The sequence below is a fragment of the Phocoena sinus genome, chromosome 19, assembly GCF_008692025.1.
Source record: "Phocoena sinus isolate mPhoSin1 chromosome 19, mPhoSin1.pri, whole genome shotgun sequence".
NCBI classification, from domain to species: domain Eukaryota; kingdom Metazoa; phylum Chordata; class Mammalia; order Artiodactyla; family Phocoenidae; genus Phocoena; species Phocoena sinus.
In genome coordinates this window covers 16068250-16204294 of record NC_045781.1, presented here as the reverse complement: position 1 = coordinate 16204294, position 136045 = coordinate 16068250, and the positions used below count along the sequence as shown (strand labels likewise).

General features: G+C 48.0%; 5 protein-coding genes, 1 non-coding gene and 1 pseudogene across 9 annotated transcripts; 5 read left to right on the top strand and 2 right to left on the bottom strand.

Moving 5' to 3' along the window:
• Positions 1-14695: 14695 nt before the first annotated feature.
• On the top strand, positions 14696-23319 carry LOC116744623 (annotated as a pseudogene).
• A 109-nt stretch (positions 23320-23428) lies between these two features.
• On the top strand, positions 23429-25202 carry LOC116744646 (zinc finger protein 30-like; the record flags this gene model as incomplete). Its single annotated transcript, XM_032614691.1, has 1 exon — positions 23429-25202. A coding segment is annotated over one exon (696 nt), but the record flags the coding sequence as incomplete, so codon positions are not given.
• An 8767-nt stretch (positions 25203-33969) lies between these two features.
• ZNF792 (zinc finger protein 792) lies at positions 33970-56959 on the bottom strand. 2 transcript variants are annotated; one of them, XM_032614523.1, is made up of 4 exons: positions 56573-56959; positions 45627-45753; positions 44608-44730; positions 33970-43994 (listed from the first exon to the last, which is right to left on the bottom strand). In XM_032614523.1, exons 1-4 carry the CDS (start codon positions 56603-56605, stop codon positions 42376-42378), a joined length of 1902 nt encoding a protein of 633 aa, XP_032470414.1. In that variant the 5' UTR covers positions 56606-56959; the 3' UTR covers positions 33970-42375. The 2 variants fall into 2 exon arrangements, with proteins under 2 accessions (XP_032470414.1, XP_032470416.1); XM_032614525.1 differs by lacking the exon at positions 45627-45753 and having other exon boundaries at positions 56573-56958.
• Positions 56960-85223: 28264 nt separating this feature from the next.
• GRAMD1A (GRAM domain containing 1A) lies at positions 85224-104140 on the top strand. Its single transcript, XM_032614454.1, has 19 exons — positions 85224-85377; positions 89728-89938; positions 90044-90064; positions 90544-90628; positions 90758-90861; positions 90943-91038; positions 91790-91870; positions 95176-95288; positions 95462-95612; positions 96147-96345; positions 97339-97482; positions 99050-99168; positions 99261-99403; positions 99978-100081; positions 100169-100342; positions 100461-100548; positions 101762-101869; positions 101953-102073; positions 103684-104140. Exons 1-19 carry the CDS (start codon positions 85370-85372, stop codon positions 103774-103776), a joined length of 2163 nt encoding a protein of 720 aa, XP_032470345.1. The 5' UTR covers positions 85224-85369; the 3' UTR covers positions 103777-104140.
• A 3037-nt stretch (positions 104141-107177) lies between these two features.
• SCN1B (sodium voltage-gated channel beta subunit 1) lies at positions 107178-117591 on the top strand. Of its 2 annotated transcripts, none has more exons than XM_032614654.1 (6): positions 107178-107569; positions 109231-109397; positions 110056-110296; positions 116100-116241; positions 116796-116867; positions 116956-117591. In XM_032614654.1, the coding sequence occupies exons 1-5, from the start codon at positions 107530-107532 to the stop codon at positions 116860-116862; spliced, it is 657 nt and encodes a 218-aa protein (XP_032470545.1). In that variant the 5' UTR covers positions 107178-107529; the 3' UTR covers positions 116863-116867; positions 116956-117591. The 2 variants fall into 2 exon arrangements, with proteins under 2 accessions (XP_032470545.1, XP_032470546.1); XM_032614655.1 differs by lacking the exon at positions 107178-107569 and adding an exon at positions 108009-108026.
• LOC116744861 lies at positions 112761-112867 on the bottom strand. Its single transcript, XR_004347189.1, has one exon. It is a non-coding gene; the product is annotated as a U6 spliceosomal RNA (small nuclear RNA).
• Positions 117592-118319: 728 nt separating the features above from the next.
• Positions 118320-135567, top strand: HPN (hepsin). Of its 2 annotated transcripts, XM_032614604.1 has the most exons (14): positions 118320-118385; positions 119020-119170; positions 119737-119806; positions 125767-125868; positions 125957-125998; positions 131055-131184; positions 131254-131376; positions 131515-131555; positions 131969-132134; positions 132236-132426; positions 134233-134328; positions 134522-134664; positions 134847-135011; positions 135233-135567. In XM_032614604.1, the coding sequence occupies exons 3-14, from the start codon at positions 119791-119793 to the stop codon at positions 135269-135271; spliced, it is 1254 nt and encodes a 417-aa protein (XP_032470495.1). In that variant the 5' UTR covers positions 118320-118385; positions 119020-119170; positions 119737-119790; the 3' UTR covers positions 135272-135567. The 2 variants fall into 2 exon arrangements, with proteins under 2 accessions (XP_032470495.1, XP_032470496.1); XM_032614605.1 differs by lacking the exon at positions 118320-118385 and having other exon boundaries at positions 118712-119170; positions 135305-135567.
• The last annotated feature ends 478 nt before the right edge of the window (positions 135568-136045 follow it).

Genomic DNA, 136045 nt, shown 5'->3' with positions numbered 1-136045 from the left:
CAGTTGTAGACTCTGTAAACAAAATTCCCATGTTCCTATTGCTGCCACTGCCACTGCCATTGTTTTGGGGTCCAGGTGAGCTGTCCCAACCTCCTAAGCTTCTTTGAAAGCTTCTTTGATGAATTGAAATGGATATAATATCTGGACAATACAAAGGAGAGGCAACATTATAAATAGTATACAAAATATATAGACGGGCTTCCCTGGTGGCACAGTGGTTGATTCCCTAACCCAGTTCACTCCTATAGCCTTAGAATGGGCCTCTATGACCAGCTGAAGAAAGTGAATGGGTCATTTCCATGTGTAGATGCATTAGAGCCATATTCTGAAACAGCACTGAAAGACAGTGAAGAGAAAAAAATCCCATTTAGTTGAGCTGTAAGCAGAGCACTTGGTCATCCACTTTATGAGGAAGAAGTGGCCTGAAGTAAGGATGTATATAGATTCCTGGGCAGTGGCTAATGGCCTGGATGTCTGGTCAGAAACCTTGAAAGAAAAGAACTGGATGACTGGAGACTGGAAGTTTTGGATAGAGGCATACAGCTGAAATATGGAAGTGGGTATGAAATGTAAAGATTTTCGTATCACAGTTTAACATCCATTGAAAGCATCCACTATGGAGCAGACAATGAACAAACAGATAAAACGACTCAGCCAGTGACAGTAATCTACGTCATCTGCAGCTCTGTAACTAGCACAATGGGCACATGAATGAAGTGCCCAACACAGTAGAGATGGAGTCTAGCCCATCAGCCAATAACATCAACATATACGCATCAAGTTAGCTACTACTGCTAATGGCCAACTCAAGACAAGTCCTTGAGGAGGCAAAATGGCCACTTTGTGGAAAGTTGTCTATGTGTGACCCCTTCCATTCTGGAAGAGTGACCACTTCATCCTCAAAAGAATATGTACCTAGGCAGAACACTCTATGACATAAATCACAGCAAGATCCTTTTTGACCCACCTCCTAGAGGAATGGAAATAAAAACAAAAATAAACAAATGGGACCTAATGAAACTTAAAAGCTTTTGCACAGCAAAGGAAAACATAAACAAGACCAAAAGACAACCCTCAGAATGGGAGAAAATATTTGCAAATGAAGCAACTGACAAAGGATTAATCTCCAAAGTTTACAAGCAGCTTATGCAGCTCAATATCAAAACAACAAACAACCCAATCCAAAAATGGGCAGAAGACCTAAATAGACATTTCTCCAAAGAAGATATACAGATGGCCAACAAACACATGAAAAGATGCTCAACATCACTAATCATTAGAGAAATGCAATCAAAACTACAATGAGGTATCACCTCACACCAATCAGAATGGTCACCATCAAAAAATCTACAAACAACAAATGCTGGAGAGGGTGTGGAGAAAAAGGAACCCTCTTGCACTGTTGGTGGGAATGTAAATTGATACAACTACTATGGAGAACAGTATGGAGGTTCCTGAAAAAACTAAAAATAGAACTACCATACGACCCAGCAATCCCACTCCTGGACATACACCCTGAGAAAACCATAATTCAAAAAGAGTCATGTACCACAATGTTCGTTGCAGCACTATTTACAATAGCCAGGACATGGAAGCAACCTAAGTGTCCATCGACAGATAAATGGATAAAGAAGATGTAGCACATATGTACAATGGAATATTACTCAGCCATAAAAAGAAACAAAATTGAGTTATTTGTAGTGAGGTGGATGGACCTAGAGACTGTCATGCAGAGTGAAGTAAGTCAGAAAGAGAAAAACAAATACCATATGCTAACACATATATATGGAATCTAAAAAAAAATGTTCTGAAGAAACTAGGGGCAGGGCAAGAATAAAGACGCAGACGTAGAAAATGGACTTGAGGACACAGGGAGGGGGAAGGGTAAGCTGGGATGAAGTGGGAGAGTGGCATGGACATATATACACTACCAAATGTAAAATAGTTAGCTAGTGGAAAGCAGCCACATAGCACAGGGAGATCAGCTCGGTGCTTTGTGACCACCTAGAGGGGTGGGATGGGGAGGGGTGGAGGGAGACGCAAGAGGGAGGAGATATGGGGGTATATATACATGTATAGCTGATTCACTTTGTTATAAAGCAGAAACTAACACACCATTGTAAAGCAATTATACTCCAATAAAAATGTTAACAACAAAAATAAAGAATATGTACCTATCCCAGGGATGGGTTTGTTTTCCTGCTCACAGACCGTCTGCCAGCACCACTATCTGTGGCACGTGGAATGTCTCATCTACAGGTATAGAATCCTACACCACATAACATCTGACCAAAGACCTCTTACAGTGCAGGGGTTGAGGAAGTGGACCCAGTACTGTGGAACTTACTGGTCATTTCACATACCATACCTTTAAGAAGCAGCTGTCCCTAAGTTACTGGAATGGCCTACTGAAATCACAGCTGAAGCACCAGCTCAGAGGCCACACTCCACAAGGATGGAGTACCATACTTTGGGATACATTATACGCATTAAATCAGTGATATTTCTATGTGGATCCATGTCCCTATGAGGAGTAATACATAGGTCTGGGAACCAAGGACTAGAAGCAGAAGTGACCCTACTTACTATCATCAATCCCAATGACCCACTTGGGAGCTTTTTGCTTACAGTACCCACACGTTTAGGATCTTTTTGGTTAGTTGTCCTAATTCTAAAAGAGGTCACTATTGACTGGGATACAGCATAGATCCCTTTGAACTATGAGTTATGGCTGCACCCAGGGAACTTTGGACTCCTTGTGCCCAAGGAATAGGAAGCAGGAATAGTAGCGATTAACTCAGCAGAGGTAATTGATCTTGATGAGCAGAGGAAGGTAGGACTTCTTTTTACAATGAAGGGGGGAAAAGAATGTGTGTAACTCCAGGGATCACTTAGGTAGCTCTTGATACACCTTGCCCAAATGTTACTGTGAACGGACATGTGAAGAAACCTCAGCCTGTGAAGCGTATGATTACTAAGGGCTCATTCCCCTTTAGAATAAAGGGTTGGGTCACACCCACCACTGTTTGCCACCAAGCCCTGCTGAGGTGATAGCAGAGGGTGAACAAAATGTAAAGTGGATATTAGAAGAGTGAGTACCACTTGTGACCCCCAGGCATATAACAGTAATGGTGTCTGTGGTTCTTTTCATCAACTCAGGAATGGAGGTCCTCAGGAACAATGGAGGAACTGCTCATGAATGTACATGGACAAGTGGATCTGTGCAGCACCAGTGTAGCCATGGAAGTGCCCTGCTCAGATATCCCTTCAAGAGATCCTGTTGGGGCTGGAGCACAGCTGATTGACAGCCTCCAGGTTCTGTGCTCTTAGATCCACCAGAATTTGCTCTAGGTCTCACTTCACCTGGGATGTTCCCATCTAATGATATGCATCACAGAGGTATGAGAACCTTGCCCTTCCTGCCCAGTGGGATAATCTTCTAGAGGGTAAATATGGCCCCAGGATCCCCTATTGTCTTGGTCAAGAATTTCTCCTAACTGTGCTGAGGTGTGAGGCATTTTCTACCCAATCCTTCCTTCTCTCTCTCCTTTCTCATGTGTTCCACATGCATTGAGTTCTGAAAGCTCTGTGTTCCTCTTGTTCCCCTTTATCCTTTGAAGATGTGTTGCCCCCACAAATCTCTTGCAAGTCTCATCCTGTCGTGGTATCTTCTCCTTGGGGGACACTTGCACTGATGTAGCATGTTATATGATGGTTTTGGACAAAATATTATTTCTAGTTATGGTGCTTATACATACTTTACTACCACCATAGCATTTGAAGAAAAATCCTTTCTTCATATTTTTAAAGTACCTGTCCACTTCCACTTGGAAACTGAACAGCATCAGTGGCAAGCTGTCAGTTTTAGAAAGTGAACTTCTAGATCTAAAATGTTTTCATAGATAAGCCATCAATGCTCTCGTTATCTACTATTAGCTTTTAAAACATTTCTGATTTCCTCCCAAAGAATTTGCATATGGAAATCTACAGTTAGATTTGCTACCTGCCACCAGTGGCAGCCCTCACTTCACTATCTGAAAGAGCCCAGAAGATCCCATCTCCTTAGTCTAAATTGATCTATTTCTTAAATGATGAATTCAGGAACTCTACTCTCAGATGAAAGGCACTATGTTATAGTTCTATTGTATCAATGCTCTAAAATTCAATTTATGGGTCTACCTCTGAACCTCCAGTATGTAAAGTTTTCTGCTATCTCCGTTTCTGATAGCTTATTCCTGTATTCTCTTACTCTCTTCCTTTACATAGATTGACTTAATTCAACCAAATATGTGGTAATATCAAATTAATCTAACTCTCTGTGTTCTCAGGGAAGCAGACACTGAGATGGCAATGGCCACACATGACATTTATTTGGAATGGTAGCTGTGGGAGGCAGAGAAAGTAAAAGAAATAGATAATCTGAACAGATCAATACTAGCAATGAAATTGAATCAGTAATCAAATACAACAAATAAAAGACCAGGACCATATAGTTTCACAGGGGAATTCTACCAAACACCTAGAGAAGAGTTAATACCTATCCTTTTCAAACTACTTTTAAAAACTGTAAAGGAGGGAACACTTCCAAACTCATTCTACGAGGCCAGCATGACCCTATACCAAACCAGACAAAGACACTACAAAAAAAAGAAAACTACAGGACAATGTCTCTGATGAATATAGGAACAAAAATCCTCAACAAAATATTAGTAAACCATATTCAACAATATATAAAAAGGCTCATACACCATGATCAACTGGATTTATTCCAGAGATGCAAGGATGGTTCAATACCTGTAAGTCAACCAATGTGATACACCACATTAACAAAAGCTACAGTAATCAAAACAGTATAGTACTGGCACAGAAACAGACACATAGGTCAATGGAACAGAATAGAGAACCCAGAAATAAACTCATGCACTTATGGATAGTTAATCTATAACAAAGAATACACAATGGGAAAAAAGTCTCTTCAATAAGTGGTGGTGGGAAAACTAGACAGTTACATGTAAAAGAATGAATTTAGAACATTATTTAAGACCATACAGAAAAATAAAATCAAAATGGATCAAAGACCTAAATTTAAGACCAGAAACCAGAAAACTCTTAGAAGAGTTAACCCTGGTGGCACAGTGGTTAAGGCTCCATGCTCCCAGTGCAAGAGGCTTGGGTTTGAACCCTGGTCTGAGAACTAGATCCCACATGCATGCTGCAACTAAGAGTTCGCATGCCACAACTAAGGAGCCCACCTGCTGCAACTAAGACCCAGTGCAACTAAATAAATAAATAAATAGATATTTGATAAAAAGAAACCATCAACAAAATGAAAAGACAACCTACAGAATGGGAAAAATATTGCAAACGGTATGTCCAATGAGGGGTTAATATACAAAATATATAAACAGCTCATACAGCTCAATATCAAAAAAACAACCTGATTAAAAAATGGACAGAATACCTGAGTAGACATTTTTCCAAATAAAACACACAGATGGCCAACAGGCACATGAAAAGATGCTCAACATCACTAATCATCAGAGAAATGCAAATCAAAATCACAAGAAGTTGGGCTTCCCTGGTGGCGCAGTGGTTAAGAATCTGCCTGCCAATGCAGGGGACACGGGTTTGAGCCCTGGTTGGGGAAGATCCCACTTGCCGCGGAGCAACTAAGCCCGTGTGCCCCAACTACTGAGCCTGCACTCTAGAGCCCGCGAGCCACAACTACTGAGCCCATGTGCCACAACTACTGAAGCCTATGCACCTAGAGCCCATGCTCCACGACAAGAGAAGCCAGTGCAATGAGAAGCCCATGCACTGCAATGAAGAGTAGCCCCCACTCACCGCAACCAGAGAAAAGCCCGCACACCAACAAAGACCCAACACAGCCAAAAATAAAATTAAATAAATAAATACATTTTATTTAAAAAAAAACCCACACACAAGAAGAGATCACCTCACAGCTGTCAGAATCGCTATCAACAAAAAGACCAAAAATAATAAATGTTGATGAAGATATGGAGAAAAGGGTACCCTTGTACACTATTGGTGGGAATTGGTGCAGCCACTATGGTAAACAGTATGAAGGTTTCTCAAAAACCTAAAAATAGAATTACTATGTGATCCAGCAATTCCACTCCTGGGAATGTATCCAAAGAAAACAAAAACATTAGTTCAAAAAGATATATGCACTCTAATGTTCATAGCATTATTTATAACAGGAAAGATATGGAAGTAACCTAAGTGTCCATCAACAGATGAATGGATAATGAAGATGTGATATATATATATATATATATATATATACCTATATATATATAATATAATATTACTCAGCCATAAAAAAGAATGAAATTCTACTATTTGCGACAACATGGATGGGCATGGAGGGTTTTATGCTTAGTGAAATGTCAGACAGAGAAAGCCAAGTACTGTATGTTATCAGTTATGTGGAATCTAAGCAATAAAAAAAAAAAAAGAATGAATATAACAAAACAGAAACAGACTTACAGATACAGAAATCAAACTAGTGGTTACTTGTAGGGAGAGGGAAGGGGGAGGGGCAGAGTAGGGATAGGGGATTAAGAGGTATGAACTACTGTGTATAAAATAAATAAGCTACAAGGGTATATTGTATAGAACAGGGAATATAGCCAATATTTTATAATAACTTTAAATGGAGGATAGGGACTTCCCTGGAGGTCCAATGGTTAAGATTCCTTGCTTCCACCGCAGCGGGTACCGAGTCTATCCCTGGTCAGGGAACTAAGATCCTGCGAGCCGCACAACATGGCCAAAAAAAAAAAAAAAAGATGATAATCTATAAAAATATTGAATCACTATGCTGTGCACTTGAAACTAGTATAATATTGTATACTTCAATGAAAAAAATCCAAGGAAGAAAAATGTTTTGTGTGTGCAGGTAATTTATTATATTACATTCTATAGAGAGCATATAAGAATCAGAAGCTCCTGAGCTAACTTAGAGAATGAACTTATGGTTACCGGGGGGGGGGGAAGGGATAGTTAGGGAGTTTGGGATCGACATGTACACAGTGCTGTATTTAAAATGGATAACCAGCAAGGACTTACTGTATAGCACAGGGAACTCTGCTCAATGTTATGTCATGCAGCCTGGATGGGAGGAGAGTTTGGGGGAGAATGGGTACATGTATATGTATGGCTGAGTCCCTTTGCTGTGCACCTGAAACTATCACAACGTCGTTAATTGGCTATACTCCAATATAAAATAAAAAGTTAAAAAAAAAAGCTCCTGAGATAATCTGACTCTAAAAAGGAAAATAAGTAAAGTAAAACATTATTTTATTGACAGACTAGAATAACTCACCACCATCCAAATATCATAGTTGTGGTGACTGAATTAAATTGGAGAGTGCTTATTTTATTAGATTGGACAAAATTAAATTGCAAATATTTGACCAGTTTTGACTTAGAGGAATGGCAATTTCATATAGTTCAAACTAAGATAAAGTTTGTGAAAAAAGCATAATGCTACAGTCTACACTGTCATTTCAGTGGGAAACTGTGATATGATTTTATGTAAGTTTGTGAACAAAGGCAGGATGGGAAATAGCAAAATGTAAATGCAACTGGTTCAACTGTAGTTGGAATTTTTTCTTAGGAAAAAGTGTTTGTTCCGTTACTGTATATTATTCTCCATCTTAGAAAGAAGTATTCACTCCATAACTGCTATTTGGAAAAAGATGAACACTCCAATTTGTATTTCATTTATGTGGGCTACTGAGTGTTTTCCTTACTTAAATCCTTTTGCTATTAAGAGGTAGAGAAAAGACTCCCTTAAAGTTGGTAATTCACCAGAGACATGAGGTCAGAGAGCAGAGAACAGAGTGCTGAATGTATAAGAGGAAAAATAAAATGTGTTAACTGGTAACAAAATTAATGGATTGTACTAGTAACTGGCTAGATGTTCATCAATTTCTTTTCTGTTTTTGGATCCCCGGGAGGACAGCACATCTCAGATTCTCTTACACTTAACTTGGACCATGCAAATGACTTGGTGCCAATGGGAAATGGGCAGAGGTAATTATGAAATTCTGTCTTCATTAGGCTTTCTCATTTGTGCTTCTTCCCAGGGTGGCCTTCTTATTCCTCAGTGGTTCCAGTTTTCCCACCTTCCCTGGATTTAGTACTCTCTTGGAGGTTGCAGGTTCCAGTGATGGGCAGAAAGTGTCTTGGTTAGGATGGGACTTAGAGACCCTGAGCCACTGGACATCAGGCTGGTCATCTCATGTTCACACATTTGTGCCTGGGTCTGGCTGCCATAAAGACTGGAAGGGAAGCAGGGGCAACTGGTTCCTGAGAATAAGACATGAATGACAGCAATGTCAGCTTATGTCACAAACTTGAAACCATATCAACTGCACTCTCCACTTTGGCCTGAGGCCACTAATTCCAGATGCTCTCAAGGGTTGAGTCACGTGGCCTACAAGAATACATCCTTGCATAATTGGTCTATCTTTAATTTATGAAACTTCCTGCATGTGCTGTTTTAAAAAGTTAATGTGTCAAATGGTACAAAAGTGTACATTTTGTAAAAATTTTAAACATTACCTATGAAGCCGCTTGCTGAGGCAGGAGTGGTATTTTATGTTTTGACAAATATCACCAGCGACACTGCAAACACTTATTTCTGCCCCACCCTATGACAGGAGGATATTCAACACCCTTGTGGTTATAGTACTGATAATAACAGTTAAATAACAGCACTAAGTGTGGGCCAGACCCTGGGCTTTTCATGTCACCTCCCATGAAGTAATGAAGTAAGTTTTCCATTTTAGCCACTGGAATCTTAGAGTCAGTTCTAAAACTTGAGTGAACATCAGAAAGCCCTTACGGGCATAAAGCAGAGTGCTGGGCTCCCCCAGAGTTTTGACTCAGTTGGTGTGGGGTGGAGCCCAAGAACTTGCATTTCTTACAAGTTGCCAGGTGAGGTTGATGCTGCTCTTTCAGGCACTACATTTAAGAACTCCTGAACTGGAGGAAAATTTGCTGTCATACTAATGCCCTGGAGTGAGGTATTATCTTTACAAGTCAGTCTCCAGAGTCTCAGAGAAGTTCATTTTCCAGGACCACACAGACTGCAAGGACAGAGGCTTGATGTAGAGACTGTGACCACCCAAAACCCATCAGGACTTGTGTGTCCAAGGTGCAGGTCACTGGTGGAGATTTGGAGGCCAGGTGTGGCCCGCAGTGGCCCAGAAAATCTAGGTATGACCCTTTAAGGGGAAGCAAAGCCTCACTCTAGGTGTAATCTAGAGACATTTTCCCCAGGGACCCTCCTGGTGCCTGCTGGCCTTTTCCAGAAACTACAAGTTCTCCCCTAGTGAAACTGTACAGGACCCCGGGGGGCGGGGGGCGGGGTGCCACCGGGGTACAAAAGCCTTTCCACATCCCAATTTCTTTTGTTTTTTTTTCCCAATTTCCTGTTTGTAGAAAAAGGCTTTAGTCTCCTAGGTCTTCCCTGAATTCCAAAGAACAAAGTCAAACTGTTACTAACCAGGGAAGTGAGAATGCAGAAACAAAGGAAAAGCAAGCCCAACATAGTTTTTCCATGATTGTTAGCTGAAACAAATGCCTTGATTTATGATCCCAAACTGCTAAGATAACATCCTGCGGTTTTAACCAGCTGCCCCCAAGTGGACTTAAAATTGATGACACCAGGAGTGTCAATCAAGAACTGAAAACTCCTGAACCATCAGCAAGGCTCTAAGTGAATAATAAAATGCCTCAACCATTGCTTTTGCTCTCTCCTAGAAAGAAGTTAAGGGATTACAAGACCACGATTTACTAGTTTGCTTTGCAGGAGCACATAGATCAATTATATTCACCAGTAACACATGGAGTCACAAGACAGTCCTGGGAAGTCTGCAAATGAGGTCTTATCAGGAAGCTGAACTCACAAAGACTCCCTGCGCTTTACCTTTTTGCCTTTAAAAATCTTATGCCCTTGGGCTTCCCTGGTGGTGCAGTGGTTGAGAGTCCGTCTGCCGATATAGGGGACACGGGTTCGTGCCCTGGTCCAGGAAGATCCCACATACCGCAGAGCGGCTGGGCCCGTGAGTCATGGCCGCTGAGCCTGCGTGTCGGGAGCCTGTGCTCCGCAACGGGAAAAAAACCTTGCGCCCTGGCCAGCCAGCAAGATGGATTTGAGACGCGTCTAGGTCTCCCATCTTCGGAGTTGGCAACTCCTCGACTAATGAACCTTTCTCTGCCCCAAATTCTAGCCTTTTGTTTGGCCTCACTGCGACTGGCACACATAGCTTGGTAGGATGCCCCACAAAAACTGCATTACTAAGAATCCTGGGCATCGACCTGGATGTGGACCAATCATAGCCCAGATGGGGAGTGTGTTTTTGTAGCCTGTAGAAGGGGGGTGGGACTTCTGGCATTTAGGTCATTTAGCTGGGGACTGGTGGGTCTACACCTGCTGTGGGGGACAGGAGAGCTGGGCTGGGTCACCCTCCACGTGGCTTTTGAAATCAAGCAAGGAAGGACAGTAACGAAGGTAAGACCCATCACTATGCCCCCGTACAAGCAATATCCCCCAGTGACGTCTTCAGTTTCCTGAGACTCTTGACTCCTGACTGGGTTGAGCTCCCTTTTTCCTCCTCCCCCTCCCCCCCGTCCCCCACCCCTGCCCCTGGGTGGCGCCCTGAGGCTTGTGTGAATCTTTTTTTTTTAAAAAAAATTTATTTATTTTATTTATTTATTTTTGGCTGTGTTGGGTCTTCATTGCTGCACGCGGGCTTTCTCTAGTTGTGGCGAGCGGGGGCTACTCTTCATTGCGGTGCATGGGCTTCTCATTGCGGTGGCTTCTCTTGTTGCAGAGCACAGGCTCTAGGAATGTGGGCTTCAGTAGTTGTGGCACGCAGGCTCAGTAGTTGTGGCTCACGGGCTCAGTAGTTGTGGCTTGCGGGCTCTAGAGCGCAGGCTCAGTAGTTGTGGTGCACGGGCTTAGTTGCTCTGCGGCATGTGGGATCTTCCCAGACCAGGGCTTGAACCCGTGTCCACTGCATTGGCAGGCGGATTCTTAACCACTGCACCACCAGGGAAGCCCCTCTTGTGTGAATCTTTTTTTATCTTAGTGGAGCAGGGGTACTGAGACTCCCATCCGGAGCAGGGATGAAGGGGTCTGTTTAGTTGAAGGACCTGCTCCATTTGCCTGCCTCTCACTACCTCATTCTGCCCACAGGGTCCCTCACACTCTTGAGGTCCCACTTTCTTGGTCCTGGTGCACAGTATAGGGATTTATGCTGTCTGAGACTTCCCCTCTCCCTGTTCTTGTTGAATAGAAACAAATACAGACTTCAATAAGGAGAGATTATTCAAAAAGACTGCCCAACGATAGAGAGAATTCCATCTCAGAAATCTGCAAGCAGGGACTTCCCTGGTGGTGCAGTGGTTAGGACTCTGTGCTCCCAATGCAGGGGGCCTGGGTTTGATCCCTGGTCAGGAAACTAGATCCCACGTGCATGCCACAACTAAGGAGCCTTTTTGCTGCAACTAAGACCCGGCACAACCAAATACAAATAAATAAATAAATAAATATACATATAGAAGTCTGCAAGCATCTGAACAGAAAAAAAGCTTTTCTTTTATAGGGAGAGGTAAGCAAAAGCAGAAAATTTAAAGGGACATTGGACAAGCAAGGGGGAGCATGGTCAGCAGCAGTTTGATAGGAAAGTTGTCTTGCTCTTCTCAGTTGATTCTCAGGATAAGCTGATAGGGGTGGGGGCAAGTGCAGGGGTACATATTCCGCCTTCTAGTGCTTGCTAACGGCTGGGGGTTGAACCAGAGTTTAAAGGCCAGTGGGTGGAGAAAAGCCTGATTAAAGCTTGGTCCAGACAAAGCAGAAGATAAGAAATGGGCACTCATAAACAGTTGATGAGACTGGAGACCTGGGAAGGGCATCACTCCCGCCCAGGGTCCTGAATCCAGGGGGTGTATGGAGAGGTTCCTATTGCTGGTTCTAATCTTAAGTCCTCTTGCTGCCTTTAGACTCCATTTTCTTTGGTCTAACAAGGAAATAGTGACAATTCCTTCTCCTGGGTTGAGGGGACCTGATAAAATTACACGTGTGATTTATGTTCCCAGTGCCCAGTGAATCCCAGGGAGCATCAATCTTCATGCTTTTCCAAGGGAACAGCTTCTCGGAGGACTTCAATGAACTTTAGGGCTCATCTGGGGAAGAATCCTGTCCTGGGGCCTTCCTGGGCTGGGAGAATTGGCAAAACCCTCAAGGGCAAAGGCAAAGTAGGAGAAGCAGCATCGTTAGAATTGTTGCATCTCTGCTTGAGCAGGAGGGCCCCGGGTAGTCTGGAAGTCAAGAAATTTACTGGATTTATCTTTGTAGTTGCCATCTGTTTATGGCAAATGGATATGGCTTCCCACTGACGGAGAATCCACATTTATTTTATTATAAGACATTTATTTACATTTGAAAAGTTAGCCTTTTAAAATACTTCATAATGATAGTATGTAGAAGTATTCTGTCCCACAGAGTATAAACACATAACGGGACCTGGGTTACTCTCTAGCACAAAGTCCTGTTGATAGTCATCATAGCCATGATCATCATCAAGACCTTTTCTTTTGTTTATTTATCTTCCATTTGGCTCCCTCACTTTAATCCCTGCCTTGTTCTAGCATCCCATCCTCAAAGAGGCCTTCCCTGGTTGCCCCATGCAGAGTCACTCCAGGTCTCTTTAATCTCTTCACTCTATTTGGCTGTCTTCAGAACCTTTATGGTCATCTGATATTATCTTGGTCATTTATTTAGTTCCTTTTTGTGGCTCTTTCTTCAACCCTGGAACATGAGCTACTCTTCACCACTCTGTCTGCAAGACTAGAACAGGCAGCCCCACAGCAGATGTTCAATAAGTGGTTGACGAATGCATGACGCTACCTATGTGGACTCCAACTTCGATTTCACAAGTTCGTACTGCCTCCGTGATTTAATGCCATTTTCCCTGAGAAAAAGAGGCTTAACTTCCATTGACATCCAGTATGCTTCAGAGTGTTTAAAAATGATGGGCATTTCAGACATGAGTAGCATATACAGTTAACTTACAAATGTAAAGCAGCGGTCCCCAACCTTTTTGGCACCAGGGACCGGTTTCATGGAAGACAATTTTTCCACGGACCTGGGTGGGGGGGATGGTTTCGGGATGATGCAAGCGCATTACATTTATTGCGCACTTTATTTCTATCATTATTACATTGTCGTATATAATGAAATAATTATACAACTCACCATAATGCTGAGAGGAGGCGGAGCTCAGGCGGTAATGTGAGCGATGGGGAGTTGTTGGGGGGTTGTAAATACAGATGAAGCTTTGCTCACTAGCACGCTGCTCACCTGCTGTGTGGCCCGGTGCCTAACAGGCCACGGACCCTACTGGTCAGTGGCCCAGGGGTTGGGGACTGCCGATGTAAAGGCTCTGGCCAGCAAGCAGTTACTTGACCAAAATAGCCTGTAGATACAAAGTGGAAGGACCCTTTTGGAGCACTGGAAACTAAGCAAGATCCTAAGTATTCCATCTGCAAATACTTTGTTGAGATGATATTTTGCTTGATGTCATAACATTGGGTTGACGGCAAGAATGAGTGTCACGCGGGCTTGATGAGACCAAATCTGCAAGTCAAAGTGAGTTTTTATGTTTGACTGTACTCAGTTTTACCACTGCATAAAAGAAAAGAAGAATGTCATAAAGGCTACAGGCAGTTCAAAGAAGTTTCACTGGAAAAAGAAACAGAAAGAGTAAAAATATCTTAATGTACCATGGAACAGAAAGAAACATTTCTTTTAAATAAAGATGACATCTGTTTAATTAGCCCAACACTCTTAAATTTTCTTACATTTATGTATCTAAGGAATACATAGGGAGTTCCATAGTGGCCTAGTGTTTAGGATTCTGGACTTTCACTGCTGTGACCTGGGTTCAGTCCCTGGTTGGGGAACTGAGATCCTGCAAGCCGTGCAGCCAATAAATAAATAAATAAATATATACACACACATAATACAGTGTACAAAATTTAAATATCTAATATCTAATAGAAAGTTAAAATGCTGTATCAGAGGACAGAACCATTTGTCTCACACACCTGTTTAATCCGTCTTACTATTATTACTAATTGCCACTATTAGTTCTACTGATGTTCTATTTAATAATAGCGTTTCTGTAACGGAAAAGTAAACAATACAGAACGGTAAGTAATTTCAAATACCTATTTTTCATAGTTTTATGTTAAAGTAATAACACATTTTAGTATATATTATTATGGTTTGGGGAGTCTGGTATGGTAATCCTGGGTTGGCTCTCTTCTTTAGGCTTCAAGCGATCGTCAACTCCTGTGTCCTCAACTCTGCCTTCCCTGGAGTACGATTCTCCTTCTTCACTCCGGGAGGACCAACCCATTAAACCCAGCCTCTAAGGTAGGCAGAGTCAGGGCCTGGTGTCAGCCTGTGCCTGCGAACTCCCACTACCGATTGGGCGCGGGATTAGCGGTTGTCGTAGGCGGCGGGCCGCGCAGGTACTCAGGTTTCACCACTCCGGACTACATTTTCCACAGGCCACTGCGATCAGGCCCGCTTAGCCTGGGACTACATTTCCCAAAGGCCACCGGGGCAATCTAGACCTCTGCCTTTCCCCCTATCGTTTGTGATTGTTGGCGCGGCAACGAGCTGTGGACTTCTGTAAGGAAAAAGTCAGAGCCCGGCCTCGGGGGAGAGCTCTGCACACTCGGACCAGCACCACCGGGGAACTGGGTTCCGGGAAGGGAAGCAGTGAGTGCGGGGCGTGCGGGCCGGCGCGAACCCCGGACCCTGCCAGGCGGGCAGTGGGAGGGTGGACAAGGCGCTCCTGGCTTGGAGGCAGGGCTGCTCCAGTCAGGGGAGGGAGGGTAATTTGTGAGAGAGAGTGCGGGTGTGAGTCCGCGAAGACCGGAGCCAGGACCTCCCTGTGAACTTGGATTCTCAGCTGAGAGGTGTGCCACTGGGACACGTGTTGCAGGTGCCTGCTGCCGCCTGCCCCATTCCCCTCGCAGCCACAAGGGTCTGCCCCAGACAGCGGGTCCCCAGAAGGAGGTCGGTTATTGAGTCCCTGTATGAAGTTTCCCGGCAGGAAGGCACATAATTGATCTGGAGATTGGAATTTTAGAGCAGGAAAAATGACTTCCAAGGATCTGTTGTTCAAATAACTTTTCCAGTGATAATTTTATATAAAAAAAGAGAATAAGATGATATTGGCTCTAAACATTTACGTCAGTCTCCGTATTGCTCAGAAAGAACGAGATTCAACCTTTGTGAATTATTGTAGTTTTGCATCTTATTGCAGAATGGTGCCTCTCTCTGTAATTTCTACGAAGAAATTAAAGGGGAAATTTAAACGTCAGAGAATATTTTCTGCTATTTTTTAAAAGAAGAGTTGCATTCCTAAGGCCAGGCTCTAAATGTTTTAGATAGAATACAAGACAGCTTGACATTCTGATTGCTGATTCATGGATTTGTTGGAATGCACATGTGGATCGCATCTCTGTGAACAGTTATTTTAAATATGTCAGAATTGTCCCTAGAAGATTTCCTAAAGAAAAGCTGATTCCAATCAATTAAAAAAAAAAAAAGCATGCCAGAGATAAGCAAAAATTGGAAACAAAGTTTTACTTTTATAAAAATGAGGGAGTTCCCTGGCACTCCAGTGGTTAGGACTCAGCCCTTGCGCTGGCAGGGCCTAAGTTCAATCCTTGGTCGGGGAACTAGGATCCCTCAGGCTGTGCTGCGCGGCCAAAACAAACAAAAAAGGCGATACTTCCAAGTTAGTTGTCAGATTGAGCAAATAAAAATACAGAATGTTCATTAAAAATAAAAATGAAATGAGGCATGTAATGTTCTTAAATAGCTAACCCGTGTTAAGCAATTATTCTATTCTAGTACGTGTTTTAACTGAATGTTCTTCTTATTCTGCAAGATAACCATATGTAGTAGCTGATATTCTTATCCCTATTTTAATGATGAGAAAACTGAGCCACTGAGATGTTTGTAAATGTCAGATCAATATCATCTATAGTTTCCCTCTCAGGTGGTTTGATCTTATCCTGAAGCCACAAAGGAAGTTCTGGTTTGGGTGATATGGTCTCTTTTTCGGTTAGAATGTAGGAATGGAGGGAGGAGAATCTGTTCACAACAGAACTGTGCAGCCCAATCTTACCATCCACATGAGCCTTCCCAAAATGGAGGCTTAGCCAGAAAACCTACGGAAGTGTCTGATTCTGGCTTCACTGAAGAAGTGCTGTTGTTCTGCAACCAGCTGTTTACAGCTTGGTTCACTGGGTTTAGATTTATCCGGAATCCCTCTGTTCTTCCACAAAATGTTATGTGAGGGCGGTTGTGTCATGGTTTGGAAGCTGAAATGGGGGGACAAGTTTTATTGGCTGAAGTTATGGGGAAACACTAAAGCCTCCTTTTCGTCTCTCAGCTCTGAATTTTCTAGAATTTGAACCCTTCGGATAGAAGAAGCCCAAGGAAGACTGATCAGTTCGTACATTTCTGATAACATGGCCCAAGTAAGTTGTTGTTTCTCCTTGAAATATGGGGATTTTTAGATTACATAGATAATTGTCATTCATTAACCTACAGTGTTCTTCCTAACAGAGCACCATCTAATTACCCGCTTCCTGATTCCTCCTAGTGAAACAGTGCCAAATAACTGCTTCCTCCTTATGAGATGTCCTTTTCTAATTGGTGTTCTTGAATTCACTGAGCAAATTACTGAACAGGTCCTATGTGATATGTCTTTGCTGAAGGGCTGTGATGGAGCAGTGAAAATATGAAGTCCCACGAGAAAATTATTTGAGCTTCTTATGTCAGTCTCTGGTTTGGTGAGTTCGAGATACTGGCCTCATTTTTACCATACATCAGAAAATTAAACATTTTTCACAGACCTGATAAGATGGGATTTTGTATTGATTGGTCTCAGTCTTAATATGATGAGCTCACATGCTCTGTGAGGCTTTTAGGGACACATTAGAGATGTGATTGTGACATGGAAACATTGATAGCACGGTTCTTGCCAGGTGATGCCTGAGAGAGTGGTACTAGGTCAGTTTTGTTGTGGAATGGGACCTGCTGGACTTGGGTGACTTACTTTTTTTTTTTTTTTTTTTTTTGCGGTATGTGGGCCTCTCACTGTTGTGGCCTCTCCCGTTGCGGAGCACAGGCTCCGGACGCACAGACTCAGCGGCCATGACTCACGGGCCCAGCCGCCCCGCGGCATGTGGGATCTTCCCGGACCGGGGCACGAACCCGTGTCCCCTGCATCGGCAGGCGGACTCCCAACCACTGCGCCACCAGGGAAGCCCGGGTGACTTACTTTTGATTCTGAATCAACTGCATCATTATCCACTAACTGAAGAACAGACAAAGTGTTGAGTGAGGAATGCTGCATGACAATGTACTAATAAGCGTATTATCATAAGTAGTAGATTAACATAGATTACCAGAACTGGGGAAACCTGGGGCATTTGGTCCAATCTCATACAAATATAAAATAATTACAAACTCTGATATTTGTATCCCTGAGATGTACTTTTATGCCATCATGAAACATATATTTATCAATACAAGGAAAAATGCTTATGGTATGATCTGACATAATGATCTTGAAGCTTGAGGAGTTTACAAAGTTGTATAATATCTATTTTCTAAAATAGAGATTTTTGTGCTTGAAAAAAACCCCAAACCTTTTCTCTTAAAGAGAAAATAACGTAGAGAGTAATAGTTCTTGAGAATGTATTGGGGCACCTAGCAGGCAGTGTCTTTGTGTATACTCTTATTTAACAAAGAAACTTGGATTATTTTATCCATTTCCCAATAGCTCTGGAGTATTGTGGTATGCCACAATGTAACAGGAAATTTTGTCCGTAGCACAGGATTCTTCTAGAACATGAAGATATTCTGCTTCATTTACTTTTTAAAAAAATTTTATTGAAGTATAGTTGATTTACAGTGTTGTGTTAATTTCTGCTATACAGCAAAATGACTCAGTTATACATATATATATATTCTTTTCCATTATAATTTATCACAGGGTATTTATAGTTCCCTGTGCTATACGGTGGGACCTTGTTGTTTATCCATCCTATATATAATAGTTTGCATCTGCTTCCTTTACTTCTTATATCATGAGCCTCCAGCCTACTTGATTGCTCTATTATTGCTACTTTGTTACATTGGAACTCTTTATTTCCTCTCCTTTCATCTTGAAAACATTTTCTTTCTTTTTTTTTTTCTTTTTATTTTTGCCTGCCTCGGGTCTTAGCTATGGCTACATTTCCTTTAATTTCACCGGAAATATGTGGGTTTGCAGTTTCAGGGATCAGTGACATTCAGGGATGTGGCCATAGCCTTCGCTCAGCAGGAGTGGGAGAGTCTGGATTCTGCTCAGAGGGATGTGGACAGAGATGTGATGTTGGAGAACTATAGGAACTTGGTCTCTCTGGGTAAGTTTACATCTCTCAAATAAATTAGAATCTTCTCCCTGAAATACTTTCTTCGTTGTACATTTTAGGGCTGTCTTAAGAAGTGAATGTAATTTCTTCTCCCTGTTCTCAAAGAAGTAGTTTGAGCTTTGTTAGGTTGGAACTGATGAAATGGCAGGATTAGAATCCTGGGGTGTTCTATAAATATTGACAAAGGTCAGATTTCCTGTTGTGTTTATGCCCAAAATGGTGAGCCCACCTGCAGGCAAAACAGCTAGACAAAGGTTCTGATTTGTTCCATCTGAAGAGCCTGTGTAATTTATTTAGTGGTGCATTAGATAAACATAAATTATTTAAAGCTGAAATTACATCATTTTATTTCTTCCAAAACAATTTACCTGATTTTGTAGTTAAAATTTATAATCCATGAGCTTTGCATTTAGGATTAAATGAATTGTAAACATAGATGTCTCAGGAAACTTTCTTTTTTCTCTTAGAAAAATAACGATAATAATGTTGATAACTCACATTGTTCTAACTATGTACCGGTCACTATTTTAAGCTCTTTATAAACATAGTACTTCATAAGGTGATTGTGGGGGGAAAAATCAGTTGATACAAATCAAATACAAATATATGTAATCATTTTAGATGAGAATGCTGAAGCACAGTGAGTTTGAGTTATCCAAGGTTGCAGAGCTAGTACATGGCAGAACCAGGAATTTGAACCCAGGTGCTCTGGGTCCACAGTCTTTGTTCTCAGTTACAATGTCATGCTTTCTGTCAAGACACAGAAGGTAGGTAGGTAGGTAAGTAGATAGGTAGATAGATTTCACTTAAAATAAGACCTTTCCCCTCCTATCTGGATTCTTGAATCCTCTTGCCATTCTCTTCTCTGTAGTACTTAGCAATCATTTTGACCTTTAGTTTATTACAAATTTAACACAGGCTTAAAGTATTTTTGAATTCATCTTTTATTTCTCATTATATGGCATTCTTATCTTGTGAGCACGTCATTCCTGTTCTAAACCACATGTGATTACCTTATTGGAACAATGGAAAGAGCCCTGGATGGTAGTGAAGAAAGATCAAGGGAGACAATACACAGGTGAGTAAGAGTATGTTGGGTAGAGAAGCCGTCACTGCTGGAAACAGCCCATGTGGTCAGGGAGTAGGCACATCTCTGAGAGGTTGTTTGGAAGACCCTTCAAAGGCCTGAGACTTGGGGGAAAGATAAATATCTCACCAAATTTTCCAACTCTTTACCAGTTTTAACATTCCCTCTCATCATATTTCCCAGTCCCTTTATTAGGCTTATTCTCTTTCCCAGTATAATACTTCAGCTGTGTTTTTTTTAATTTTTGAGTTTTATTTTATTTATTTTTTTATACAGCAGGTTCTTATTAGTTATCCATTTTATACATATTAGTGTATATATGTCAATCCCAGCCTCCCAGTTCATCCCACCACCACCACCACCCCGGCCACTTTCCCACCTTGGTGTCCATACATTTGTTCTCTACATCCGTGTCTCTATTTCTGCCCTGCAAACCGGTTTCAGCTGTGTTTTTAATTTGACTGCGTTCACCTCCTCTTTTGCATTTAGATTTATTTATATATTCTGAGGTGGTGGTAATTGGACAGAGATAAGAACAAGAAGTAAGGGCTTAGGCCATCTGATTATGTAGAACATTCCAGGCAGAGTGAACAGCAAATGTAAATTCCTTGAGGTGGAAGTGAGCTTTGTGTGCTTCAGAAGCAATAGCAGAGTAAAACATAACTAATGAGGAGCGAGTAACAAGAAAAAAGGTAGAACGTTAGAAAGGGCCAGGTTATATATTTGTTAATTATCAGGAATTTGGATTATTTTCTGAAAGTGACTAGAAGCCATGATCTAATTTATGTTTTTCCAACTTTAATTTTTTAAAATGTCTATTAAATACAAGATAGAAACCAAACAACCACATTAAAATATACAGCTTAATGAGTTATTATAAGGCAGATATCCACATAACCATCGCCCTGAGCAGAATAAAACATTTTTTTATAAATAATTTCAGGCTTACAGAAAAGTTGCAAATTATACAAAGAATGTTCACATTGCTCTTCACTCAGAATCTGCCCTTTGGAACTCAGGGAAGGTCATGGCGGCTGGAGTCTTGCCTACAAGAAATGGGGGATAAAAAGGCTTCTGTGTTCAGGAGCCCCACAGGGTCCTCAGTTTCATTATCAGTGAATTCTTTTTGTAATAGTGTCTTTTAATAATATCTTAATTCATTTCTCTTGTCTAGGGATTTGTTTTCTGTTTTTTGTTTTTGAAATCGGTTCCTACTGTGTGCCAGAGGGTTATAGCTCTGTGCTGAATGAAACAGGGGTTGGGCTTGCTCTTGGGGAGTGTATTAGTTGTCTACTGCTGTATGACAAACTACCACAAACTTAGTAGCTTAAAACTACACTTATTTATTATCACATAGTTCTGTAGATCAGAAGTTCAGCATGTGATGGCTGAATCGAGGTACCAGCTATGACTGCAGTTCTTTAGGGCATGGGGTCCTCTTCCCAGCTCCCTGGTTATTGGCAGAATTTATTTTCTTCTTACACTTTCCATGTGGCCCCCCCCATCTTCAAGGCAGCAGCTGGCAAGTCTTGTCCTTCTCACACTTTGAACGTCTCTGATTCCCCTTCTGCCCTGAGCCAAGGGAAAGCTCTTTGAAGGGCCTTTCCAGAGAATCCAGGATAATCTCCTTATAGTAAATCAACTAGTTAGTAAACTTGATTATATACCATTTTCCATGTGATGTATCATCTTCATAGGCATGATGAGGGCAAAGGACATGAAGGCCAAAATGCTGTCTACCACAAGGAGGTTTGGGAGAAATAAAAATCATAACAAAGAGAAATAATTATGCAGTTGAAAACAGGTCGGAATGGCGGGAATGAAGCGTTAGGACAGAAAATAAAGGCGTGGACATCCTTAGACAAGTTCAGCAGTTTCCAGTGTTCCTGATAAGTGACATTTTACCTTAAACATATACAGGATGAGAGAGTTACAGTCTGCAAGCGACACATGCCAAAGGATTTTTGGGAGTTGACGCCACCTGCAGATGGAACCAAAAGATGAGAAAATTTGTGACACATTCCAGGTGCTGAAGGGGGGAAGTGAGGTAAATAGGGAACAAAAGAAAGGAATTATGACTTGATATGAGGCCTGATAGGTAAGCAGAGACCATATTATTCATGGAAAGATACATGGATTCTATCCTAAGTGTAAAGAGAAACGACTGGGGGTGGATGGGGGGATGGGAGGGGGGGATGAAATTTCATCTATACCAGAAGCATTTGCTAGAAATGTTGAAAATATTAGTGCCCAGGAACGTCCCCTGTGTATTCTGATTCATGGGGCCTGGGATGGTCCTTGAACATCAATTTTTGGTTTTTTTTTTTGCGGTACACGGGCCTCTCACTGTTGTGGCCTCTCCCATTGCGGAGCACAGGCTCCAGACGCGCAGGCTCAGCGGCCATGGCTCATGGGCCCAGCCGCTCCGCGGCATGTGGGATCCTCCCGGACCGGGGCACGAACCCGTGTCCCCTGCATCGGCAGGCGAACTTTCAACCACTGCGCCACCAGGGAAGTCCTGAACATCAGTTTTTTAACAAACTCTTCAAAGATTCTTATCCACATCTAAAGATCAGAAATGAAGCCTATGTTATTAATCACCAGCCTTCCTATTTTACATAAACTCTCATTCATCTCTGCATTCTTCCTTGACCTTTTTTTTTTTTTTTTGGCTGTCTTAACAGTATTTTAGTATTACCTAGGTTATTTATTTTTAATGGATTCTCTTCAATTTGTCTCTTTTACTCTATTGAAATCCAGTTTTTCTTATATAGGAAAACAAAATATTTGGGGTTTTTAAATTTTCTTTCAGAATTTTAGTTGAAGGATGAGATAATCAGCTATAAAGAAATGCTCACCTATGAAAAATTTGCATCTTTTGCTCTGCATCAGAGAAATCTTCATAGAGAGAAACCATTTGAATGTCAGAAATGTGGGAAGACTATCTGTCAAGTCTCAAAGCACGTTCAACATGAAAGAATATGTTCTAGTGAAAAAACCTACCAGTGTAAAGAATGTGGGGAGAGCTTTAGTAATGGACATCAGCTCACTGTACATCAGAGGCTGCATGTTGGTGAGAAATCCTATAAATGTAAGGAATGTGGGAAAGCTTTAATTAAAGGCTCAGCCTTCGTTAAGCATGGAAGAACTCATACTGGTGAGAAACCATATGCAGGTGAGGAATGTGGGAAGACCTTTAGCAGTAGCCATCAATTTACTGTACATCAGAGTCTGCATCCTGGTAAGAAACCATATGAATGTGGGGAATGTGGAAAAGCTTTTTATAGTAGCTCATACCTTGTTCAGCATCAATGAATCCATAATGGTGAGAAATCCTATGAATGTAAGGAATGTGGGAAAGCTTTTATAGTGTACGGAAAGCTTATTCGGCATCAGAGTATTCATACTGGTGAAAAACCCTATGAATGTAAAGAATGTGGGAAGGCCTTTAGTACTAGCTCCCCCCCTTGTTAAACATCAAATAATTCATACAGGTGAGAAACCCTATGAGTGTAAGGAATGTGGCAAGGCCTTTACTGTATGGACAACTTACTAGACATCAGAGTATTCATACTGGTGAGAAACCCTTTGAATGCAAGGAATGTGTAAAGACTTTTAAACTTAGTTCATTTCTTTCTTTTTTTTTTTTTTTTTTTTGCGGTACGCGGGCCTCTCACTGTTGTGGCCTCTTCCCGTTGCGGAGCACAGGCTCCAGATGCGCAGGCTCAGCGGCCATGGCTCACGGGCCCAGCCGCTCCGCGGCATGTGGGATCTTCCCAGACCGGGGCACGAACCCATGTCCCCTGCATCGGCAGGCGGACTCTCAACCACTGCGCCACCAGGGAAGCCCTTAGTTCACTTCTTAATGCACATCAGAGAATTCATGCAGGGGTTAAGCCCTATGGATGCAAGAAATGTGGGAAAGCCTTTAGTTGTGTCTCATACCTTGTTCAACATGAAAGGCTTCATACGGATGAGAAACCCTATGAGTGTAGGAAGTGTAGCAAGGCCTTTAGTACTGGCTTACACCTGGTTCAGCATCAGAGAATTCATACTGGTGAGAAATCCTATGAATGTCAGGTATGTGGCAAAGCTTTTATTAGTCGCCATCAACTTACTGTGCATCAGAGGGTTCATACTGATGAGAAACCCAATGAGTGTAAGGAATGTGGAAAAACTTTTAGTCGTGCCTCATACCTTGTACAACATGGGAGAATCCATACTGGTGAGAAACCCTGTAAGTGTAAGGAATGTGGGAAGGCCTTTAGTTCTGGCTCTTACCTCATTCAGCGTCAAAGAATTCATACTGGTGAGAAATCCTATGAATGTAAGGAATGTGGGAAAGCCTTTACTGTGTATGGACAACTTATTGGGCATCAGAGCGTTCATACAGGTGAGAAACCCTTTGAATGTAAGGAATGTGGAAAGACCTTTAGATATAGTTCAGCCCTTAAAGCACATCAGAGAAACCATATGGATGTAAAGCCCTAAGAATTTAAGGAATTTAGGAAGTCCTTTTTGTATGGCTTAAACATTGTTCAGCATCAGAGAATTTGTGCTGGTGAGAAACTTTTGAATATAAAATATGTTGGTAGGCCTTTAGAAAATATTCTCATCTTTCTTTTATTAGACAATTCATGATGGGAATTCCCTGCTGGTCCAGTGGTTAGGACTCCGTGCTTTCACTGCTGAGGGCTCGGGTTTGATCCCTGGTAGGGGAACTAAGATCCCAGAAGCCGCGAGGTGTGGCCAAAAAAGAAAAAAAAAAATTCATAATGTAATTCAGAAAACATAAGAAAGCCTTAATTTGTCATTCCTGTGTTTACATTATCAGAATATCATCACCACACTGGTGGCCAATTCAGAAAAGGTGGGAAACATTATTAATGCTTACAGCATTGATAGCATGAAATTTTATGACATGTTCTAATATGATTGAATAAGTGAATTGAAAAACCTTCCAGTTGCTTTTAAATCATTTGGAACTTCAGATAATTCATCCTAATTTTTAAAACCCAGTTAATGTGATACATATTGGAAAGCCTTTAGCCATATCACGCATGTTAACGCGCATCATTGTTATTCTACACCTAACAACCTGTTTGACACTAGGCACCATACTTTTCATCTCAGGGCATTGTTTTAAAATGGTGATGATAATAGAACCTACGTAGTTGTAAAAACCTATGCTCAATAGTCATTAGTTTTATTATTATCATATTTTTTAAACTGCTAGTGAAATTTTGAGAGTAAGACCCTACAGGTGTAATTAATTTAGAAATGTCCCTCTCTCCATATATCCATTTTAGAATTTTAGATAAATCTTCCTGGATAAAACTTTGTAGAAAGAAAGAAACATGAGAGGATATTCATTTAGAACTCGTCTCTTAAGTTGAATCAGACAATTCATGAAAGTTACCCAGCCTTTTAATGTGTGTGCCTGTAATCCACATTCTTTATCCAAAATTCAGTATGCGATAGAAATTAATAATAGGATAGAAAAAAATAAACTGTCCACTTGGAAATTTCTTTTGCAGCTTTTTTTTTTTTTTTTTTTTTTTTTTTGCGGTGCGGGGGCCTCTCACTGTTGTGGCCTCTCCCGTTGCAGAGCCCAGACTCCGGACGCGCAGGCTCAGTGGCCATGGCTCACGGGCCCAGCCGCTCCGCGGCATGTGGGATCTTCCCGGACTGGGGCACAAACCCGTGTCCCCTGCATCGGCAGGAGGCAGACTCTTAACCACTGCGCCACCAGGGAAGCCCTCTTTTGCAGCTTTTAAAATGGAAATTTCAACATAGAGAAAAGTAGAAGGAATGGTAACACTGCTGACATCTTTGGTAATATTTTGCCTTATTTATTTTATCTCTATCTCCTTCTCTCTATCTTGTACGTGTTATTTCTGCAGGTAAGAGGAAGTTGTAGACTTCACCCCTAAATATTAATCTTTTGCTCGAGTCCTACCTTTTTTTTTTTTTGAATTTTATTTTATTTTTATATGGAAGGTTCTTATTAGTTATCCATTTTATACATCTTAGTGTGTACATGTCAATCCCAATCTCCCAGTTCATCACACCACCACCCCACCCCCCGCCACTTTCCCCCCTTGGTGTCCATACGTTAGTTCTCTATATCTGTGTCTCTATTTCTGCCCTGCAAACCAGTTCATCTGTACCATTTTTCTAGGTTCCACATATATGCGTTAATATACGATATTTGTTTTTCTCTTTCTGACTTACTTCACTCTGTATGACAGTCTCTAGATCCATCCATGTGTCTACAAATGACCCAATTTCGTTCCTTTTTCATTCCTATATTTTCTTTTAGGAGTTTTACAGTTTCTGGTCTTATATTTAAGTGTTTAATCCATTTTGAGATTATTTTTGTATACAGTGTGAGAAAATTTTCTAACTTCATTCTTTTACATGCAACTGTCCAGTTTTCCTGGGACCACTTATTGAAAAGACTGTCTTTTCCCCTTTGTATATTTTTGCCTCCTTTGTCAATAGATTCATTGACCATATGTGCATGGGTTTATTTCCAGGCTCTCTATTCTCTTCTGATTTTGTGTCTGTTTTTGTTCCGGTACCATATGTTTTCATAACTGTAGCCTTGTAGTATAGTCTGAAGTCAGGGAGTGTGATACCTCCAGATTTGTTCCTTTTTCTCAAGATTGTTTTGATTATTTAGGGTCTTTTATGGTTCCATATAAATTTTAGGATTATTCTAGTTTCGTGAAAAACGTCATGTGTATTTGGAGAGGGATTGTATTAAATCTGTAGATGCTTTGGGTAGTATGCACATTTGAATAATATTAATTCCTACAATCCATGAACACCAGATATCTCCATTTCTTTATATCATCTTCAATTTCCTTCATCAGTGTTTTATAGTTTTCAGAGTATACATCTTTCACCTTCTTGGTTTTTTCCTAGGTATTTTATTCTTCTTGATGTGATTTTAAGTGGAATTGTTTTCTTGCTTTCTCTTTCTGATAGAAAAGCAACTGATTCTGTATATTAATCTTGTATCCTGAAGCTTTACTTAATTCATTTATTAGTTCTAATAGTGTTTTGGTGAAGACTTTAGGGTTTTCTATATATAGTATCATATCTACAAGTAGTGACAGTTTTACTTCTTCTCTTCCAATTTGGATGACTTTTATTTCTTTTTCTTGTCTATTGCTGTGGCTAGGACTTCCAATACTTTGTTAAATAGAAGTGGCAAGAATGGGCATTCTTGTCTTACTCCTGATTTTAGAGGAAAAGCTTAACAGCTTTTCACTATTGAGTATGATATTAGCTGTGGGTTTGTCATAAATGGCCTTTATTATGTTGAGATATGTTCCCTCTATACCAACTTCGATGAGAGTTTTTTTTAATCATGAATGAGTGTTGAATTTTGTCAAATGCTTTGAGATGATCGTGATTTTTATCCTTTGTTTTGTTAATGTGGTTTATCACATTGATTGATTGATTGCTTTGCTGGTATTGAACTATCATTGCATCCCTGGAATAAATCTCACTATATCATGGTATATGATCCTTTTTATATATTGTTTGCTAATATTTTGTTGAGGATTTTTGCATCTATATTCATCAGAAATATTAGCCTGTAATTTTCTTTTTTTTTGTAGTGTCTTTGTCTGTCTTTAGTATCAGGGTAATGATTGCCTCATAGAATGAATTTGGGAGTGTTCCCTCCTCTTCAATTTCTTGGAATAGTTTGAGAAGGATAGGTGTTAGCTCTTCTTTATATGTTTGGTAAAATTCCCCTGTGAAGCCATCCAGTTCTGGACTTTTTTTGCTGGGAGTTTTTTGATTACTGATTTAATTTCACTACTAGTGATTGGTCTGTTCAGATTATCTCTTTCTTCCTGATTCAGTTTTGGAAGAGTGTTTGTATCTCTATGATATTGGTTGTAATCTCTCTTCTTTCATTTCTAAGACCAGGAACAAGGTATGGATTTCTGGTCACACCACTCTTATTCTTATTTTGTATTTGTTTTTGTTTTTGCGGTACACGGGCCTCTCACTGTTGTTGCCTCTCCTGTTGCAGAGCACAGGCTCCGGACACGCAGTCTCAGCGGCCATGGCTCACGGGCCCAGCTGTTCCGCGGCATATGGGATCTTCCCAGACCAGGGCACAAACCCGTGTCCCCTGCATCGGCAGGTGGACTCTCAACCACTGCGCCACCAGGGAAGCCCTCTTATTCTTATTTTATATTGAATTCTAGCCACTAATAAGGCAAGACAAGAAATAAAATGTGTACAGATTGGAATGGAAGAAATACAGCTGTCCACATCTTCAGATGACATGATGGTCCATATATTAGTTTTCCAGGACTGTCTGGCAAAATACCACTGTCTGGGTAGCATAAACAACAAAAATTTATTTTCTCACTATTCTGGAAGCTGGAAATCCAAGGTCTGGAAGCTGGAAAGCAGGTCTTATTTTTCCTAATTTCTCTCTCCTTGGCTTGTAGATAGCCACTTTTTTGCTATGTCCTCAAATGGCCTTTTCTCTGGGCAAGTGCATCCTTGGTGTGCTTCTCTCTGTGTGACCTAATCACCTCCTCTTATAAGCACACCAGTCAGACTGGATTAGGGCCTAAACTAAGAGCCTCATTTTAACTTCATTACCTCTTTCAGGCCTTATCTCCAAATACAGTCACATTCTAAGGTTGTGGAGGTTAGCACTGAATTTTTTATTTAATACATTTATTTATTTATTTTGGGCTGCATTGGGTCTTTGTTGCTGCACACAGGCAGGGGCTACTCTTCGTTGTGGTGCACAGACTTATTGCGGTGGCTTCTCTTGTTGCAGAGCACAGGCTCTAGGCGTGCGGGCTTCAGTAGTTGTGGCACGCGGGCTCAGTAGTTGTGGCTCGTGGGCCCTAGAGCACAGGCTCAGTAGTTGTGGCGCACAGGCTTAGTTGCTCGTGGCATGTGGGATCTTCCCAGACCAGGGGTCGAACCCATGTCCTCTGCATTGGCAGGCAGATTCTTAACTGCTGCGCCACCAGGGAAGTCCTTAGCACTGAATTTTGAGGGAACACAATTCAAATCTGTAACAGTCTACATAGAAAGTCCCAAGGAATTTGCAATACTTCTAAACCTAGTAAGTGAGTTCAGCAAAGTTGCAGGACATAGGATCAACACACAAAAATTAATAACATCTCCATATACTAACAACAAACATGAGAACATTGTAATTAAAAATGCAGCCCCATTGGCAGTCACTCCAGAGACTTAAAATACTTGGGTAGAAATCTAACAAAACAAATGCAGGATATGTATGCTGAAATTTACAAAACCTAAGGAAACATATCAAAGAGATCTGAATAAATGGACAAATATACTGCATTTATGGATTGGATAAACATAGTAAAAATGTCAATTGTTTCTTAAGTGACCTAGAGCACTAACACAATTCCTATCAAAATCTCACAGATTTTTTGTTGATATAAACACACTTATTCTAAACTGTACATGGAAAGTAAAGGACCTAGAAGAGCTCAAACAGTTTTGGGTTTTTTTTTTTCTGGCTACACTGTTTGTGGCTTGTGGGATCTTAGTTCCCTGACCAGGGATTGAACCCGGGCCCTTGGCAGTGAAAGCACCGAATCCTAACCACTGGACCGCCAGGGAATTCCTGTTAAAACAGTTTTTAAAAAGAATAAAGCAGAATTGTTTTAAGATGCAGATTTTATTATTATTCAGGAATGGTAATATTTCTCTTTTGGCATGGGAATGTAGGTGTATACAAGTTGACAGGGAGAAAGGAGTATACCAGGATTATGGGCTAAGCAGATGGTGAGCTTTAGAAAACATAATAGAATCCCTAATATCAAGGGAAGAAAAGCAATAGATCTCCTGTGTCAAATTTCTTCTTTAGGAGAGGCAATCCATGGGTGCTGCTGGAGTGGCAGGTTTAGTGTCCAGTGTGAAGTTGTCTTTGGTGCAGGTGACAAAGTCATCTCCACCAGTGAACTCCTGGGCTGGGGCGACATCATCTGGTAGGGGACACTCGGTATCCTCTTTAAGTGGATACCCACTCAAGCTGGTGTGGGTCTTGATTTTATGGCTCTAAGGTGTTACCAGGCTAAGAGGTTGGAGCTCTAGTATAGCCTGTAGACAGGCCCTCTAATTTGGCCAGTTATTATAAGCCCTTTGCCTCAGTTGTTGGTTTGGTTGGTGACAGGCAAGCTGGCAAGGTCTTTGGATCACAGGGCTTGTATTAGCCAAGGTTGATGGCAAGTAGACCTCATTGTTTATCAATGGTGAAACAATGGTTGAAACAATGGCTTATTTAAAGAGTCTACACCAATGAAAGCACCCAGACCAGTGAGAAATGAGACCAACAGTCAAAAGTGTGTACAGCTGCAATTGATGTGCTGTTTTTATTTTCTTTTCTTGTGGAAGTTTAGGTTCAGATGGGTCCCCAGAGAATATGCACCCTCAATCTGGCCTCTAGCCCTTATAGAATGGGGACAATAGTGACAATTTGTAAAGATAGATTAAGGCCTGGGGCAAAAGAGAAACCCATTTAGGCTCAATTTTCTGGACTAGAATTTGAATTGTCTCAAGCAGACCATTATGTCTCTCAGTTAACCTGGCTATGTGAGACTTATCAGAAACATGGAAGTCCTATTGAAAAGCTTTACCAGACACCCAGTATTGTGTATTCTGGGAACTCAAATGTGTACCTTGATTTTTATCGTAATGTCTATGACTCCAAAGGGAATAAAGGGAATAAGGTGTGTCCTGGCAAGGTTGCATGTGGTCTTAGTATACGTAGAGACACGTGATTTTGATTTATATTTTGGATATCTCTGAGGCAAGAGATTCCCAGAGTTTTTTTACCCTGATGGGGGCAATGGCCCAACAGTTTGTAATAAATGAAATGATTGGGCCATTTGTTGGCTGGGACATTTAGTGCTAAAATGACTGCCTGAAGTTCAGTCAATTGTATTGATCCATAGGTCCTAACCTTTGTCAGGGTCATCCTGACTAAGGAATGAAAGTAGCAACATTCCACTGATTAAAAAAAACAATTAAAACCATTGATTTTTATGATGGTTCATAGTGTCATTTGTACAGTTTATGAAATCACATTGCTGTTCATTCAGTTAATCCCAAGGGGCTCTCCAGGTAGCCAAAGGGTCTGGAGCAAGAGTGACTTCTTCCAGCACTATGGCATCTGGCAAGGGACTGAGGAAAGGTGATACCACCCCCTCCTGGAGGTAAAATATACCAGAGATTCCAGGTTTGGCTCCATCTTGTCTTAAGGAGGTCTCAGTAGCCATGCCAGCCTTGTGGGGTACTGTTCCCATGACCTAATGCCTAATTGGCAGCTGGGTATGAAGGGTCACAGGCTCAAGGTCTGTGAGAACCTCTGTTTCCAGGAGAGCTCAGTATGTAGTCAGTCATTTTGTTTCAATGCTGTATAGCAGAGGCCAAGAGGGGCATCTTCTTGTTTCAGAAGCTCTTGACCAACTTATGGCCATTATAGGTGGTCCAGAAACTGCAGGACACACGAGAAGAGGTTGCCATGGCATCAACAGTGAAATACTCTTGGAGGGCACTAACAGATATGCCTGTTGATTTAAATTTGACATATTTTAGAGCCTTTGTTGGAGGGGGTCCCATTTGAGGGGAATCATCCTACCTAGTGTTAAGGGTTACATGATGATAAGGGTTATATAGCTACAGTAAATAGGATAACGTGATATTGATGCAGGGATTAAAAACATAGGTCAAGGACTTCCCTGGTGGCACAATGGTTAAGAATCTGCCTGCCAATGCAGGGGACACAGGTTTGAGCCCTGGTCTGGGAAGATCCCACATGCCGTGGAGCAACTGAGCCCATTTGCCACACTACTCACACTCTAGAGCCTGTGTGCCACAACTACTGAAGCCCATGCACCTAGAGCCCGTGCTCCACAACAAGAGAAGCCACCACAATGAGAAGCCCACGCACTGCAACGAAGAGTAGCCCCCACTCGCCACAACTAGAGAAAGCCTGTGCACAGCAATGAAGACCCAACGCAGCCATAAATAAATTAATTAATTTTAAAAAATAGGTCAATAGAACTATTCTGTTCTGAACCATTCTGAGAATCCAGAAATAGACCCAAACTTACCAAGTGATTTTTGACAAACCAACTAAATCAAGTAAATGAAGGCAGGGAAGTCTTTTCAACAAATAATACTGGAGCAATTGAACATCCATAGGCAAAAGAAATTAACATCAATCTAACCTCATGCCTTAAACAAAAATGAACTCAAGGTGGATCACGACTGAAATATAAAATATAAATGTATGAATAATTTAGTAGGAAACAGAAGAAAATTGTCAGAACTGATGGCTAGGTGAAGGTGGTTTATGTTTTTTTTAAACACATTAAACAAAAGAAAAGATATCAGAAAAAGGATCTCGGTTTCCATATTTAAAAACTAGGAAAAGAGAAAAGCAAAGAAAGGAGAAGAAATAATATAATAAAGATCTAAATGGAAATCAATGAAGTAAACAGAATAAACTGCAGAGAAAGTCAGTGAAACCCAAAGCCTTAAAGAATAATAAAATAGGGACTTCCCTGGTGGTCCAGTGGGTAAGACTCCATGCTCCCAATGTGGGGGTCCTGGGTTCGATCCCTGGTCAGGGAACTAGATCCTGCATGCATGCTGCAACTAAGAGTTCGCATGCGGCAACTAAAGATCCCACATGCCACGATGAAGATCCCACATGCCGCAACAAAGACCTGGTGCAGCCAAAATAAATAAATATATATTTTTAAAAGCTATCAACAACAAATCTTTAAATAATAATAAAATAGACAAACCTCTAGCCAAGAGTTTATCAAATTAAAAAGAGTAAATACACAAATTACCAATATCAGGAATGAGAGAAGAGACACCAATACAGATGTCATCATATAAGATAACCCGTATAGCCCTACACCTGTTTATGAAATTAAATTTGGAATTAGAAGCCTTCACACAAAGCAAACTTCAGGCATAAATGCTTCAGTGGTGAATTCTACTAAACATTTAGAGAAAAAAACATACCAATTCTACACAGACTATTCCAGAAAACTGGAAAGACATGCTTTCCAACTTACTCTGTGAAGGTAACATACCAAAACCAGACAAAAGCATTACAGGAAAACCATAGACCAATATCCTTCATTAATATAGATGCAGAACCTGAACAAAATTTTAGCAAATCAAACCCAACAATATAAAAAAGTAACATATCAAGAAAAAGTAATTTATACAAGAAATGCAGGGTTTGATATATGAAAGTTAATGTAAAAAGATAAAACATACAATTGTAGTTGGGGGATCTAAGATGGTCCCCCAAATTCCTACTTTCCAGTATTCTCACTCTTGTGTAGCCCTCTTACATTTTACTAGAGTTGACCTATATGAATCATAATATAGCAAGTGAGGGCAAATCACCTCCATTTTAGGTTATAAAAGACACTGGTTTCCTTCTTAGTGCTTTCTCTTGCTTCTGGATCACTTGCTTTATTTGAGAGTATCCATCATGATCATTCCTATGGAGACCCATGTGGCAAGGAACTGAAGCCTCCTGTCAACAGAAAAAACCTTGGAATTGAATCTTGCAGCCTCAGGCAAGTCTTCAGAGACTACAACCCCAGTAGACAGCTTGCCTGCAATTTCATAGCAGATATTGAACTCTGCCTACCTAAACTGCTCTCAGATTAATGTAATTTTTAGGAAAAAAATGTAAACAAATATGTAGTGACAGCAGATCAGTGGTTTCCTGCAGATGGATGAGTACAGAGGGAGAGATTACAAAGGGCTCAAGAAAAACCTTTAATTTCATAGGTAGAAACGTATCAAATTTTACATGTTAAATATGTGTAGTTTAGACTTGAGTAAGGCTGGAGTTTTTTAAGCTAAGAGATACCTAAAACTCATCATTCATTATTTTACTACGTTTTACTATTATCCATGCTTTAAGGTTATTTATATTTAATGTATCCCCGTATGGTAGAAACAGAATATGATGGTGTGCTACTACACATCTTGCCCTAATTTCACATTCACAGACATCATGTTATAGCTTGAAATTGACTGTGTGGTAAACACTACAACTCAGCTTGATTTATTGTTTCATGTGAAGATTTAAGAAAGTAGAGAGTATGTTAATAATTCAGATTAAACTTAAAGGTGTATTGTGTCTGTCATTTTCCATTGGGTACAGCACAGAATTGCAAGGAAATATTCTTTCAGTACTCAAAAAATTTTACCCCATTAAGCAAATAAATTACTGACGTCATTGATAAATGACTGACATTCCAACAAATTTCTTTGCAGTTTCAATGTATTCCTGTTAATGAAAATAGAAATATCAACCAATGTTCATTTTAACAATAGGCAAAAGATATGAATGGACATTTCACCAAAGAAGATATATGGGTGGCAAATAAACACATAAAAAATGCTCAAAATTATGAGTCATTACAGAAATTCAAGGTAAAACCACAATGAGATTCTACTACTGCATGCCTATTAGAATAGCAAACATTAAAAACACTGATTATAGCAGTTGCTGGTGAACATGTGGAAGAACTGGAACTCTTTATTCAGTGCTGGGTGAAACACATATGGTATAGCTGCTTTAGAACACAATTTGGCAGTTTGAAAATTTTTTAAATATTCACCTGCCCTGTGACAAAGGCATTGCACTCCTACATATTAACACAAGGGAAATAAAAGCATAGGCCCATATGAAGACCTGTACATTCATGGTCATAGTAGTTTAATTTGTAATAGCCAAAAACCTGTATGTCATTTAACAGAAGAAAGTGTTTAAAAATTGCGGTGCATTTGATTAAGGAATCTGGGAGGATGGTAGAGCAGGAAGCATCAGGAACTTGTCTCCCCAACTAGACAATTGTATTGACAAATTGTATCTCATATACCTATTTTGGAGCTCTGGGGTCTGTTCAAAGGCTTACAACTTCCAGACGAAAGCTGAAGACAGTAAATTGCAGTTTGGTCAATTTCAGCCCGTAGCACTGTAACAGCTACCCATCCCCCACACACTTGCCCCATGGCTGGCAGTTCTGCATGTGTCCCTGGAGCAGCTTGCACGCAGTTGATGGGAACCTGGGTGAAACCCTGCTCTTTAAATATTGAGGACTTGTGCTCTGATCTATTGCTGCTTCTGACTGCAGAGGTGAAGACACAGAAGTGTGTAACCATTTGTGTAAACGTCATTGCATTGTTGAAAGCCCCTCCCTCTCCAGTTGAAGCAACTTCCAGGGGATTTGCACCAGCACATATTCCCCCCTTCATTTTTCTCTTTTCTCCTTTTGGAAGCCAGATTTTTAGGGCTAAGACATTTCAAAGAAATCACATATACAGGGGAATTTAGAAAGTCATGACACATGTAAAGGCACAAGCTCAGAAAAGACCTGAGAAGACCTTAAGTTTACACCTCAGGTTGATCACCAGCAGAGACAGCCTACAACAATTAAAAAAAAATTTTAAATAAAAATGGCAAACCTTGCAGGGCAGAAATTGAGACACAGGTGTAGAGAACAAACGTATGGACACCAAGGGGGGAAAGCGGCTGGGGGGGATGGGGTGGGTGTGGTGGTGTGATGAATTGGGCTATTGGGATTGACATGTATACACTGATGTGTATAAAATTGATGACTAATAAGAACCTGCTATATAAAAAAATTTAAAAAAAGGCAAACCTTGGGGAAGGTAAAAAATCTGATTTCCAAAGTTACCAATTAGATTCAAATGTCTAGTGTTCAACAAAAAATTACAAGCCATACAAAGAAACAGGAAAGCACAGCCCATTCAAGGGGGAAAAAAAAGAAATCACCAGAAACTGTCTCTTAAAAAGACCTGATGGCAGATCTACTAGACAAAGACTTTAAAACAACTGTCTTGTAGATAATCAAAGAACTAAAGACATGGAAATGGAAATGAAAAATGGAAATATCACCAAAGAGTGCCAGAAGAAGAAGAAAGGGGAAGAGAGATAGCTTGAAGAATTGATGACTGAAGACTTCCCAAATTTGATGAAAGATATGAATATAAACATCCCAGAGGCTCAATGAACTCCAAGAATGAACTCAGAGACCCAAATCAAAGCACATCACAAACTGTCAAAACACAGAGACAAAAAATCTTTAAAGAAATGAGGGAGAAGTGACTTGGCACATTCAAAAGATACTCAATAAAATTACCGACAGACTTTTCACCAGAAGCCTTGGAAGCCAGAAGGCAATGGGTATGTTATGTTCAAAGTGCTGAAGGAAAAAATCTGTTAAACAAGAATCCTATATCTGGCAAAATTGTCTTTCAAATGGGAGGGAAGAATTAAGAAATTCCCAGATAAACAAAATCTAAGGGAGTTTGTTACCACCAGACCTGCCCAGCAAGAAATGCTGAAAGGAGTCCTTCACGTTGAAATAAAAGGACATTAGACTAACTCAAAGCTGTATGAAGGGATAAAGATCTCTTGTAAAGGTACATACGTTGGGCATTTTTTTAAACTACTATTATTGTAACCTTATAACTCCATTTTTTCATTTCTACATTATTTGAGAAATTAATGCATTAAAAAACAATTCTTTGTTTTTGGATATACAGTATATAAAGATGTAATTTTGTGACATCAGTAACTGAAAGGGTTGGAGATGGAACTGTATAGGAGCAGAGTTTTTGTATGTTATTGAAGTTAGGCTGGTATAAATTCAAATTATAGTGTTATAATTTTAGGATGGTAACCACATGATAACTACAAAGAAGATAGCTATAGAATATACACAAAAGGAAATGGGAAGGGAATTAAAATATTCACGTTAAAAAATCAAAAACAGAAGAAGACAGTAATACACGAAATAGGGGACAAAAAAGCTATAAGGCATATAGAAAACAAATAGCAAATGACAGAAGTAAATCCTTTCTTATCAGTAATTACTTTAAATGTAAATGGATTAAATTCTCCAATCAAAGACAGAGATTGACAGAATGGATTTTAAAAAACTGACCCAACTTGGGCTTTACTGGTGGTGCAGTGGTTAAGAATCTGCCTGCCAATGCAGGGGACATGGGTTCAAGCCCTGGTCTGGGAAGATCCCACATGAGGCGGAGCAACTAAGCCTGTACACCACAACTACAGAGCCTTAGCTCTAGAGCCCGTGAGCCACAACTACTGAGCCTGTGACCCACAACTACTGAAGTGCACGTGCCTAGAGCCCATGCTTGGTGACAAGAGAAGCCACTGCAATGAGAAGCCCCTGCAACACAACGAAGAGTAGCCCCACTCACTGCAACTAGAGGAACCCTGTGCACAGCAACAAAGACCCAACACAGCCAAAAATAAATTAATTTAAAAAAATAAAAATAAAAATGACCCAACTATATGCTGACTACAGAGACTAACTTTAGATCCAAAGACACAAGTAGGTTGAGAGTGAAAGGATGGAAAAACATATTCCATGCAAATAACTAAAGAAAGTGAGGTTGGCTATACTAATAGCAGACAAGATAGACTTTATTTAAAAAAGAAAAGTTACAAGAGCCAAAAAATATTTCATATAGCAATGAAAGGTTCTACACAGCAAGAAGATATAATAATTATAAACGTTTATGCAGCTAATAACAGACCAAGAAATTATATGAAGCAAAAACTGACAGTTAAGAGTAAATAGACAGTTCTACAGTAATAGTTGGAGACTTTAATACTCTACTCTCAATAATGTATTGAACAACCAGACAAAAAAAATCAATAAGGAAACAGAAGACTTGACAACACAATAAATCAATTAGATCTAATAGAAATGTATGTAATACTGTACTTGACAACAGCAGAAAACACATTCTTCTCAAGTGTGCATGGGACATCTCCATAATAGACCATGTTATGCCACAAATTAAGGCTTAATTGATTTTAAAAGATAGATATTACACAAAGTATCTTCTCCAACCTCAACCAGATGAAGATAGAAATTGATAATAAAAGGCAAACTGAAAATTTCACAAATTTGTGGAAATTAAACAACATACCCTTAAACAATCAATGGAACAAAGAAGAAATCACAGAGAATGTTAGAAAATAATCAGAGATGAAAGAAAACAAAACGCACAGCACACCTAGAAAAACAACAGAGAAAAGTCAACAAGTCCAGAAGATGGTTCTTCAAAAAAGATTAACAAAATTGACAAACCTTTAGCTAGAATGACTAAAGAAGGCATAAAATACTAAAAACAAAAATAGAAGTGCAAACATTACAACTGATTCTACAGAAATAAAAAGGGTTACAAAAGTACTATGAACAAGTGTATGAAAAAAAGTGGATAACTTAGATGAAATAGACAAATTCCTGGAAACACAAAATCTTTCAGGATAGAGCCATGAAGAAAGAGAATATCTGAATAAAACTTAACTACTAAGCAAAATGAATGAGAGGATTCAATGAATTCATTCATTTGAATGAGTGATCAAAAACCTCCCAACCACAAAGCTATGGACCTGAAAGCTTTATTGGTGAATTTTACCAAACATTTAAGGAAGAATTAACATTAATCCTTGTCAAAAATTTTCCAAAAACTTAAAGGATAACACATTAATTCATTTCCCTTGATATCAATGCCAGAAAAAGATACTACAAGAAAAGTATAGACCTATATCCCTTATGAATACTGATGCAAATATCCTTAGCAAAATACTAGCAGACAGAATTCAGCAGCATACTAAAAGGACTGAACGCCGTGTTCAAGTGGGATTTATTCCTGGAATGCAAGGATCATTCAACATATGAAAATCATCTAACACCACATTAACAGGATAAAGGGAGAAAACAACTTGATCATCTCAATTGCTGCAGAAAAAGCATTTGACAAAATTCAACACTCTTTCACAATAAAAACACTCAACAAATTAGGAATAGAAGGAAACTACCTCAACATAATAAAAGCCATGTATAAAAAACCCACAGCTAATATCATATTCAATGGTGAAGAACTAACAGCTTTTCAATCAGGAGTAAGGAAAGAATGCCCACTCTCACCATTTCTATTTCACATAGTACTGGAAGTTCTAGCCAGAGCAATTAGGCAAGAAAAAGAAATAAAAGGCATCCAAATTGGAGAAGAATAAGTAAAATTATCTTTGTTCACAGATGAAATAATCTTAAATCTAAAAAACCCTCAAGACGCCACAAAATTATTATTAGAATAAATTAATTCAACGAAGTAGGATACAAAACCAACACAGAAAAATCAGTTGCATTTCTATATACGAACAATCTGAGTAGAAAATTATGAAACCAAGTAAAACACTTAAGAAGTAACTTAACCAAGGAGGTAAAAACTTTATTTTAAAACCATAAAACATTACTGAAAAAAAATTAAAGAAGACAAATAAATGGAAACATATCCCACATTCATGGATTAGATGACTGAATGTTGTTAAGATGTCAATTCTACCCAAAGCAATCTAAAGATTTCAGGCAATCCCTACCAAAATCCAAGTAATTTTTTTTTTTTGCAGAAACAGAAATCTATGCTAAAATTCATATGGATTCTCAAGGGACCCTGAATAGCTAAAACAATCTTGATAAAGAAATCAATATTGCAGGACTCACATTTTCCAATTTCAAAACTCACTACAAAGCCACATTAATGTAAATAGTGAGGTATTGACATAAAAAAGTATAGATAAATGGAATAGAATAGAGTCCAGAAATAAACCCTCCCATATACAGTCAAATAATTTTTGACAAAATCAATCCATGGGAAAACTGAATATCCACCTGCAAAAGAATGAAGCTGGACCCTTACCTAACACCTTTCACAAAAATTAACTCAAAATAGATCAAAGACCTGAATGTAAGACCCAAAACTATAAAACTCTTAGAAGAAAACATTGGAAAATTTCATAACATTGGATTTGGCAATGATTTTCTGGATATGATACCAAAGGCACAGGCAACAAAAGAAAAAAGACAACTTGGACCTCATGAAAATTTCAAACTTTTGTGTATCAAAGGACACACTATCAACATAGTAAAAAGGCAACCCACAGAATGGGAGAAATTATCTGCAAATCACAAACCTAATAAATATCCAGTATATAGAATTTCTAAAACTCAGCAACATCAAAACACAAACAATCCAATTCAAAAATGGAGAAAGGACCTGAATAGATATTTTCCTAAAGAAGATATACAAATGACTAGTAAGCACATGAAACAATAGTTATCATCATGAATCATTACAGAAATACAAATCAAAACAAGATACCACTTCATACTCATCAAGATAGATACTATCCAAAACAAACAAAAAACAGAAAAAACAAGTGTTAGTGACAATGTGGAAAAAGTAGAACACTTGCTGAAAATGTAAAATGGTATAGCCACTGTGGGAAACACAACACAATTTTTTTCCTCAAAAAATTAAAAATATAATTACTATATGATCCAGTAATTCCACTTTCAGGTATATACCCAAAAGAATAGAAAGCAGGGTTTCAAAGAGAGATTCGTACACCCAAGTTCACAGCAGCATTAGTTACAATAACCAAAAGGTGGAAATAAATCAAATATCCACTGAGGGATGAATGAATAAGCAAAATATGACATATACATACAATGGCATATTATTCAGCTTAAAAAGTAATGTAATTCTGACACATGTTATAACATGGATGAAACTTAAGGACATTATGCTAAGTGAAATAAGCCAGTCACAAAAAGACAATATATAGCTCCATTTATATGAGATAACTAGAGTAGTCAAATTCCATTACGGAGAGTAGAATATTGGTTTTCAGGGGCTTGGGGAAGGGGGAAATAGGGAGTTATTGTTTAATGGGTATAGTTTCAGTTTTGCAAAATGTAAAGAACTCTGGAGATGAATAATGGTGATAGTTGCACAATATGACTGTACTTAATACTGCTGAACCGTGCACCTAACAATGGTTAAGACAGTAAATTTTATGTTGTGTATTTTATGAGATATTTTTTAATTTAAAAAAAAAGCATAAAAACTGTGGTATTCATTCAACAGAGCACTACTCAGCAGTAAAAGGAATGAACTACTCATACACACAGAATGGATGATTCTCAAGATGATTATGCTATATGAAAGAAAACAGACCAAAAATAGAGTACAAATACTTTAAGATTCCAATCGTATAAAATTTTAGGAAAGGCAAACAAATCTATAGTGGAAAAAAAGGTAAATCAATGGTTTCCTTGGGATGTAGGTAATGGTTCCCTGGGGAAGGCAAGGAGGGATAGTAAAGGGGCATGAGGTAGCTTTGTGGGTGATAAGTTCATTATCATAATTGTTGTGTTGGTTCCCTGAGTGTATACATATTTTAAAACTTATCAAAGTGTACACATTAAATACATACAGCCATTTATTCCATGAAAATTATATCTCAACAAAGCATTAAAAGAATTGTTGCACATAAAAATCTGATCTCCTACTCATTTTGGAAAACTAGAAGATTTGGCAACCCCATATTGATTCTACTACCTCTCTCCTCATGTGTTGGCAGCAGAGATGGCTGGCTATGTCACAAATGCCTCATCCCTGGCGTACAGGATCTACCTTCTCTCAGTCCCCATTTTCCTGCCAACCCAGCAATGGCTTTGACATGAATAATGCAGAGAGCCTGCAGTATTCCACAAAACCTTTAGATAATTTGCTTTGCCGGTGACCTTAGTCATAAGGACAGAGGTCTGGAGGTCCTGAGAACTTCTGCAAATCCTGAATCCTGCACAGTCACATTTAAAGGAACATTTGTGGATGCACTTTTAGAACAGGTACATTCCCTCTTGTTTGCCAACTGGACCCAGTAAGTCTTACAGTAGGTGACATATACTAGAACCTTAGACATCAAGGGCATATAACTCCTTGGCAGGGGCCAGGTAAACAGTGTCTACTCAACAGTGCTAAGGAATAGGAGGCATCCCCAGTAAACAAAGGCCCCAACTCAGGCTGCTTCCAGATGCACTGGAGATTGCACAACCTCCCCTTCCTCAGAGTAATCTTTGATTCACAAAAATTCATGCCATTCAGACCACAACATTAGGCCCACAAAGCCCTACAAGCTTCCCTAGGATGCCTTGGGTAGCAACACAAACGAGGCCAAATCTGGACTGAAAACTGCGCTCTGCCATCCTGCTCTTCCCTGAGGCAATAAATTTGGAGACCCCTTTGGTTTGGTAGACCTTAATTCTGTTCTCAACCCACTCCACAGTTATCAGAACACAGAAGATTAAAGGTGGCTTTATCAATAAGGCTCTTATCACCCAAACCAGAGCAATGTAAAGTAAATAGTTGTTAAGATAGGTAAGGTGGAGGCTGGATGAATCCATCATGAGCATCATACAAGATAAACAAATGTCCTTGAAAAAGGGAAACCTCTGCAAGCTGCCAGTAGGACCCAGCTCAGGTCTTCATGGCCAAAGATGGGTGATGTCCACAGCTAAACCAGTCACAGGGGGAGGGAATGACATCTTCCCATGGCCTCAGGCTACTCATGATTCCCTCCTGGAGAGAGGAAACAGAGGCCTGTCTTTTGTGAGCACAGGAAAGTGGCTGATGCACACTCTGGAGACCTGCCAGTGGGTAGAACTGAGATGACTTCTACCACAGACATTAGCAGTGAGAAAAACTCTGGCAAAGTTTGTGGTCAGAAAATGCAACCCTGCTCCAGAAAGCTTCCAATATATCTAGCATCCATTGGGAATCTCTCCAGCATAGATATTTGGATGAACAAGGTTCAACTTCTGGCTGACAGCTCCCTCATAAAGACCACTCTCAGAGTTAATCTCTAGTGGGTGCTGTCGTGCAGAAGAAGGAGGGTGCACGTTCTCTGAACTCCTTTCTCTGGTGTGAATTTTCTGATGCCGGATGAGGGTAGACCTTTGGCTGAAAGCCTTTTCACATTCATTGCACTTATATGGCTTATCTGGTTTGTGAACTTTCTGGTGCTGCCTCAGATTAGAACTTTGTCTGAAGGTTTTCCCACATTCAAGGCACTCATAAGGCCGCTCACCAGTGTGAAGTCTCCGATGGTTATTGAAGCTGGAGCGTTGGCTAAAGAATTTCCCACATTCAGGGCACTGATAAGGCCTTTCACCAGTGTGAAGTCTCCGATGACTATTGAGGCTGGAGCTTTGGCTAAACAGTTTCCCACATTCACTGCACTCATAAGGCCGTTCACCAGTGTGAACTCGCTGATGTTTCATGAGGTCGGAGCTTCGGCTGAAGGCTTTCCCACAAACGCTGCACCCATAGGGTCGTTCACCAGTGTGAACTATCTGATGTTGAACAAGTCCATCAAAGTGGCTAAAGAATTTTCCACATTCATTGCACTTATAAGGTTTTTCTCCAGTGTGAACTCTCCAATGTTTAATTAGGCTGGAGTTGCAGTTGAAGGATTTCCCACACTCGCTGCACTCATGAGCACTTTTACCTGTATGAACCCTCTTATGATGAATGAGGTTGGAACGTTGGCTAAAGAATTTCCCACATTCACTGCACTCATAAGGCTTTTCTCCAGTGTGTACCCTCTTATGTTGAATAAGATTGGAGCTTCGGCTAAAGAATTTCCCGCATTCGCTGCACACATGAGGGCTTTCACCAGTGTGAACTCTCTGATGTTTGATGAGACTGGACTGCTGGCTAAAGAATGTCCCACATTCACCACACTCATAAGGCTTTCCTCGATTGTGATCTCTCTGGTGTTGAAAGAGGCCAGCAGCATAGCTGAAGAATATCCCACATTTGCTGCACTCATAAGGCCTTTCTCCAGTGTGGGTCCTCTGCTGAACAAGTGAGGATTTGTCACTGAGAGCGTTCTGAAATTCACTGCGCTTCTTACGGCATTGCATAGTGGGAAAATCCACCACGCCTTCGGAGCTGTGGTGTGGCTCCACTACACGGGGAGTGACCTGGTGCTGACCACATCTGGACACAAAGGCCTTCCCACCCTCCCTCAGTGTGAAAGGTTTCTTTGATGTGTCATCTCTGCAGCTCTTCACAAGCGAGGCGCTGCCTTCGTTCCTTGAGATAGGCTTGTCCACGTTCTGCTGCATCTGTGGTTGGTGAAGGTTGGCATTGAACTTGAACTCTCTCCTGTATGCCTCACACACATGTGGTTTCTGCCAGGGATGTGTTGCCTGGTGTTCAGCTGGGTGCACAGTGTCTTTCAGGTGTAGGCCACGCAGGTCACAGGGGTAGCCTTTCTGGGTGGATGGAACCACCTTGGGATTCATGTCCTGTGACACTTCTACAGAAACACTAAGCTCAGCAGGTGACCCCTCACCCTCTGTTCCATGGCAAAAATCTGAAAGGAGAAAAATGCTGGTGACAACCCAATCACAAATGCAAGTCTGATCCAGGAATGAGTCCATGGGATTATTGGCAAGATGAAAGGCCTGAGGTCAGGATGAGGAATGGTCTTCTCTAATGTGCTGTGCCTGGTAAGGTCACGAAATAGGGGAGGCCTTACCAGGAGCAAGGACACAAAGATGTGCACAGTATCAGGTGGAAAGGCAAGTCTCCTCCTCACTTCTCTACAAAGGCTTTTCAGGGGAGCCCTGGCTGCTGGTAACCCATGAGGACTGTGCAGAAGGATGTGTTCAGGCCCGGGAAAATCTGGTTGCAACTGGCTAGCTGGTGTTCAAGGACTATAATAGGAAATGTGTACATCGCATGACATATTAAGTGCAGGTCCACATTGGAGAGTGTTGCAGAGGGAGCTGTGGAAACAGTGAGGGACACAGCCAGGGGCCCCAAGTCAAAGCAGAAATGACAAGTAGGCAATGTGTCAAGAACAGGAAAGGAAAGGTAGAAGAGAAATAAGGCTTTGGCACCAAAACAACGATGAACACGAGAAAAGTGGCAGGTATGATCTGAAGACAGTAGTGAGGTCACATGGTCCCCCATCTCTCACTTACCTGAGCCAGGCCCTCTATATGCCCCTCTTGCCATGGCTGACGTCATGTCCACTCGGTCAGGCACCCAGGGCTCTGCCCCCATTTCCAGCTGGGCAACTACATGAGACCTGAAAGATGTAAGTCCTAAGGGAAAGACAGGACAGGTAAGGGGCCAGCACTTGCCCTGGTGAACTACCCCACAACAGACCACAGGAAAGAAAACAAAATATTACAAAAGGAACACACAAGGGAGGTCTAGCAGGAACATCTCAGTGGTCATAGCAAATAGTAACCACCAGTGCCTAGAATTCCTGGCAGTCAGGCCTTAGGAAATACTAGTTTTAAAGGAAAAGAGCAGAACAGAACTGTCATAGATCTGGACGATCACCCAGGCGGGCAGTGGCTGAGTCAGATGGGATCCACTGGTCTTCCTTCTGGGACCCTTCCCCACAAGGCTTCAGGGCAGCAGGTATTGGGGCTGCTTGGGGAGAGCGTGGGACCCTGCACACAGCTGAGCTCTGGAACCCACCGCACATATACCAGAAAGGGGGGAAGGGGGACTTCCCTGGTGGTGCAGTGGTTAAGAATCCTCCTGCCAATGCAGGGGACATGGGTTTGAGCCCTGGTCCGAGAAGATCCCACATGCCACGGAGCAACTAAGCCAGTGCGCCACAACAACTGAGCCTGCGCTCTAGAGCCTGTGAGCCACAACGACTGAGCCCACGTGCCACAACTATGGAAGCCTGCGTGCCTAGAGCCCGTGCTCCTCAACAAGAGAAGCTACTGCAAGGAGATGCCTGCATACCTCAATGAAGAGTAACCTCCACTCACTGCAACTAGAGAAAGCCCACACACAGCAATGAAGACCCAACGCAGCCAAAAATAAATAAATAAAATAAATAAATTTATTTTTTAAAAAAAGGTGGGGGGGAAGGAAGCAGTGCCCACGGTCCGGCTGTGGGACGGAAAGAGCCTCTTCTTGGGAAAAGAGGATGGGCAGAGATGAGCTGAGGACACCTGGGTGGGTGTGAAAGCCTTACCCAGTGAGGCTATCAGTGCAAAGTTCTCCAGCATCACATCGCAGTACAGGAGTCTCTGAGCCTCATCAAGGAGTCCCCACTCCTCCTGGGAGAAGTAAATGGTCACGTCCTCAAAGGTCACACAGTCCTGCCATGATGGGGACAGTTCATTCCATGATCAGCTTCTCTCCTCAGGACTCCCTGTCTATCCCCTGTTCACCCTCCTCCCCAGCTTCCCAACTCAGAGGAGATCCCAGGCCCTGGTTCCATGCCTTCGATGACTGCTTTTTCAGCCCACAGCAATGCCAGCAATGCTCTGGGCCTGAAGTGCAGGGCCCCTAGTGTCGCTGATGTCATGCCTTACAGATACAAACAAACATGGGCCCATAATCCCCAGTACCAGGGCCCTGGGGGCAACAGCTCACATGCCCTCCCCACATGCATATCACTCTTTGGACTGTACATTTCCTCAAACCCTGGACCTCACCACTGCATCCACATTGTTGCTGTACCCCCTCCCCATCCCAGCCCACATCATAGCCATCTCCATGCGCTGTCACTCTTTACATGGTATTGCTGGGGCTCAGGGTGGGCCACCCCAAAATGTGCCTCAATGTCATATTGATTATTTTGAATTAAATTTACTTAAGAAACGGCCAGCACAAGGGGGACACTCCTTTCTGTCTCCCTGAAAGCAAGAAATGAATCTCTCATGTAAAAGTAAATGAATGTCTCATGTAAAAGGGTGTCTTTCTACCTCAATCTGGAGGTAGAAAGACACCCTTATCACCAAAGATAGGGATTTTGGGGACAAGAAGCCTATATAAACAAACTTTGTTACTTCTTTAATTTACTACCTGAAGCCCAAACTCTGTTTAGATTTTTCACTAATTGGGTACCCAAAACCTAAGTTTCTTTGTCTAGTCAATTCCTCACAAATTTATTGTTTTTTTTGTCCAAAAAGTATAAAAGCTGCCTGCTTTGGCCACTTCTTAGGTCCCATTTCTATGAGACCTCCATGAGCAGGAATTAAAATTTGTTTCCTTTTCACCTATTAATCTGTCTTGTGTCAATCTGATTATTAGTCCAGCCACAAAATCTCAAAAGAGGGGTAGAGGGGGAAATTTCCCTCTTCCTGACAGTTGGTGAGCCAGGCAGGTGGCTGGCTGGAGCCTGCTTCCCGCCCTGAGGATGCTGTAGATCCGGGGACATCTGACAAAGACTGCAGAAGGTAGTAAGATTTCTTACCCAGTCGGCCTCCCGGGTCTCTGCCTGCAAGTTCTGGTGGGAGGGAAAGTGGTGAGACTCCCCTTTCTCTGTCTCTAAATTTAGATTAGCAGGAGAAAATATTTGTGGAGCTGGTTAGTTCCTTGTATTAGTGACTTGGGAATCCTCATCCTTCACCTCCCAGAGATGGTCACTGTTTTTCTCTGTCTCTGTCTGTCGTGTTGTTTGTCACGAGGAAGAACCAGAGGGCAGAACACAGGCATAGGCCCTATGAGCCTGCTGTTCAAGCCAGCCTCACACACTGGTGAATTAGCAGTTCTCACCAGACCGGCATCTGTTTAGACAAACTTTGCTCTGGGTTCTTATTTTTTGCTACGTTGGGTCTTTGTTGCTGTGTGTGGTGGCTTCTCTTGGCATGGGCTCTAGGCGCACAGGCTTCAGTAGTTGTGGCGCACAGGCTTAGTTGCTCCGTGGCATGTGGGATCTTCCTGGACCAGGAATCAAACCCTTGTCCCCTACATTGGTAGGCGGATTCTTTTTTTTTTTTTGCGGTACGCGGGCCTCTCACTGCTGTGGCCTCTTCCGTTGCGGAGCACAGGCTCCGGACGCGCAGGCTCAGCGGCCATGGCTCACAGGCCCAGCCGCTCCGCGGCACGCGGGATCCTCCCGGACCGGGGCACGAACCCATGTCCCCTGCATCGGCAGGCGGACTCTCAACCACTGCGCCACCAGGGAAGCCCCGGTAGGCGGATTCTTAACCACTGTGCTACCAGGGAAGTCCTGCTCTGGGCTCTTTATTAAAAAAAAAAAAAAAAAAGATGAGGTTTTTTCCTTCCATCTTGTTTTATGTCCTCAGAGCTTGGCTTTGTGTCCAGTGAGAATACTGTCTCTGGTCTGTACCATCCAGAAGGTGCATTTACTGGGGTGCATCTGGTGGCCAAGCTCTTTGTCCGGCCATACCAGCTCTCAGGGGACTTTGTCATAAGGCGTCCCAGTCCATAACGGACCTCTGTCATCACAACCTTCATTAGTTGTTAGTGCTGGGAAAGTCCCATTCCAGTAGTGCCTGCCGGATACCATAAATTATCGGTTTTATGGCTGGAGGCGCCCCAGATTTTTGTGGGACACTGGAGACACCATTTTCCCTACACCATTCTCACCACCTGTAGCAACAAAGGGGTTCTACCTTCTTAGACTAATTCTGGGAGTGGGCTTTTTGGATCTTGTGAGGGCTATATACTCTTCTTGTGAGATGCCTCTTGCATCTTTGGTTAAGCCATAATAAAACACTTATTGGCTTCAGTCACTGTGTGAAAATATAAGATCCTACTTGTCAATGGCCAGATGATAGATCCTTTAAATTGGCTATATTTAAAAGGAAAAAACAATTGAGAGCTCTCATAATAAACAGCTGTCATACTGGTGCTTATGGGAGGACCAAATTCTCTATAAAAAGAAAAAAAAAGGTATAATGACTAGTCTTAGAGAATCCCTTATTAAGATAAAAAAAACAGAAATTAGACTTAAAACAAAAATCCAACATAAATTCTCCTTCTTAAAAATCACCCCATCTTCTCAGCAATTTCCCAGGCTCTCCTACAAATAATCAGAAAATAAATGGGCTGGAGGCCAATATTTAAGAGTTTATAGAAACAACTGTCTTTGTCTTACAAAGCTTGTCTTATGAAGCTCTACAAAACCAGGAGTAAACTCTAGAAACAAGTCAAAGCCCATCGAACTTTACTCGTCCCAAGGTCTCACCTAATCCTCTCGAAATGCTTGCAGATATTATAGTAGATCAGGATATTGGCGCAAACTTGTCCTGTACTTAAGAAAAACATTTAATAATAATTACCCTAAGACCTATGATAATAGACAAGTATACCCCAAAACATATTTTCTTTCTCTGTCCCTTCAAGTTATGTCATGTATTTGAATGTAAACACAGCCCACAGAGCCTGAGCCTGAGCCTGGACTAATTCAATCAGTAAAACCTGAAATTAAAAGAAAAAAGAGAGAGAGGCTTTTTCAAACACCCACTGTTAAAAGGACTTTTTTGCTCAAACTCTAGTAAGTCACAGCCTCCCTAGAATTGCTTGTCAAGGGCAAATACAGATCTTAAAAGTCTTCTACACAAATAATAAAAGACTAGCTAGCTAAGCAAATAATCTAATTCATTCCAACTGTTACTGATAAACTAGTGAGTTTTCTATTGTACCTGATTCATGACTAAAGTTTTAAAATAAGAACTATGGGATCTCTGGTTGCGTTTATCTATATGTCCATATGTGTATGTTAACTCTGGATGGCACTGCCAAAATTAATCTGTAAAAGAGCTCTATTTAATTGGCTTAAATAAAGACTTTTTTTAATATAAAAAGTCTCAAATATGTAATAAAAAATAACCCAAACGTTTCTCATAATCTTTAGTAAATAAAAGCTACTTGTTGGTTAAATTAATACAGATATATCTTCAGAGTTACCTGAAGGTATATCCTCAGATAATCTTTAGGAAATAAAAGCTACTTGTTGGTTAAATTAGTACAGGTATATCTTCAGAGTTAGCATTAAATGTAATGTAGATAAACAACCTTTGTTCTACCTGGGTGTACTAGTCAAACGGGCTAATGTTGTCTCTTTTGCAGTTTGTCAGCAAACAAACAAACAAGATAATGACTAACTGCTTTAATGTCTCATGAAATTTTCATGAGTAATCTGATTGTTAAAAATAAATTGAACAGATATAAATGTGATGAATTTTTAGGTGAACTTTTAGACAATAATTGTTTTATGATATGTCCATTTAAATAGTTTCCTAAATCTGTTTGGTAATTTATACACTTAGAGTTTTGCTACGTTAACTTAAACGATGGGAATTAACTGGATGTCTAAATCATTTCCAAATATGATAAAGTACTGAAACATTAGTTTCTAAACAAGTCTAAGTTTATACCTACTTGTTGCCTCTTGATACAGAGAAACTAAGTATGTTTGGCTCTAGTAAATACATCTTGTGCTTTATTGACAGATTGTACTATGAAATAGCATGTTTCTAGAAATTATAAAACATATTTATGTTTGTCACACCACAAAATGTTAATAAAGTTCACAATTGTTTACTTCTTTGTTTTCACTAAAAAATTAAAATTTCAAAGGATTAGGATTCCAATTAATATATGTGGTTAAAGCTGCAGATATAATAAGGGATAAGAAAAGGTATGGAGACATTTTTATTAAGGAAAAAGAAAGTGATTTTGTCCTAAAGCTGGTTAGTTCTAAATGGGAAAGAAAACAAGGGACAAACTAAAAAGGATTCTTTGGAAAGGAATTTTATGTGTGGTCATGACTGAACAAGATTAGAATGAATTTAATTATGTAAATAAGTTTTAATATCAAAGTAAACTGGTACAAAATTGGAATTTGTTTTTCTCTCTGTTAAAAGAACAAAGTCTTTTTTGGTTGTTTGTTTTTGTTTTCTATTGGTCTGCTCTTGATAATAAGAGATTATGAAAGGTTTTTCTTTACCTTTAAGTAATGTGCCTAGAAAAAAACAAAGATCTTCTGTCTTGTCAAAGTAATTACTTATGTTCTATATCTTTATCAGGTCTTTGATTCAGTAAGTAAACCCAGTCCTATTGCTATTAAAAGACCTGAATTTTGCTCAGAACTATATAGCCTTCTATATTTGCCTAAGAAGTCTTTAATTATTACTTTGGTTAAATGGATAACGAAGCATTGCTTCACAGCGACCTATTTAAGTCAAATATTTTTTGATATTTTTGACAAACTTCTCCCAAATCAAATTCTAAATGAAAACTTTTTGACTTAGAACTAATATTGAGACGTGAGATATTTCAGGGGCCCTCTGAAATACCCTCAAAGATTTATTCTCTCTCCTTATAAAAAGATATTAAACTAATTAGGTGTATTTAATATGTTAAATTATATGGAAACTGTTGTCACATAAGAAGTCATGTTAAGTCTCCTTTATGTTGTGTCTGTATAGGTATGTATTCCAAGTGTTCCAGAAATTATGTGAAATTTCTGAAGTCATATATGTCCTGGCATAAAATGTTACTGTCATCAGAATGGAGACTCATACTAAAGGGATTGAACCCCGGTATCAGGGAAATGCACTGACTGTCATGCAAAGGCAGCAACAACAGAATCTGTAAAGACTGTGGCACATGTAGATAAAATCCATTCTGCTTCTGCAAAAAACCTGACCCCTTATTGCCAGATTTTGCCATTCTGATGTCCTTTTACCATGGCAACAGTCTACTTCTGAATAAGAGAAATTTAAATGGGTAAACAATAGCTGTAAATTAAATGAACAGTCAGGGCTATGGGAAACCTAAGATGGCTACTTGGTTCTTCCCAGCTCCCTGGCAAACCTCATTTTTTTTTTTTCTTGCATCCCTTCACCCACCATAGTGTCTTTAAGATGCATTTAAATAGACATTGGCAGGAAGATTTCTATAACATTGCAAAAGCAGTCTACCAGCAATGTCTGACCTGTCAAGTCCATAACCCTGGGGAAAAACAATTTTTGTCCCCAGAAGCCCCAGACATTTTCTCTCTGGACTCTCTGAGCACCTGCAGCTGTACTTCATTCAACTGCCACTACGTATGGGTTATCAGAATGTTTTTATTATTACATGTATGTTTTCCGGATGGATTGAAGCCCTCCCTTGCTACAAAGCTGATGCCCTCACAAGGGCAAAGAAACGGTTTTTAAAAATGTGTTTTCCATTTGGGCATACCTTCCACAATCTCCAGTGATCAAGGCATCCACCTTACGGGGCAAATCATATGAGCCTTAAAAAAAAACCTCACAAATTTCATGGAAGTATCACTGTTGCTCTCATCCTCAATCATCAGGCAAAGTTGACAGAACTAACGGAAGAACTGGACTCAGAGCAGAACAAGAATTAATTACATGGGATTGAATGAACTGATGAATATGATTATAATTTTTGTGACTCTTTGTTTAAAATATTACTGATTTTTTAACCTTTTGTTTTCCAAATACAAGGAAGTTTTTTTAAAAAGATTTACAGCAATTTGGTAAATTATACCTTTGTAAGCAAAAATGAAACATTTATCTTTTCCCCCCTACCTGATCTCTCCAGAATTCAGAAACTCTCTGTATTATTTTCTTAGCAATATAGTTACTTGCATAAGTTCAATAAGAATCTGTTCTCTTCATAATAGGACACAATTAGAAACACTGGTTATCTTGCCAAGGCTTTGACTGGAAAGTCATATTTGAGAGAGACACATGTAGACTCAGATATGACCAGACAGCTTGAAGGAACTAAGACTGCCTTTACTTTAAAATTATTATTTTATTTTTTTCTTTTTGGCTGTGCGGCTTGCGGGATCTTAGTTCCCTGACCAGGGACTGAACCCGCGCCCTAGGCAATGAAAGCGAGGAGTCCTAACCACTGGACCACCGGGGAATCCCCAAAATTGACTTTATGGGCCAATCAAATCCTTTGGAAAAGCATCCTGGTACCTTGCTAACAGGGTTCCCAGCGCCTTACCACGTGAGTAAGGACGGTCACTTCTGAGAGGCACAGGAACCTCAGGATATTTGGGGGATCTCAAGAGAGGAATTCACCCAATTCTATAGGTATTACAGGCAAGTCTGATGATAAGTCTGACGTGGCTTCCTGGCCTCGAGAGGCTATTAAGAGTTCAATCTGGAAATTCCTTATGAAAAGTTCCAGCAAAGCAGATTCAGAAGAGCCTATATGGCTAAGCCCTATTCTTGCTGGACCTGTATAAATAATCAGGCCGAGTTTATGGAATCTAGACTTACTCTGCAAACAAATTCATCTTAATTTGGCTATCTCTGGTAGACATGAGAGTGATTTTAGAGAACAAAATTATGTTTCAATAGAAACTATAATGTACACTTGTATATATGATTCTAGTGCTATTAGTTTTCATTGAGGCTTTGTTATTTACCTGAAAACTGGACTGGATCCTGAATTATTCTAGTTTCCTCCAATATCTGGCTACAACTCTTTAATGTTTCCAATTTTTTCTCACCCTTCTGAGTTGGAATCACTGAGAACTAAAACTGAGTTTGGAATCATTGAGTTGGAATCATTGAGAACTAAAATTGCCCTTTTCCTGAAGCCCTGCAAATTGAAGCTAAACGACTTGATAAACTTCAGAGAAATTGCCACCACGGCTCATATTTAAACTATCCTCGTGCCTTTTACTATATGAGCCACTCAGAAAGTTTTCCTGACATCAGAGACATTTCAAACTGCAAAAGATGCTTCAACCCTGACATCTAGAAATCTTCTTGACTGACTGCATCCTGGTCTATAAACTGGTTTATAATCTGCTCCGATCACTAACCTTTGTTTTTCTTTTGATTCCCTAGAAATGTCTCCTATTAAATACTTGGTTGCTTGCACCATAGGCCTAGCTGTGGGAGCTCCCCCTGCATCACTGCCTCCTAAAATAAGGTATAACTGTTTAACTGAACTAATCTGTTCTCAGGACTAAGAAAATGGTTCAATGAACTGTAGGACTCCACTAACCATTCTCTCTCTCCACAGAGGACGATTCAGAGGAGGGAACTGTCAGACCCGAGGTAGGCCTCCCCTAAATGTTTCTCAATGGCATATTGATTGTTTTGAATTAAAGTTACTGAAGAAACAGCCAACACAAGGGACACTCTGACCCTCCTTTCTGTCTCCCTGAAAACAGGAAATAAATTTCTCACATAAAAAGTGCACTCCCTGCATCTGGACATAAAAAACATCCTTATTTGGACTTCCCTGGCGGTCCAGTGGTTAGGACTCCGCGCTCACCATGCAGGGGGCCCGGGTTCCATCCCTGGTCAGGGAACTAGATCCTGCATGCAGCAACTAAGAGCCCGCATGCAGCAACTAAGACCCGGTGCAGCCAAATAAATAAACATTAAAAAAAAAAAAAAAAAAAAAAAAAAGGGCTTCCCTGGTGGCGCAGTGGTTGAGAGTCCGCCTGCCGATGCAGGGGACGCGGGTTCGTGCCCTGGTCCGGGAAGGTCCCACATGCTGCGGAGCGGCTGGGCCCGTGAGCCAGGGCCACTGAGCCTGCGCGTCTGGAGCCTGTGCTTCGCAACGGGAGAGGCCACAATAGTGAGAGGCCCACGTACCGCAAAAAAAAAAAAAAAGAACACCCTTATTGCCAAAGATAGGGAATTTGGGCCAAGAAGCCTACGTAAATAAAACCTGTTACTTCTTTACTACCTGAAACCCGAACTTTGCTTAGCTTCTTCACTAATTGGGCACCCAAAACCTAAGTTTCTTTGTCCAGTCAGTTCCTCACAAATGTATTGTTTCCTTGTCTAATAGGTATAAAAGCTGCCTGCTGTGGCCACTTTTTAGGTCCCATTTCTGTGAGACCTTCACGTGCATTAAAATTTTTCTCCTGTTAATATTACTTTTATTATTAGTCCAGCCACAAGAACTCAAAGGAAGGGTAGAGGAGGAAGCTGCCCCCTCCCTGGCAGTCCGGAGAATTCTTGGCAAATACAGCCATGATCCCATCCTGCTCCCAGACCTTCTGTGGCTCCCACTGCCAAGGGCAACATCCACCCTTGATGTGAAGGCCTCCCCACTCGGCCCTGTTCCTGGCTTCAATCCAAGCCACCCAGGACTACATCAGATGCCCTTGGCCCTTTTCTTCTGTCCCTTCATCAATCACTCATTCAAAAGCCAACCTCTCTGGTCCTCCTACCCGCTACCCACCAGGTTCTAACGGCTCTCTCATCTTGCCCCATTTGCCCCTGAGTTGATTCCCCAGCCCGACTGAAAATCCCTGGGCCCCTTCAAGGGTCCACAAAGCCCTGGTGAGAACGAAGATGGCTGAATGAGCACCAGCCCAGGCCTCATTGAAAAATGACCTCCAGTACTATGAAGCCTCAGCCCCCCTTCTCATATCTATGCCCCCAGGAAAATGTGGCCACCTGCCAGACCCACCTTTCCCTACACACAGCCCCCTGCCCAACCACCACCGTGAACACTAACTCTCCCTCATCTGTCTTTATGATGCCAAACAAGCCAGCAAGATACCCCGTTCTCAGTTCTCAGACCCCACCCTCCCCCTTCCCCCTAACATCACTGCCACCATGACCTGAAGTTTCACCCTCCTAAATCTGACACACCCTTGCCCACACACCAGATGCCACATCTTGGTTGTTTCTTTTTTTGTTTTCTTTCTTTTTTTTTTTCTGGCCACGTCGCACGGCTTGTGGGATCTTAGTTCCCCGACCAGGGATCAAACCCGGCCCCCCCTGCAGTGGAAGCGTGGAGTCTTAACCACTGGACTTCCAGGGAAGTCCCTCGATGTTTCTAACTGTGAAAATAAAGACCAACCAAATGAGAACAGCAAAGGCTAATTACTCTGAGTTTGCTATAGAAAGAGAGTCAACCGCTTATGCTCTGGCACAGACTCAGAGGCAGGCAGAGGAGCGGGAAAGCTTTATAAGTGGAAAAAAAGGGAAGGCTTCAGGTATGCCCTGTTGGCATGGGGAAGCTGTGGGCAGGCTAACTAGGCGCAGGGCATCCTATGTGATTGGTTAGGGGTGCATATTTGGCTTTCCCTGGTTGGTCCTATGTTGGAAGTAGGAACAAAAATTAGAGGAGTTGTCAGCTATTAAGCCCTGGTCTTTTGGGGCCAATTGTTACAGAAGTTATTGTTTAACTTTCTGGATTGTCACTAGAGATGGCAATCTGGCTTCCTGCGAGTCTAACTTTCAGCAGGATGGCTTCCTGGGTTGTTTATTGTAGATAAGAGGGTTGGTTGCCTGGACAGATTGCTGCAGGTTGTGGGCCAGAGTTCTATTTTATATATAGTCTTTCAATTGTCCCTTTGTATATTTGGTGTCTCATAACCTAAACTAAGTCTCCCCAGAACACCATAACTGTGTGTCTGGCTCCTCAACCTTCAACTCCACGCAGGGGTCCCTGGAACATCAGAGTTCAACATGGCCAAAACCTAACTTCTTCTGTTGCCACTGAAAATTCCTCCTACGGCCAACTTCCCCTTCTCAGTTGATGGTTCATCCATCCTCCCAGCTGCTAAAACCCAAAACCATCACGTCACCTCTTTCCTTTGTCAGCCTCCACATCAGAAAATCTGGTCAGACTAGCTTAAAAGACACACCTAGAATCCAGTCGCTCCTTCGGCCTCCAGCCACCTGCCCGAGTCACGTGGGCTGCAGTACTGCAACAGCCCACTCCTTGCTCTCCCCGCCTTCACCCTCAGCCAGCAGTCAATTTTCCACTCAGCATCCATAGGGCCCTGCTAAGACCGAAGTCAGATCATCTCCCTCCTGTGCTCTGAACCTTCTGTGGCTCCCAACACTCTCAGTAGAGAGCCCCAGCTCCCCACCCCGCCATTCCAGGGCTGACTTCAGCCCACCTGCTCTCTGAACACTCCCAGGTCAATCAGGCATTTGCACGTGCTGGTTCCCGTGCTTAGGAAACCCTTTCCCACCTCATCCCACTAGAGTTTAGAAATGGGAACTGCTCTCTATAATCCGTGGCCTGGATTCAGGACTCTAGGCTGGGAGGGACTGCTCGCCCTCTCAAACCCTCGGAGACCCGGGACTCAAAAGCAGAAAGATGAAAAAGAAGTGAAGTCGTAGGGCATCGCCCATCTTTGATACCCCGGCGCCGGGCACGTGAGGGTGGGGGGCTGAGCGGCTGAGGGCCTGAAGCCCATCCACTCACCTTCGCCGGGTCCATCAGCGCCGCCGCCGCCATCGCAGCCCGTGGACGCAGGGGCCCTAAGAGGCGGGCGACCGAGGCGAGTGTCGCGAGCTCAGCCTAGCACCGCCTCGCCTTGCCCGGGGCGAGGTGGCACTTCAGTCTCCCCAGGGTCAAGGGCACCCAGAGCCCGATGCCGCCGCTGGGGCCGCGGAGAGCGCGCGGCCCGGCGGGACCCTGGCGGACACCGCGTCCCAGGGGCTCACGACTAGTTCAGAGGCGCGGAGGAGGGTCCTGGCCTCCCTGTCCTTCCCCTCCCGCTTCGGAAAACCAGCTGGGAAGAGCGGTACTGGCCCAGCCCCGGGCCCACGGCTCGGGGCGCACCGGCCCGGGGAAATGACTTGCTGCGCTGAAACGCAGGAAGTTCCGGCCCCCACCTCCTCGGCCCTAAGAAACGACACTCCCCGGGGCTGTCATTGGCCCAGCGCCAGCCGGTGACGCACCGGCACAGCCTAATAGACCGTGTTTTCTGTCCTGCATCCGGCCAGGCTGGTCGGGGGCGGCGGGGGAGAGGCGGGAGGGAGGCAGGCGGGGCAGGAGAGCGGACCTTGCTGGTTGACATTGGCCGAGCTGCACCGTGAGCTGCGCCTCCTTAAGGGGCTGTCCCCAGGCCTCTGGGGCCAAGTCCCGCCCGCCCAAAGAGGTCTGTAATATGAGACCCCCTGGTACCTGTGTGGGCGTAGCTGGCCCCTTTACCTCTCAGGCTCCCAAGGACCCTAATTCACATGGAAAAATGAAGCTAATATCTAATTTACGGGTTCTTTGTGTACTAACATTAAATGTTGCTCTAATTCAGTGCATCTCAAACCCGTAACGTCAGCATCACCTGGGAATTTGTTTAAAATGCAAGTTCTCAGGCAATAACCTAAACCTAGACACTTATAAGTCATCCTGGGGGTGGGACCCAGCCTTCTGTGTGTCAACAAGCCTTCCGGGGGACTCCAGTTTAAGGAAAAGGGACTCTCATTAACATTCAGTAAATAAAATGGGGGAAATAAGGGCTTCCCTGGTGGCGCAGTGGTTGAGAGTCCGCCTGCCGATGCAGGGGACACGGGTTCGTGCCCCGGTCCGGGAATGATCCCACATGCCGCGGAGCGGCTGGGCCCTTGAGCCATGGCCGCTGAGCCTGCGCGTCCGGAGCCTGTGCTCCGCAACGGGAGAGGCCACAACAGTGAGAGGCCCGCATACCAAAAAAAAAAAAAAAAAAAAAAAAAAAAGGGAGAAATAACACTATATATCTCAAGGTAGGTAACAGGGCCTAGCACATAGTTTCCGCATAGCTAAGGAATAATTTCAGTGAGCCCAGACTTGCATCTTCCCATGCATAGAAAGACACTGAAATCATTAACTTAAGATGTCTGGGGACTTCACTGGTGGTCCAGTGGCTAAGGCTCTGTGCTCCCAATGCAGGGGGCCCGGGTTCCACCCCTGGTCAGAGAACTAGATCCCACATGCCGCCTCTAAAAGATCCTGCATGCTGCAACTAAGACCTGGTGCAGCCAAATAAATAAAAAAATAAAATAAAAAAAAAGATGTCTTTTTTTTGTGATTAGCAGTAATCTTTTGATGTTTGACTACTATATATATATTTTTTTTTTCAGTAAAAATTTGTGTCTATCTTGGCTCCTCCATTACCTCTTCTGAACAGTTCCTCAGAGCTCTCTGAGAGGCCGTCTTCCCGGGCTATAGTCCTCGGTAATGCCCCAAATATAATTCTTCAATTTTAAGTGGTGCATTTTTTTCAGTCGACACCCCAAGCTCATTTACATGGTACAAATTAAATGTAAGGGAAGCTTGGTGAACAGAAAGAGAAAAAAGGATTGGTGAGAATATAACCAGTTTCAAGAACAATTTGTTAACCCATTTCCTACTCCTACCCAGTCAATACTCTCAGCCTCTCTTTTATATGACAACCCAAACTCCATCTAGTCACTGGTTCAATCTCAGTCTTAGTATTTACGCTCCCAACCTAACCTAAGGCCAGGAGATTATAAACAAAATAAGTTATCTGTCATCTCTCATTCCCAATACATAGCTGTGGTTCCGGGACACAGTGAAAGGACCTGTTCAAACCACTGAAGGAATTACTACTCTGGTGCTCCAAGGACAAAGGACGACCCTGCCTGAAAAAGTGTCAGCATTACACCCCCTACCGGACTCTTACTCGCCCTCCCCACCATGTTGTGATGGTTACGAAATTCCTGAGCCCACCTGGGTGACGCCCACCTGGGCAGCAGGACCTGTCCCGAATAAGGAAAGGCATCTGCCCTGTCCCACTCTCACGCTATAGAAGGAAGGTATATGTGCCTCGACCAATCAGTAAACGAAATTTTCACCTCAGACCATTCCTTTGTTTTCTGGCTATAAAAACTGATCAATAGCACATGTTTGGGCTCGACTCTCCCAGACTATTAGGAAGTCGGCCTGTTCTGGCAGCGACCCTTCCCTCTAATAAATTCTGTCTTCTTTACATTCTGCCTTATGTCTGGAAATTCTTTTCCAACCCATGTTCAGACCACAACGACTACCAACCTAGATTTCTATACAGAGTCAAAGCATCTTTCAAGAATTTTCCATTTTTATGAAATAAGATTATTTCAAGCCAAAAAAAAAAAGGAAAATTAATCTGCAGAGAATGCAATTCTAAAGATTGTATTTAAGAACAATGAAAAGTGATTCCAGGTGAAAGCTCTGTATTTCTAGGAATGAGGATCTGAGAGAGGAGTGTATCTGATTAATACAGCTATTCATTATCTGTATGAAACATGAATAATATTTCCTTGTGGAGATAGAATGATGGGATTACCATGTGTCAGGGAGGAAGAAATTTATCTTTACTATTTTAGGTTCTTCTGACTCATCTAAGAATTAAATTGACATGAGACAGATTAACAGGAGAAAATCAAACAAGGCTTAGTATCATGTATACGTGGGAGAGACCCAGAAAAATTGAGTAACTCACCGAAAATTGAAACCCTCACCTTAAATAACATCTTCAGCTAAAGACAAAAGAGGAGGGCTTCCCTGGTGGTGCAGTGGTTAAGAATCTGCCTGCCAATGCAGGGGACATGGGTTTGAGCCCTGGTCTAGGAAGATCCCACATGCCACGGAGCAACTAAGCCCGTGTGCCACAACTACTGAGCCTGCGCTCTAGAGCCCACGAGCCACAACTACTGAGCCCACGTGACACAACTACTGAAGCCCACGTGCCTAAAGCCTGAGCTCCGCAACAAGAGAAGCCATGGCAATGAGAAGTCCGCCCACCACAACGAAGAGTAGCCCCCGCTTTCTGCAGCTAGAGGAAGCCTGTGCACAGCAACAAATACCAAATGCAGCCAAAAATAAATTAATTTTTAAAAATCCCATTAAAAAAAAAAAAAGACCAAAGAGGATGTCGAGAGTAGGAAGAGTCAGTTATGGGAGGTTACCAGGAATAGCAAAGTAAACAAGGGTGATTGTGATGCACATTTAAATCTCCACCCAATAAGAGTTTCTAGAGATTTGCTCATCCTTCTCTTCCAGGGAGACACAAATGGAGATTTCCCTTACAAATGGAAATGTTTGTTACATGAAGGCAACTCCTACTTTGTCTTCAGAGCCCGTCTCCTGTCTGTTTCTCAGAAAATAACCAGCTTAATACAATATGCTGGGACTTCTCTGGAGGTCCAGTGGCTAAGACTCCATGCTTCCACAGGTTTGATCCCTGGCAGGGAACTAGAACCCTGAGCAAACTAGAATCGAACTAGCACGCTGGCCCGGCCTGGCCAAAAAAAAAGTGCCAAAGAGACATAATTTAGGGTGGCAAATCCTGCTCCCCTACACATGCATACCAGAAAAGTCATAGAAATTGAAATGAGACAAAGTGATTAATATTCCAAGTCCCTTATATTGTCCAGGAGGAAGGTAAAGGTATTTATAACTGTAACAGGGAAGAACCAAATCTGACTCCATGTTGGATCTGTTTCTTTTACTTTAACCTTTGCTTTCCACTGCTTTTGTTCACTAAAAGGATACTGTCTGTACATAATGGCCTGCCTCAGGGAGCCCTGCCCCTCTGCCTGAATGTTAAACCAAAGTGCCTTTGTTCAGGGAAACATCCGGACCTTGTCCACCAGTGGATGGCTACAAGAAAGAAGAAATTAACACATCCCCTCCCTGAGGCTGGCCATTCCAGGTGATATTTGCAAAACTTATGGCCTTTTTACTTTACTTCCTCATCTCCTCCCCTTCTCTGTGCTATAAAAAAAAACTGGCATCCAAACTCTGATAAGATGGTTATTTTGAAACTTTACTCTGCCATCTTCTCAGTCTGCCAGCTTTCCGAATAAAGTCATACTCCTTGCCTCGGCACCTCATCTCCGATTTATTGGCCTGTCATGAGGTGAGCTTAGCAAGCTTGGACTCGGTAACATAACTCTGTAATTTTAATAAAGTTCAATTTATCAATTTTTTTCTTTCACTGATTGTGTCTTTGGTATTGTATATAAAAAGTCAGGGCTTCCCTGGTGGCGCAGTGGATGAGAGTCCGCCTGCCGATGCGGGGGACACGGGTTCGTGCCCCGGTCTGGGAGGATCCCACGTGCCGCCGAGCGGCTGGGCCCGTGAGCCATGGTCACTGAGCCTGCGCGTCCGGAGCCTGTGCTCCGCAACGGAAGAGGCCACAACGAGAGGCCCACGTACCGCAAAAAAAAAAAAAAAAAAGTCATAGCCAAGCATAAGGTCATTTAAATTTCCTATGCTATCTTCTAGGAACTTTTTAGTTTTGCGTTTTTAATTTATATCTGGATCCATTTCGAGTAACTTTTGTGGATGGTGTAAAGGCCTTACTTCTTTTTTTTTGTATGTGGATGCTCAGTTGTTCCAGCACCCATTTGTTGAAAAGATTATCCTTGCTCTATTGAATTGTCTTTGCTCATTTGTCAAAGACAAGTTGACTAAATTTGTATGAGTCCACTTCTGAGCTCTCTATTCTGTTCCATGACCTATTTGTCTATTCTTTTGCCACACTGCCTTGATTACTGTAGCTTTATAGTAAGTCTTGAAATCAAATAGTGTTAGTCTTCCAATTTATTTTTCTCCTTCAATATTAGGTTGGTTATTCTGGGTCTTTTGCCTCTCCATATAAATGTTAGAATCAGTTTCTTGATATTTACAAAATAACTTCCTGGGATTTTTAAAATTTTTATTGGAATTGCCTTGAATCTGAAATAGGAGGGAAGGGGGCATGGTACAAACTCTAAAAGTATGACATAGCCCTTGAGGGTATGACATAAACTGGTTAGAACCCACCAGGTTCAAGATGGATGAAGATTCGACTTCTAGTGGACGTTGAGCCTAATTATATGCTCATTATAATACATTAACATGAAAAATGACACACCCACCAGCACCTTGACAATTTCGAGGCTGACCATAAAAGGTCAAAAAGTGGGTGGTGGCCCAATTCCTGGAAATCCCTGCCCCTTCTCCCAGAGAGTTAGAATAATCCTCCCACTCATTAGCCTATGAAATTACCCAGCCCATAGAAACTAACCACCCCCATATTTCAGGGCCTCTCACCCTAAGATGGCCCACACTCTGTCTGTGGAGTATGTTCCTCCCAAAGCCATTCTCGCCTTTTGAGATGGACCATATTCTGTCTCTGGAATATGTATCTCTCTAAATAAATCCACTTCTTACCTATCACCTTGTCTCTCACTGAATTCTTTCTGTGATGAGACATAAAGAACCTGAGCTTCATTAAGTCCTGAGACCAGGTGCGATCTCAATTAAAAGACAGTGGATTCAAGCCCCAATCTGAGTTATGTGGTTTCAAACCTATATATCAAGTTGGGAAGAACTGAAATCTTGACAAAATTGAGTCTTCCCATCCATGAACATGGAATACCTCTGCATTTGTTTATTTCTTCTTTGATTTCTTTCATCAGAGTTTCATAGTTTTCCTCATATAGATTTTGTACATGTTTTGTTTGATTTATATTTTAATATATTTCATTTTCTTGGTGCTAATGTAAATGGTATTGTATTTTAATTTCAAATTCCAATTGTTCATTTCTAGTATATAGGAAAGCAACTGATTTTTGTATATTTTGTGTATTAACCATGTGCCTTGCTATATTGCTTATTAGATCCAGGAGGTTTTTTGTTTGTTTGTTTTGAGAGGGTTTTGGGGTCAGTTCTTTAGGATTTCTACATAAACAAACATGTAATCTGTGAACAAAGTGTTATTTCTTCCTTCTTAATCTGTATACCTTTTATTTCCTTTTCACATCTTACTGGATTATCTAGGACATCCAGTACGATGTTAAATAGGAATGATGTGAGGGGACATCCTTGTCTTGTTCCTGTCTTAGTGGGAAAGAATCTAGTTTCTCACTATTAGATATTCCATGTTCATGGATGGGAAGACTCAATTTTGTTAGCTATAGGTTTTTAAAATGTTATTTATCAAATTGAGGAAGTTCCCCTCTATTCCTAGATTGCTGAGATTTTTTTTTATCATGAATGGATGTTAGATTTTTATCAAATGCATTTTTTTTGCATCTATTGATATGATCATGTGGTTTTTCTTCTTTAATCTGTTGATGAGATTGATTACCTTCATTAATTTTCCAGTGGTGAACCAGCAGTGTATGACCCACTTGACCATGGTGTATAATTCTTTTTATATATTGTTACATTCCATTTAATAATGTTTTGTTGAGAAATTTTATATCTGTGTTCATAGTAAGTATTGGTCTATAACTGGTCTTGTAATTTTTTTTCTGGTTTTGACATTAAGGAAATGCTAGCCTCTTAGAATGGCTTAGGAGATATTCCCTCTACCTCTGTCTAATGGAATAAATTTTAGAGAATTGGTATAATTTCTTCCTTAAATGTTTGGTAGAATTCACCAGTGAACCCATCTGGACCTGGTTTTTATTATTGTTGTTTTCTCTGTTTTGAAAAGTTATTAATTATTGATTCAACTTCTTTAATAGATATAGGTCTAATTGAGTTATCTAATTTACCTGTGTGAGTTTTGGAAGATTATGTCTTTAAGAAATTGGCCCATTTCATCTAGGTTATCAAATCTGTGATAGAGTTGTTCATCATATTCCTTTATTATTCTTTTAATGACCATGGGATCAGTAGTGAATAGTCTCTCCTTTATTTCTGATATTAGTAATTTGTGTCTTTCTCTTTTTTAGTCTGTTAATTCTGATGGGCTGAATTGTGTTCCCTTGCACACAAAATTCTTATGTTGACGCTCTAGACCCCAAAGTGGCTGTATTGAGAGATAGGGCCCTTAGGAAGGTAATTAAGGTTAAATGAGGTCATAAGGGTGGAGCCCTAACCTGATAGGATCAGTGTTCTTATTAGAAGAGAAAGAGACACCAGAGATAACTTTCTTTCCACACGCACACGGAAGAAATACCATGTGAGAAAACAGCAAGAAGGAAGCCATCTACAAGCCAGGAAGAGAGGTCTCACCAGAAATCAACTCTGATAGCACTTTGATCTTGGACTTCTAGCCTCCAGAGCTGTGAGAAAATTAATTTCTGTTGTTTAGGTCACCTACTCTGTTCTTTCGGTATGGCAACATGAGCAGACTAATACAGTTTGCCTGGCTAGAATTTTATCAATTTTATTAATCTTTTCAAAGAGTCAGCTTTTAGTTTTGTTGATTTTGTCTACTAATTTTCTGTTTTCAGTTTTGCTGATTTCTGCTCTAATTTTTTTTCTTCTGCTTACTTTGATTTGATTTGTTTTTTTTTCCCCCTAAGGTGGAAGCTATACTGACTTTTAAATATTTCTTTTTGTCTAATGTATAAATTCAATGCTATAAATTTTTAACAACTGCTTTTAAGCACTGCTTTCAATGCCTCCCACAAATTTTGATAAGCTGTATTTTTGTTTTCATTTAGTTCAAAATGTATTTTAGTTTCTCTTGAGATATCCTTGCTATCTCCATGTTATTTAAAACTGCATTGTTTAATCTCTAAATATTTGAGAATTTTCCAACTATGTTTCTGTTATTGGCTTCTAGTTTAATTCTATTGTGGTCTGAAGGCATACATTGTATGATTTCTATTCTTTAAAATTTTTAAGCTCTGCTTTATGGCCCAGGATGTGGTCTATCTTGGTTGTATGTGAGCTTGAAAAGAATGTGTATTCTACTCATGATTTTTTTTTTTTAGGATTATCATGATTTATTTCATTATCAGCCTTATAAGTTGCTGAGGTTGGGCAAAGCCAGGATAGTTGATAGTGTGTACCTCCAATTCTGATGTGTGTTTTCCAATACCACCAAGCAATTCGCCAGTTCTCAGCAGACTCTGATTTGATGCCCTACGAATTTAACTCAATTCTGACACTATCTACCTGGAGATAGCATCAGATCCCACAGGTTAAGGATTCAGACCCACAAGACTGCCCCCACTTCAGGCACCAATTTGCGTGTCCAAATTGTCCCCTGTGCTTCTGACCAACTGACTATAAATCAGAAGTTACTACAACCGGGCTTCCCTGGTGGCGCAGTGGTTGAGAGTCTGCCTGCCGATGCAGGGGACACGGGCTTGTGCCCCGGTCCGGGAAGATCCCACATGCCGCGGAGCGGCTGGGCCCGTGAGCCGTGGCCGCTGAGCCTGCGCGTCCAGAGCCTGTGCTCCGCAACGGGAGAGGCCACAACAGTGCAAGGCCCGCGTACCACAAAAAAAAAAAAAAAAAAAAGCAGTTTCTACAACCCCCGACTTGGATTTGATCCTCTGTTAGACTGGCTCACAGAGCTCAAGGAGACATTTACTTATGTGTACCAGTTTATTACAAAGGCTATTAGGATACGGATGAAAAGCCAGTTGAAGGGATACATAGGGTGAGGTTTGGAAGGGTCCCAAGTGCAGGAGCTTCTGTCCCCATGATATTCTGTCCCCATGGATGAGGTCACCAAATTCAACTTAGAATTTCATTATATCTTGTTGTTCAAGAGTTTTTATAGAGTTTAATATGTACCCTCCAACCACTACCACTTTCCCTTCCCAGAGGCTGATGGAGCTGAAAGTTCCAACCTTAAATCACTTGGTCTTTTTTGGTGATGGTCCCATCCTAAGCCTATCTAGGGACCTTACCCTAAGTCACCTCATTAACATAAACTCAGGTGTGCTCAAAAGGGTCTCTATGGGGCTTCCCTGGTGGCGCAGTGGTTGAGAGTCCGCCTGCCAATGCAGCGGACGCGGGTTCGTGTCCCGGTCCGGGAGGATCCCACACGTCGCAGAGTGGCTGGGCCCGTGAGCCATGGCCGCTGAGCCTGCGCGTCCGGAGCCTGTGCTCCGCAACGGGAGAGGCCACAACAGTGAGAGGCCTGCGTACCGCAAAAAAAAAGAAAAAAAAGAGTCTCTACGAATAACAAAGACATTTCTATCACTCAGGAAATACCAAGGGCTTTGGGAGATTTTTTCAGGAACCAGAGACAAAGACCAAATATATTTCTTGTTATACCATAGCACATTCGATATGATGTGGGGAAAGTGACATTTTACCTCAATTCTCTTTTCCCCCAAATCCCATTAACCCAGTCTAATCATGAGATAAATTCTCATAGAGGCACATCCTACAATATACCTGACCAGTACTACTCAAAACTGTCAAGGTTATCAGAAACAAGGAAAGTGAGACACTGTCATGGCTAAGAAGAGCTTAGGGAGACATGACAACTAAATGTAATATGGCATCCTGAATGGGAGTCTGATACATAAGAGGTGCATTAGATTAAAAACTCAGGAAATCTGAGTAAACTATGGGCTTCAGTTAACAATAATGTATCAATATTGGCTCATTCATTGTAACAAACGTACCATATAATGTAAGATGTTATGTGTGTAGGGAAGAAGCATAGAGGAAACTTCTGTACTATCTGCTCATTTTTTTTTTCTGTAAATCTAAAATTATTCTAGGGATGTCCCTGGTGGCACAGTGGTTGAGACTCTGTGCTCCCAATGCAGGGGGCCTGGGTTCGATCCCTGGTCAGGGAACTAGATCCCACATCATGCTGCAACTAAGAGTTCACATGCCACAACTGAGGAGCCATAACTAAGGATCCTGCCTGCTGCAACTAAGACCCAGCACAACCAAATAAATAAATAAACGTTAAAAATAAAATAAAATAAAATAATTCTAAAAAACATAAAGTCTATTATTAATAAAAAATAAATCAGGGCTCTCTTGGAGTTTACACGAGTGCTGTGGACAGAGGATATTCCAAGAAAAGTGTAGGGGTGGAGGATCTGATCTACAGTACTGTTGTTTGCGGGTGGGGGAGTTAGGACTTGCAGATATGAACCCTTTCAATGAGGTTCAAGGTTAATCTTTGATAATGCCATTTCCAGAGAACCAAATCTCCAATTTCTAAATGTGGAGTAGTTTCAATGGGAGGACAGGAGGAAAAACAACATTAATCTGATAAGCATGCATAAATTGATAAGTTAATGAGTTCATTTTACTAGTAGAGAATGTCTGAACTGACCAAATTGGAATCTTCTATAGCCCATGACATGTATGGAATTCTCATGGGTCTTCCAGTAATTATCTCATAGAGGAAGAGTTGACGTGGCCTTGTTGGTGAAGATAGAGAGTTATCGAAGCCAGGTAAAACCTCGGACCATGGAAGGCAGGTTCCTCTGAGAGTTTTGCAGTTTCAGATGTCTTTTTTCCAGTTAAAATTTTTTTTTCTTAAAATATGCAATTTTAGATTTAAGAGTCCACTTGCATACTCAACAGAGAGGGCAAGAGGAATTCCCAGGTGGAGAAAAATCATTCTAACAGAAATTCATCAACAGTAGTAATGGTGGTCCTCTTACATGGGAAGGCTTTGATCCAATGAGAGACATGTGAATGATGATAAGGATATATTTATAACCATAAGATATAGGGAGTTAATAAAATCTAATTGCCAATAGAGAAAGAGTCCTGCCCGAGGTGGCTCTCTTCCTTGCCCACCTTTACCATCTGTCTTTGGCAGATGAAGCAAAAGAATACCATTTGTTCCAGGGAAGGAGTAAAAATTGCTCACTGATGCCAATTGAGGAGCTGATCTAGTTTATTTTCACATTTTGTGAAAGCTATAGACTAAATTTCAGGCAAGGAATTGAGGAGAGACCAAACGGCCATCTGGGTGACTCCAAAGTTTATCTGGGTGAATAAAACATCCAGGTGTTTCCAATTAGCCTTTTACTCTTAGGAGCTTTGAACTGGGAGACTTTCTTTTTCTTCTTTTTTTTAAAATATATTTTATTGAAGTATCGTTGATTTACATTGTTGTGTTAATTTCTACTGTACTGGAAAGTGGTTCAGATATATATACATATATATGTATTCTTTTTCATATTCTTTTCCATCATGGTTTATCACAGGATATTGAATAGTTCCCTGTGCTATACAGTAGGACCCTGTTGTTTATTCAGTCTATATATAATAGTTTGCATCTGCCAATCCCAAACTTCCAACCCTCCCCTGCCCCACCCCCCCATCCCCCTTGGCAACCACAAGTCTGTTCTCTGTGTCTGAGAGTCTGTTTCTGTTTCATAAATAAGTTTATTTGTGTTGTATTTTAGATTTCACATGTAAGTGATATCATGGTATTTGTCTTTCTCTGTCTGATTTACTTTACTTAATATGATAATCTCTAGGTCCATCCATGTTGCTGCAAATGGCATTATTTCATCCTTTTAAAAAATGTGAACATTAAAAATTTTTATGACATCATACATAGAAAGACCACTCCAAATCTGAGATTAATTTTAAAAAATACTCTTCCATACTTATAGTATTTCATGGCTTCTGTGCCTTATGGTTAGGTCTTTGCATCGTTTGGAATGGATCCTGATTTGCAATGATGGCTCTATATGTCTTATCTTCTTCTGTAGCATCACTTCCTAAGACAGTGCCTGCAACACAGTAGATACCCAATAAATTTTTGTTTGGATCAAAAAATTAGCACTCAGGTGCACCAACACATCCTCCCCTGAAACCATTATTTTCTGTTGCCTGTGGTTTTTTATTGCATCTCAGGGGCCTCAGTACTGCAAGCCTCCCTCATTTCTCACGGGGAAACTCACTCAGAGTATTTCCTTGTAGCAACAAGCACTGACACTTCTCAGAGGATGAGGAAACTGACAGCACTCTCTCTCTTCTGGCAGGAGCCTCTAGCAGAGGAGACCACCCTGGCTCTGATTGTAGCTGTCTGCAGTACGGGTATCTGTGTGGTGCTTACCTAACCAGTCTTCCTGAATCCTTTTTCATAATGTGGAACGGTAACTAGGTGGTAACTACAGTATTCCTAGCTCCAGAATTTAGAAAACATCCTCTTCTGTGTCTGGTCCTGAAAACCATTGTAGATGTAAGCCCAAAAGTCCTGGGAAAATGCTCTTTCCTCTAGTATTTGAGATCCAAAGCAGATGGGCTTTTCTTTCTTGGTCTGCAGTGCTTGGTTCTGATTTACAGAATGTAAATGTAATGTGTGAAGACAAAAGGAAAGATCGGGGGTATAAAGGTAGGGAAAATAATTTATGTTGTCACATGATATAAGTAGGTAGATGTGGGACCAGAGACCACGGAGAAATACCCAGGTGGCCCCAGCTTTCCCTGTTTTGCTTCAATTGTTCTTCTTCCAATAAAGCTCAGCCCAGAAATCCACCTCTGCTCCTCCGGCCCTCTGGTCCGCTCCAGTCAAGAATTCCTCAATCAGGGATTTCCCTGGTGGTCCAGTGGTTAAGACTCTGCACTCTTCCACTGCAGGGGGCACGGGTTCTATCCCTGGTCAGGGAACTAAGATCTCACATGCCGCATGGCCCAAAAAAATCCTCAATCTGGGGGAGGGGTAAATTAGGAGGTTGTGATTAGCATATACCCACTACTATATATAAGATAGATAATCAACAAGGACCTACTATATAGCACAGAGAACTCTACTCAATATTCTGTAATAACCTATATGGGAAAAGAATCTGAAAAAGAATGGTTATGTATACGTATATGTATAACTGAATCACTTTGCTGTACACCTGAAACTAACACAACATTGTAAATCAGCTATACTCCAATATAAAATAAAAATTAAATAAAAAAAGAAAGAATTCCTCAATCAGTTGTACTGGGTAAGGGCTTCCCTGATGGTGCAGTGGTTAAGAGTCCGCCTGCCGATGCAGGGGACACTGGTTCAAGCCCTGGTCCGGGAAGATCCTACATGCCACAGAGCAACTAAGCCTGCGCACCACAGCTACTGAGCCTGCGCTCTAGAGCCCATGTGCCACAACTACTGAAGTCCGTGCGTCTAGAGCCCGTGCTCCACAACAAGAGAAGCCACCACAATGAGAAACCCACACACCGCAACAAAGAGTAGCCCCTGCTCGCTGCAAATAGAGAAAGCCCGCACGCAGCAACGAAGACCCAATGCAGCGAAAAATTTAAAAATAAAAATAATAAAAATAATCATTGTACCGGGTAAGACCTCTCCTCAGATTCCAACATTGGGAAGCAAAAAAACGGCTTCTGGCCTGGGGATCCCAGTTCAGAACGGCCAGAGAACAAGAGGCAGGAACTCAAATGAGAGAAAGTTCATGACTTGGAGGAAATGGTTCTTCCTGCTACAGGAAGAGCCAGTATATCCTGAGGAAACCACAGGTTTTGCAGAGCCTGAGCTCAGCCTGGCCCAGAGGGAGAAGATGCGAATTTGCAGTATTCAGGGGAGCAGCGTGAATCTGAGGTTTTACCTGATTCAGACAGAATCTGACCCAGGCTCCAGGGAGGAGATTTGTAGGGATGGTGCATGGAGTCAAGTTAGGCTCAGCAAACACAGGTACAGACAGCAGGAAAGAAGCCAGGGGCCAGTGTGGAACTAAAATATTGCCTTCACGTGGACACAGGCTGGCACCCCGGGGTGAGAACCCTGGTGTGTGGAGGGGGGCGGGAGGGGGGAGTATGGGCACACATTCAGCCTGTGCGTGACTGGGGATCCTGATAAAGAAATGAAACACGAGCAGCTATTCGTTTTCTGTTGCTGCATAACAAGTTATCCTTAAACTTAGCAGCTTAGAGCAACACACATTTATTACGTCTCAGTTTCTGTGGATCAGGCATCCAGGCACAGCTTAGCTGGGTCCCCTGCTCAGGGTCTCTCCCCAGGCTGCAATCAAGTGTCAGCCAGGACTGGTGTCTCATCTCATGGCTCAACTGGGAAGGAGACACTTCCAAGTTCATGTCTTCCCTCACAGGCTGTTGGACTGACAGCCTCAGTTCCTTACTGGCTGTTGGCCAGAGCCTGCCTTTGGGTTCTCCTCTTCCTTTCCTCGGCCTCCCTCCCCCCCCCCACCCCCGCCCCGCAGCTTGCGTCATCAATGTGTGCAAGTCAAGGGGGCCATTGGGAAAGTCTGCTAGCAAGACAGAAGTCACAATCTTTTGTAATCCAACCATTCCATCACCTTTGCCATACTCTATTGGTAAGCAAGTCATGAAATCTGGCCCAAACTCAAAGAAGGAGATTACACAAGGTCACAGATAACAGGAGGTGAGGGTCATTGGAGGCCCTTGTAGAAGTCTGCTTCCCACAGGTGAGGAAGTACCTGCAAAAAAATACCTAAAACTATACTTCCCTCTGGGTCTAGGCTGTTCTTGAGAAGTACTCAAGGAGACAGCCTTTTAAATGAATTAAATGGCAAAGAAGAAAAGTCATAAAAATGTCAACATTTCTAAAAAAATTTAAGGGCTGATATCCTAATAGTTTATAAGCACTGAACTTAATTTCTAATGAGACTGCCTTTTAAATATAGTAACTAGGGAGACTTCCCTGGTAGCACAGTGGTTAAAAATCGGCCTGCCAATGCAGGGGACATAGGTTCGAGCCCTGGTCCGGGAAGATCCCACATGCCGCGGAGCAACTAAGCCTGTGCACCACAACTACTGAGCCTTCGCTCTAGAGCCTGCGAGACACAACTACTGAGCCCTCATGCCACAACTACTGAAGCCCGCACGCCTAGAGCCTGTGCTCTGCAATGAGAGGAGCCACCGCAATGAGAAGTCCACACACTGCAATGAAGGGTAGCCCCCGCTCACCACAACTAGAGAAAGCCCCCGCACAGCAGCCAAGACACAATGCAGCCAAATAAATAAATTTATAAATAGTAACTAATGGAAAATAGGTAACTCACCTGTAATTAATCAAAACCAGAGGTTCCTCATCCCCAACCTGACCCCCAGTCAAATTCAATGTATTGTCCTCAGGAGAGTCTGAGGGTGTTTCAGTCACCTATTGCCAAATAACAATAAGCTAAAGTTTAGTGGTTTAAAAAAACATTTATTTTTTTAAATAAATGCAATCTGGACAGGGCTCAGTGGGAGCAGCTCATGTCTGGAGCAACTTGAAGACGGGGAGCTGGAATCTTCTAAATGCTATCTTTATTATTATTATTATTATTATTTTGAGGTACGCGGGCCTCTCACTGCTGTGGCCTCTCCCGTTGCAGAGCACAGGCTCCGGACGCGCAGGCTCAGCGGCCATGGCTCACGGGCCCAGCCGCTCCGCGGCATGTGGGATCTTCCCAGACCGGGGCACGAACCCGTGTCCCCTGCATCGGCAGGCGGACTCTCAACCACTGCGCCACCAGGGGAGCCCTAGATCCCATATCTTGATGGAGGAACCTCAAGATCTTATCATAAGAAGGGCACATGGGATGGGATTCATCTTTGGAAAAATGCAATCTGCCACAGAGAGCAAACTAGTCCCCTATCCCGTCCCTGAGCTTTCATGAGTGTCAGTGACGACACACATCATAAGGTGAAATGAAGTGTGCAGTCTGGAAGAAATAAGACGGCAGGTATAATCTTGATAGATGAGAAGTACAATCCTTTCTGCCTCTTCTGCAATGAAATTGGAGGTTAGGAACAGACCCGTCTGCCTGCACTAGAAAAGAAACATTGTGCAGAACTGCTGGGCCAACACTGTGGGTTTGGGATTTTCATTTGGTCTGTTATTGTAAAGCCTATAAAACTCTCTGTATTAGTTTTGTATTGCTGCTAACATATTACCACAAATTCAGCAGCTTAAACGATACCCATTTATTACTTCACAGTTTTGTAGGTCAGGAGTCCAGGGTGAGTAGTCTAGGCAGGCTTGTATTCAAGTTACTAAAAGGCTGAAATGAAGATGTCAGTGGTCGGGCTCTGGGGAAGAATCTGAAAAACTCCAGAAATTGTATCTAGTAGGCAGGTTTCCACCATCAGTTCTTCTCTGCGGGGTGCTGCTAGGGAGGTTCTGACCACCAGAGGGCGCTAGAACCACAATCCCTGTGGCAGGGGAGAGACGCCCGAGTTGCAGCTCCTTTTTGCCGCCTTGATACAGTTACCAGTAGCATCTACATCACCTGGGAACTTAGAAAAGCAGACTCTCAGGCCCCAAACTCAGACCCACTGAGTCAAAATCTTCATTCTGTCAGACCCCCCAGGCAATTTGTGTTCACACTGACGTTGGAGGGGCACTCCAGCACAGTGCTTCTCAACCTTGGCTGTGTGTTAGAATCACCCAGGAGCTTTAAAAATCGCTTGGTGCAAGGGGACCACTCCCCAGGAATTCTGATTATAACGGCCCTAAGGTCTGGACTGTTAAAAGCTCCCCTGAGGATTTTAATGTGCAACCAAGGTTGAGAATCGCTGCGAGTGTAGCTCATTCCACACTGTAAGTACCCTGTGCATAGGCTATAGTTCGTCCGCCTGGGTGTAGACACCGAGAAGGACATAAAGCCCCACCCCTGGACATAAAGCCCCAGACCTCAGGGGCCTCCAAGTTCTAGTGAAGTCAGGGCAACATGAAAATGTGAAACACTGAGGCAGTGTTACCTTGTTTTCAAAGTGCTTCAAAGACCTAGGTCAAACACCGGCTCCTCAGACAGAAATTCTACCCCACCCCCCAACATGCTTGGCGATGAGACTCCCCGATAGGTGCTCCCTGACCCGTGACGGTGCCTCCTGATCTCCACCGGGGACTCCTGGAGAGCAAGAAATGTGTTGATCGGTTCCTGCAGTGTGTTTGCTCAATGAAGCACCCTCCACAATTACTACAGTAACCTGGGCAGACTCCCCGGCTGGTGGTGGAACCCGTGAGCTGAACTTCAAGGAATAAGGTACCTGGAGGATAGAGGAACTTGGCAGTGTTAGGACAGACTTTTAAAAATCTTTGTTCTTCCCTATTTATATAGCGCTTTACAGTCCGATGCACTTCTATGTACGTTCTTTCGTTTTCACAATACCCATCTGTGTTAAGTTACAGTAGGTTAACCCTTCAGTAGTGGAAAACTGAGTGACAGAGAGGTGACCAGACATGATGAAATTTGCAGGATGAGTCAGGAAGAATTAGAAGAAGAAATTGCTTTCCTAAATTTTCTGATTTTCTAAGTGCTATTTCCAAGATGTGGCAATATCCAACTTCTGACCTCTCTTTCCTCACTGTTTGGGAGCATTTCTGGAAACTTTGTTTTTCCTTTTTCATTCTCCTCCCCCAGGTGGAGGGTTTGTTTTGTCATTCTGGAATTGTTGGTTTATCTCCGACCTAATCTCCACGAAGTTTTATGACTTCTCTTTTTCGATAGAAGATTCACCAGGTGTGGAGTAAATTCTCAGGATGTGCTAGCAATAACGATAATGGTTTCATTGTATGATTCTTCAGTGCAAAGAACTTATTTCTCATTGTGCCTCTAGCACTTTAACAAAATATTTGTGGAATGAATGAATCACAAATGAAGTGAGAAGATTTGCGAAGTTAAATCTGAGAAACGGAAGAAGATGCAGAAAATTAATCCAGCCATGAGTCTGAGGTGGGGTGGTGGGGTGTGGTTCTAACCTCTGAACCAAGAGCTGTGAAGGATGATGTATGTAGAAATACTGCCGGCACCATGGGAGGGAGCTGGTTTTATCTTCTCAAATAATGGCCAACTCTCTTATCAGTGCTCTCTATGGTACAGGAAAAAGATGTTAAAGTCTGGACGTATTTCCCGCTCAAATGAAATGCTGTAAATTTCTTTGAAGAATTCAATAAGCCTACAGATACTGACCCTTTCGATAAAGGCCTCCCTGCTCCCCTTCCTTCTGTCAAGTGTCCTTTCTCCTCCGGGGTAGAAACACTTCTCCTTCCTGGGTCCCCAAACAACCCTTCTCCTGCAAACATTTGAAGTGTAGGAAGGATGTGAAAGGTTGTGCTCTGGCTTCATCCCGTGTTTCTGCCCCCTCAGGATGCTCTGAGGCCCCACAGCCCAGGCCCACGCCTCCCTGATAAGCTACCCTTGACTTTCTCCCCTTGCTCTCCTTCCACCATCTCCCACTTTCTTCCTGGAGACTTGGCCATCCAAGGGCTGCAGTGCCTGTCCAGGGTGGTGCTGTGGACAAGACATGGGTCCTGCTCAGCCCCACTCTGCCCTTGGCACCAAGAATCAGTGTTGGTGTCGTAGGCCTTCTGTTCACTCCTGGTCCCGTACTTAGGGGCTCATGAGGGCCAGGTGATGGTGGGAGAGAGGCTACCGCTGGTGGACACTCAGAAACGGCAGCTTCGCTGCTGCGCGCGGGCTTTCTCTAGCTACGGTGAGTGGGGGCTGCTCTTCATTGCGGTGCGTGGGCTCCTCATTGCAGCGGCTTCTCTCATTGCAGAGCATAGTCTCTAGGCGTGTGGGCTTCAGTAGTTGTGGCACACGGGCTTAGTTGCTCCGTGGTATGTGGGATCTTCTCGGACCAGGGCTCGAACCTGTGTCCCCTGCATTGGAAGGCGGATTTTAAACCACTGGACCACCAGGGAAGTCCCAGTGGGTCCTTGTCATTTATCTATTTTATATACAGTAGTGTGTATATGTTAATCCCAAATTCCTAATATATCCCTTCTTTCCCCTTTGGTAACCATTAGTTTGCTTTCTATGTCCAAAACAGTTATTTTCTACAGAAAATCTTGTATTTGGTCCTGAGAAATCCTTGTAGAAATGAACCCAAATGGAGAAAAAATGCGGTTAGGTTTTAGAACAGGCCATCCTTTCTTAGACTATGTCTCGGGTCCCTCCTTCCAGTTTTTGGGGTGAGAATAAAGTTTATAAAATTAGAAGACAGAACAGAAAAATAGGTGCTAGGAAGGAAGCTGGGGAGATGAAGGAAACCCTTGGGAGGCCCAGTCCTTAATGCTCTAGTTGACAAAATATAAAAAATCCATCTTCATCCCTCCTACCTTGTCCTTGTCAAGGTGCTGATCCCTTGGGAACTCAAGGTACACGACGCCTCCTCCCCAGAGAGTCCCAAGTTTAAGGGCAGGAAATGGTCTTGGACTGGGTGCCTTTGCTCTGAGAGCGGCAGCACAGACAATTCAACCCGAGATGGTGAAGAGACAAAGCAGAAGTTCAAGAGAAACAGATGCGCCAGTGATACGGTACGGGAGGTCGAGGCAGAGGGTGGCTGGGAGGCACCGTCCAGCTTGCCCCACAGACAGCCAGCGAGCACCTGTTCTGTAGAAATGGAGCTCAGTCTAGCCCAAAGACAGAACTCTCAATATGCAAACAAAGAACTGAAGGGGAGGACGCCAGGCAATTTGGGACTTTCCAGGGTGGAGGGTGTGGGAAGGGATTTGCTAAAATCAGACACACTTGGGGGAAGAAACCTTGCATCTACAGAGAGTGTGGGTGAGATTAGGTAAGAAGTCAAAACTTACCAGACCACGTGAATACACTCAGAGAAGAAATCAGAAGGCACAGTTCATTGGAAACAGATAGATAACAGTCGGGAAATCTTGAAGTATCTGGGGAGCGCAAATATCTCATTATTGCTTATTATTTGTCAGAGATACACAAGCCCACACTCTCTTGAGAACCCACACAGGAGTGGAGGATGGAAGTAGCACTGAGTCTCTGTGCGTCAACTCTTCATGTGGAAAAATGCTTCAGAAATGGCACACAATCAGGACCCCCTCAACTCACCCCCCTACCCCAGCTGCGAGGAGACTCCAGTGGGAGTTTCGTGACCCTGCTACTCTCCTGAATGAGGGAAAGGCAGAAATAATGGAATAAGAGGCAGGTGGTTTTCTAATCCACAGAGCTTTTCCGATGGGGGAACATGGGGACCTTCACGTGGGAGCCTCACGTGCGGTGTTCTTAGGTAGCCCTGCTCCGTTTGAGATTTCGTTACCGCACACCAGCCCTGCCTGTGTTTCCAAGGACGTTAAGTGCTAAAGAGTTTCCTTCTCTCCACAGCCCTGAGGCCAGCCATGACCTTCCCTCAGAGATCTGTCTGCAAATGCCGAGATCAGGAAAGGTAAAGACGACACTGGCTGTAAGCCCAGGTCCCCCACATCACTCAGCCCCTAAGAGGGAATCTGAGTCAAGCTCGATGTCTCCTGAAGACAGTAATCTTGTGCAGGAAGAGAAGGGTGGGTTCTGGGAAAAGATATGCCAGGGGAGGGGAGGGACATCTTGACTCCAGGCCTCTTGGGGGGTTGATCACGTCAACATGCTGGGGACTCCCGGGGCCAGCCCTGACCTCTGTTTGCCAGCTGCCCACTGGACCTCTCCACCTGGATCATGCACGGGCATCACCAACAAGTTGTCCTAAATAGAACTCTTGAGGTTTTTCTGCAAAATATTTTCTTATTTCTGTCTTCCTTTGCCCCCTCAGTTGTTAAACCACAGGCTGGGCCCCACTTCTAAATATGGACCAAGGATCACGAATATTTGAGGAAAGCCTCTAACGTGAAAAGCCAAGAGACTCCTAAAGAAGAGCAAAGTGGGAAGACTTTCCATCCCGGATATCAAGACTAGTTATGAAACTACACATATGTATATTATACGTATGTGTATCTATGTATAAAATATATACCTGTTTATATCTGTGTTTATACATATGGTAATTAGGTATGTATAACTAGCATAGTGTGGTTTTTGCACAGGGATAGACAAATGAAGCTCTGAAACACCCATGGATGGATGGATAGGTGGGTGGATGGATGGGTAGATGGATGGATAGATAGATACTTGATGTGTGACAGAAGGAACGCAGAGACACATGTAAAGGAATGTTCACGCTAGCACTATTTTCAACAGTCCAAACTGGGAAGCCCTCAAATATCCATCAACATAGTCAATAAGTACATAGTGGTATTTATCTACAATTTATTTCAGCAGTGGACTACTATACAACATTAAAAATGAAGAAGTTTCAGCCACACACAATAAAGTGGATGATTCACAAACAGAATGTTAAAGGGAAAAAGCCAAATACAAAAGACTTCAAAGTGTGTTACTCTATTTCTATGAAGTTCAGAAGCAGGCAAAACTAAACTGGGGGCTTCCCTGGTGGCGCAGTGGTTGAGAGTCCACCTGCCGATGCAGGGGACACGGGTTCGTGCCCCGGTCCGGGAGGATCCCACATGTCGCGGAGCGGCTGGGCCCGTGAGCCATGGCTGCTGAGCCTGCGCGTCCGGAGCCTGTGCTCCGCAACGGGAGAGGCCACAACAGTGAGAGGCCCGCGTACCCCCCCCCAAAAAAAAAAAAAGTAAACTGGGCTGTTGGGAAACATATGCTCAGGTAGTGAAACACTAAAGAAACGCAAAGGAAGGGATTAACATAGAAGTCGGAGTGTACTTTGGAGGGGAGGAGGGTTTGGCTGGGAAGCGTCACTTGGTGGCATCTGGCGGAGGGTAGGGGGCGGGTTGGGCAGCAACATGCTTTTTCTTGACTTGGGCGGTGGGTCTATGGGAGTTCCTTTTATGATTATATATTAAGCTATTTACATTTTATGCCTTTTTGGGTGTGTATCATCTGTCACAAAAAGCTTTTTGAAAACATAAAATACCAAAGGGAAAACGAATCTAAGAAAAGATATGAAAGAACTTGGTAAGAAACATTATTTTTCAAAAGTAACTTAGCACGTGGTGGTGGCGGCTGAGGAACAATGAATGAACTTAATGCTCCCGAAGTGTACACTTAAAAAGGTCGAGACAGTAACTTTTATGTTATGTGCATTTTGCCAGGACTTAAAAAAAAAACAAACCTAAACTCTCAGGGAGGACATTAACACATACCTAAATACGTGGAGTGTGACCCCATGTGGACGTTTTGGAAAACTCAGTATTGTAAAGATATCCATTGTTTGTTAGAGCATAACAATGAAACTCTCATTGTTGATTTTTCCTTGGAACTTGACAAACCAACGCTGGTAGAACAGGAACAACACAGAAAGACTTCCTTCACCAGGTATTAAGACTTACTTTAAAGATAAAGTAATTGAGGAGATATCTGATAGACTCAGAGTCAGGCAGATCCACAGAACCAGCCTGGGCACTTAGAGACGGAGCCCACAGGTGAGGCGCAGACGGCCGGTCAATCAGGCGGACGCTGGCTAACCCAGGAGTCACCCAGGAAGCACATCCAGGAACATTCAGGGCAGCTCCACTGCTCATAAGAGCAGAAAGCCGGAAACAACCCAGGCTCTATGGGCAAGAAAAGTGGATAAATAAATTGTGGTGTTCATTTCACAAAGGCAGATTGTACAGCAGCGAAAATAGGTGAAGTGTAACTACCTGCTCCCCTAGGGATGAATCTTAGAAATAATGTTGAGTGAGAAGAGCTAGTCACAGAAGATGACACATGGAATGACTCCATTTTATAAAGCTCAAGAGCAAGTAAAGCTAAAAATTATAATGGTTAGGAATGCATACCAATCTGATTTCAAAACAGCAATTAAAAGACGTGAAGGAATGATAACTGACAAATGAGGGGTGATGGAGGCTTTTGGAAGGGAGGCAGGGGTGGGATAAGGCAGTCACAGGGGGACTCACAGTGATGTGCTGGCTCTCAAATTGGGTGTGGGGGATCATGGGGTTCATTTTACTGTTAAACTTGGTAACTCACAAGTAGGATGCGGACGTCCTTTACCATGTGTCAATTATTACATAATAAAATTGGAAAAGAGCTAAGCCACGGGGAATGCCAGCTTTTACGGATCAGGTGGAGGAGACAGAGCTGTGTACAAAAGTGAGGTGGAGCTGTCAGCGGGACGCCCTTGAGGCCAAGAGAACCCACCAGAAAGAAGAGGGGTCTCCCAGGCTCCCGCCTCTAGGAGCAGGGCTGGAAGATGCGGACTGGGGAGAGTCTCGGATTTGGTCTCCTGGGGGTGATGTCTGGGGTTGGAGGAGCAGTCCTGGGGGAGAAGTGGGGACAGGCGGGACATTGTGCTGGCTGCCACCAACAGGAGACATGGAGCAAGAGAGGCCTAGGGCGAGGACAGCCCCTGGCTCCACGGGCCGTCAAGAGGGAAGGGCCTCTTCTGAGATATGAATGCCCCCACCGGCACCCCGCCCTTCTCCCAGGAACAGCTGGCCAGAGGGGAACATGACTCCAGCTGGACACGCTATCCCGCCTGACAGGGTCGTGACTCTCTGGCCCAGCCAGGACTCCTGGCGGAGAGAAAAGGGCCTGGTCACCTGCCCTCACCCTGGAAGTCGGAGCAGACCCTGTGAGGACGGAAGGAGGAGGAAGCCATAAGGTAGGGGCGTTGGGGTGTCTGGGAGGGACTCTGGGGTACAGGCCTGGCCTGTGAAGGTCAGGGTCTTCCCAAACCAGGGGAAAACCTCTCTGGGCCCCACGGGTCCTCCTTCCCTCTACCCCCAGCAGCTGGGTGCCAAGAAGCCCTTGCCACGTACTGCTGTGAGGACAGACAGACACTAATCTCATCTCCCCAGACCCACGAGGCCTCCAGGATCATAATCACAACGGCAGGAGCTGGCCTGGTTCCTTCCCTTTGTGTGTCTTGGGAGGGGCAGTTGCTGAGCAAACAGGGAAGGGAAATCCTGGATTCTGCCTCTCTTTTCCGCTTCATCAGCCCGTTACTCAGGCCCAAGGGCCTCTAGGGCCCACCCAGGCCTGGCTCCTTCCTGGCCCTGTGTGTGGGGAAGGGTGCTGGGGTGGTGGGTATATATCCACCCAGGGCTTGGCCTTGGTGAATTCTCAGAAAAAATAAACCCCAGTCTAGGGGCATGAACAGAGTTCACTGACCACTTATTGTGGTCCGGGCCCTGGGCTGGGCCCTGCACTTGTCAGAGCTCCCTGACACTGCCCGGTCACCCTAGGATGTCGCTATCTGGATCTCCAGTTTCCAGAGAGGAACCTGAGACTCAGGGTCGAAAAGGAGGATGTTGGCAGAGGTGGGAATCCCACCCAGACCTCTCTGACCCCCACACTGTGCTCTGAAGCTCAAGCTCACCCCTCCTCTCGGAGGAGCAGCAGGGGGAGGGGGGAGGGGCAGGGTTTGCATGGGAACTCTCCCCTTCACCTCTTCACCTCTTCTTTCTCCCCCAGAGGCCAAGACCCCCAACCGGGCAGGCAGAACTCTCCCCATGGCTGAGTTCCTGCCCCTGCTGCCTTGCGCACCCCTGCTGACCCAGGACGGTGGTGCCCAGGACTCACCTGTCCCCCCAGCCAAGTGGCAGAGCTAGCAGCCACAGGGTGGCAGGGCCCAGGGCCTGGCCTCTAAGCCCTGGAGGCTCCCAGAGGTGCCCTCCATTCAGATAACGCCAGCCAGCGATGGGGACTCACCCCCCTGCACCCCACCTTCCCAGCGCCTGCTGCTGCCGAGGACCCCAGACCTGGAGAGTTTGCCCCAGGACAGGTCAGACCTGGGTGGTGGGATGGGAAAGGGGTTCTCTCTCTCGGGACCCACAGGGTGGGTTCCCTGTGGCTGGCACTCCAGGTGGGGAGCTGAAGGTCAGTTAGAATGTGGCCTTAGCCCCACAGGGGCCTGACTGGAAGCTGTGAAATAGATGCAGAAAAAAATTGCAGCTGGGAATATGTGTTGGGATAACCAACTGAGTTCAGCTGAGCACTGCTTACTAAGACCAGAGGCGAACATTCTCTTTTGACCCGCCTGGTGTTTTTCAAACTGTGGGTCATGACCCATTTAAGGGCTGCTGCGACCGCTGCAATTGCTACACGGCAATCAACACTTTCCCCCAAACAGAATCAGGAGAGAATCGAAAATAACAGTGTTAAAAAAAAAGAAGAAGAAAATCACACACTGTGTGAGGCAGTGAACAAGTGTGGCTTCCTACAAATGTTGTGACATTACACATACAGCTGTCCCTGGTATCCATGGGGGTATTCCAAGACCCCTGCAGATACCAAACTTTGCAGATGCTTAAATCTCTTATATAGGGCTTCCCTGGTGGCGCAGTGGTTGAGAGTCCGCCTGCCGATGCAGGGGACACGGGTTCGTGCCCCGGTCCGGGAAGATCCCACATGCCGCGGAGCGGCTGGGCCCGTGAGCCATGGCCGCTGAGCCTGCGCGTCCGGACCCTGTGCTCCGCAACGGGAGAGGCCACAACAGTGAGAGGCCCACGTACCGCAAAAAACAAACAAAAAAATCTCTTATATAAAATGGTGTAGTATTTGCATATTACCTACTCACATTCTCCTGTATACTTTAAATTACCTCTTGATTACTTATAAGACCTAATGCAGTGTAAATGCTTTGTAAATGGTTGTAAATACTATGTAAATGGTTGCCAGGCAGCAAATTCAAGTTTTGCTTCCTGGAATTTTTTTTTTTATTGAAGTATAGTTGATTTACAATGTTGTGTTAGTTTTAGGTGTACAGCAATGTGATTCAGTTATACATACATACATATAGCTATTCTTTTTCAGATTCTTTTCCATTACAGGTTATTACAAGATATTGAATATTGTTCCCTGTGGTATACAGTAGGTCTTTGCTGTTTATCTATTTTATATATAGTATTAATCCCAACTCCTAATTTATCCCTCCCCAGCCCCCCAATTTTTTATACAAATATCAAATTATTATTTTGTACACCCGAAACTAATATATTATGTACCAATTTAAAAAAATGGAAGTGTAGTTAATTCACAATGTTGTGTTAGTTTCAAGTGTACCCCTCCTGGAATTAAAAAAACTTTTTTTTTTCGACCCTTGATTGGTTGAATCCACAGATGTGGAATTTGCAGATACAGAGGGCTGACCGTATTTTTAAGTGTGTACTTGGAAACCAATGTAAAAGGTATTTCCTGCTGAAACTCTTGGGGAAAAAAAAAAGTTTAAACAAAACTTCTGCATAGAAACACTACCTCTGGCACAAGGAGACAGGAACAGGGAGGTTCAAGGCTATAGGAGGAAAGAGGAAAGAACTACATTGGCCTTGAATAGAAATGTCCATTGTGGTTTCTTCCAACAATGAACATTCGATAAGAGTTAAAGTTTATGAAGTAGGGCTCTGTGTATCAACGTGGAGAAGTCTCAGAAACAATGAGGGTTGCAAAATGATACAGTAGGAGCCTAACTGTGTATCTTTTTAGAAGACATTGAATAATAGGATATATTGTTATTGGATGTATCTTGATGCAGAAAAAGGATAAAAAAATGTACAGAAAGAACACACACCAACTTCAGGGCAGGGGGTACCTTGGGGGGCAGGAACAGAAAAACGAGGGATGGGGACTTGGTAACTGTAACTGTAATCATTTATTTCTTAAAGAAAAAGGATCTGAAGCAAAAATGGCAAAATGTCCACATCTGTTGATGTCATATACGCTTGGTAGGGACCAGGATGACTCTTGCATTTTTCCTTGATTGGGAAATAAATATTCCCTAATTAAAATTTTTAAAGTATTTCAAAAGAAGAAACAGGCAAAGAGAAATACAAAGAAAGAGAACAGTGAGACAAAGGGAGGTGGTGGAGGGAAGGCCTGGCTGAGATCTGACCCTGAGATCTGACCTTGAGAGGCAGTCATGGGAAGAAGGGGGGAAGAGCTTCCCTGCAGAGGCAAAGCAAGTGCAAAGGCCTGGGGTTAGGAATGTGTCTGGGGAGTTAGAGGAACAGCAGGGAGGCTGGGTAGCTAGAGGCTGTGAGCAAGGGGGAGCCAGAGGAGAAGTAAGACTGGAGTCTTAGGCAACAAGGGGAGGACTTTGCTTTCAGCGGGACTGAGAGGTGGGGCTCCAGGAGGGCTCCAAGCCCCGAGGGCCCTGACCTGACACCAGTTCACAGGCTCCCTCTGGCTGTGTGTGGGGAACAGACTGTAGGGGCGGGATGGGAGCAGGGAGACCAGGCAGGAGGCTGTGTGATGGTCCAGGAGGGAGGATGGAGGCTGGGCCTGGGTGGGGGCAGTGGAGGAGCCGAGTTTAGATTCTGGATAGACTTTGTGGGTGGAGCCCACAGGGTCGGCTGAGAGACTGGATGTGCGTGTGAGGGAAAGAGAGGGTCAAGAAAAGCTGAAGTTTGGGGCCTACCATCCACCAAAATGGAGAAGACAGTGGGTTTTTTTGGAGGGAGGGGGTGTAGGGTGGGAGAGCCATGGGAATGGAGTTTTTTTTTCAACAGCTAGGAACAGCCTGTCCTAGAGGAGCGGGGAGCAAGTCTCTGTGCTGGGGCGTCCGTGGCCAGGAGCTGCGAGATGGGACTCCCATGTCTGTGTTCTCGGACAAGGGGTCCAGGACACCGACAGACTCAGGCAGCTGATAACTCAGGCAGCCGCTGCAGAGACAGGCGCAGGTTATGGCGTCACGGGAGGGTTGCGTCCAACAACAGTGACCTCGGCGAGGCACTTCCCATCTTTGAGGCCAGGCTTCCCCTTCTGTAAAAGGGTAGTCCCTCCACCCCCCACCCCCCCACTGTCCTGTGGGAAAGTCCTGACCACAGAGTTAGTGGGATCCCCAGGACTAGGTGACTTGCTTGAAGTCAGATAAGCGCCAGGGAGGCTGACTCTAACTCGGGCTGGCTGACGCGGGCTGGGACCAAGAGGGGTCCCCAGAAACCAAGGCGCTGGGCCCTCCGGGAGCCGACAGCGGGGGTTCAGAGATGCGGAGAGGGAGGCGGCCTAGGGCCCCACCCGCTTTCCGCCAGCTGCGTACCCACAGCCGCAACCCCTCCGTTTCCCCGAATCTCCATCCCACCGCCAGCTCCACCCCACCTCTCAGGTTCCGCCCCGGGTGTGGGGGGGTGCCGAGAGCCCCCACCCCGGGGCCTCACTGGGCCTCCTTTCCCGCTACCAGGGGAGCGGGTCGGGCCTGTGCCCAAGCCTCTAGCTGCCATGGCGGTGTCGTGTTTTAATCAAGTCTGTGTTTTTCTCCTGTCTTTCCCCCTCCCCGGTCCACTTCTCTGTCTCTCTCCTTAGAGCCTCTGTCTGTTTCTCCTCCTCTCTCTTGCTCTCTCCGTGCTCTGGCGTCCCAGCCGCCCCTCTCCATCCCTGTCTCGCTCTTCCTGCCCCAGCGCCCCGTCCCTCCCTCTCTAATTCTCCCTCTCGCGTCTCCCTGTGGCCTCGCTCTGTCCCCGCCGTCCCTCCCTCGCCTTGGCCAGCCCCCCGTGGGTCTCCCTCTCGCTCTTCTCACCTCCCGCTCTCCCGCCTCCCTGCGGCCCCTCTCTCCCTCCAGGTATCTGACTCTCTCCATCTAGGCCCCGCCGCCCTCCCCGCCTCGGCCGGTCCCTCCCCTCCCCCCTCCCTCCCGCGGGCGGGGGGCGGTGCTGTGACGCGACGGGGCGGGGGCAGGAAGCGGGAGCTGACGCTGCGGCTGCCTCCCGCGGCCCCGGCCTTTTGTGCGGGCGGCGGGCTGCGGGCGGCGGGCTGCGGGCGGCGGGCTGCGGGCGGCGGGCTGCGGGCGGCGGGGTCGGGTGCGGGCGGCGGCCGAAGAAGGCGAGGCGGCTGCCCAGCGGGGACGCTCAGCCGGGCCCGGCCCTGCCCTGCGGCTGGGCGCGCCCACCGCTCCGCATCCATGTTCGAGTGAGGACCGCGGCGGGGGCGGGGGAGGTTCGGGAGAAGGTCGGGGGGGAGGGGGCTCCGCGGGCTCGGCTAGGGGTGGCGCGGCAGCGGCCGAGATCCGGGAGCTTGTGCACCGGGGGCCGGCCAGGGGGAGGGGAGGGAGGCGTTGGGGGCCCATGGGTGCGCTCGGGGATGGGCCCTGACGGCGGGGAGGCCCCCGGGGCCGGTTCGTTGGCTTGGCGGGGCTTTGGCTGGGGGACCCGGCCTTCCTGGAGCGCCCGGGCCTCCTTCGCCTCTGCCTGGGAGGCGAGGGGTGTGCGCGAGGCTGACCCAGGTCTTCGGGCCTGCGGTCGAGGCAGGACGCAGACGAGCCCCCTCCGGCCGGGCCCCCAGGTCACGGAGCCCGGGGCAAGCCCGGGAGCAGCCTCTCCCGGTCTGGGCCCCCTCCCGCCTTTGTGATCTGTTGCTGGGCCCGGGGCTGCTCGGATGGGGGCTGTTGCGTGGCTGGCCGGCCGACCGCGTGCGTGAGATCCTCTGGGGTCGTGGGCACGGAATTGACCTACTCTCTGTCTGGGCCCAGAGTATATTTTAGATTTTGCATTGTAGGTGTCTTGGAAGTGTGTACGCGTGTTTGTGTTCCTAGCGGGCAGGCAGCTGTGATCCTCTTTGGCTCCGTGTGTGTGTGTGATTTACCTCGAATTCCATCTGTGGCTCCATGTGTTTCTGTAAGCTCCCTGCGTGTGTCTGATTGTGACTGTAGTGTGGGTCTGGGGCTTTGTGTGTGTGGCTGTGACCTTCCGTGGCTGTGTGTGTGTGTAATGTATCTCATCCCGTCAGACCTATGCATGTCTGATTGTGACTTTGGAGTGTGTGTACATGTGTCTAAGTCTCCTGGTGTGCAGGCAGCTGTGATCCTCCTTGGCTGTGTGCGTGTGTGTGAATTTAGCTGGGATACCGTCTGTGGCTCCATGTGTTTCTGTAAGCTGCCTGTGTGTTCAGTTGTGACTTTGTAGTGTGTGTGTGCATGTGTCAGGGGCTCTTTGTTTGCTGCTATGACCCTTTGCCTCTGTGTGCTTATAATTTGCCTCTGAACCTGTTAGCTCTGTGTGCAAATGTAAGTCACCTGTGTGTGTCCATGTGTGACATTATTGTGTGTCTGGGGTCGTTGAGTATGACTGAAACCCTCTGGGGTTGTACCTTTTATTTATTTCTGGTTCCATCTTTGTGTGAAAGTTCCTGTGTGTGTCGCTTCATGACATTGTTGTACGTGCCTGGGCTTCCATGTGAGCAGCTGGGACCCTCCGGGGCTTTGTGTGAGTGAGAGAGAGACCCCTTGTGGCTCACAGTGAGCCTGGGACCCTCCCTCCTGAGACCTTGGCTGTACCCTTGGCTCTCCGGAGCAATAATCGTAACTGATGCTGTTCCGCTGTTAAAGTTTATAAAGCATGTCCCATGCGTGATTTCAGTACCTGGCCACTGTGTTGTCGAGATGTGTCCACGACCTCCCGGGGCTGCCTTTTCCCCAAGTCCTTCATGGCTGTGTGAGTGTCGGGGCTCTCCTGTCAGTCAGCAACAGCAGCTGACATGTCCATTCCTTGCCACGTAAGAGCAGGTCTTTGCTCTGGCTTCCCCTCCAGATGGGGAATGCCATGAGAGCTGAGCTGACCCTAGACTTCATTTACCTGGGTTGTGCACGTGTTAGCTGGGGTCCCCTGTGACTGTTCTTTCACTGTGTGGCCCTCTCTGTAACTGTGGGAATGTTACTTGCTTTCAAGTGTCCTCTGAGACTTTCTTGTGCCCGTATGTGTGAAGTGTGTGAAGGTACCTGGGACGTTGCACGGTTTTCTGTTTCTGTGACCCTCTGCAGCTGCGTGTGTGTTGTGCATGCGTGCACGCGCATGCGTGTGTAACTCCGGGACTTTGTGTGTGGCCGTGGCGTCCTTGTGTGTGACTGTGCTGAGACTGTGGCTTTGTGTGTGACTGTAATATACCTGTGATACTACTGCAGGGTGTATGGGGGGTGAGGGGTAGGGGAGGCTTCTTACAACTGTGGGGAACTGCAGTTTGCCTGTGACAGTGGCTGTGTGTGAGCCACGTCGAGGTTCCCTTTTGTGCACACCTGTGTAGGCCTCTGCCCCTCTCTGACCGGAGGGAGTTGTTGGCCTCTTTAGGCCCGGGAAACCGGAGGTGAGGTGTCTGCAGTGACAAAACCCCATTCTCTTCCAAGTCCCTGAGCCATGTCACCGTGTCGGGCTCCTCCCTTCCCTCTGCTGCAGCCTGCCTGGTTGGGCAGCCTCCGGGCTGTCAGGCTTGAGCACTTCCTCTTTGTCCTGCCAAGGAGCGAGATCTGGGGGCGCAGGCTGGGCCCTGTCTGTGTGTGTCGGACTTGTCTGCAGGCGCCTTCCCTAGACCTGAGGCTGCAGGAGAGTAGGATAGGTGGAGGAGGGGTCTGCATTTCGGGCTAGAGAGGCTGGAAGATGAGGCAGGGGAGGAATGTGGTCACCCCTCCTTTAAACCCTTCCCGAGCTCACCAGGGCCGTCAGGGTGAAGCCCGAACACCTGCTCAGGGCCCAGAGGGCCTGCAGGTGGGTCTGTGGCCTCCTGTCCTCCTTCCCCAGCCCCGCTGGCCACCTCGCTCCTCCTCAGACCTGTCAAACTCAGTCCTGTGCCGGAACTCACCGTTCCTGCCCCTAAAACAGTCTTCCCTGGCCCCTTGCCAGATCTGCTCCTTGTCCTTTGGGCTCAGCTCAAGTGGTCCCTGCACACCAACCCACTTAGCCCTCCTTATCTCCGTGGTCCTCAAACTTGAACATGCATTAGAGTCTCCTGGGCCCCACCCACACTTCCTGATTCGGGAGGGAGGTCTGCGGTAGATTCCAGACTCTGCATTTCTGACAGCTTCCAGGGACTGCTGGCGCCGCCCCTGTGCGCAGCGCTGCCTCACAGCACTGACCAGTGTCTGAGATCATCATCCTTATTTACATGATCTCTTATTGATCGTCTCTGTTCCCCCATCAGAATGTCAGGTCCCTGCGGGCAGCTGTTGGGTCTGTCTTGCCCACTTCTGTGTCCCCAGTGCCTGGTGCAGGGCGGGTGCTCCGTGTGCACTTTGACTGGGGTTGGCGTCCGTTTGGGCTCCAAATACCAGGCTGAGGTGTTTGTGCAGGGGTCAGCGTGGCACCTCGGCAGCAAGTGCTCTGGGGTGGCAGCAGGGCTGCGTGTTCCATCTTAGCCCGACAGTCCCTACTCAGCCAGAGCACCTTCCAGGTGATGGGCTCTGTGTATGTATGTCCTATAGACAACCCTGGGAGGTGGATACTGCTGTTATCCCCATTATACTCAAGAAGAAACTGAGGCACAGAAAGGTTCAGGCACTTGTCCAAGGTCACAGGGAAGTGGTCCAGCTGAGATCTGCAGCAGCCTCAGCCTGCGGAGGGTTGGGCCAGTGGTACACTTGGTGGAATCCAAGTTTGGAGGGTGGGGGGCACGGGGTGGGGTCAATCGCTCATTCAGTCTACAGGGGCAAAAGCTTGCGGAGCACCTGCTGTGCGCCAGGCCTCATTCTAGGCAATGGGGTGCAGCTGGGAACAAAACCCCCTTCCCCTGTGCAGTGCACCTCCTGGTGTGGGAGGATTTGAAAGGCGCAGGGGAGAGAAGAGGGAGGGGGCTCGGGGGCTCGGGAGAGGGGATGTGGTTTATATGGCGGGGCGAGGGGAGGTATCTTGGAGAACTGGCCCCTGAGCAGAGGCGGTAAGGACCTTGCCTTCACCTGGAGTGGAATGCAGGGGGAGAGGACTAAGCCAGGAGGTCCCTGACCTGAGCAGCGAGGAGGCTGCTGCGATGTCCAGGAGCGGGGAGCATGGAGGCTGGGCCAGGCCGCTGGAGCAGGGGGAGGTGGGCCGAATAGAAATAATGGAGATAGATTTTAGAGCCGGACCATGTGGGACTTGCTAATAGAGTAAAAATGAGGGGTGAGTAGGAAAGAAGGAGACGCTTAGGTTTTTAGCTCCAGCCACTGAGTGGAAAGTGGTCCTTCAATAAATATTGATGGTATGAATGAGTTAATAAGTTAATTTTAAGACCAGCAGGCATTACTGAGAGCTCGCTATGTGCCAGGCTCTGTTAGAAGCCCTTTACGTGTACTGATTTGTTTAACCCTCCAGACAACTAGAAGAGGACATGCATTTCTCACCCTTGGATTACAGATGAACTGACCGAGGCCTGGGGAGCTAGGGGGCCTGCTCTGGGTCACATGGCTAGGAAGTGGAGCAGGGTGGGTAGGTGGGGATCGATGGGCTGTCCCCCCACGCCGGCCTGTCCCCCCACCCCAGCCTGTTTTTCCCCACAATGCCCCTCTTCCTGTTGCCCCAGCACCACCCCGCACTCTGGCCGGAGCACGCCAAGCAGCTCCCCATCTCTCCGTAAGCGGCTTCAGCTCTTGCCGCCAAGCCGACCCCCACCTGAGCCGGAACCGGGTACCATGGTGGAGAAGGGGTCAGATAGCTCCTCAGAGAAGGGTGGGGTGCCTGGGGCACCCAGCACCCAGAGCCTGGGCAGCCGGAACTTCATCCGCAACAGCAAGGTCAGTTGGTGCAAGCCCAGGTGGGGTGGGGGGAGCAGTGGGGGGAGGGGTGGGAGGGCAGGGGCATCCCGAGGCTCATTCTGACTCCATTCCTTTCTCTTACAGAAGATGCAGAGCTGGTACAGTGTGAGTATCGGGGCAGGGGGCCTTGCTGGAAGGATGAGAGGGAGGGGGACAGGTGCTGGGCCAGGGGCCCCTGGCTGCAGTAGTCATGGAGTGGGTGCTGGGGTCAGCAGACCTGGGGGTCACATCCTATGCTGCTACTTACATGCTCTGTGACCTTGAGTGAGTTGCTTAACCTCTCTGGGTTTCTCTCTCCTTGAGAAACAGTTCTGACCTTACTAGACTGAAGGGAACATTCACTGAGAGTCAGTGGTACTGGTGGGTACGTGGTACGGGACCTGGCTTAGGTAGCAATCAGTAAATGGCTCTCGTTATGGTTACTCTTGTGTTAACAGGCAGTAGGAGCCAGAGGTGAGCTAGACACTGAAACCTCAGAGAGGCTCCTCCCAGGCTGAGGAGACTGAGGGGTGCTGGGAGCTTTGGGGGACAGAATTAGGGGTGTGGCCCCCTGTCCCGGTTCTCACCTCCCAAACTTCCCCCAGATGCTGAGCCCCACGTACAAGCAGCGGAATGAGGACTTCCGTAAACTGTTCAGCAAGCTCCCTGAAGCCGAACGCCTCATTGTGGGTGAGTCCCTGCCAGCCAGACCCGGGGCTCCCAGCTCTGCCCTCCTGACCCTCCCGCATATGCCGGCCCAGCGGCCAGGACAGCCGTGTGACTCGGGTGTCTGCCCGTCTCTCCCCTCGGCCGCCTCAGATTACTCCTGTGCCTTGCAGCGCGAGATCCTCCTCCAGGGCCGCCTCTATCTCTCCGAGAACTGGATCTGCTTCTACAGCAACATCTTCCGCTGGGAGACGACAGTGAGCTGACCGACCTGGGACGAGGAGGGGCCCCAGGGCGGGCAGGGCCCTGGCCCCTTCTGACTTGTCTTTTGTCCTCAGATTTCCATCCAGTTGAAGGAAGTGACGTGTCTGAAGAAGGAAAAGACGGCCAAGTTGATCCCCAACGCCATCCAGATCTGCACGGAGAATGAGAAGGTTAACGAGAGGACCAGCAGACAGGGGCCCCGGGCTCCCCGATCTTCACCGGCTCCTCTCTCCTCCCCACCACCCAGAGCCCTGTTGACTCAGCAACCAGCTTCTCTCATCTTCCCTTTCTCTTTATTCTCCCAGCCCCAGCATGGGCTCCTGCAGTCTCTGACCCGGACTCCTGCACCTGCTCCTGTCTCAGGCCCTGCAGTCTGTCCCCTGACACAGCTGTTCAGGGATAGTATTAACAGAAAAATTCTATCAGCTCAGAGGCCTCCTCCACTGGGAAGCCTTCCCTGATGCTCCATGTATCATGATTGTTGCCTCAGGGTCCATCCAAGAGGGCTGCCTCACACCAGTGGCCCAGACAGGACTGGAGAAGGAAATGGGGCGGGAAGACTTCAAGCAGACTTCCCTTTGTGTTTTCTTGGCCAAAAGGGGATCCGTTGGCCACCCACTGTGGGCACAGGAGACTGGGAATGTGCCTTGGGCTTCCCGCAAGCAGCCCAGCCAGTTTGGGCTGTGAGCTCTGGACTGTGAGCCCTGGGGCCAGGGCCGGGGGCCATCTCCTTATCGTGGTGACTCCAGGGTCATCCAGTGCTGGGCTGGGCACAGGACAGATATTCTGTGGAATGAGTGAAGGGATGAATGATTACATACATCAGCATGGAGAGCCGGGAACAGGGTGCAGCGGGTGGAGCTTCCTCCTCCCTCCAGCCTTGTCTCTCCCCCAGGGCTCACACACCTCTCTCTTCTGCAGCATTTCTTCACCTCCTTTGGGGCCCGAGATCGCTGCTTCCTCCTCATCTTCCGTCTCTGGCAGAACGCACTGCTTGAAAAGGTGGGCCTGGGCGAATCCTGGGCAGGGGGGCTAGGGGGAGGGCTGCAGTGGGGGGACCATGGAGCCAGAGATACCAGGACTCGGGGAACTGGAGGACCCCTCCAGCTCTTCTCCATGGGCACCAGACCCAATGTGCCTGCAGCTCTTCCGTAGGCCCCCACGGGGGGCCGCCACGGTCTCCGGTGCCACACCCTGCCCATGAGAAATGCGTACTCACAACCGCTTAGTCACCACCTGCAAATCAGAAATTCTCCGAAGACGGGGAGGTTTTTGGTAAAGCAAAACTTGACTTGAGCTGACATGGTTTACAGTCCCTATCAGTACTGTCTAACAGTTTTGTGCTGTGCTGTCGGTATGGTAGCCACCGGCCACACTTGCCTGTTGAACTCTGGAAACGTGGCTAGTGTGACTGCGGATCTGCATTTTTAATTTAATTTCAGTTTTAATTAATTTAAACTTAAAACACCACGTGTGCTTCTTGTATAACAAAGGTCTGTATTTATCTCAACTAATGGGACTTTTCATATGTTTGAGGACCAAAAAATAATAATGTGAATGACTGGGGTAAACCTTAAATATAGTTGTGACTCAGTATAATATTATAGTATCCAGTACAGAATATACCAGTGATCCTCAAACTCCGTAGTTTCAGGAATCCTTTGCACTCTTTAAAATAATTGTAGACTCCAAAGGGCTTCTGTTTAAGTAGAGTATATCTATCAATATATACTGTATTAGAAATTGAAACTGGGAAAAAAGTTTTTAAAGTGTTCAGAGTTTGAGAAAGGAACAGAAGAAGGGCAGGTTTGGGAGAGGTAGTGGTGCAGTGGGTCAGTGGGAAGGCCTCCCACGGAGAGTAAGTTGTTCAGTGTGTCTTTTTTATTTCTTTAATTTCTTGGCCTCGCTGCGTGGCATGTGGCATCCTAGTTCCCCAACCAGGGATCGAACCCGCGCCCCCCTGCAGTGGAAGCACAGAGGCTTAACCACTGGACCACCAGGGAAGTCCTGAAACTGGGAAATTTTTAAACACAAGATACACAAACACGCATTACATTAGCCACCAGAACAATGATAAGGTCACATAGTCTCTGGAAAACTCCACTGTACACTCATGAGAGAATAAAAGTGAAAAAGGCAAGTGACATGCTACTAGTAACACTTACCATACTTATGAAAATAATTTTGCCCTCATGGATTCCCTAAAAGCGTCCAGGGGATGCCCAGAAATCCTTGGACCACGCTTTGAGAACCTCGGGTATACACTGTACTTACTGGATCCTAAATATAATATAGATATTTTTAGTGCTGTATTATAGTGTAGGCAGTGTATTATCTTTCTTAAATCCCCAAATTGCTTAATTTTGAATCGAGTCTTACCCCGAAGATTCTGAGTAAGGGATTTCAGACATTTACTTTTCACATTCTGATAGTCTACTATGGGCCAGCCCTGAGTGGGCTCTCCTGGAATGCCCACTGTGGTTGCATGAGTTTATGTGGCATGCATTCAGCTGCAAGTAGCTGAAAACCCAGCCAGACGATGGTTTAAACAAACAGACACTGAATTACTTCAGATGATAATAATAATAATAATAATAGCTAACACTTAACAGAGCTATTGGGTGCAAGGGACTGTTCTGAGCTCTCCATGAATTAACTTATTTAATCATCACAGCCACCCTTCAAGGCAGTGTGGTTAGTATCTTTATTTCACCAGTGAAGCACAGAGGGAAAGCCTTGCCCATGGGCACATATGCCTTTCTGTGGCAGAGCTGGGATTCTGACCCATTACAGTCAGGCTCCGGAGTCCACTTAATCACACTGATGCCCATGTAACAAGAGGTCTGGAGGCAGGCAATCCAGGGTAGATTTGAGGGCTCCCTATGTCATCCAGGACCCAAGCTCTTGTCCATCTTTCCACACCATCGTCCTTCTGCATATTGATGTTTTGTCCACATGCTTGTTGCCTCATGGTTGCAGGTGGCTGCTACAGCTCCAGATGTCATGCCCTCAGTTAAGTGTCCCAAACATGAAAGAAGAAAGGGATGGATGGAAAGTGGGCATTCCTTTATCAGGAAGGGAAAGCCTCCTTTAGCAGACTTCTCCTTGTATTTCTTTGGCTAAGACTTGGTCACGTGATCACCCTTGGTTGCACAGGAAGCTGGGTGTGTGGCAAAGGAAAAATGAGTTGATGTAAGCGAGTTATAATTCCCTGGGGCTGGGGAAGATTTTCACCCCAAACAAATCAGGGTTCTGCTGGCAGGAAGGGATGGTGGATAGATGTCAGGTAGGCATCACACAGTGGCTGCTACCGCTGGCTTGTAGCACCTCAGAAGGCCCCAACCCACTCCTCCAGCAGGGCTGAACTCACTTCCTGTCTTCAGGGGCAGCTCCAGCTGTGGCCATCCTCAGGGGCGAGAGCACTGGAGCAGGAGCCCGAGGGAGGGACAGTGCAGTGTCAAAGTCTCCAAGGAGGACAAGGGCAGCCAGACTGCTGGGGATGGAGTTCAGCCCCGTCACCGAGTGCGAGTCACTGAACCCCGTTGGTCAGATGGGGACCGTCCCTCCTTCACAGCACCGGAGCTGGGCCTAGAATAGAGCTTGGAAATGTCAGCTCGTGGGAGGCAGTGCAGTCCAGTGGTTAGCTCCAGGGCTAGACCAGCCCCCTGGGATCACATCTCAACACAGCCACTTCCTAATTGGATGACATTACCCACCTCTGTGCCTCAGTGTCATTATCTTAAAATGATGACAATATTAGCACCTACTTTACAGAATGGTTTTGAAGACTTGTTGAGTTAGCATGCATAAAGGGTTAGAAGAATGCCTGGCACATGGTAACAACTCAGTGGATGTCAGCTGCTGGTACTGCTACTGTTATTACTATTAGATCTCATCAGCATCATCCAGCCACTCCAGCCATGGGTAGCTTCTGAGGACACCTGGGAAAGTAGTTGGGGGCAGGACAGCATGGCAGGTGGGAGCATTGGCTCTGGAGTCTGGCTGGCTCTGAACCCCAGAGCTGACCTCAAGCACGAGTTCTCCACCCTGGGCCTCATATTCTCTGTAAAACTGGGAACTTTAACCTGTAGCTGTGGAAGTATTGTGAGGACCTAAGGGAGAACTCCTGAGCACGCTGGTTCCTATGCGATGGGGTGCCGAGTGCGATTGGCAGAGGTCTGGGATGGGAGGTCATGCTCCCCCTTGTGGACACCAGGGGAACTGCTGAGGCTGAGGGCTGGTGGGCGCGGGTGGAAGGGCTCTGGCCCTGATAAGGTGGAGGCCAACCTAACGTCCTGCCTGCCCAGACGCTGAGTCCCCGAGAGCTCTGGCACCTGGTGCATCAGTGCTACGGCTCAGAGCTGGGCCTCACCAGCGAGGATGAAGACTATGTCTGCCCCTTGCAGCTGAATGGTCTAGGGTGAGTCGGTAGCTGGAGGCTGGTTCCGGGGGTCGGGAGGAGACAGCAGGGGCTGCGTGCAGAGCTCCTGGAGTCCTGGGTGGACTGAGGCGGGGGTACAAAGTCCGGGAGACCAGGAGGGTGTGTGGGTGTCTCAAAGATGCAGCGGTCTTACTCCCTCTCTTTCTCTGTAGGAGCCCCAAGGAAGTGGGAGATGTAATCGCCCTGAGCGACATCACCTCCTCAGGGGCAGCTGACCACAGCCAGGAGCCAAGCCCAGCAGGTTCGCGCCGTGGCCGCATCACCCCCAGCCTTTCCCGGGCCAGCAGTGACGCAGACCATGGGGTGAGCGGGCACGTGGAGAAGCGAGGACGGTGCTGGGTGGTGCCGGGGAGAGAGAGGGACAGACTGACAGATTGAGGGGGGACGGGGGGAATGGATAGAGAAGAGGTAGGTGGAGGGGTAGGTGAGGGGATGGATGGAGGGATGGGATGGAGCTGGGAAGATGGGCAAGGAGACTAGGCACAGGTAGGGAAAGAGGGAGACAGGCAAAGATGGGGCAGGTAGATAGATGGGAAGCGGGAGAGACAGAAGAGCCGATAGAGGGCTGGCTGGCTGGATGAGGTCGGATACAAACAGATAAGGCATGGACAGGACAGGCGTAAGAAAGCTCATGGCCCAGGCATCCAGGACAGGCCTGGCTGAGAGGCTGAGAGGAGTCCTCGTCTGGGTGGCCCCAGGGCCCCCTGTAGCTCAGCGAAGAGCTACACGTGACCTCCCCGGCACTGGTTCTCCTACAGTCTCGAAGGCTTCTGGTGGATGTGGGTCTACAAGGGGCCCTTAGGCTGGGACAAGGCTGGATTAAGCTTTTCTCTGCAGGCAGAGGAAGACAAGGAGGAGCAGACAGACAGCCAGCCAGACGCCTCCTCCAGCCAGACAGTGACCCCGGTGGCCGAACCCGCGAGCTCAGAGCCCGCCCCACCTGACGGGCCCGCCTCCCTGGGCCCCTTGGATCTGCTGCCCAGTGAGGAGCTGTTGACAGACACGAGTAACTCCTCCTCATCCACGGGGGAGGAAGGTGAGGCAGGTGGCCGATTCGTTTGCTTTGGGTACACGTGACAAACCTCACTCACTCACACGGGCTGCACCGAGGGATTCGCTGGCTCGTGGGACTGAAAAGTCCACGGAGTAGGCAGCTAAGGTAAGGCGTTTAAATGGTGTTGTTAGAAATCTGTCCGTATTTAGCTCTGCTTTGCAGACAGCTTAGCAGGGTGGATAGGAGTATAGGCTCTGAAGCCAGGATTGGCTCAAATCCTGGCCACGCTGCTTCCTAGCTGTGTGACTTGGGCAAATTATTCAACCTCTCTGAGCCTCATTTTCCTCATCTAAAAATTTTCCTCACCTGGGGTTAGCAATAATACTACCCACTTCATAGTGTTGTCATTGAGAGAATTAAATGTCTTAACACAGGTAAAGTGTTTGGGCCAGTTAGTAAGTGTTGGCTGTTATTATATCATCATCATCATTTCCATTTTCTCTGTGCCAACTTTATTCTCAGATAGCTTCTACTCTTGTGGCAGAAAGAGCCCCAGCCCTGCCCCAGACAAGCCTAGCAGAGAGAAAGCATGGTTCTCCCACTGGCTGCACCAAAAGCTCTAGGGTTGGCTCTGACTGGAGAGCAAGCCCACCCCTGAGCCCCTCACTGTGGCTGATGGCCTGGCTTGGGACACACACACACCCCTATCCGCCCACCCCTGAGCCAATCACTGGGGCCGAAAGCTCAAGCTAATGGGCAGGCCCACCCCTGTCATCACTGGGACCGCAGGTGCGTGAGCCTAGGCGTGTGCTCCGCCTTGAACCCATGGTGGTAGCTCTGATTGTCTGGGCTTGGGGCACACGCCCACCCTGTGGTGGAGGGGGGCTGAGTAGCTCCGTGTCTGTGTCCGCTCTGGTCCAGGAGGACGGGGCTGCCCAGGCACCCCACAAGGCCTGGGAGTGGGGAGGAGCGGTCACTCAGAGGGAAACTGAGGAACGCAGGCAGCCTCATCCCCTGTCCTTCTCTGTCGCCCAGCCGACCTGGCGGCCCTCCTTCCCGACCTCTCCGGTCGCCTCCTCATCAACTCCGTCTTCCACGTGGGTGCCGAGCGGCTCCAGCAGATGCTCTTCTCAGACTCGCCCTTCCTGCAGGGCTTCCTGCAGCAGTGCAAGTTCACAGGTCAGGGGCCGAGGTGACCAAGGTACACGGGAGGGGGTGAGGAGGGGCAGGCCAGGAGCCGGGCAGGCACTGCTGTGCAGATCAGGTGTGGCAGGCTGGGGAGTTAAAAGCAGCGTCTGTGAGGCCAGAGGGGCTCCGCCTCTTACCAGCTGAGTGGACTTGGGCCAGGTGCGGACCCTCTCTGTGCCTCGGTTTCTTCTGTGTGATGCGGGTGTGATACTAGTTACCTGCCTTGTCAGGGTATCATGAGAACTAAATGAGTTAATACTAGAAAAGTGCCTAGAACAGTAGCAGACAGTAAGCATTTAATAAATACAAGTTAATGAGCACTCTGTCAGGCCCGTGCAGAGACCGGGACAGATGAATTCCGGAATCTAGTGAGAACAGCAGTAAACAGATACTCAGGCAGATAAGGGTGTATGTCAGAGAGGTGGCTGTGGTCTGGGGGGTGTTAGGAAAGGCTGCTGGAAGGATGTGACGTTGAAACTAAGGCCTGAAGGAGGAACTTTCTTAGGGAAAGTGGAGGAGGTGGGAGAGAGGAGTCCAGGAGCCCAGCAGGGTACCTGCAAAGATCCTGAGGCTGGAGGCTGGCACTGGGAGAAGCCGCCTGCGGCTGGGCCCCTGTGGCCAGGTGTGGAGAGGGGAAGCCACAGCACCAGCAGAGGCAGAAGGGCTGAGCAGGGGACTAGCAGGGAGCTCGGGAGGCTGCAAAAGAGATTCAAGTTGGGGAGGGCCTACTCAGATGGTAGTTTTCTCTGTTTTTTTCTTCTGTACTGATATAAACGAACCACGTAGAATCCCCTGCAGAATGAGTAAGACTATGCCTTGTGTTGGGGGCACTCGAGTCCCGCAAAACTATGCTTATGTCCTGGAGAGACTGGCACATGAGACTGAGGAGCTCAGACTCTGTCTGGCAGTACTGGGGAGCCATGGAGTGTTGTAGACAGGTAAGGGGCAGGGTCAGGCTTGGCTTTAAGAAGCTACCGCTGGACCAGGGGTAGAGACGGAGGCCAGGAGCTCAGGGGGAGGCTGAAGAGCGGCCCTGGACAGACAAGGATGGGCTGCACTAGGACAGTGCTCAGGCGGTCAGTGAATAGACGGGGAGGGAGTGTCCAGGACGAGGCTCAGGGCTCTGCAGGAAGCCTGGAGGACAGTGGGGCGAGGAGGGATGTGTTTGAGGAGATGCGGAGGCCAGTGGGTGTAAGGGGCCCTGGGGACTTCCAGGGGAAGGTGTTCAAGAGGTGGCAGGACCCTAGGTCTGAGGCTCAGGGGAGAAGCCAGGACTGGTAAGGAGAGGAGACTGGGGCTGCAGGAGTAGAGGAGGTGGCCCAGGAGGGCTGAGAAGTGTAGGCAGGAGAGAGGTCCCAGCTCTGAGGATCATCAACGTGTGAAGTTTTGGGCGTCCAGAGGGAAGATGGGGCAGACACCGGGGTGGGGGCAGGGAGGAGGCGCAGGTTTGGAGGCAAGTCTCCAGAGAACTGGAACCTTCCAGAAAGGCTGAGTCTCCTACAGCCTGTGGGCAAAGGACTGGAGAGTGGTGTCTTCACTCTGCCCCTCCATCCTCCAGACGTGACCTTGAGCCCCTGGAGCGGGGACAGCAAGTGCCATCAGCGCCGAGTGCTGACCTACACCATTCCCATCAGCAACCCGCTGGGGCCCAAGAGCGCCTCTGTGGTGGAGACACAGGTGTGCCAGGCAGGGTGGCCAGCGGGTGGGGCGGCCGGGGGCCAGGGTGGGGGGCATGGCGCTGACTCCCTGTTCCTCCCCTGGCCCCGCAGACGCTGTTCCGGCGCGGCCCGCAGGCAGGCGGGTGTGTGGTGGACTCAGAGGTGCTGACGCAGGGCATCCCTTACCAAGACTACTTCTACACTGCCCACCGCTACTGCATCCTGGGCCTTGCCCGGAACAAGGCCCGCCTCCGGTGAGCAGTGGCCCAGCCCCTCCACCTGACCCCTGGTGGTCCCAGGGCCCCTGCCCCAGTCTCCCCACCCCGAGTCAGCTGCAGAATGCTCGTTGCCATCGTGGCAGGCGAGCAGAAGTCAGGAACACCCCGAGGTGTTTGGCCTGAGCCACCAGAAGGATGGAGCCGCCATTGACTGGGAGGGGAGGGTGGGGAGGGGCAGGTTTGGGGGAAGATTGGAGCCCAGCTTGGGACTTGCTGAGATGTCTCTCAGAAGCCCGTGTGGAGTTGGACGCGGCAGCAAGATGGAAGGGGTTTGAGGGTGAGGTGTAGGCTAGGATGGCAGTCTGGGTGGGCAGTGCTGGGGCAGCGCCGAAGGCGGGAGACCTGCCAAGGTAGCGGGTGTGGACAGAGAAGGGGCTGCGGGCTGAGTGGGGTGGTGAGTGGGGATCACAGGGAACCCTTGGGGGGTGTCTGTTTTGTCTGTGGGTGACAAGGGGCCCTCTCTGAATCAGGGGAGGAAAGGCTGCCCCCGGGAATGGGACAGCAAGGCTGGAGTCAGACCCTGACCCCCTCACCCCTTTCCCGACCCCAGAGTGTCCTCCGAGATCCGCTATCGGAAGCAGCCCTGGAGCCTTGTGAAGTCTCTCATTGAGAAGAACTCGTGGAGCGGCATCGAAGATTACTTCCACCACCTGGGTAGGGGACAGGGGTCCGGCCAGGGCCACAGACAGGGTCGGGGCCTGGCCGGGTGCAGACATACAGGGTCCTCTCTCGTGTCTGCAGAGCGAGAGCTCGCCAAGGCCGAGAAGCTGTCTCTGGAGGAAGGCGGGAAGGATGCACGCGGGCTGCTGTCCGGCCTGCGCAGGCGGAAGCGGCCCCTGAGCTGGAGGGGCCACGGTGACGGGCCGCAGCACCCGGACCCTGACCCCTGCACCCGGGTTGGCATGCACCCCTCAGGTGAGTTCCGTCAGGCCTGGGGTGGGGGGGGCGGGGGAGGAGCTGGGGATCTGGGTGGGGTGAGCCCGTCCATCTGGGTGGGGATGAGTCTGTCTGACTCCGAGTTGCTCCCCCGCAGGCTCCCTCAGCTCCCGCTTCTCAGAACCATCCGTGGACCAGGGCCCCGGGGCAGGCATCCCCAGCGCCCTGTTTCTCATCAGCATTGTGTGAGTAAGGGGGCCGGGCCTGGGGGTCAGACAGGCCTGGATCTGCACCCTGGCTGTGTGAGCTTGGGCAAGTGCTTGGCCTCTCTGGGTCTCTGCTTACGTGAGAGCACGGGCTCCCCACCCCATAGCAAGGATTAAAGGAGGTGACGTTTGAGATGCGCCCAGCAGGGCTCCTCACATGGTGTACTGCTCAGTCTGCCATGGCGAGGTCATCCCTGCAGGGAGAGGGAAGCCTCGGGGCTCTGGCAGGGGTCAGAGGGGCCAGACCGCGCCCCCAGGGCTGGAGGAGCAGGCCCCCGAGGGAGCCGGAATTGGGTGAACCAGGAGAGGTGTGCAAAAGGAGCAATGGCACTTACACTTCATTCAGGTTTTATGTGCCCAGCCCTGAGCTGTGTGATGCGAGGGACACAGTAGCGACCAGCAGCCCTGGGGGGAGACAGACCTGGCACCAGACCAGAGGGATGGGGTGGTGATGGAGGAAACATGGGCGGAGGGGACAGGGAAGCCTTCGGAGGCCAGTGAAGGCTTCCTCCAGGCTGGACAGGTAGACCGTCAGGGAAGGCTTCCCAGGAAAGCAGAGGACTCTGAGCTGAGACCCCACGGGGATTAGGCGGGGAGACCGACATGCACAGAGGCCAGGGCTAGGGGCACGGTGCTCTGAGGAAATGGAGATGAGATCCATGCTCCCCGCAGACCCTGGGCAGTGAGGGATCGGCCACACGTTCAGCCTCTCTGGGCCTCAGTTTGCCAATAACAGCAGTCCAGTGAGGTGCTGTGCGGTGCGCCCAGCTCAGGGCTGCCGGGGTTGGGGGGTGGCCGGGACCGGCTGGGCAGCTCTCATCTCTTTGTCTCCCCCTCTGTGCCTCCTCAGGATCTGTGTGAGGTAGGGTCCTGCGTCCTGCCCTCCCCTCATCTGTGTCTCACCCTCAGCTTCAGCCCCTTGTCTTCACTCCGTGCCCCCAGCTCCCCCAGCGAGGTGGCCTGGAGCAGCAGTTGAGGGCTCGGGCATCACACAGGCCTGGGTTTGAACCCTGACTTTGCCGAGTATGGACTGTGTGACCCTAGGCATGTCATTCACCCTGTCTGAGTCTTAGTTTCCTCCTCTGAAAAGAGAGCTAATCGTGGCACCCCTTCAAGGTGTGGTCACGTGGGTGACCCCCCACTTGTGGGAGCGTTGGTATCCTGACCTCTGACCTCTGACCCCTCCCCCCAGCCTCATCGTCCTCATTGCCCTCAACGTCCTCCTCTTTTACCGCCTCTGGTCCCTGGAGAGGACAGCCCACACTTTCGAGTCCTGGCACAGTCTGGCCCTGGCCAAGGGGTGAGTGGGTAGCCCCAGGGAGCTGGGAGCTTGGGGAGGTCAGGGGAGGCCCAGATCCCACTCAGGCCCTGTATCCTCCACAGCAAGTTCCCCCAGACGGCCACGGAGTGGGCGGAGATCCTGGCCCTGCAGAAGCAGTTCCACAGCGTCGAGGTGCACAAGTGGAGGCAGATCCTGCGGGCTTCTGTGGAGCTCCTGGACGAGGTGCGGCTCTGGGCTGCGGGATCCTGCATGCAAACCCCAAGATGCGGCATGGGCACCCGGGCCTCACTTCCCTTCTTTGTTAAATGAGAAAAGCCGTTCATAGTCCCTGCCTCCCAGGGTTGCTGGAAAAATCAGTGGGATGGGAAGAAAGTCCAGGGATGTCTGACTTCAGGCACGGCTCGATCCAGCCACTCAGTAGTAAGAATCAGTCTCTCTCACCTGGTCTTGACTCTGCCCACCCCCAGGGTTGCCTTTGTTTGGGGCATCCTAGGATGACCAGTACGGTACCTACAGTTCCAGGGTAACATCCAAAGGTCACATTCCCATCCCTGAACCAGTCATAGTGGCCAGGGATAAGGCTTGGTCACTGAACCCCTCCCCGCCTATGAGGTGACTAAGGGGTCACGTGAGGGTGGGAAAGAGGTTCTCCAGAGGTTATTGGGATCTCATCTCCAGAAGGGGTTGCCCCAGACAACCACTGCAATTCGCTGGCGGCATCGACTCAGATGGCCAGGTTCAAATTCTGACCTGTGACCTCGTGCAGGTGACTTCACCACTGGGGCCTTGGCTTCCTCCTCTGTAAACGGGATGATAATCGATGTTACCTCAAGGGCTGCTGTGAGGATTAAAGGAGTTAGCATCTGAGTAGTGCCCAGCTCATGCAAACACCTCACCTGCATTCACTGTTGTTAGTGAGATCCCGCAAAGCAGGTGCTCAGTAAATGTGGTGGGGGGAGGCGTCAGCACAGACGCCGGGCGCTGGGGAGCATCTGGCATCGGCTGGGTGCCGGAGGGCATCACAGCCCACGTTGCTGGGTGATGGTGAAAATCGTTCCTGGTCACTATGGGCTGGAATGCTGAGGCTCACCTTTAGGGGCCTCGCTGCACCCTGAAATCACGCTCAGAGGGAGATGCTCATGCAGGAAAGGGCTGTGCAGGACAGGGGAGAGGGATCATTGAGGCTGGGCTCCCGTCGCTCAGAGAGAGGGAGGTCAGGGCCTTCCCATCCTCAGTTCAATTCTGCTGATTTTCCTCTCAAACTGCCAAGGGCATGGGATTGACTGCACAAATTACTACTAACGGCAGACACCAATTGAGCCGTGCTGTTCTAAGAGCTAAGATGACCAACTGATTTTGTTTCTCATGGCCAGGCTCCAAGGGGGGGTGCTCTTGTCACCCCCCATCTAATAGACAGGAACGTCGAGGTAGAGGCATTCCCAGGGTCGCACGGCAGGCAGTAAGAATAGCTAATGTGTACCCAGCACCTCCTGTGTGCCAGGTCCTAGGTGTCCACCCGTCAGATCCCTGAATTAATCCTGTGAAGCACGTATGTTACTGACCCACGTTTCAGCTGAGGGACCTGGGACAGTTAAGGGACTTGCCCAAGGTTACCCAGTAAGTAGCAGAGCCAGGACTTGAACCCAGGCCACCTGGGCCCCTTCCACCTGCTGCCTATGAGAAGTGAAACTGGGTGCAGAATGGCTGGGGTGCAGAGGCACAGGCTGACCTTGGCCTCTCTGGACCTTCCCCGGTTCCTCAGCTGCGGCATGTTGGGGGGTGCGTCACCCTTCCCAGCACTCATCCCCCACCCTGCCCACCTCTTCCCCCAGATGAAGTTCTCGCTGGAGAAGCTGCATCAAGGCATCACCATCTCAGACCCTCCCTTCGACTCCCAGCCACGGTCCGACGACAGCTTCTCCTGAGGATATCTGGCCACTCGGCCGTCTCCCCAAATGGACAGATGGACACAGAGGCTCGGTGGCCACTGCTGGCTCGGTGTGAGCGCCGGGAACCTCCCGCCCACCCCTCCCAGTGGCCCGGCCAGGGGCCACGCAGACATGGGGACCACAGAACCGAGATGCACTTTAGACCAGCGTGTGAGTCCAGCTGCCATCGCCTGCCCCGCCAGGGCACTGGCCCGGCCTTCGGCAGGCCCCCCACTAACTTATTGTGCTCGGCTGGGGTTATGGGGGGCACCTCCCGGGGTGCACGATTCCCTCAGCTCTGGGTTTAATGTATTATATTTATTTGGGGCTGACAGAGCCCCAATAAAGGGTTGGAAATGGCTGTGGTTGTGCCTGCGGGGCCCTGGGGGTGGGTGGGAGCCTCCTGTCACACTCAGATCCCGCTGTGGTAGGAGGGGCGTACCACCCCTTTTCTGGGGCCACAGTCACTGACGCGACCTGGAATCCCTGAGCATCTTTCACAAGCTTTGCACCATCAGGGTCCAGTGTGGGGTCTGTGAGGACAGACTGGTGGCTGGTGGCTTGGTTCAGTCCTACCTCTGATACTTAGTGGGCATGTCACCTGGAGCAGGTCAACCTCTCTGAGCTTCGGCTTCTTCTTCTTTACAGTGAGCATAAGAATAGTCCCTGTTGGGGACTTCCCTGGCGGCCCAGTGGTTAGGACTCTGCGCTTCCACTGCAAGGGGGTGTGGGTTTGATCCCCGGTCAGGGAACTGAGATCCTGCATGCCGTGCTGCAAAAAAAAAAAGAATAGCACCCGTCTCCCAGGGTTGTCAGAAGTGAGTCGTTCTCCCGGAGGGCTCTTTAAAAAGCAGAAGGCAGGACCCCACCCTCAGTTTCCGACTCAGCAAGTCTGGGGCGAGTCTGCTGAGCTCCTGCACTTCCAACAAGTTCCCAGGTGACGCTGATGCTCCAGGGACCCCACTTTGAGAACCGCTTTATTAAGGTTTCAAGGAGTTAATAAAGGTGGCTACTTATAACAGGATCTGCACAGAGTAAGTATTCAATAAACGTTACTATTATGGCAGAAAGATTGAGGGGAGAAAAAAGTGAGTCATGGAGTGGGGACCAAGTGTGTACCAGGCTCTGTGCCACGGTCTGATGTTCATTTAATTCTCACAGTTACTCCATGAGACGGAGACAAACAAACGGTTACACGCCTGGGGCCACTCAGCAGGGAGGCAAGGCCTAGCCCCTGGTGTCTCCACATTTAGATACAAGGGCCCCCCTTCAGGACCCCACACCAGCCTGTCCAGGTTGTGGCCGTCTGGACCCCATCTTACCGATGTGGAAATGGGCCTAGAGGCAAGGTCTCGGTCCAGGTAGAACCTAGGTTTGTCTCACTCAAACCCTGTTCTGGTTCCAGAGTGAGTGAGGAGGGGTGTAAAGAGAGACCTTTGACAAGTCACAGTCAGGCTGTAAGAATCTTAATTGATGGCTTGGGGCAGAGGACTGGAGGAGGGGCTGCATGGGGCAGGATGGACCATAGGTGACAAAGGGCAGAGCCAGTCTCCTCTAACCTCTAGCTATGTGATCATGGCAAGTTACCCATCCTGAGCCTCAGTTTCCCACACCTGTAAAATGGGCATAATGGTAACACCCATCTTGTAGGAAGAATTAAATGAGTTAATATTAGTAAAGTGCTTAGAACAGCCCCAAGCCCGTAGTAGGTGCTCAGCCAACATTAGTTTGTAGGGCTGTCGCTAGGTGCCCCTGCCTGGTGCCTACGACCTGTCCTCACTGTGCTTCTGCCTGCCACCCCCCGATCAGAGGGGAGGGATCAGAACAGCAAGAGAGTTATTTTTTGCAGGGGAATTTCACAGCCTAGGAGGTGCTGGCACAAAGGCCCAGATCACAAAGGTATCTGGTGTCCCTGGCTTGGTGTCCCTCTGCCCCAGGCCAGCCCCACCCTTGGTTCCTCTCACCTGGCAAGGCTGCAGGGGGGAGATTCTGGAACTTCACCCCACCCAGAACTGGAGGTTAGGACCTGAGGAGCAACCCTCAGCCAAAAGTCTCCCACCCTGGTCTTGACGGAGCCTCCCCCCTCATCCTCTCCATTTAGCAGACAAGCCCCCTGCCATCGCCTGGCAGGATTCCAGATCCACCTGAAACCAGCTGCATGACCCTAGGCAAGGGAGTGGCCCTCTCTCAGCCTCAGTTTCCCTGTCTGTAAAATGCAGATTAATAATAGAAGTGCAGTAAATGTTTGAGGAGGTAGAAGTGAATCCAGCGTACCAGAAGGGCTCTGTGCTTGGCGGTTATTTATTCATTTGACGAATATTTATTGAGTACTTACAGTGTGACAGGCACAGTGGAAGGTGCTGGAGACGCAGTGGTGCACAGGACAGTGTCCTCACCCTGCGGGAGCTTGTTTTCCAGGGTTGGAGGGACAAGCAGTGAATGGAGAAAAACTATATAAAGAAGGGTACAATGTCAGGTAGTGACAACTGCTGTAGAAAAGAAACAAAACAAAACTAGTAAATGAGGTCAAGTAAGGGACTGCGGAGGTAGTTTGTCCTGAGTGGACAGAGGGCCTGATGAAGGTGACATTAGAGCCGAGAGCTGCCGGAGGAGAGGAAGTGAGCCCCTTGGTCACCTAAGGGAAGAGTGGCCCAAGCAGAGGTGAGCAAGGGCGAAGGCTCTGAGGTGGGAATGAGCTTGGTGTATTGGGGACAGCAGGGACCTGGACAGCAGCGGGGAGTGGCCTGGAGAGGGGAGTAGAAGATGACGTCAGAGACAAAAGAGGGTAGCGGGGTCTTGAAGGGCCTTCCTCTTGAAACATGGCACCTCACATCCCCAGAGCCGACTTTCTGGTTTGGATCCAGGGTGCCCATCCTGCTTGAGAGGGGTCTGGAGTATTATGGGTAGCCCTAGCCTGACACCCCCACCCCATGCCCACTTGGGTTCCCACACAGTGACCTCCAGGCCGGAGTGCCAGGGGTCTGAGGGGAAGGTCACTTGGAGGTCCCAGCCAAGTTCCCCTCGAGATCCCATGGGGATGACCTCCATAATTTGAAGTCCGAAGCTCTGCCCTCAAACCGCTCTCCAAACCCTCTTCTAACTCTGAGGGTGACCTCTCCCAGACTCCAACACTGGGGCTCCCCGGAGTCTGGAGGGGTCGGACAACCAGACCACGCGCCCCACGCCCGAAGCCGCGGTCCCTGCGCCACCGGGAGAGGCCGGTGCAGCGGGCGACTCCCGGGCCGCTGCGGCAAAGGCTGGGCAGCCGCGCCCTCCCCCAGCGGTGATTCATCCCGCCCCCTCCCTCTCCCTCTCCCTCTCCCTCCTCCCTTTCCCTCCTCCCTCTCCCTCTCCCTCCTCCCTCCCGTGGCCGCCGCCGCCGCCGCCGCCGCTGCAGTGCGCAGGAGACCGCTGCCCGCGCCCAGGCGCGCCGGAGCAGGAGCGGGGCCGGGGTCCGCGCACCTGGCGAATGTGTTCGGCTGCGCGCGCCAGCGTAACAGCCCGAGCAGCGGCCGCCGCCCGCGCGGCGGCGGGGATGCCCGGACACCGGGCTCCGGGGCTGGGCCCCCGGCGGTAACCGGAGCGGGGGGGCCGCGCCCCCCCTCCTCCCCCCCTCGCCGGTCCCAGAGCCGCAGCTGCTGCGCCCGCGCGCTCTCGGGGACATTCTGACCGCCGCCGGGTCCCGCCGCCTCTCGCCCCGCTGTTAATACCGGCGGCCCGGGAGGGCGGCGCAGCGTGCGCAGCGCAGCCATGGGGACACTGCTGGCCTTCGTGGTCGGCGCGGCACTGGGTGAGTGCGCTGGGGGCGCGCGCGGCGGGGGGCACAGCTGGAGCACTGGCCGGGCGGCGGGATTCGCGCGTTGGACTCCCGGCCGCTGGCGGGGGCCGCCCTTACCCCATCCCCCGGCCCGGCTAAGTCCTCTTCAGAAGTTGTGCGCGCGGGCAGCGGGGTTCCGGAGGGCGCGGAGGTGCGGGTGGGCGCGAGCTGGCGGGGGCCGGGCTGGCACAGGTTGGTGGCTGCGGGCGCCCAGCCGGGGGCGAGGAAACGCGGAGTCAGCTGCTCCCGGAGCCCCGCAGGCTGCAATGTGACACCCACAGCCGCGGGAGGTGGGGGTTGGGACGGGGGTGGAGGCGGCGCCCGGAGATTGGGACGGAGAGGAGAGACTGGGAGAGATGGAGACGGAAGGAAGGGCCGAGAGACACAGAAGAACTCCTGAGCGCTCCGCTGGGAGACTGGAGAGATGGAAGTAAGGGGGGAGCCAAGAGAGAGGGGTGCAGAGGGTGCCTGAGAGAGACTGAGGAGAGAGAGTTAAGAATCTGAGAGGTCGAGAGAGGAAAAACTTGAGCGAGGCAGAAGGAGATGGAGACACAGGTAGACACAGGAAGAGATGGAGTTTAAAAAGGACAGAGAGAGGTGGAGTCAGAGAGCGAGAGGCCAGGAGAGCGTGTCTGAGCCTGGGAAAAGGACACAAAGTGGTGGGACCTTTAGAGAGACCCCTAAGAGAGAGAAAGAGGGGGAGACAAAGACAGAGGCGTTCAGGGAGATGGAAAGAGACAGCAGAGCAGGAGGGCAGAAAACCCCAAGATTAACAGCAGAAAGAATCAGGGACAAAGGAAAAGCCTCAGAGCTGGAGAGACAGAGCATTAGCTAGTGAGCAGGAAGGAGGTGGCAGGTGAGAATGTGGAGGGACTCAAACGGACTGGAATCCGGTGAGGGTGCAAAGGCCCTGGCGCAGGAAAGCGCTCTGAGAGTTTTGAGAAGCTAATAGGAGGTGGGATTGGCTTCAGGAAGTGAGGAGCCTGGGAGCAGAGGGGGCTGAGGCAGAAGCTTGGGGTGGGGGTGGACGACAGGAACCTATGGGACTGGGGAGCAGGGCTGGAGTGTGGGTTTACCCTGGTTCCCGTGCCCACCTCCTTCTCAGGCCTTGCCTTCTCCCAACCCATTTCTCTGGGGCTGGCTGGTCTTACAGAGCAATAATGGTAGAACTGACACCGCCACCTTGAACTTCTAGCACAGCTGGAAATCTGTTCCCACCGCCTACACGCTGCAGTATTTTGGGCAAGTGGCCTTCTGAAGAGGGGGTACTTGGGTAGCAAAGACTCTGAGCTACTGACCACAGTAACAGCCCTGTTAATTGGGGGTGTCCTGTGTGCCAGACCCCTTGCGACCTTACCTACCCTAAAGAACCTGCCCAGCAACCTCCAGAAGCAAAGACGATCGATTCCCTCACCATTCACAGAGGGAAACTGAAGCTCAGAGAGGATGAGGGACTTGCCAAGGGCACGTAGCAGGTGGCAGGGCCAGGCTCAGCACCTGCTTCTGGCCATTCCTGATCATTATTGAGGGGAAACAGATGGTTTCCGAGGGGCCCGAGAGCTAACAGCCAGCGAGCCTGGCATTGCCAAGGGTGATGGGTGCCCTGGCTCGACCTGAGCCTGCTGTCCCCGCAGTGTCCTCAGCCTGGGGAGGCTGTGTGGAGGTGGACTCAGAGACCGAGGCCGTGTATGGGATGACCTTCAAAATTCTGTGCATCTCCTGCAAGCGCCGCAGCGAGACCACTGCCGAGACCTTCACGGAGTGGACCTTCCGCCAGAAGGGCACAGAGGAGTTTGTCAAGGTGTGTGGGAGCCTGGCAGGGTGGTGGAGGGTGGGCGTCTGTGTGGGAGTTGGCGGGGGCAGGGTTCCGGTAGGGGTTGGTTGGTTGTTTGCAATAATGTGCTATTACTGATGACCTGGATCCAAATTCCAGCTCCACCGTGACCGGCTGGTGACCTTGGGCAAGTCATTGAGCCTCTCTGAACCTCCGTTTCTGCCTCTGTAAAGAATGGGGGGCAGGTGGTCTCTAGCTCTGAGGTTTGCATGAGAATTGATTGAGTTCCTGCACCTGGCACCGAATCAGTGTCATTGCCATTATTTCGTACGAGCAAAAATGTCTCAGATGGTCGTCATAGAAGGAAACAGAACTTTTTTGACCTCCTTTTCGCTCCGTGTAGTTTGAATTACATATGAGGGGGCGCCATAAACTTTGAGGGCCTGCTGGAGAATTGGGGTCTACAGCAGCCGGCGTCAGGCTGCCTCTCTCCCCGCCTGGGGAGCGTGTCTGGGGGGGCCGGGGAAGAATGGTAGAGAATGAAGGCCAGGAATGCCGTGTGGGGGCTTGGGCGGATAACTGAGGAACGCATGTGTCAGCGTGCGTGTGTGTCAGGGCTCGGGACAGAATAGAGGTCTTGGTGGGGGACGTGGCCCAGCGGTGACCCCGCCCCCACTGCCCCCAGATCCTGCGCTATGAGAACGAGGTGCTGCAGCTGGAGGAGGATGAGCGCTTTGAGGGCCGTGTGGTGTGGAATGGCAGCCGGGGTACCAAGGACCTGCAGGACCTGTCCATCTTCATCACCAACGTCACCTACAACCACTCGGGCGACTACGAGTGCCACGTGTACCGTCTGCTCTTCTTCGACAACTACGAGCACAACACCAGCGTCGTCAAGAAGATCCACCTTGAGGTGGTGAACAAAGGTGAGTCAGGCCCATGGGCAGCCAGATGGAGGGACAGATGGCGAGTAGGGGACGGGTTGGCTCCACGCCTGGGCAGCGGGGGCGGGGAGTAACACGTCCTTCCTGGAGTCCAGCTCTGGCCTCGATTTCCCTTCAGCCACGGGGAGGTCACAGCGGGCCTGTCCCGTGGAAGTGCTGGGCGCATAACTCAGCTCTGCCACCTGCGCTGTGTGACCTCCAGGCGGGTGCCTCCCTGTCTCTGAGCCGAAGGATCGTCCTGTAGCGAACAGGATGATAACAGTATCTGCCTCTCCTGGTGTTGTTGGAGCCATTCTTACGTCCCAGGGAGCTGGTGAGGACTGAGCGAGTTGCTGGGTGTCGGTTGCTGGCGTGTCTGTCACAGCAGGGCCTCAGCGCATGGGGGCAATGGTGGTGGTGAGTCTGATGTCAAGTAGCCTCAGTCCTGCCTCCCTCTGTCACGTGGCGCAGGAGATAGGAGAGCGTCTCCTAGAGCAGTGCTCGTCGTCTTTGACTGTGTGCACGAACCACTTGGCAGTCTTGCTGATGTGCCAATCCTGACTTAGCAGATCTGGTTGGGCCCAGGATTTCATCTCCAGTAAGCTCTCAGGCGAGGCCAAGGCTGCAGGTCTGGGCCCACACCGAGCAGCAGAGATAAAAGGTGTTGTTGAACCATTTCATCATTTTGGCTTCAGCTGCCTTGAACCCCTTTCCTGAACTATCTTCTGATTGGGTGTAAATTGGAATTTTCCAGGGCCCTATGGCCCATTGGCTTAGAGAGTCAGGGAGGTATCCCAGACTTTGGGCCACCAAAGAGCAGGGCACGTGAGTCCCGAGGGGCCTGCAGTGCACACACATTATCACGGGCAATGTGCATTGGCCCACCCTTCCCTGAGAGGGGTGCTGGCTTTAGCGCCTTACATGGAGTCCATCATTGAATCCTCCCACCCACCCTGTGGGGTAGAGGCTCTTCCTATCCCCATTTTACAGATGGGGAAATAGAGGCTCAGGGAGACAAGATTACATGGCCAAGGTCACAGAGCTGGGACCTGGATTTGAACCCAGCCAAGCCCGCGTGACTGTTGTTTCTGTTCTTGGCATGATTCACTATACTCTGTCAGCCAGAGCCTGTGGGTTTCTTTTGTTAGTTAGCATTTTTTTTTTTTTTTTTTTTTTGCGGCACGCGGGCCTCTCACTGTTGTGGCCTCTCCCATTGCGGAGCACAGGCTCCGGACGCGCAGGCTCAGCGGCCATGGCTCACGGGCCCAGCCGCTCCGCGGCACGCGGGATCCTCCCAGACCGGGTCACGAACCCGCGTCCCCTGCATCGGCAGGCGGACCCTCAACCACTGCGCCACCAGGGAAGCCCCGATAATTAGCGTTTTTAAGTGTATTGTCAAAGTGATCCAGCAGAATTCAATTCAGGAGACACGTCTGAGCAACTCTTTGGCATAGGTCAGTATGCTGGTGGGCAGTCACCCGTGGATGTAGATGATGGAGCCCTGCCCTCATGAGTTGGGGAGACAGCTGTAACAAAGACACCCCAAATACTGTGGCTTAACAAAATCTCTGTCAGTCCTGTCTCTCAAATCTGTGTTGAGGTGAAGGGTCAGGCGGCGGGGAGGCTCCACGATGCCCTTCAGGCATCCAGGTTCTTTCCACCCTGTGGCTCAGCCCTTGCTCACAATGCCGTCCTCACCTGCATGGTGGAGGCTGGGCTCACGCACACCCGTGACCTAGTAGAGTCTCAGTTTTTTAACGTTATCTACCACATTACACTGCCTCCCAGAGCCTGTGTTCTTTTGAAAAATATTTATTTATTTATTTGGCTGCGCTGGGTCTTAGTTGGGGCACGTGGGATCTTCATTGCTGCGTGCAGGATCTTTGTTGCGGCATGTGGGTTCTTTTTTTTTTTTTAGTTGTGGCGTGCGGGTTCTTTGTTCTGGCATGAGGGATCTAGTTCCCTGACCAGGGATGGAACCCGGGGCCCCTGCATTGGGAGCACAGAGTCTTAACTACTGGACCACCAGGGAAGTCCCCCAGAGCCTGTGTTCTTATATTTAAGTAACGTAGAACTCCTTCTGTTATCTTCCCAGAGCCTGTATTTTCTGCATCCTCCACCATACCCCAGTATTTTTTATCCACCACATTACGGTACTGCTTTTTTAACATTACTCACTGTAGTGTAGTATTTTATATTCTACCATATGCTATACTGTTTCACACTAGCAGACGTATAACTTTTTATCATAATCCATCATACCAGAGTATTTTTATCAACCATATTATCACATTTTTATCGTTAGCCACCATGCTATAGTATTCTAAAATATTATCAATCATATTGTAGTATTGAAAATTTTTCCTTGGCATATATCATCACCAATCATACTGTAGTATTTTTTTAAAGAAAATTTTATTTTATATATCACTAGCCATGAATTTGTCATTAGTTATTACGGCTGCCAAAAAATATGGAACACTTCATGAATTTGCGTGTCATCCTTGCACAGGGGCCATGCTAATCTTCTCTGTGTCATTCCAGTTTTAGTATATGTGCTGCCAAAGTGACAACATACTGTAGCATTGATATATTTTTTTAAGTTTATTTTATTTTATAAATTTATTTATTTTTGGCTGCGTTGGGTCTTCAGTGCCATGCACGGGCTTCCTCTAGTTGTGGCGGGCAGGGGCTACTCCTTGTTGTGGTGTGTGGACTTCTCATCGTGGTGGCTTCTCCTGCTGCAGAGCACGGGCTCTAGGCACGCAGGTCTCACTAGTTGTGGCACGTGGGCTCAGTAGTTGTGGCTGGCAGGCTCTAGAGTGCAGGCTCGGTAGTTGTGGTGCATGGGCTTAGCTGCTTCGCAGCATGCGGGATCTTCTTGGACCAGGGCTTGAACCCGTGTCCCCTGCATTGGCAGGTGGATTCTTAACCACTGCGCCACCAGGAAAGTCCCAGCATTGCTTTTTTTTTGGCGATACGCGGGCCTCTCACTGTTATGGCCTCTCCCGTTGCGGAGCACAGGCTCCGGACGCACAGGCTCAGCGGCCATGGCTCATGGGCCCAGCTGCTCCACGGCGTGTTGGATCTTCCCGGACCGGGGCACGAACCCGTGTCCCTTGCATTGCAGGCGGACTCTCAACCACTGCGCCACCAAGAAAGTCCCAGCATTGCTACTTTTAACATTACATATCACTCTACAGTATTTTTTTTATTCCCCGTGATATTATTGTATTGTTAGCATCACTGGCCATGCTATATTCTTTTTTTATTGTAATCCACTGTCTTACTGCAGTTTCAACATTACCCATCAGTCTGTATTGCCTCCTGGTAATGACCCCTCAGCAATGAACTGAGTCATTTCCAAATGAGGGGCAGTGGGCGCTGGTGGTGAGACCTTCACTGACCTGGCAGGGGTGCAGAAGATGGTAGGAAGCACTTGGGGGCCCCCCACCAGGGATGGGGCTGGCAGCTGGGGACAAACCGGCTAATTCTATTTGGACACACCCAGTATGAAGGGAGCAGGTGTTGAGGTGAAGCAGTCGCTGAGGCTGGCGAGACATCCGGCCTGCAAAGGTGCAGGCTGGGCTTCAGATCTGGTGGCTGCCTGTGTGGGAAGGCAGGTGAAGCTCTCAGAAGATTTGGGGTTTCTGAAGAAATCAGAGGTCTCCCTAGAGAAGGTGCCTCTGCCCCTCACTGTGACCCCTCTGCCTCGGTTCCTCATCTGTAAAGTGGAGGAGTCCCACCTCCTGAGATGTCTGTGTGGGTCCATGGAGACTGCACTGGACATATCCCAGCCATTTCCAAGTTTCTCTTTGGCTGGGGAAGCTTTCCAGAGCAGATAAGAGCTTGGACCCTACAGTCGGTTACACTTAGGGTTGAATCCTAACTCTGAGTGCAGTCCTGGCTGTGCATCCTTGCCCAGCACTTTGCCCTCTCTGGGCCTCAGTGAGCTTGTCCTGCAAATGGGCTACAGAGCCATACCTGTCACTGTCCTAACCCAATTGGGAGGGCAGGAGATACCAGATTGCCTAAATCCGTCTGGGCATTGAGTTCCAGGAGCAGGGGCGAGAATTCCAATGATTGAGCTTTATCCAGCATGTATTCAACTCAGTGTGCTTCCGGAGGTCAGCTGACGTGGGAAGCCTGGACTGTCTCTATCCTTGGGGTTGTTTCAAAGAGTCAGAGAGATGCTCAGGTAAAGAATTTAGCACAGAGCCTGGCTGAGAGCATGCATTCACCGCATGGGACACACTCATGGTATCTTTGGAGTGAAAGAACGAACAAACAGTTGAGGTGTGGAACCCTGTCCCCAGCTCCTCCTGCAGGGAAGCAGGGGAGAAGCATCCAGCCCTGCACCCCCCCCCTTCCCTGTGGTCCAGAAAACATTGGTGCCATCTGCACCGGGTGTAGCAGCAGAAAGACAACACTCCCAGGGGAGGGAGACCACCTGGGAACAGCGGGGAAAATGAGATCCTGACCATCCAGAAGGAGGGGACCAGGGATGAGGAGTGGACACCTGCGAAATCCGGCCGAGGACGCCACAGTGGCCTTCCGCTCCGGTCCCCTGGCTGAACGCGCTCCCTTTACAGTTTAGATTTAGGCTCAATGAAAGGAAGCTGGTGTTGCCAAGAGCCAGGGCTGCGGAAAGGATAGAGGGTTTCCAGAAAACGTCAGCGAATAGCCAACACTTACGCGATGCTGACTGTGGGCACATCCGTGCATGTTACAGATGTTAACTCGTTTTCTCTTCCCAGCAACCCTGTGAGAAGGCATGAGTATTATCATCCTTATTTTACAGAAGGAGAATAGAGGCCCAGAGAGGTGGAGTCATTTGCCTGAGGTCACACAGCTAGTAAGAGGCAGAGATAAGATTTGAACCCTGACAGTCTGGTCTCAGAGCCCCTGCTCTTAACTACTGTGCTGTACTGCCCCAATAATAACAGTAATAATATTAATAATAGTAAACACGTATCAAGTGCTATGTATATGTCAAGTACTATTCTAAGGATTTTTAGAGCTTGTTTAATTCTCACAACACTCCCATGAAAGAGATATTGTGATTATCAACTTTTTAAAATCATTTTTTGTTGTTGTTATTTTTATTTGGGGATTTTATTTTATTTATTTATTTTTGGCCGCGTGGGGTCTTCGTTGCTGCGCTCAGGCTCTCTCTAGTTGCGGCAAGTGGGGGCTACTCTTCGTTGCGGTGCGTGGGCTTCTCATTGCAGTGGCTTCTCTCATTGTGGAGCACAGGCTCTAGGCGCGCGGGCTTCAGTAGTTGTGGCTCTCGGGCTCTAGATTGCAGACTCAGTAGTTGTGGCACGTGGGCTTAGTTGCTCCACGTCATGTGGGATCTTCCTGCACCAGGGATCGAACCCGTGTCCCCTGTATTGGTAGGTGGATTCTTAACGACTGCTCCACCAGGGAAGCCCTCCGCTTTTTATAGATGGGGAAACTGAGACTCAGAGAGGTTGAGTCACTTGCCCAAGGTCACACAGCTGGCAAGTGGTAGAGCCAGGATTTGAACCTGAGTGTTCTCCTTGTAGAGCTACAGCTCTCGGGCACCTACAACCACCTGAATGACACAGAGGACCCTCGAGTTATACAGGGAGGCAGATTGAGGGTGATCCCGAAGCCCGTCCAAGGCTGGTTATTGAGAATCACAGTGACAACGATGGCTCTAGGGAAGCAGCCTGGCCTCATTTGCAGACCAGGACCAGGGAGGTCAAGCCACTTGCCCAAGCTTGCACAGCAGGCTCAAGGCACACTCAGGCTGCCACCTGACCCTGCCTGGCCCCTGCAGCCAACAGAGACATGGCGTCCATCGTGTCTGAGATCATGATGTACTTGCTCATCGTGGTGTTGACCATATGGTTCGTGGCAGAGATGGTTTACTGCTACAAGAAGATTGCCGCTGCCACGGAGGCTGCTGCACAGGAGAACGCGTGAGTGGGGTCGCTGAGGAGGGGGAGAGGCGGCCCAGGACAGCCAGCGCTTCCCAGAGGGGAGCATGAGCTGAGTGGGGAGGTGGGCAGGGGAGCAGCCCAGGGCGCCATCTGCCGGTCCTCCCCAGAGGGGACCATTTGGTGTCAGAGATGGGATGAGGTCCCAGCCCCTCCCCCCTCAGACTCTCAGCCCCCACTTCTGTCAGGACCCAGGGTTTGGGGCCAGCATCCTCTGCCCCAAAGATACAGGACTCCAGGCCCTAGCCCTTGAACCTCCCAGTCCCTGCTCCCTCAGACTCAGACTCCAGGCCCTCAACCCCTTTCCCAGCTAGAACCCAGGAGTCTAACCCCCCAGATACCTCCTCCCTCACATTCAGGACTCCAAGCCCCAGCCTGGGCTTCTTTAGGATCCCTGGGATCCAGGCAGCCAGCCCCCTCTTCTCTCTGACTGGAGCCCTGTGCACCTGGGACAGAGACCTCAGCCCTCCTTGGCCTCCGGGGGGTGGGCCAGACTGACGGTGGGGTTGCTGTACCTCTGACCTTTGCCCCCACAGCTCGGAATACCTGGCCATCACCTCAGAAAGCAAAGAGAACTGTACGGGCGTCCAGGTGGCCGAATAGCCCCGGTAAGGTGGGCTGGGCAGGCAGGGGCTGGAGGGCCTGGGAGGTGTCAGCCATTAGGTGCCTGATGCCTTGTGTCTCCCTCACCTTTAGGCCCTGGGCTCCGCCTCAAGGAAGAGCCAGCCCTAACGGGGAACATCCGGGCACAGCCTACCCCCAGTGGGGGTTGGCCATTCCTGGGCCTCCACAAGCCTCAAAGTTCTGCCAACGGAGCCTCCAGGGTGGGAGAGGGCAGGGGGCTTGGCTCACACCCGGAATCCAGCCTCTTCCTCCTGCCCCATCACCCGCCCGCGCCGTGCATGATGGGTAAAGCAATACTGCCGCTGCCCCCATGCCTGCTTCTGCTGCCTGTTTGGGAGGGGGCGGTGAGGTGGGGGCAGCGGCTCCGCACCCCTCTTTCTTGCTGATTTGCACACATTGGCCGCTTTGGACACGCACTCCTGGGGCCCAGCCCCTCTCTGCCCCCTCCCCGCCCGGTGAGGGTTATGATGGGCTGGAACAGCTTGGGACGGGGGGTTCTGGGACCCACTCCGACCCCCAGCGACATTTCCCCTCCTGCTTCCTCTGGCTGGACCTGGGGTCTCCTCTCCCTGTGATGCACTCTCGCCCCAGCCCAACCCGCCGTCTCTCACCAGCCTTGGATTGTGGCCACATCGAAAGGGGCCCATTCAGCCTCGTCTCTCTTTACACAAGTAGTTTTGTTCATGAAATAAAGATTCTTGGACTTGCTTCATAGTCTCTCTCGTGAGCCCAGTCACCTTCTACACCCCCTCCAGATCCAGGAGCCTCAGTTTTCCTGGGGACCGGCCCTCCAGGGCAGGCAGCAGGGCCTCTCCACACACATTCGGGGATACGATGGTGGCAGTGTCTCAGGCTCAGCGCCTGCCTGAAGGCTCAGCGGGTGCGGCCACTTGGTACTTGATGAATGTGTTGGGGTCTGGGGAGTCATTAGCTCAGCGGGGACCAAGAGTTTCGAGGGAGCCAGCAGGAGCCAGGGAAGCAGACTGGTAGCCGGTGTCAGCGCGGGTGATGAGGGAAGGAGAGAGAGGGCCATGAATGGAGAGAGAGGAGGAGAGGCTAGGGGCTGGGCAGTGCCAAGGCTGCCCCAGTGTGGCCCCCTGTGGGAGGCTGTGGCTGTGAGTACAGGGGGTGCGAGGGGTGAGCGGGTGGGTCCGATTGTACAGGGACGGCCCATCTGGCGTGAGCAGCTGTGGTCTGACTGTGTTTGAGGGCATGGCTGTCCACAGGCAGGTGTCTGCTGGTGATCCTTGTGTGTCTGGGTGTTTATCTGGCCCTGGGGTGTGACGTGGATGACTCTTGGCTGCTGGCCAAGAGCGTCTGATGCGGAACAGTGTGTATCTGCCTCTGGACACTTCCGGCCACTTGGCCTGGGCCTCAGCACTCAGTGCTGCTTTTTCCGGGCCAGGTCCCCACCCCCCGCCCCCGTCTAGGACTTCCCAGCTCCAGAGGTCATTGCTGCTGGCGGCAGAGAGGCTGCCAAAGCAAACCAGCCCCCGTGACTTGTAGGAAAGCAGCTGGGGGGAGGGGGTGGGGGGGAGGGAGAGCAAGGGCGGGGGCAGGCGTCGGGACTGGGGCTGGGCTGGGGACAGGAGTTGGGGTGCGGGAGGGGTCTGGGGCACGGGCTGGGCTGAGGCCGGCCTGGAGCTGGGACCGCCTTGTTCAGGAGTTGGACAACAGGTGCAGGAAATGGCAGGGGCAGTGGTGGGCCTGGGGATGGGCAGAGGGTGCTGGAAGGGGCAGCGGTGGACAGGGACGGGGTTCAGCCTGAGCTGGGGCAGGGCGGGGGCTGGGCAGGAGGCAGGCGAAGAGGCCGGGGCAGGGTGGGCTTGGGGCAGCTGGTGCCCTCCCTCTGTGTCCCTCCAGTTCGTAGCTCCTTCCGTTGGTCCTTGTAAGCACCCCTAGCCTGCCCTGTCTCCCCAGACCCCCGGCCCTCAGGCCAAGCCAGTCCCAGCTCCTCGTCCCCTCAGACCGGCACACCTGAGCCCCCTCCAGGCCGGAGGCAGGTTGCTGGGCCGGCCTGGTCCAGCCCCTGCAAACCCTGTCCCACCAGCCAGGTGGCCTCCCGCGCTGCCAATCCCATTGCCCGGCCCCTCCCCGCCCCTTCCCCCGCCTCTTGCCCAGCCCCCTCCTCCTCAGGTGAGGCAGCCAGGCCTAGCAGGCCCCGCGCCACCGCCGCTGCCTCTGGGGCCGCCGCTGCTGAGGGGCCACCATGCTCCTGCCCAGGCCTGGAGACTGACCCTAAACCGGCACCATCTCTCAGCTCCGCCCCCACCTGCCGGACCCCAGGGTAAGGACCAGGGTCCTCAGTTCCAGTCCCCAGGACGTGGGCCCGCTCACCCAAACCCGCCCTAATGCTCAGCTCCCAGTAGAAGGGCTCCCAGGGACCCGGAGGGTGGGCTGTCAGGCTTCTCCCCAAGGACCTCAGAGTCCCAGCCCCCTGTTCTTCAGACTCCAAGATCGGCCCCGGTCTCCTCCTCCCTCAGACCCCGGAGTCCAGGCCCCTGTGCCCCTCCTCCGAAGGAGGGCTGGCCCCCAAACCTCTCTTTCCCCAGGACCCAGGAGTTGAGGCTCCAGCTCTCCTCCTTCAGACCCAGGAGTTCAGAGCCCTAGTCTCCTCCTCACCCAGGCCCAGGCGTATGGGGTCCCCCAGGCCTACAAATCCAGACATCCCCCTGGCTGCTGGTCGCACACTGACCCCATCCTTGAACCCAGCCCAGTCTGTGTCCGTGATCATGGCGTGCTCTGGCCGGGGCCCAGTCCCTCAGCCTCCCTGGATGGGCGCCTGGGACTGGGGGCACAGGGGCTGGCCTGGGCTCCCCCAGGCCCTGCCTCCCCCCGTTCATCTCCCCACAGGTCCCGCCCCGGCCCAGGAGGTCAGCCGGGGAATCATTAACTAGAGGCCGTGACATGGCGGAGAAGGAGGGTGAGTCCCTCTTTCCCTGAGCCCCAACTTTGGCTCTGCCTAGCGCCCTTCCTTCTGTGCTTTCTTCCCAGCCCTCCACCCCCTTGGAGCCCCCTGTCTCTGGCACCCCTCCTGGGGCCCATCCCCACCCGCTTCTGAAGCCTCCTCTACCTGATTAACTATTAACCAAATTTTCTGTGGGACTGTGCCACCACCTGCCTCCCTGCCACCCCATATGACCTTCCTGGCTCCTTGCCTCAGTTTCCCCTCATCTCCCAGTGATCTCTCAGCTATCCCTGGACCTGTCCTCTACTTGGGGCCAAGGCGGGGAGACTAGCTATCACAGTTAAGGACGCAGACTCCGGAGTCAAATACACAGGTTTGCATTCGAATTGGCTTCTGCCACTTTTTTGCTGTGCCATCTTGTGAAAGTGTCATCGTTTCTCTGGGCTTCATTTCCCCCCTGGGTCAAGCATGGATTCTAATGCTACCTGCCTCCCTACCTCCCTACCTACCTACCCACCTACCTACCTACCTACGTGAGGTTGTTGGGAGCACGTAACACACACAAGGCACCGGCATGGGGCTCGCCGTGTAAGACAGATGCAGTGCACCAGAGCTGTCGTGGAAGAGGTCGGCCGACTTGGAGTCCTGGGACCCAAGACCCCCACCGATTCCAGACATTCCTCCCACCTCCTCACACTGTGGGCAAAACAGCAGAGGGAGGACTTTGGACTCGGTCCGGATGGATGGAAAGGGGAGAGACAACAGAGAAACTGCTCCAGGGATGGTGGGGAGAAACCATATCCTCAGAGAGGCGGGCACTCGAGGGCTCGTGGAAGCCCCTGGCAGGGTCTCTAGACACCCTGGCTCCTTCTTACCCTGGTCCACACTTGGGAGCCAGCTGGAAGGGCCCAGTTAGGGGTGGTCTGTCCTTTCCACGCTCCCCAGCTGGGGCCGACTCCCTCTCTTCTTCCTGGAACCAGGCTAGCTGGGTTTGGTCCCAGGCAGTATCACTTTCTAGCTGTGAGGCCCTGGGCAGGAGACTTACCCTCTCTGGGCCTCGTTTCTTCCTCTGTAAAATGGAGACAGTACTAGTGCCCACCTCAGAGGATGGTGTGAGGATTTACATGCTGTGATAGGCAGGAAGCCCTGAACGTGTTGGCTGAAATGATGGGTGTAGATTACTGGCCTCTTTGGGTCTCAGCACAGCTAGCAAATCAGAGCCCAAATCATTCAGCTGTGGCCCAGAGTAAATCCAGGCTCCCAGTGGCTCGGGGGAAGGTGCTTGTGCCCTTGCTGAGCAGGTGGGCAGCAGAGCCCTGCACCTTTGGAACCATTCCTTCCTGGAGCCCACTGAAGGGATCTCACCGGGCCTGGGGCCTATGGGTGAATGAACCAGGTATGAAAAGCAGAGCATGTGCTGAAGGATGGCCAGAGACTGGCCTGGGGACAGAGAGAACCGAGGCACAGTGGGCTTCAGTGCATCTCCAGGCAGCTCGGGCCTGGCCCTGGATGGGAGTCCTGCTGTCGTTTCAAACCTAGACACGAATGCTGAAAAGTTCTGGCATTGTGGTTACTTGCTCGGTGACCCCAGGTGGGTGGCTGCACCTCTCTGGGCCTCCTTTCCTCATCTGTAAATTGGGGATGGTGATAATGACACCTTCCTCATTAACAGTTGCAAGGATTTTAGGAAACTGCAGGATGGGGTTAGGACAGGGCTAAGGTCGGTGTAGCTTCTGAGAACCATTGTGGCTGCAGTTGTGCTGATGTTTACCAGTGTTACCATTCTGCTGGGTTTTTAACAAATAAATCTATTTATTTATTTATTTTGGGCTGCGTTGGGTCTTTGTTGCTGCGCACGGGCTTTCTCTAGTTGCAGCGAGCGGGTGCTACTCTTTGTTGTGGTGCGCAGGCTTCTCATTGCAGTGGCTTCTCTTGTTGCGGAGCGTGGTCTGTAAGCGTGCGGGCTTCAGTAGTTGTGGCACACGGGCTCAGTAGTTTTGGCTCGTGGGTTCTTGAGCTCAGGCTCAGTAGTTGTGGCGCACGGGCTTAGTTACTCCGCGGCACATGGGATCTTCCCGGACCAGGGATGGAACCTGTGTCCCCTGCATTGGCAGGCGGATTCTTAACCACTGCACCACCAGGGAAGCCCCATTCTGCTGTTGAAGTACACCTAAGGCGAGGTTTGGTGCTTCCTGGAGACTTAGAATCAGAGGAGGTGATATCTGAGTTGACACTCAGGATGAGGAGGGAGTAGGTAGGTGTGCCAGGCAGAGGGAAGAGCAAGGCTAACAGCCGGGGTGACAATCTGCCCGGTGTGCAGTGGCACGTAGCTAATTTCGTATTTCTGTCGGTAAAGTTGGAAATGTAGCTGGGAGGGTGATTGAGATCCATTAGGACTCTTTTTGGTGAGAAGCTGGCCCATGACTGGGCAGTGCCGGGTCTCTCCACAAGGTGGCGCTGGTGGGTATTCTTTGTTTTATAAGCCCTGTCGTTTTGGTTGCTTTTTGGAACGGCTTATCAGTTGTCTGATAAGGACCCATATGGCTGTATGGGAATTTAGGAAAGCATGTTCAACCCCCAAATCTCTAATAGCCATGCTTACATCCTAGAGGGGCTGGCACCACGGGCTGAGGGCTTTAGACTCTGTCCTGGGGAGCACTGGGGAGTCATGGAGGGTAGGGACAGGTTGGATTTGGTGTTTAGGAAGATTCTCTGGGGTTCTATGTGGAGGCTGGGCCAGAAGGAGAGACTGAGCCCAGGGGTTGGATGAGGTGGGAGCAGGGAAGGGCGGGAGACACTTAGGAGGCCTGTAGCTGAGGTGGGAGGGAGGCGTCCTGCAGATGAGGGACATTCCTGAGGATGAGGGCCTCTGAGACGGGACCTGGGGATTTGGGGAGACATTGAGGCCAGTATGGGACCTGGGAGGTGTGAAGGACCTTGGGGATTCAAGTGGGAGGCATCTAAGAGACTGCAGGACCCCCGATCTAGGACAAAGGAGAGTCCAGGGCTGGGGACAGAAAAGGGACACAGGCTGTGGAGGTGTGTAAGACAGATGGGAGTGGGGAGGCATGAGGGGGAGGAGGCCATGGCCGCCCTGGGGACCCCAGATTTCAGGGAGTGTGTGGAGGAGATGGAGAAGTAGGGGGAGAATCAGAATCGGGCACGGGCGGTGTCCCAGAAATCAGACGGGGAGAGACTTCTGTTCAGGAAGTTGGAGTTGTGTACAATGAAAACAGACACGGAGCTGTAGATTGAATGGAGTTTCAGAGACCAGGAGCCAAAGATGTCACTTGGGAGGGTTTTGCAGCCAAATGGTGGGGACAGAAGCATTGTCCTGTGAGAGGACAAGGGCAGCCTAGCGCCCTTGGAGGAACAGAGAGCAGAGCCTCAGGGGGAAGCTCGGGGGTCCTGGCTTACCCAGCCCTTTCGCCCCTGAGGAATCACGCAAGGATGCCGCTGCCTCTCACACAGTGAGGATGCTTTCCTGCCTCAGCAAAGATACGCAGTGAGAATGCCTCTCGCACCAGGGAACCAGAGTGAGGATGCTTCCTGTCCCACCAGAGGCACCTGTTTGGGGGTTGCCCGAAGTCCCCTGAACCAGAAGTCATGAAAGCAAGTTTTGCCTCTCACCTTAAGAGACACAGGGTGGCAATGCTTCCTGTCCCAGCAGACGTGCCAAAGCCCCTGGGCTGGGCTCTGAGTGGCCCGAAGCTCTGCAGGCACATCTGAACAGAAAGGAACCAGGACGAGCCTGACGGCTAGCGGAGCCAAGACCTCCCACTGGAACCAGGAAGTTGGTTGGGGGTAGAGGTGGGGACCTCTCTCCTCAGGGAGACAGGAAGGGGTCAGCCAGCCAGGGCTGGGCTGGCCTGGTCCACTGGGGCCTCTTTGGAGGGAGGAGCACGTTGACGGGAATGGCTGGGCTCTCAAATTCTTAAGACACTCAGACAATAGGCATCCCAGGAAGGTGCTGGACTGCTCGCTGCTCCATTCCCGGTGCTGGCCTGGCCCTGTGCCCATCAGCCGTACTGCCACGACACAGATGGCAAAGCTGGGAGGTCCTGCAGCCCTGGGAGGGCCTTGCAGATGCCAAGGGCAGTCGGGTGCATGCCAGGCCCAGCAAAAGCTTTCAGCTGCCTTTTCCCTTTGGTTCTCCTGATCTCTAGCAAAAGGGTTGGCTTTTCAGCTCCAGGGCCCCTGTTGTACTGGGAATAAAATCCCTCTTGTCCGGGGGCTGCCAGCCCTCCCCAGCTGGCCCCAGCCTTGGTCCCACTGCCTTCCCCAAGCTCATGCCATTCTGGCCACATCAGTGGCCTCTCTTGCCCTCTAACCCACCATGCTTATTCTTGCCTCAAGGACTTTGCCTGTGCTGTTCCCTCTGCCCACTGTCCCCTTCCACGAGAGGTCTTTGCTTGGCTGGTCTCACCCCTCAGGTCTCCGCTCAAAAGTCACTTCTTGGGGAGGCCCTTCCTGAACACCCCACAGAACACTGCCACCCCCAACCCACATCATTTTCTTCATAGACTTTGCCACGATCTGGAGATTATCAAGTTCATTTACTTGTTTACTTGTTTGGGTTTTCCCCTCACTTTACACACATGGGAATGTGAGCTCCATGAGAACCAACATCTCATCTGTCTTGTTTTGGGATGTGTCTCCAGAGCCTAGAATGGTGCCAGGTACATAGTGGATGTTCAATAGGACAATGAGTGAATAAAGTCTCATTTTACTGATGAGAAAACTGAGGCCCAGAGAGGTGAAGGGAGTTGCCCAGGACCACACAGCTCTAATGCTTTAAAGGCATTTATTGACCAATAAAAAAATGAAAAATAAATAAATAAATAAAAGCATTTATTGAGAACTTGCTATATGCCAGCCACTATAGCACAGGGAGGGGTAGCATGCTTAGTGGTTATACACTTGGACCCCAGTGCCAAATCTGCCCAGGACTCAGCACTGCCTCTTCCTGGCTGAGTCACCTTGGGCAGGTGACTCCACTTCTCTGAGCCTCAGTTTTCCCTGTCTGAACAATGGGAATCATGACTTAGATAAGGACTGAATAAGTTAATGTGTTCAGAGCAGCGCTTGGCACATAAAACATGTGATAAGAGTATGGTTTTTATTATTTAAAAGCACTTTAAAACATTATACTTAGAGGTGTGTGCTAGGTGGATGCCCATTAAATAGATGAGGAAGCTGAGGCTCAAAGAGGTGACAGCACCTGCCCAAGGTCCCATATAGGAATGGGTAAGGTCAATATATATATGTATTTTTTTGGCCACGCCACGCGGCATGCAGGATCTTAGTTCCCAGACCAGGGATCGAACCTGTTGCCCCCTGCGGTGGAAGTGCGGAGTCTTAACCACTGGACCGCCAGGGAAGTCCAAGGCCAATATTTTTAAGTGAGGCTGGTAAATTTCCAAATGTAGGTTCTCAACCTCCAGGGGCAAATTTGACCTTGGAGCTGGGTCCTCTGGGAGAGTTCTGGTTTTGGGGGGTTCCCAGGGGCAGAGGGTCTGGTATAGCAGAGAGAAGTGAGGCAGTGAGGAAATGCCAAACAGCAGGGAAGAGAGTTGCCAAGAGGGCAAAGGTCAGGGTCCAAGAACCTCTGGGAAAGTTAGCAGAAGTGAGACGTTCAAGAAAAGACGGCACGACGTGATGGAGGAAATACAGAAGCGCGGCGTCATAGGGGAGGAGAAATCCCTTAAGTGCCAGGAATATAGGCAGGGAGGGCGGAAGCTGTCCCAGCCACGGCTCTTCCCGGCTGGAGCCCTTGGGGTGCTGGACACCTGGTTGTCCTCGCCGCAGGGGAGGGACGGCCCTGCCAACTGTTCACCCCAGGAAACTGGACCCAGGGCAGGGCAGGCTCAGGCGTGCTAAGTTGGCCTGGGGGCAGGGCAGAGCTGGCCCCGTGCTCAGATCCTGCCACAATGAGGACAGACCTGGCTGTGGCCCCAGCATGGTGTCTATTGCAGGTGGCCGGACTGTGCCATGCTGCTCTGGACCCAAGGTGGCAGCTCTCACTGTGGGGACCGTGCTGCTCCTGACAGGCATCGGGGCAGCATCCTGGGCCATTGGTGAGAGTGGACGGACCCCTGCGCCTCTACCCTCCCCTGCCCCCTGCAGTTCCCAGCCTACCTGCCCTCACCTCTGCCTTCTCCGCAGTGACCGTTCTACTCAGGAGTGATCAAGAGCCGCTGTATCCAGGTGAGTAGAGCGTGCTGAGACCCTCTGGGGAGCCCTGGAGGAAGCCCGTACCTGGTGGGAACTCAATGAAAGGATTTTCTTGAATGAACTCGTATTGTTGCTCTAAACACTTCACTTGTCCAACCCAGTGTTTTTCAGACTCTAAATGTGTTACCCGTTAGTGCATCATGAAATTAGTGAGCTGAAAACCACACTTTAAAATCATGAAATAGATTAAAAAAATGAGTGCATCTCTCTCAGTAAGAAGAAGTTCTGTTAAGCTTTTCTTTTGGTTTTATGAGGGTGGGACCGTTATTCTCTCCATATTACAGATGGGGAAACTGAGGCTTAGAGCAATGCCATAGTTCACCCCAGAAAACAGACGTTCAAGGCTACATCATAATGTAAAAATGTGTTTCTTATTGCGGAACGTGGTCAAACATGTTTGAGAGGTACTATATGAATTCAGCCAACCTTTTTCTAGCTCTCCTTGGAGGTAGCTGCTGTTAGTATCCCCATTTACAGATGTGGAAAGTGAAGACCAGAGAGGACATGCAGCTGGTAAATGATGGGGCCACGAATAGCTCTTTGACTGGACTGGTAGAGATGTATCTGCATGCAGGTGGGAAGGAGCGGCCACACAAATAGATGCAGAAACTCACTGTGGAATGAATGAATCTTCCCAAATGCCAACTCCAAGCTGCCGTTCTATAGCTCAGGGCAGCAGGAAGAATGGGGAAGTTGGGTGATGGGATGCATTTTTCACTCCCACAAGCCTCATGTAGTTCCATAAAGGACTCAGCTCACATTAAGAGCAGAAATGAGCATCTAGACAAGGAAAGCCACCGTCCAGGTCAACCACCACAGTTGACACTTAAGAGAGCATTTACACGTGCCAGGCACAGGCCTCAGGGCTTTGCGGGTATTGATTCATTAAATCCTCCCCACAGCCCATTTTAATATGGGGAAATGAGGCTTGGAAAGACCAAGTGACTTGCCTCAGGTCACTGGGATCGGAACCAGGCAGCCTGGATCCAGCTCTTGTGTAGAACTACTATACTCTGTTGTTTCTCAAGAAACAGCCAAGTTGCCATAGTGACGGCTAACACATGCCAGGCCTTGGCTGCAGCCTTTGCACAAGAGCCCTGTGAAGTCGGGGCCATTATCATCATCCCCATTTTGCAGATGGGGAAACTGAGGCCCAGTGAAGTGAACTGACTTGTCCAAGTCCGCACATTGAATAAGTGGCAGGGCAGAAGGGTCATGCACTTGCCGGAAGCTCGCTACTGCCACTGGGCTAAAAGGAGCCAGGCTCCAAGGCTCCTAGGGTGTGGGCCCCTCTCCATCCTCACCTCCTGCTTTCTTCCGGTGCCCTTCAGGCTCCAACGCACTGGCAGCTCTCACGCCCTCGAAGGACCCTCCCTGCACCACCTTCTTTCCCGCTCGCATCCCGAGGCAGGTTTCAGGGTCTTGTGCCATCACTGCTGAGCTGAGGCTCACACCTGTCCTGCCCTCTCTGGTTCTCAGAGTCCTCATTTGGAAACTGGGAGTGAGAATTAGAGGAGGTAATGATCCGTGCAACACTTGACTCTCAGCCAACTTGGTTAACATGGGCTTTTGTGTCTCATGCTTCAGGCTATAACATTCCTGAGCAGGGTCTTTCTGCCCCCAGGCTCCACACTGCCCCCCCCACCCCCCACCCCGCTCCCCACAGCCATCCTGCTGCCCCTGGTAAAACCCTCCTCACACTTGAAGTTCATGATTTACTCCTGGTGAATTTCAGGAGGGCAGGGGCATTTTGTTTACTGCCCCAGACAGTGTCCAGCACATAGTAGGTGCTCAGGAAACCTTTGCTTAATGAATAAGCATGAGGACAGATCACCGACATGAACCAACTTGTCCTGGGCCTCCAGCTGGAAAGTAATTAGGCCACGATTCAGACTTGGCTCTGGCCAACGCCAGCACCGTGCCCTTCCATTATACTCGGGTTTTTCAAAAACGCTGGGAAATTACAAAATGAACAAACAAAAACAACCCAGAAATGATATCCCCACCTCACTTTTCTGGGATTTTCACACCTCTAAATATATCAGACAATTTGTTGAGCAAGCCAGGTGACCCAGAACATATTTTTTGCATTGCTTAAAATAATACAAACAAGAATAAAGAGTTTAGAAGTGAGAAACAGTGGCACAGAATATAGTTTTAAAAATACTTGGAGGGGGTATTTGACATTCCCTCCTCCCTCCCTCCCCCTCCCTCCCTCCAAATCCATCCATAAAGTGATAATTTTTTCCTAAAACCTCACACTTTCTGGAAATCACATTCCTAGAGCACTGAGAAGTCATTTAAAAATAAGAATTCACTCCCACCCACAGTTGGTGTTTCAGACCCCAAGTCTTGGTCTGGGGACTCAGCGGGTGGCGGGCACCACCCAGCAGAGGTACCAGGCATCCCTGGGCCCCCACCTGGAGGCCGTGACTAAGGCGAGCCAGCCAGGAAGCTCCTAGTCCAGGCTGTGGGTGAGTATATTTAGGGTGGGGACAGGTAAGGGTCCAGGTGAGAGCCACAGAAGGAGCAGGGAGTATGCAGGTAGGCAGGCCTGGGTTCAAATCCTGGCTTTGCAGGTTCTTAGCTATATTCCCCTGGGCAAGTATAGCCTCTCCAAGGTTCAGTTTCCCCATCTGCAAGATGGGCATAGAAATGGTCTCTACCTTCCAGGATGGTGGTGGGATTCAAAGAACCCCCCAGATATGACACATAGCATGGGGTCAGCCCACTGACATCCCCAGGAAACATAGCCAAGTGTTATTATTACTGTGCCATTATTGTTTAACCCTCAGGACGGAAGCCACTTGAGAGGCTGTCTAGGGCAACGTTAAAAGCTTGGGGTTTGGAGTCCCTCAGGCCTGAATGCACATCCTCTGTTTGCCTTTCTCTGTCCTCAGCAGGATAGGGTTTTCCCTGGAAGTCCTGCCTCCCCTCGTCCAGATCTGTGGGGCTGTGGGAAGACTGCTCAGCTTGGGTGTGGCCTCACCAAGTTCCTCCTACGAGGATGCAAAATTGAGTTTGCACCAGATTCACGTTCCCAGAATGTGCTCTCAGAACACCAGCCATGCAGGAAGCTCAGGAGAAAAGGGGTTCACAGCCGATCTTTCCCCAGGCTTACTCCTTCCCACCTTCCCCATCTCGGTCAGTGGCAGCTCCATCCTTCTGGTGGCTCAGGCCAAACACCCTGGAATTGCCCTCAGACCCTCTTTCTCTCACACCGACCTCCAATCTCAGCAGACCCTGTGGGCTCCACCCACAGAATCTACCCTAAATCTAAACTCTGTTCCCCCCCTGCTGCCCCGACCCTGGCCCAGCCTCCATCCTCTCCCTCCTGGACCATCACACAGCCTCCTTCCTGGTCTCCCTGCTCCCATCCCGCCCCTACAGTCTGCTCCCCACACACTGCCAGAGGGAGCCTGTGAACTGGTGTCAGGTCAGGGCCCTCCTGGCTCAGAGCCCTCCTCTGGCCGCATCTCACTCCTGGTAAAAGCCAAAGTCCTAGTGTCAATCCAGTCTTGTCTCACATCTCCCCTCCCCTAGCTCACTCTGCTCCAGCCTCCTTGCTGTTCCTTAAACATCCCCCGTGTCTCCCCGCCCCCCACCCCACCACCTTGGGATCTTTGCCCTTGGCAGTTCCTTTGGCCTGGTTCTCTGTTCCCTCACCTGTCTTCTTACCTCCTTCAGATCTTTGTGCAGCTTTCCCTGCCCACCGGTTGGAAAGTGCAACCTCCCCTCCCCTCAATGCCAGCACTCCCCTGCCTCTGTCAAGCTTGATTTATCTCCCTGGCGCCTTCTTTTGTGACACACCATCTATTTAACCTCTCTGTCCTGTTTGTTATGCATCTCACCTATTGGCCTTTGAGCTCCTCAGAGCTGGGGGTTTTGTCTGACCTGTTCATTGCCCAGAATAGAGCCTGGCACATACTGAGTGTTTGTTAAATGTAAATAAATACGGCTAAGGGCTGTGACCTGGCTTAGGTGTGCACAAGGGTCCTCTGACCATGTGAGGAGCAGCCTATGAGGGGCTGAGGGGAGCATCACTTCTCAACACAGTAAAGCCCCAGGCAGGAGGAATCCCCCATAAGCTCTCTCCAGTCTTCCTGTGTATCTCTGCCCTACCTCTTCTCAAAGTTTGTGATGCTGTGTTTGGTTGGGTGATTTTTTTTTACTGCTGTCTGTCTCCCCCATTGGTGGACTTTGGTTGGTGAGGGCACAGCCCAGGGCTGTCTTGGTCATCTTTATGTCCCCCGGCATCACCCCACACAGGACTGGGCATGGAGTATGTGTCTAGTTAACACTTGTTGAATGAATGAATGAATACTGCATCCTCTGCTTGGAGAATTATCATGCAATTTAGTGTGTATTCAAGGCTCTGACAAGTCCTGCAGAAAAAGATAGCTATTCTCTCTCTTTTTTTTTAAGATTATAGGAAATCTATTTAAATATTTTGGCACTGTGATGTATTAGTCAAGGGTCTTCAGGCTGTAAAAGACAAAAGGAAAATCTAAGAAACTGGCTAAACAAAAAGGGAAATTATTGACTCACTTAAGCAACAGTTCTGGGGGTTCTTCAAGCCTGACTCCATCAGGGGCTTTAAAAATGTTATCAGAAATCTGTTGACTTTCCTCCACATTGGCTCATTTTTCCCCTCCTTGGGGCAAAGATGGGCCCAGGCAGACCCAGCCTCACATGCCATTCTCCTGGGAGCTTGGTTAAAACAGTTTCCCTCGTCCCAAATCTCCTGGCAGAATTCCAGATTTCCAGCTCATGGGCAACCAGCTTAGGAACCCCAGTGGTAGGAGAAAGCCCCCTGGTTCCCCCTGGCGGGGCAGCCAGAGTCCCAGAGACCCCGATCTTTGGTTCAACTTGAGTCATGGGCCCTTCCAGACGCAGTCACAAATGTGGGGGGCCCGGGGTGCTGCCGTCGGGCCTGCCAGGACTCAGGACTAGATCCACGGGGTTGGAGAAGAGGCTGGGAGGGCTCGGGCAGGAAGGCGACCCAGGCGGCGGTCCTGTCGCCCTGCAGTGCAGGTCGGCCCGGCCGACGCCCGGCTCACGGTGTTTGACCAGACGGAGGGCACGTGGCGTCTGCTGTGCTCCTCGCGCTCCAACGCCAGGGTGGCGGGGCTCAGCTGCGAGGAGATGGGCTTCCTCAGGTACCGGGGTGCCCCTGGGGGTGGGGGGCGGGGGGGCGGGGCCGCAGGCCTGACCCCTGCCCCGCCCAGGGCGCTGGCCCACTCGGAGCTGGACGTGCGGACGGCGGGCGCCAACGGCACGTCGGGCTTCTTCTGCGTGGACGAGGGGAGGCTGCCGCATGCCCGGAGGCTGCTCGAGGTCCTTTCCGTGTGGTGAGGAGGGCGGCGGGCAGGCAGGGCGCGCACCGCCCCCGGCACGCACACCCCTGCTCCCCCAATGTGCCTTTCTTGCCTCTTAATTGGCCTCTCTTTTTGTCTCCCCTTGTGTCCCCATCCCTGTCTCTCCCACAGCGACTGTCCCAGGGGTCGTTTCCTAGCTACCATCTGCCAAGGTGAGACCCTGAAACTCAGAGTCTTCTTCTGAGACCCCCCCCTGAGGGCAGGACCACGTCCCATTAGACACCCCCAGGCAGGCCTTATCCTCTTAGATCCTGCAAGGATGGGGCTGTGTCTTCTCAGATCTCCCTCCCCTCCTGGTAGAGCCATGTCCCTCTAGGTCCCCAAGGAGGGGTCTGTGTCTCCTCATATCTCCCTCCCCCCCGGGTGGAGCCATGTCCCCCTGGGTCCCCAAGGATGGGGCTGTGTCTCCTCAGACACCCTCCCCCACGGTGGAGCCATGTCCCTCAGACCCCTCAGGTTAGGATCGTGTCCACTCACTCTTCGCAGAGTGGCGTATGACCTCTCAGACCCCCTAAGGCAGGGGTTCCAGGCCTCCCACTGCCCCTGACTGCCCCCTCTCCCACAGACTGTGGCCATAGGAAGCTGCCCGTCGATCGCATCGTGGGTGGCCAAGACACCAGCTTGGGCAGGTGGCCATGGCAAGTCAGTCTTCGCTACGATGGAGCACACCTCTGTGGGGGATCCCTGCTCTCCAGAGACTGGGTGCTGACAGCCGCCCACTGCTTCCCTGAGTGAGTGTCTCCCATGGCGCTGAGGGGAGAGGCTGGGGAGCGGCAGGGTCGGGGAGGCTGTGCCCAAGCAGGCTGCCACCCTCCCCTCCTATCCCTGGTAGGCGGAACCGGGTCCTGTCCCGATGGCGAGTGTTTGCCGGTGCCGTGGCCCAGACCTCACCCCATGGCGTGCAGCTGGGGGTGCAGGCAGTAATCTACCACGGGGGCTATCTCCCCTTTCGAGACCCCAACAGCGAGGAGAACAGCAATGACATTGCCCTGGTCCACCTGTCCAGCTCCCTGCCCCTCACAGGTAAGTCTGGGGCTGTTCCTTGGCCTGGGGACACCAGGGGCCAGGAGGACAGAGGAGGGGGCTAGGGCATAGGAATCCATGGTGATGAGGGAAATGATCCTGAGGGGCACGCACTGGGTATTCATTAGATGGGGACAATTGGTACAGCCACTTTGGAAAGCCATGTGGCGATTCCTCAAGCAGTTCAACACAGAGTTACGATTTGGCCCGGCAATTCCACTCCTAGATACGTACCCAAAAGAAATGAAAACACATAGCTACACCAAAACTGGTGCACGAGTGTTCAGACCAGCATTATTCCAAAAGATGGAAACAACCCAGACGTCTACCATCTGACACATGGATAAACCAAACGTGCTAGACAGGCTGCCTGGCGCTGGAATCAGTGCCTGTGAGCCCCTGGCTGTGTTGCCAGGGAAGTCAGTACTATTTGGTTTGCATTTTTCTTATCTTTACGGTTATTTTTCTTCTGAATGGTCCGTGATGCTGGTTTTCCATTTAAGGGAGCGATACATGTTTTTCTTTTCTTGTTTCTAAATTAATTTTTTTATTGGAGTATAGTTGCTTTACAATGTTGTGTTAGTTTCTTGTGCAGCAAAGTGAGTCAGTTATACCTACACATATAGCCGCTCTTTTTTAGATTCTATTCCCATGTAGGTCATTACAGAGTATTGAATAATACATGTTTCTCTTTTAAAAAATTTTTTACATCTTTACTGGGGTATAATTGCTTTACAGTGGTGTGCATGTTTCTCTTTAAAACGAAATAAACCCTTCTCTTTAGTGAATGGAGTGAGAGGGTTAAAAAGATTGAAGTGGGGAGGTATCCATGGGGCACAGGTGGATGGGGTGGGAGGGGCCTGGGTTTGAGACACGTGGCTGAGGGGTAACGGCACGGGCTTTGGGGTCAGGTACTTGCCAGCTCTGCGATCTTGAGCGCGTGGCTTCACCTCTCCATGCCTCAGTTTCCCTCATCTGTTAAATGACTTCTGAGGGTTATTGAAATGATGAAAAGGGTTAATCTGAGTCAAGAGCCTACAGCAATGCCAGCACTCAGTTAATATTAACAATCATTGCCACTGTTGCTGTTTTTTACTATTGCTAGTTACGTGAGCATTTCCTATTAGCCAGGCATGCTATTCAGCGCGTCACCGATGTCTCACTATACACCTCTGGGGGGAAATGATTATTCTTTCCACTTTGCACCTGAGAGCTCTGAGCTCAGGGAGGTGAAGTCACCAGCAGGCAGCAGGTAGGGCTGCCAGGACCACTGGTGTGGGTTGTGCACTGCACAAGGAAGTCATGTGTCAGGGATGCCATTCTTACTGTGGACAGGGTGGACTGGTGTGTTTATTATGATGATTTTTTCGACAGGTGGAAGTCCAGCATCTCAAGATAGTACCTTGTAAAATTTCTCACAGAGGCACCCTCTAGGCAGGGGCAGCCCCATGGGCCATGGTTAAGAATACAGGCTTGGAAATTGGGCCAAGCTGGGTTCAAATTCTGGCTCTGCCATCGACTCATGGACTCATTCTGAGGCTTTGGACAAATGACACGGCCTTATTTTCCCCTCTTTAAGTGGGGTACTAATAGCTCCTACCTCCCTGGGCTGATGGGATATTAAAGGAACTCACCCAGGAAGGTGCCTAGTACCTAGTGAGCTCTCAGTAGAAGGCAACTTCTGCTGTTGTCGTTGTAAAAGAACAGAGGGAAGGGTGGGCCGGGGGCACCAGGGGCAGCTGGGCTGAGGTCTGTACCAGGCGGGGCAGGCCGGCAGGGGTGGGACCAGCGTGGTCTGTCTCACAGAGTACATCCAGCCCGTGTGCCTCCCGGCTGCCGGGCAGGCCCTAGTGGACGGCAAGATCTGCACCGTGACTGGCTGGGGCAACACACAGTACTACGGTGAGTTCCGTCCTCTGCCCGTGAAGTCACTGTTAAGGGAGACTCCGATCCGGGCTGGGGAAGGGCCGTTGGCCTGCTTGAAGGCCTCGTGGCCCAGGGGTGTAGGGACACTAAGGAGCCTGGGTGGGCACCAGGAAGGAAGGGGGGTGTGCATGCCCCCCAGCTTCGTCCAGCCCTGCTTGCACACCCCCAGGCCAACAGGCGGGGGTACTCCAGGAGGCCCGAGTCCCCATAATCAGCAGTGATGTCTGCAACGGCCCCGACTTTTACGGGAACCAGATCAAACCCAAGATGTTCTGTGCCGGCTATCCTGAGGGTGGCATTGATGCCTGCCAGGTGAGGGACGGTGAGGGGCAGCCCGGGCCCCCTCCTCTCCGGGGGTGGAGACACATGGCAGTGGGTGGTCAGGCTCGCTACCTCAGGGCCAGAGGGCTCTGTGACCACAGCCCACAATCATCCGAGGAGGGCCTCTCGGCTAGCCATCTTGGCTTCCAGCCAGGCCTTCCGTCCCCTACCAGGGCGACAGCGGTGGCCCCTTCGTGTGTGAGGACAGCATCTCTCGGACGCCACGTTGGCGGCTGTGTGGCATTGTGAGCTGGGGCACCGGCTGTGCCCTGGCCCAGAAGCCAGGCGTCTACACCAAAGTCAGTGACTTCCGGGAGTGGATCTTCCAGGCCATAAAGGTGAAATTTGGGCCCAGATGGGAGCCAGAGGGTGGGAGGGTTTGGGACTCTGAGGGGGAAAGGGAGGGAGCCAGGGTTTTCCAGAAACCAGCGCTCAGGCTTAGAAGAGGGTGCCCTAGGGAACGGATAGCCTTCAAAGGGCTCCTGGGGAGGGGAGTTCAGCTGTGGGACTTTGGGGGAAGCCTCTCAGACCTTGGAAGCCCCTAGTTGTCTTTCCCCAGACTCACTCCGAAGCCAGCGGCATGGTGACCCAGCTCTGACCTGTGGCTTCTCCTCGCTGTGCACGCCTGCAGGGCCCAAGCTGATCTAGGTGGCTCCAGCCCCACATGATGGGGTTCACCCTGGGATGGAACATTTTTCTTCTTGGGCCCAGCCCACAGGTCCAAGGATACCCTCCCTCCAAGGTCCTCCACAGTGGCGGGCCCACTCAGCCCTGGGACCACCCGAGCCTCACCCTTCTGACCCCCATGTAAATATTGTTCTGCCGTCCGGGGAGTCCCATCTAGTGCCCCTGATGACAGGATGCTCTTTAAATAATAAAGATGGTTTTGATTAATGTGGTCTCTGAGTTTGCAAATGTAAGCAGCAAATGAGGACATTTTGGGGGGTTGGAAGAGAGCAGTTGGGCCAGGCAAACATCAGACAGGGAGTGTGACGCTCCAGTTCCCGCTGGCTTAAGAGAAAATACCTTAATTGGTTCACCTAACTGGAAATGCTCTGCAGCGTCTGGCTTCAGGTACTGCTGGATCCAGCTGCTGAATATTTTTCATCAGGATTGTCTCTCACTTCCTCTCTCACATCTGCTTTTCTGTGTCAGCTTCATTTCCAAGCAGGCTCCCCTACAGTCAGAGACAGAGATGTCCCCCCAACCCACCGAAACTCTTATATGCCATGGATGACTTAACAGCCACAGTGGAAAAAGAATCCTTCTTTCCCATCAGCTACAGCAAAAAAGTCCCAGGCCTGGCTCTCCCTGGACGGATTTGGGTCACATGCTCACCCCTTATCAAACCACTGTGCACCTGTGCATGGGG

Coding starts and splice junctions, on each gene's coding strand:
- HPN (XM_032614604.1), top strand. Junction 131,556..131,968: donor CCTAGCTACCATCTGCCAAG/GTGAGACCCTGA, acceptor CCTCTCCCACAG/ACTGTGGCCATAGGAAGCTG. Junction 132,135..132,235: donor GCCGCCCACTGCTTCCCTGA/GTGAGTGTCTCC, acceptor TATCCCTGGTAG/GCGGAACCGGGTCCTGTCCC.
- ZNF792 (XM_032614523.1), bottom strand. CDS start 56,605: ATGGCGGCGGCGGCGCTGATGGACCCGGCGAAG. Junction 44,731..45,626: donor TGCACTGATAGCCTCACTGG/GTAAGGCTTTCA, acceptor TCTTTCCCTTAG/GACTTACATCTTTCAGGTCT. Junction 43,995..44,607: donor ATATAGAGGGCCTGGCTCAG/GTAAGTGAGAGA, acceptor TTCTCCTTTCAG/ATTTTTGCCATGGAACAGAG.
- GRAMD1A (XM_032614454.1), top strand. Junction 90,862..90,942: donor TCTTCCGCTGGGAGACGACA/GTGAGCTGACCG, acceptor TTTTGTCCTCAG/ATTTCCATCCAGTTGAAGGA. Junction 100,549..101,761: donor CTGTTTCTCATCAGCATTGT/GTGAGTAAGGGG, acceptor CCCTCCCCCCAG/CCTCATCGTCCTCATTGCCC.
- SCN1B (XM_032614654.1), top strand. CDS start 107,530: ATGGGGACACTGCTGGCCTTCGTGGTCGGCGCGGCACTGG. Junction 109,398..110,055: donor GCACAGAGGAGTTTGTCAAG/GTGTGTGGGAGC, acceptor CACTGCCCCCAG/ATCCTGCGCTATGAGAACGA. Junction 110,297..116,099: donor CCTTGAGGTGGTGAACAAAG/GTGAGTCAGGCC, acceptor TGGCCCCTGCAG/CCAACAGAGACATGGCGTCC.